The following is a 102,550-nucleotide window of genomic DNA, read 5'->3' as shown; positions in this document are numbered from 1 at the left end:
CTCAACAGGAAACTTAAAGCAAGGGTATACATTTATAGAGCAGACTCAGCTGGTGCATCACAGAAGCAGGGACTCAGGTGGGTCAGTTAACACGGCTGCTCATATTAAGCTCCAGTTTCAAGAACAGGCTAAAAGAGATATAGCCTGTACCGGTATTGGCCACAAGGGGGCAGAAGGCTTTCAGCAATGCAGTCCTCAAAACCAGCTGCAGGGAAAATGAGGCTCAGACTGTCCTCTGAATACAAAAGTGTTGTCGCAAGAAAAATGTCTCAAGGAGCCAATGCAAGGATGAAGTAATGAAATAAAAATATATATATAAACATTTAGAATTAATTTAACAAGAAAAGTCAGTGTAATAAAATTGTCTGCACTGCTTTGTGGAAGCACTTTTGATTAAAGGGACAGTTCGCATCGAAATCTAATTTGCATTGGATTTTCCTCAGGTCTGTAGTGCTGTTTATCTGTTAGGATTGATTTGGTGTGAGCTGCCCAGTATGGAGAGATCAGCTCTGCAGATGTCTGCCTACTGTTGAAAATAATGGAACTGAATGGCACACACACACAAAAAACACACCCATCCATCCACCCATTTTCTGACACGTATCTGTGTCCTGGTTATAGAGCCAGCAGTCTAATTAGAGACACCCAGATTCTTCAGCATATCCTGGTTCTGCCCCGGGGGGCTCCATCCAGTAGGACCTACCCGAAACACCTCACCTAGAAGGGACCCAGGAGGCATCCTAATCAAAAGCCAGAACCACCTCTACTGGCTCTTTTTGGGGGAGTGACAACTCTCCTCTGAGTCTTTCCAGGTAACTGAGCTTCCTCATGCTTTCTATCTACTAAGAGAGAGCCCAGACACCCTTCAGCAAAAGCTCATTCCCACTGCTTATGTCTGCTCTCTCATTCTACCCACAGCTTGTGATCACAGGTGAGTTGGTGGGAATGTAGATTAACTAGTAATTCGACAGCTTCGCTCTTACGCTCAGCTATCTCTTCACCACAACAGGTAAGGTACTGCACCAATCTGTCAATCTCCCACTCCACTCTTCCCTCACTTGTGAACAAGACCCCAAGATACTTAAACTCCTCCCCAGTTTGAAGTGTGTACTGCACCCTTTTCCAGCTGAGACCAATGTCCTCAGGATCAGATGTACTAATTCTCAGTTCTGATGCAAACCACCCCAGTGTAAGCCAGAGGTCACCACCTCATGAAACCAGAAGAACCACATCATCTGCAACAACAGCACCGCCTAATGGGGCAAGATACGTCTGTCGCACTGTGTTCACCCTGTTGGCTGTCACATGGAAAAACAAGGATTTAATAATTACGTGACCTTGACTTTGACTTCCAGGAGTTGATCTCTGCATAATGTCTTGTTATGGAAAATAATCATGCACGGGTTTCATTAAAATCCTTCAAACCATCTCTTGGATATGAAGTGGACATGAAAAAACCTAACATAAAACAAAGATTTAACCATTTGACCTTGACCCCGGTGACCGCATATACAATCTCAACCTTGTTTTGGTCATAAGCCATCTACCCATGAAGTTTGCTAAGCGTAGGCCGGACAGTTCTCGAGTTATTGAACGGACACTTCAATGGATGCCGCCCGAACGCCCACCTGCCAGCCCGCCCGCCATGTGTAATCACATATGTCCAATCTTTCAGAGGGCGTATAAAAATCAGAGACGTAATCCTGAGGTCTGGAAACCCTCCACCACTTGGCTGCACCTAGAAATCCTGTCCTTAAAAGTTATGAACAGAATTGGTGACAAAGCGCAGCCAACACCCACCGGGAACAGATCTGAATTACTGCCAGCACTACAAACCAAACTCACTACAGTTGTATGGCGACTAAATGGCCCATAACACTGAGAAAAACAGCAGCAATACCTACATCACAACTAAAATACACCGATCTCGTCATGAGCAGTTTCATGTAGGAACTATTTTCTTTCTATTGTCTACATCCGCCAAACAAAAGAAGCAAACTTCACTGCAGAAATGCATTGACAAAGTAAACATCCTTGATCCATGAGGCTAGCTAAGATGACAGCCAGCTGTTGTGGAGGCCTTTAATGTTTACATCATGAGCCTCCTGTTGGATGTCTTCTGCAAACTGATATAGTTGGCTGTAACAGGCTCGTGACTGTTGATGACTTTTTTTTAAAAATGTATTTTTGGTGCCCTGAGCACCTCAAGGTAAATGCCATCTAGTTCCAATATACACAAGAGAAGGCAGACATCAATACAGAATTGGGCGACTCACCGAGACAGTTACAATGAATAAACAGCACTGCAGACCAGAGGAACAAGGCTCAATATACTGAATTTGTTCCTTTCATTATTTTACTCATTGATTCAGCTTAGTGGTTTCTCTAAGTACCCACTTATCTTTATAATAATTATGTGCATTTAAAAAAAAAAAGAGGCTCTGCTATAAAAAGAAGCATTTATCACAGCAGCATCCTTCACACTGGGATTTTAACTGGTTTCACAAATAAACGAGTACCTGTGACTGTGTATTCCTCTCTTTATATCCAGCATGAAGGCAGCTCTGCCTGTATGATGAGGACAGCTGAGACATCGACAAACAGCAGCAGTCACACTAACAAGCGCATGTTTGGATTCCCCACCACCACAAAAAAGGCCAGACTGAAAGCTTTCATCAATCTCGAGCCATCAGTGACCAACATTAGTTTCAAGGCATCACAGATGCAGCGATATGTTGGAAAGAAACACAAACGTGTCCAATGACTGATTATTCTAAATGAAATACTTTTCTTTTTAGGCACAGTGATGTTCACCTGACATTATCTGCTGGGACATGAGGCAAAATTTAAATTCTTATATTCATTATAAGAAATGATCTCTTTTTTTTGTTGCTCATTGCAGGAGAAAGAATCAATCTTTGGGGCGTTTGGAGCATCCGTCCTCTTTCACCCAGCATGTCTCTGTTTGGATTCATTTAGAGGCGACTGCAAACAGGCGTAGGTGGGCACGTCCACAATTCTTCATCCATCTATTTCTTATCTACTGTCTACTGTTGAAACTGGAGTTGGCGCTACTGCAGCTTTCCTCATAGGTGGGTGGGGGCTCTGTAACACACAAAAGGCAAAAAACAAAAGGTAAACAGAGGGCTCACGTCAATGTGACGAGCTTCAAATGTAAAGGCTTTAGCAAACCCATTTAATGAATGAGTCAGTCCCCACAGACTTCCATATTAAAATGCACAACTTTACAGTGTCTACCTCTGAGGATAGCTTCTCCCTTTATAAGGACTCTGGAGTGGTTCAGAATTCATCTGTCTGGATGCTAGAGTTACAGCTGTCAGCAGAGTCCTTTATAGTTTATGAATGCACCTTGCTGACCTAGCTGATAGCATCATTCTTTAGTCCAAATACAGGTGCTTCTGGCAACAACAAAAAAAAATATAATGCTAATGTTTAGGCTTCAAATTTCACAGACAGTAGGTGACATTGTGGTGCCTACATCCAACTTTTATAAAGTCAGTGGTAGTGGCATTACATAGTTATACACCTTTGTGTGTTCCTTTTAAGTCGAGGAATATTTTCTGATAAAACTTACAGTTTGGTTCTTGGTGCATTGTTTTGTCTCGCTTGCTTTCAGATGGACGCACTCCTTGAACCTAGCTCTGCTGGAAGTTTTTCTACCCCCCCCTGCTGCTCATAGTGGATCACTGAGCTTTTCTCTATAATGTCATAAGCTGTGTATGTATGAAGTGTTTTGAGATGGCTATTGCTGTAAAGTGCTGCTGTATAAATAAAACTGAACTTTCTACTCTCCTGGTAATCTATGTGATTTGACCAAAAATGCTAAAGTTTACCTTCATGAAGAAACATTACTGTTATTATGAGTTCTGCCTAAACATCAACTATGTTCTACCTGGTCTCAAAGACCGAACCTAAGACAAGCTGGATTTAACTGAAAACTCAAAGCATGATAATGATGATATGACTCATAAATGCCCACTTAGCCATTATACCCTGCAGGTGTTTGTCTGGGTGTCAGTGTGTTAGATTTATTTGAAGCACTGACCATGAGGGTAGTCAGAAGTGCTGTACTCTGGAGGCAGAATGAGTGAACAGGAAGTGGGGGTTGGAGCAACATTTCCCTCGGTGAAGAAAGGTATGGTGGCTCCAGTGGACAAACAGAAGAGTGGAGCAGACACGTCGGGGCGATTGTGGCTGGGAGGCGGTGCCGCACCTGGTGCGTAGCTGAAGGCGCTCGGGGACATGCTGACCGCCTGGCCTGAGGGATCCTGCTGCGAGTGACTCTTTGTGGGAAGCTCCTCACTGGTAAAGCCCCCTGCACACATTTCATCGTCTGGATCCTCCTCTGCCGGTGGGGCACTGGGCGTCACCCCTGCTGCACCCACTGGACTCGTGGGCGTGGACCTCGATGGAGACTGGGTCAAAGCGATGTTCCCGATGTAGATAGGCAGAGTGACAGCGGCTTCTGGATATCTTAGTGACACCTGTAACACAAACAGAGGTTTGCGAAGGGAGCACAGGCATCAACAGTCTAAGTATTTAATTATTTATCCTTAGACTTTAAGAGTATCGGCATGATTCACAGTTAAAAATAATCCTCATTTATCTTTTAATTGGTTTTGGAGCATCTGCTTAGTTCATCCTGTTGGAAACAAGCTGTTGCAGCTCCTCTCCCTTTAAGGCTACTGTCCCTTTAAGGCTACTGTCCCTTTAAGCAAACATTCTTCTGATTGGCTACCACTAGCAAAGATCTTTTGTTTGGGTGAAAAATAACACACACACACACACACACACACACACACTGACCTGAATGAAATAGATGATGTCTATAAGGCTGCAGCCTGCCAGTTCTGACTGAGGAAGAGGAGGAACGATGATCTGCTCCTTCCACTCTGCATGTTTTCCTGCCTTCACTTTGGCTCCCTCCACCTCTGCAATGGTCCGCAGGTCAACCACAGGCTTGTTAGTCTTGTAGGTCACGCTCTGGTGTGACAAAGTCAAACATACACAGACGTGAAAACCACTTCACACCGCTAACACGAAAGCTTGCAAGAGAATACGTACTGTTTTGGAAATGATCAAGATGATTGGTTTTTTTAATCTGAGGTATAAAGATTTTTATGTGCATCCACATGAAAAGATTTGTTACTTGAATGGACATTTTTGTTATCTGGTTTATTGTGAAGGTCTATGAGTTAGCATATTTTCTTAGCCTTCCTTAAAGCTGATTTACTGCAGCCAAAGTTGACTTAAGATAATTTATTAATGACATTTAATAACATACCTGTATAAGACTGGCCAGTACACACCCTGTGTCCTTCCCGGACTTGTTGTGGATCTCAGTGAATAACTTGATGATCTGACCGGGGATGTAACCCTTCATGTCACTGCGAACTTTCAGCATCACGGTCCCCGACTTCACCAGGAGGTAGCTGAACTTCTTGGTGGCCACAACGGAGCTGTGATACTGCAGAGTCAGAGACGTGGGATAAATGTCTGTTTGTGCATTGGTAGTAATTAAAAGGCTTGACTAGCAGAAGCTGAATGGATTCTTTATTCCAGGATAGACAGGAAACTGACAGTTATGAGGAGAAGAGAGTGAATTATGAGTAAGAGGGAGAGAACCCTTTCCAGCTTTACCATGAAATCAAATAAGCCTTGACAGAGACAAAAGCTCATTAAATAAGGAAATGAATAATAGCATTCTTTTCAATTCAGCCCTGCAAGAATCCAAGAGAATAAAGATGAGCTCAAGGTGAAGAAAAAGATTTCTAAATCAATCACTTACATCAATGTTTGGAACCTCATTGAGGTTGAGCATGTTGAGTATGTAGAAGGGCTTCTGGGTTTTGTAGTCCTTGGAGAAGCGTGGCGTATCGATAGTCGCCTTCACGCGATAAATTATTTTCCCAAAGGGTCCCTCAAAGGAAGTTGGGACAGCAGCTGAAGACAAGATTGGAGGGGGGGAGAAAGTACACACATGACTGACACTGGGGAGAGCTGACAGATGGAAGAACAAATAAATTCAATCAACCTGTGGCCTGTGGGCAAATCCGGGCCTTTGCAGATTTCAATCCAACCCACATTTCACTTTAGATTTTCAATAAAGCTGTAACTGTCACCAAATTCAGAGGGTCACACCTCCACTGTACGTGAAAGCCAACAAGCCAGGAAACACAGAACGGCACAAAAAAGCTGTTGATGCTGAAGGAAGACAATTACTCTAAAGGTGGTAGACCAAGTGGGCAATTTGTGTGAGGATAAAAGTGTGTAGAAAAGTTTGTGTACACATTTGCAATGATTCAATCTGAAATAAGAGGAAAGACTTTAAAGCAAAACGTCTGTTTTTTTTAGCCTCAAGCTGTAAAAATAGTTTTCATTTTAGGAGAAACTGCAGAAGAATATATATAAATACTGTATGTTATATGTTGCAGGTAAACTACATGATTAAAGGCTTTTTATTTTCCACACTTCTCAAACAAAACAAAAAAACAAAAACTGAGCTGTTGTGTTGCAGGCTGTGAAACTAGAAACAGTCAAAATCAATAAATATTACATGTATGTATGTTTTGCCTTTTCCATCCTATTTATTTTCCCAAACTTGTTTATTTCTGTCTTCAAAGTATACTTAATTTAAAAACTTTGAATTTTGCCAGTTTGGGTCTTTCAATGTAAAAGGCTTTGTGAGGTAAGTAGAAATATGGCCAAGATCACAATTACAAGTTCTTCTTTTTCTGTTCATTAAATACCCATTACTGCCATTACTGCCACTGCCAACTCAGGCCTGTGAGTTGGCTGCATTGATACCCTGTGGGCTAAATGGTTTGGTGACCTGTTGAGAGCTTTGCGAGCCATTTCTCATTTAACCGAGGGTCAAATAACTCAGTCTGTAATATGGAATGCCAATAATAAGTTCAAGTTCCAACAAGAATATATCTAATTGTAAATTTAAGTAAAAGGTGGAAAAAAAGGTGAGAAAGGTAAATTAAATCTATAAACTCTAGAAAAAAGATGATTAATGTGGCTACACTTTATTCTAGTCTGGATCCTTTATACTAAACAAAGACGGGCCTAAAACTGCTGTCACTAGACTAAACCTTTCAGAGGGATTCCTGCAGGTTTTCTGTACTCAGTGACAAAAGGACATGTATCCGTGTCTCAAGAAAAGGACAGCAAAGAGGTGGAAACAGCGAGGGCAAACGCCGGAGGGTAGGAAATTCAAGGAGAGTGGGATAAAAATAACTATTTGGGGAGAAGGCAGCGAGGCAAACAGAACAAAAAGAGATGTTCATATCCAGTGGAGAGGAAAAAAAAAAAAAAGGTTCAAAATCTGTTCTGACGCTATAATCTGCATATAAATTTCCGAGCAGGATGCACACAAAAGTGGCATAGCGTCAAAATAATGACTGTCACCGTCTCTGTTCTTAAGGTGTTCCTTGATCTTCATTCAGATGTTAATGCCAGCTGCTCCACAGTATCTGCTGCTGCTGTCAATAAGAATGAAGCTGGAGAGGCGGATTGTTGTTGTTTGGCTGCAGACAGCCTGGCAACTAAAATGGAGCCAGGCTGACTTTCCCTGGGGACACATAAGACTGGGCTGCTTGTGGCTACTGAAAGTGGCCAAGGGTAGTAGAGCCTGGCTTGCTCCTTTGAGAACAGATAAAATCCATCGATTGGAAACATAAGAGCCTAGAAATAATTTGTTGATGTCTATTCATCTTTTGACCTTAAAGTGGACCTTTTATACTCATTTCATGCACCACATTTATCCTCAGACTCTACTACAGTAGCTCTGTATGACACAGTTCAAAGTAATCCTTATTTATCTTGTAACTGGGCCTTGGTGCAGCCCCTTAGTTGAGTCAAACAAGCCACTTCAGCTTTTTTCCCTGCCTTTTAAGCTAGCTTTCTTCTAATTGGACATCCCTCCAAAACAGAGGGTTTGAACAGCAGGAAAATCCCATCTCTTTGATGTTATTAAAAGCCAAGAGAAGAAAGCAAAACTGCGTGAAAGAGAGTATTTGGTATAAAGCAGGTGCCCAAAGAAGGTGCAGTGCAACACATTGCAAATAAAAAGCCTTCAAGATTAATTATGATATATTTTTAATCAAGTCTTGCTATCTCCTCCAATAACACTAAGGTTGAAATTTTTTATTTCAGTGAGTGCCCTATTAAGGATTAAGCTTACTTTGAGGCTCACATACTGTTCATATAGGGGTTTGTGAGCCTGTCTGAGGGACCAGCAGGGGGCAGCAAGAGACTCTTTATCCTCCAATGAGCAGCCTCTCACTGCATGATATTTAACATGCCCTGCCTGATGTTCTCAAGACTGGTGGGCTGAAAGGAGGGGAGGACAAAGCATGGAGGCATGAAGACCAATTAAACAGTGACTGCACAAAAGGAGAGGGAACTAAAAATAACCCCCAGCTCTCCCCCCTGTGCTTCAGCCTGTTCCTCAGAGAAGGTTAAAGATACCAGACAGACTTTGCACAATGTGTGGCCTTACAGGTGCCAGATACACTCAGCTGATCTTTGGGTTATTTACACATTGTGATTTTGCAGTTTATCATCAGCATACTGTAAATATCCTTTTAGTTTAAATGAGTATAGTAGCAAAGATTGAGGTGTTTCTTTTTCTATACACCTCTGCTATCACAAATTGGACTTTAACTACTTTGTATTAGAGCGAGACATTACGTCAGCAGAGGTTATCACACCTGTATCAGCCCGCTCCTTTCGCTGAAGTCACCTGGATCGCTGATAAAGCAGACCCAAGAAAAACAATTACGGGAACTTACGACATGGAAAAATGAGGTTTTACTCACCTGGAATGACAAACTGGAAAGGGAAACTGTGCTCGCCCACTCCCAGGACACCTGTAAAAGCATAGGGTTTTATTTTTATTATTTTATGAGTATTACTAGAAGACAGAAGACACATTCTTGTCTTTATTTCCATTTCAAACATCCCTCAGTAAACACGATCCAAGGAGATGCCTGCTGAGCTCACCTGCTTTTCCAGCAGGATGAAGTTCATGAGACAAACAGGCTTTTGTTGGTCAAAGGTAACTATGCCGAGATATCATTTCTAGTGACGTAAAACTAGTAAACTGACGTTAAGTAATTAGAAGTGATAAACTCCTCGGTGCATAGCAGCAGACGCGAGCAGCTGGCCGAGTTCTCTCAGCAATCATTTACAGGCCTGGCGAGGCCAGCAGTAATCAAGCCAAGCCTTTTTCTTCCATCCTGCCACATCTGCAGGCCAGCATCAGTGTGATAAGCCTGATCTCTTGGATTGAACTTAACATAAGCTTGTTCCATGTTTTTTGTAGCTAACAAATTCCACAGAAAGACCTAAAACAAAACACCCATCCATAATCACTCAGGCCTAAGCCCAAGTTTTCCTAATGAACTTTTTTTTATCTCTGGTTAAATAAAAGGTAGTTTGTAAAATCAATGTTACTTAAATATAATCAGATAAAGGCTTAGTTTTCCAGAAATTGACCAAACTTAGTCCAAGACCATAAAGGGAGGCCTGAGCCTCACGTGAAGCCTGCTGAAAAGATTTTCCAGCTGCAGCTTAGTACACATTTGGTACTCTGGTACTTACAACGGGACGGTGCAAGTGAGACGGGCTGAAGATAAACTACAGTGTGCGCAGTTGGTGTAATGAAGGAAAATTTCATCCACTGTGGAACAGTGTGACTCACTGATGTCTTGTTATTTGTTTTTGGACAATGGAGCTCTATGGAACAAAGGAAATGGAGATAAAAGCTCAGGAAACATCATTAGGACGATCACTTCTTTGTTGTTTTTGGCCTTTAAATGGGATTTTTTGACAGTACAAAAAACAAAAAACTCATCCTTTAAAGATGCACGCAAAGAAATACTGCAATGTTGAGTGGAGACAATACAGGTGAAAATGTAGACATTACCATGAAAGTTCCTCGGGTGATTACTGACATCAGGACGATTATTTTTTCCCTTTACTAGTTTTCTTAAATTTTTATGTTTAAATAAGCAAACAAAGCCTTGTTTACCTGCTAAATGTACACAAATTTGCATAATTTCCTACAACAGAAATCAGAACAATACATAAAGCCAGGCTCAACATTCTTGTTTCGCTGCCGGGGCATCCTGCGCTCTCACTGGCAGTCGCTTCAATCGCTTGCCTGAAAGTTGAGGAAAGTTTTTTTTCGGGTCCCGCCCACTTTGCGTTGCCAGCAGTTATTTCCCCTGCAGTTGCTTGAAGTCACCAAATTTCACTTTCCACTTTGCTGTGAATCTCTGCCAGTGTGGGCGCAACTTTAAGGTCAAAATTTTTTCTTTTTAATCACTTCATAACTCAGAAAATATTGTCTAGGGCTGCAACGATTCATCGATTAACTCAATTAAATCGATTCTAAAAATTTATCGACACAAATTTACTGTTTCGATGCTTCGTTTAAACTCTGCAGCGCTCAGCTGTCTCGGTGTAAGCGGCGCTCCTCACTAGCATTAGCAGCATTAGTGCTGACGTTTTTTTGTGGGTTTATTGGGGGCTGGCAAACCAACATAGAACTGCATTACCGCCACCTACTGGACTGGAGTGTGAATCACTCACGTATACACAAGCACACATTCTAAAAAGCTCTCCGTCGCTGCGATGGATTTCATTTAACACAGAGTGGATCATCACTAGAGTTGCCACCTGTCTCGTAAAATACAGAACCCCGTATGTTACGGGACTCCGTGGAATACGGCTCCGTAACATTACGGGACGGGTGGCAACTGTCGCTGACATGCATTTCCACGCCTCCACTGCTCTCTGTGTGTCTGTGTGTGTTGTGCTCGCTGAGAATTTCAGCTGCTATTTTGTCTTTACTTCAGCTGTAGCTACCAGAACTGGTTTGCTAGCGAGCGCGGGCCATTAGCACTAGCGATGGTTCGGTACCGGAAGGCCCGCCCCCCAGGACCGAGGGGCTCCTTCAAAATATTTTTTATACTTTAATCCCTTATTAGTGACTAAATATAGACCTGCAGTAGAAACGTATTTTCGAGAATGCTTGTGAATACAAAGCATTACACCATTACTCACACATGCGCCATGGCTCCCGCAGCCACTAGTTTTTCAAAACACTCATAGCAGGCAGCTGTTTTAACTGCGCAAGCGCAAAGAGGCGAAGCTGTGACGGTGAGCTCAAGTAGTGAAAAAGGAAACGTTTTTCCAGCGTCCAAAACAGCAGCTTTTTCTTTTAGTAACCACCATTAAATCCGTGAAACAGCTGGAGGTCCTTCATCAAGCACCTGATCAGCAAGTGTTAAGGTGAAGAAAAGAGAACTTTGTAGCTGCTCCATTCACCGCTGTTTGTTCACATGGCGAGAAACTGCATTACGGAAGTTAAAATATGCAGATAAACTGTTAATAAAAAAAAGTATTTCTTATCCGATTACTCGATTAATCACTGGAATAATCGATAGAATACTCGATTACTAAAATAATCGTTTTATGCAGCCCTAATATTGTCAATGGAAATTGTTTTATTTCTTGCTATCATGTTTTTAGGAATAAATTAGCAAGTTTGGTGAATGTAAGTTCCTACAACAGTGCAGACAGCCACTATTTTAAATTCAATTAAATAGGCGCTCTCATTGAAACAGTATTCATGTTCCCCTTTTCCCTTCGTGAAAGGAAAAATATCTAAATTCAGTTTTTCAAGGCGAGAGGCAGAGCTTATGTTAAAATGTGCTGTGACCAGACATTTCAAGTACTGCGGTTAAATACAGCAAGACAGACAGGGCTATTTTTGATGTAGCACCATACAAGTGAACACACAATGCTGCTGTCCTCTAACTGGTTAGGAGGACTGTTAAATACTTACTTCAGGTGCAACATCATCATTCTGCTAAGTTTCTATATCTGATATAATCAGACAATAAACAGACCTCTAAGAACCTCAGCAGGAAGTGCTCTGAAGTACGACAGATGTGAGAACAAACCTCTATAAGCACATGAGAAAGAATAAAAGCTCCTTTATTTCACATGTTTATCAGTGTTTGCTATATTGAAGCATGAGCTGGCTGCACTGCCTTACACAGATTTTATAACCTCAAATCTGGATTATTATGCAGATTCTAAATTTACCATGTAAACTAGATCCCAAATGATCAAATCAGGCTTTGTAAATACCAAATTCAAAGATTTCTAAAAGCCCTAACTATCTAACATTTCTATTTTCATTTTCAATCCCTGCTTTCTGCTGCATCAATTACACGTGTTGTTTACTTTACAAGCTCAGTTAAAATTAATAACTCGGGCATAAGGAAACAATAATCGCCTTTATGTCCCTGTCACACTGAGAGCACCTTGAGCCAACCAGCTTATTAATTCTCTAGATGAGCTGACAGCCCAATTAAATTCTTCCGGACAGCAACATGTCTCACCTCATTATGGACGGGCACAACTTTTTTTTTTCACTCTAATCTTCCTGAGGGGAAATACTCAGACTGTGTGTGTGTGTCTGTGTGTCTTCATCACTCAATCATGTTTACCGCTAAAAGAAACAGTCAGGCTCTGAACACTGCAGCGCCCACAAACTGCAGACACAGGAGCCAGCACAGGTAAAAGACAAAACACTCATACACAGCAATTCCCATCCTCAGCATAACACTAGTGAAATAATTATTTAACCTTATAATAATAAAAACAACTAAACTCCTCCTCCTGTTAAAACCCAGGAGGACACACAATCATAAATAGATTTAGAAAATGAGGCTCAAAATGGGCCAATCACCTTCCCAACAGAGTTTTTTTTACTGGCACTGGGTCTGTGATTATGACTTTGTTCTTATTTATTTTTGTCCCTTACCTGTTTTTGTTGTAATCAGTTTTATTATTAAAACGTTTTGGCTAAAATAAAGGTTAGATAAAATAAAAATAACCATGATATCTGAGCCACTAGGATGGCTACACAGAGCTGAACTGAAACCGTAAGTGACTATTTCATGTAGCTCACACAGTCTGTCTCGTCAAGGACACAATTTAAAAAATTTTTTTTTTTAAAAGGCCATATATCATAAACCTTCTCCTCTGAATTACTCACAGTAGAAATCAATGTTTTTTTTTAAAGTCTATATAATTAAAAAGAAATACTGGGAGGGTTTTGCTTCAAACAATGCCTTTTTGGTAATTAATTTATATGCCTAATGAAGAAGAAATATTGTCTATGCAGAAATGTCAGTATTATCAAATAATACTATAAAAAAAAAACCCTCCCACAGTGGTTCTGTCTTAAACATGCTCTACATATGAAGCTGTCACTTTAAAAAAAAAAAGTGTCAAGTAAGCAGTCTTCACTCTTCTAACCGTCAAGCATCTGTGGCATACCACATTATCATCCAGCCACAGTGAGTGTCGCTTGCTTTGTGTGTGCGTGTGTGTGTGTGTGCGTGCGTCTGCTGATCTTCTGTCACCCTTCCTCTCTCACTCTCCCTCTGTTGCTTGACCCTCGAGGGCAAAGCAGCCCATTTTGGGAAGAGAGCGAGATACGGGAAAACGGCAGAGATAAAGAGGAGCCCAGAGAGAGGGTGTGTCATGAATTATTTATGACCTCCTCCTTTTGGAGGGGGCCTTATATTTCACAGTGAGGTTTTGAGTAAGTTTAACTATTGGTTCAAAGATCTTCCTGCCTTTAGTATTCTGCAAACGTGACAAAACTTTTCTTTTTTTTTTTTTTCTTTTTTATTAAGGAAAAAAACTGCACACTATTAATGAAAAGTGAGTGTAAGCAATTAAAGGGCTTTAAGACTTGTCACAGTTTGGTTTGCATCATAATTTTTTGGCACTGAAACAATACCTGGGTTTTGGTGCCAGTGGCAACAATAAGTAAATAAAATATTTAATTTGACAAAAGACTCCCAAATACAGCAAAAAAAAAAAAAATGTCTTATAGCTGTGCACAAACTGTATTCACATCATGTGTACATGTTTATACTTTCTCAATCATTTCAAGACTCCTGTTTGGCCTCATTTTCACCTCCCAGAAACACCCTGCCCGCCCGACAGCTGACAGAACAGTAGGTGTGATTTCACCCACACAGGCTGGGGTGAAAAATGACCATGGTTCCTATTTTTGTTTGTTTATTTGTTTTCTACTCTCATGTTTTTAGTTTTCACATTTCAGTTTATCCTGCGTTTCTGTGTCTTTGTCTCCCTCAGTTTTGTTTGTGTTTTGTTTCCTCGTTTTCTCTTGTTCTCACTTCCTGTTTTATTTTTGGTAATGACATCAGGTTTCCATCGGGCAGCACGGTGGCATGGTGGTAAGCACTGTTGCCAGACAGCTAGAAGCTTTTCTGTGTGGAGTTTGCATGTTCTCTCCGTGCTTGTGTGGGTTTTCTCTGGGTACTCTGGTTTTCTCCCACAGTCTAAAGACATGCAGTTAGTGGGGTTAGGTTAATTGGTGAAAGGCCCGGGCAAAGGTGGATTTGAACCAAGGACCTTCTAGCTATGAGGCAACACCCCACCACCATGCTCTGTAAATCCTAGAGATGGTTATGAGGGGAAATTCCAACAGATCAGCAGTTTCTGGAATACTCAAGAGTAGACTGTCTGGCACCAACAACCATGCCCTGTTCAAACTCACTTAAATAACAATTCTTTGGGGTGCCCGGTGCGGGCGGCGCAGGTTTGAGTCCTGGCCTGTCGCCAGCTTACACACGTGTCTTCCCCCGTGTCCTTCCCGTTTCCTGTCTTTCTCCACTACAGATAAAAGCCGCTGTGGCCAAAACTGGAAAAATAAAAATAATAACATTTCTTTCCCATTCTGGTACTCATTTTGAACCTCAGCAGGTAGTCTTGACCATGTCCACATGTCTAAATGTATTCAGTTGCTGCCTGAGAAATCAAAGTATGAAGTAGCATACAATGGAGAAGTACACTATACTTAAGTAAACTACTTTAGTAAGTCTATTTTCCAGCATCATGTGGCTGAAGTTTCTACCATGCACTGAAGAATGCAGTCCTGAGAGTTAAATATTGAACAGCTTTGTGCTGTTTTAACCAGCATGGATTACATGCTCTAATGCCTGCCGTTAGGTCCCACAGTGCGATTTGCATTTACAACAGATTCCATGCATGCGTGGCACATTTCAGCTTCTGGCTATGGGCTGCAACACATACAAAAGATGGAAGACCACACTCATAACAAAAGGTCTTTTGAGCTCTTATTTCCTTAGGCAAGACCAGCAGCACAGCACAGCACTGCGTGTTGGTACACAGGGGAAAAAATATAACTTTTTCTCTGTGAGGGATCTCCAACTATGTCATCAATGCTTCTTGACACCAATGGCTATGTCCCACCTCAGAGAGGAAGCATGGAGAGAAGCAGACTCCAGGGGACAGTTATCCTGACAGACTGAGGCTTAAAATCTTCATCAGACTGAAAAAAACTAGGGATGTGTGTGAACAGTCGACTAGAACAGCGATCTTTTTATGCCCAAGGCACACCAAACACCAAAGAAAAATTTCAAGGCCACCTGTATACATATCTGCAGAAAATAACCTTTGTCATCTGGAATGATGTCAGATTAAACTGTCAGATGAAAGCACTTTTGAGCATGACACCTACCATTTTTTTTGCTTTGCCATAAGCAGCACTAGCTTAAACTTTCACAAATCAAACATTCTTGCTTCCCATGGTTCCGATCCTGTACTCTTTTAACTTCAGGCAAAGTCTCCCTCAGAAGACATGTTCGGTTTACACGTGCCACACTTTTTGACACAAAACAATACTAGTCAGTGAAACTAAAAATTAATATTTTATTTGTGTACCACACCAGTTAAGTGCTGTTTCTGAGATGCCACCTGCCACACGCAGCAGACGCACACCTGACAGATGATGGTGCCTGGCTCTCTCTGATGCGAACATAAACAATCAAAGGAGACAGAACTGTTGTATGTTAGCCGTGTCACAGTAAACTAACATACAAGCACTTGACCAGAACAGTGTTTAGTCACACTGGAAGCTGACACATCACAGCTTGTGTTGGGCTTGCAGGGAAAGAAGGCTGCCAGTGCTAACATTAGCCACACTGCAAACTAATATGGCATTGTGCATGTGCAATGTGATGCACGGCACAAAGTGCCACACATTTCATCAACAGCTAAAAGATTATTTGATTTCTAAAGAATGTGATTAATTGTTCGTTAAGTCTTAAATAGGCAAGCAACATTACAAATACTGCTTGCATATTTAAGACCACCTGAGCCACAGCCACCCCACAAATCATCAGGGTGGCTCAGCAGGTCATCTACTAATTGGAAGGTTGGCGGTTCGATCCCTGGCTGCTCCAGCTTGCATACCAAAGTATTCTTGGGGAATAAACTGAACCCTGAGTTCAGTATCTCAGAGTGTGAATGTGTGCATTAACGTTAGATGTAGAAAAAAAAGTGACTGTATGCACGTGTGTGTGAATGGGCGAATGGTGCAAAGTGCTTTGAGTGCTCGAGTAGAAAAGTGCTATATAAGAACCAGTCCATTTACCATGTACAAATACTTCGGTCACTGGATTGGGTGCAATTTTGACTGTTTTCTCACTCTTAGACGAGTCAATTAGTCTGATTTTTTTTCTCCCGTTTAATGGCTAGTAAATTAGTCAAGAGGAAAAGCAAAGACCTGCCGAGGCCATTATGACATTAGTCATATTCCAGCAGATTCCCTATGAGCCAAATGGCGTAAAAAGCCAGGAGCCTTGAGTCAAGTCAGACAGTTGTGTTATGACAAGGAGGTTCTAATATTTAAACTGGGAGATAATCTGTTGCCAGCAATGAAAGATGCAAAGCTGATGTGCACTGATAACTATATCAGTGTTTTTTCACATGCAGACCTGCAGTATGTTCAGACATTGGTTTGCACTTGATGTCATGCAGATCTCAGCAGGAAGTCCTCGAGGTTTTTCATAGCATACACATACAAAGATCAACAGGTGTCTAGAAAATAAGAGGAAGGGTATGCTAGTAAATACTGAGGAAATATTGATTCCTTACCTTTGTCAGCGGCAGACAGCGTGCTGTTTAGGTACTGCTCCTCCACATTATATGCTGTGCTGTTTGCTGTGTTGGAAACCCCACATGAGCCATGACAGTTCACCTTGATGGCTGCGGAGAAAGAATACAAGAGTCAATCACCCGTGTTAAACAAATGGGGCTTATTTATTTACTGGTATTTACACTAACAAACTGAAATAAACTCATAAACCAAACAAGGTAAATGGCAGGGAGGCTCGAGTCATGTCAGTGTTTGCTGTCTGTGAAAGTGCTATATGCAGTTTGTGGCCCCTTCTTTGATTTTAGATTCAAGCCATGTGGAAAAAATGCTACTAAAATGGATCATATAGGATTGTCTCCATGACTTTTTACATGACAAAAATCTAAACTCTCTTCAGACAACAGCCAGTGTTCTTAAAAGACTAACTAACTGCAGTGAGTTCAGACAACATTGTATAAAAAAAGAAAAAAAAATACAGACCAACACCGATTAGCATAAGAATTACTCACAAAGAGGGACACTCTAGTAAATCACTGAGGACCTGTGCTGATGGCTGTGTGCATTCTGCTGCAGTGATAAATAATCTTTCAGAACAGGCTGTGAAAAGAGTCTGAGCAAACAGATTGTGAGCAGAAACCTTATTAGGAACTGTTGTGAAACTGAAGAGAATTTTGTATATAAAATCATGAACACTTCAGTTTTGACTAGTTTGGATTACAGCACTTCTTGTGCTCTACCAGGTAGCTTGTGGTGACGCAATTGGTTAGATAAATCAAGATATTACAGCATGCATGAATGCCTGAATGCACGTGGACAAAAAGCAATTGAACTTAAAATGAATCCAAAGGATGCTGCAACTAAAAGAAGGTGCGGCGCACTCAGGGTACAGGAAACGATATTATCTTCTCACGCTCAACCCTGTACCATTTTTACTCTGCACAAAAGTCTTCAAAAGTTCATGCTGGCATTTTGGCTGACGTCAACAACAATCAACCGTCCAGAATGACAAAAAATGTTTAAGTGATTCTCAGGAATGGCATGATTCTCTGTGTAACCCCTCAGAGCAGTCCTTGAGGAAATGAAAGCCCTCTGAAAATACACACAAAAAGTCTTAGAAACATTAAAACTGTGACACAAGCCAGAGGATTAAACAGAAAGACGGTGAAGCCTCTGTATCACCTCTTCAGCTGACAGGGCTAGTATTCTCAACTCAGTTTAAATCAGGTATCTAAGATAATAAAACAAAAACCTTCTTGAAGTAAGCTTTGCCACGTGGTAGCCAACTTGAAATACTTGCAGGCAGTTAATTTTGTCAGTCTGGGGTATAAGAAAGCTGCTACGACCCAGGTGGCCACAGAGACTAGTGGGTTTTTTTGGGTTTTTTTATAATTTAATTACAATTCATGTTGTTCTCCTGTTTTCCAATAATGCAAATAATAATAAAAAAAAATTGCATCTAAACTTAACTAAACTGTATTTGCTGACTAAATCTAGCCAGCAAGCAATAAGCAAAGGTTAAAAAAAAGAAGACACGACTGATCTCAAAGGAATGGAAACCTGAATTTCTTGGTGGTTTTCACAGGAAGTTGTGCCACCACCACCCTTCTAGGCTCCCTGCACAGGCTTTACTGAGCAGGGCTTTATCAGCAGCTGATAGAGCTGCAGCTGGAGTGTCAGAGCACCAAAGGACACCTTGGGAGCAGCATCTGAAAAAGCTACATTATACAATGCATTGGGATCACAATGCTTTGCTCATGAATGACAGTTTTCAGCACTCTACACTAAATTTTTTTAAAAATATGTCCATAAAAAAAGAAAACATTTTTTTTAAAAAGCATAAGCACAGACTGGGCTCTAAAAAAGTATATGCCACAGACTGTTCACCCAATCACAGGCTCTCACACACCCACACAAGATCCTGTGCTGGAATCTCTCTCTCTCTCTCTCTCTCACACACACACACACACACACACACACTCTTTCTGTCACACTCTCAAAGTGGCAGATGGCTGAGCTCTCTACAACGACAGGGCTGCTGGCACAGTTTCCGGTAAGAGGAGGGGCGTTTGCTATTAAAAACAAAAATCTGCAGCTCGCTAAACGAGGCGGTGCCCTTCAGCCATGCAGACTAAATTATTTGGTCATTAATTAAACTCGTTATGCTCCTCCAGCCATACACCTCATACATGGACTATACCTACACCTTTATTTTCCCTGTTAACACAAAACGTGAGGAGTCATCACACTTCAGAAATGGAAAGCACAGTAATATGACAGAAAGGAGAGCCATTACTATGAGATATTATTTACAGCTGTCTGCTGTGGAAACATTAAGAGCTCAACCCATGAAAGGTCAGCGCAGGGGTAATCTGTTAATATTTCCAGAAGCAGCAGCAGGAAGAGAGGCTGCAGCAGCGCTGAATGGTGAATTTTTCTGTCATAAGAGAGAAGCAGCTCTGGCAGTGAGACTGAATGTCTGCTGCCTGACAATGGGCAGACACGTGGAGCCAGATGGTCCAGAAGCAGAGATAATACATTTAATGAGACACTTATGTAGACAGAATGATGATGTGTCGCCACGTTCCACCATGAAATCCTAAACCATTACCTTCAACTTTGGGCTTGTCTGCTTCCTCAAAGGATTTTTAGTTAAAAGAGGTGAAAAATTATGGAGGCATCAATGAGAATTTCTAAATGTATAGCCACATGCCCATCCACTTCTAGTTGTTTGTACTTTTATGTGAGTGAATGTTAATAGGACGGCAAATCCCCCTTATTGACCTCCTCCCTCTCTCTCTCTGGTTTATCCTTGGTGCTGAATGGATTCTCAGGCTCTCCTGCATGCATCTAAAGACAAAGGAGGCAGAGTGGTTTTGTTGGTTTCCCCACCTCCATCAACACTGACCTTTCCCCTTGTTGTCTTTTGCAGTTTTGCTTATTAAATGAGTTGAGAGTTAATGGCAGTTCTGTTCTTAGTCTTGGTTTAATTAGTTCAGTCTAACATTAGTTTAGAGGAGAAACTTGAATCTGATGACACGTCTCTTACTTCTTTGTATTTGGTTTTTGGAACAAATCCTTTTTGTATTAACTGCAGCACTGTGAAACACTGTGGAAGCTCATATGCAGAGCTCGTCTGAATCATGGATTTGGGGACAGTAAAATATTCTTATGTAACACCTGGAGGGAAATGTATTCTCTGTGAATAATCCATCTTAGTATTAGAGTAGGCTAAATGCAGGTTAGAGGCTGCTGGTTAGGGACAGCACCCAGGCAGCCAAATCCAGCTCTAAGCTCCTGTCTCGATCAAGGCAACAGTGACAGGAGAATAACCTAACATACTTCTGATGGTGGGAGCTCGCAGAAATAAACCCACATAGCTGGTTCACCCTGCAAACTCCATCCACCCTGGTCCAATTGAAACTCAGGGACCCCTTGCTGTAGAGAAAAAAAAAACTGCTAACCACCAAGCCACCACGCCAGCTTTTATGTATGTATTAAAGTGCATAGAATCAGGCAGATTAAATTACCACCACAAATTCACCCACTGGTTTGTACGTCCTAATTTTGGAGCTTCAACTACAGCATTTTGATCACTGCCGTGTTGCTTTTGGGGGGCTAGAAGTGACCATATTTGAATAAAAGGGTGAAGTGCCAAGTTATCGGCTAATGCTAGCAAGCTTGGTTAGTGAACTGGATCCATTAATTATAGCTGTATGACGCAAAGACACACATATCAGCTAATTGGCCCTTATACAACAGGCCAATAAAATAGTAGAAGTCCAAAATTCTTGGATGTTCTTGGAAGAGTTGACTCCAGTTAGAAAATGTGAGGCTCAGCAGACAATGATTGACTGCCTGTGTCTGGGCACCTTCCAATAAAAGAAGCCATGTCCCTAAATTATTTCATTTTTAAATCCAGATGGATATCCAGATGGATATCCAAAAATTCAACCCTTCAGTGCTGTTATGAAGGGGGACGCTATCCATAAAGGCCAAAACCATTTTTGTACCAGGCTGTAAATATGTTTATTTCACTTTCTCCCTTTAGGAGCCAGCCTCAAGTGGCCACTACAGTTTTTGGCACTTCTTAATTGGCTTCGCTTTTTTAAAGACCATTTGATGATATTTTATAGGCAAATTGAGAAGATAAATTCAGCTGCTCCAATATGAATCACAATATAGCAACAGTGTGAGTTTCTTTTAATCTTTTGGCAAGGTCACGGCATGCTGTGAAAGATTGGAAATAATAGCAAAACTCTCCAAGGACAGTATGGTAAGCACATGTGAGACAGTCCAGATGGAAGGGTATCATTACATGACTATACTGTCAGTACTTTGCAGGCTGTGAACTTTTATCATTGTCTTAACAAACTTGAGAATTTAAAGACTGAAATCCTGCAGCTTACAACTTTTTAGTTTGGTTTTGCAAAGCTGACAATCACTTTGGATATGTCAGTACAGGAACCTACAGTTCCTTTCAGCCTGTAGCCTGAGGGAAACTGACACTCAATAGTAAGAGAAAAGCATACAGGAGAGTATGCTCTGACTCAGCTGCTGTCTGATTTTGTTTTCCACACTCGAGTCTGTATGGGGGCTTCTCCATGGTTCAACGAGAGTGTCTGCAGGCAGAGATGCTCTTGGTGTTACTACTCATTAGATTGCACAAAATAAGACTGCGTGGGCAGACAGATCCAGTGAAGAGGCCGTAAGCGACAGCATTTCTAGATCCACCTGGCTAAACTTGGCTCCTAACCTACATTAGATAACAGTGTGATAGAAGAAAACATAGAGCAGGGTGTGGGTGAGTCATGGAGGATGTGAGAGGAAAGGTGTGGCAGTGGTTGAGTTTAGGAAGGTGAGCAGAGCAAATGCAGTTTTACACATTATATCAATAAAGATCCAACTGAAAAGCATTACAAATTGCTCATGTACAGATCATATTTCTTGATCAATTTTGACATGTCCTGTTACACAGTACTGCAGCATCTTTATTGCAGATGAAAGTATTTCAGCAGGGTTCAACATAACCAGTTGGACAAGCTGACTGTCACCAATTAGGCCACTTGTAAAGAAAGGAACTGCTACCAGGTATGTTTTTTATTCTTACTTTCAGTAGCCTGTTTTAGACTTAGTAATGTGAAAAAACAAAGCAAGTGCACGGGTTCAACTCACAAGCATTACAAGATTCAGCCCAAGAAACCTCTTTCTTTCTCAACAATAAGGTTGATAACATGGCAACAATGAAGATGATACTGTCCTAGTTTATGGCACAAAAGTGAAGAAAAGCAATCGTTTTAGCCGCCAACACCCAAATTTTGTTTATTTTACACAACAAAGATACCCAATGGTGTGTAATGAGTCACTTTTTTTTTGTTTTTGGTCAGAAGACACTTGACAGTGAGAGACTTAACCTTGTTGATTACTCTGATGATGGCCATGAAGTGAGAGGCATAAGTTTCACAATAAAATAGTTGTCTATACTCCTGGACTGATGGTAACAGTATCTATTCCCCAATTGCCATGACGTAAAAGCTCTGTAGCTCCTGTTTTCACCTTGTTTGTAGATGTTTTCAGTGCAGTTTGTTGTCTACTGGCAATACTTTCAAATGATTTGGCAAAGGCATCCATTTTTTTAAAAGTATCACAAATCACTGATAACGCTCCAGATTTTCGCTTCCATCTTCTCAGAGAATTTTGCCCTTCAGGACATATTTCCAGAAATAATATTAACCAGTTAAGCACTACTGTTGTTTGCTCTGCAAATGGGTTTCTTAAATGAGGAGTGGCATTTTTTTTTTCCTGGTTGACCTTCAGAGCAGATTACGAATAAACAATACAATGCAGAGTAGGAAAAGGCAGCTGAGTAACAAATGTGGAAATTTTCCAGGCAATGGGATAAGATCGTTAGGTCAGAGCTTGCTGTCTATTGCCTTACATGTGAAATATTACTCATCTGAAGGGTTAGTGGGAAAGCATGCAGAGAAGTTGGGCGGAGAAAGGTAGTTTCATATTTACACTGATAACACAGAGTCTAGTTTCAGCTGAAACACAGAGGAGCCTCAGTGAGTTAGCCTGAGGTCCGGAAATTTACAAGGGCAAAGCAGACCGAGGGAACTCTCAGCCTCTCAGACCTGGAACAAACACTCTCATCCTGAAGTGGGTCAGGAGTGTGAACAAGATTACAAAAGGCTGTTTGATTTACAAGAATTGGTCAACATTCCTGACATGCACGAAAAAGCATGCATCACCCTTACAGGACATTCTAGAATAATTATAAGGTACGGAAACTCCCTAGGCAGTGCCTGTGTGATAGGACTTGACTGTTTAAAATAATGCTTCAATATGTTGTTTTTAAAAAATCCACATTTAAAGAAATGAAAAAGCTGTTCTCAACTTAAGATTGAAGAAGAGTTTATAAATTATAGACTTTTTTTTTTTTTTTGCTAAAACTGAGAACAATTTAATGGACAAAGTTAAACATTGTACAAGTATTGTGTGTGATTTTCAGAGCCACTTGAAACTGTTTATAAAATTCTTCAGTGGCCATTAACCAGTATGAAGTGTGTATGCAAACACAATGTTAGATAAGTTTGCAGAGTGTGGCTGAGCCTGAGAAAGGAGCCTGTCCAAGGAAAGCAGCAAGCATGCAAATTAGCCACTAGTGATGAAAAATAATAATACAGGGCTATTTCAAGAGTCCCTGCCATTGGAAAGAGTGCACTTTAATTGGCAGCAGGTCAGTAATATGACTAGATATAAAAAGAGGATCTTAGAGAGGCAGAGATTCACCTATGTGCAAATACTGAATCTACAAACTGTAGAAGAATTTCAGAATAATGTCTTCAATGCAAAATTGGGAAGACTTTGACTAGCTCATCATTTACAGTACATAATTTCTTCAAAAGATTCAGAGACTGGATAAATCTCTGTGTGCACCTGACATCGCTGAAAATCAATACTGAATGCCCCTGTTCTTCAGGCCGTCAGACAACACTGCATTAAAAACAGGCATGATTGTGTTATGGAAATCACTGTATGGGCTCAGGAACACTTCCAGAAATCACTGTCTGTGAGCACAATTCACCGTGCCATCCACAAATGCATTTTAAAGCTCTATCAAAGAAGAAGCCATATGTGAACATGATCGAGAAGCACTGCCATCTTCTGTGGGCCAAAGCTCATTTAAAATGGACTGAGGCAAAGTGGAAAACTGTTCTGTGATCAGAGAAATTCCTTTAGCAAAAAACATGGATACCATGTCCATGAGAGGAACTGTCCTGCTTCTTATCAGCGCTCAGTTCAAAAGCCTGCATCTCTGATGGCAGGAGGGAGCATTAGTGCCTATGGAACAATGCTGAAAGGTACACACTTCAGAACAACACATGCTCCCATTCAATTAATTTTCCCACAGGGAAGGCCCTGCATATTTTAGCAAGACAATGCTAAACTACATTCTGCATCTATTGCAACAGCATGGCTTTGTAGTAGAAGATGAACTGAACTGGCCAGTCTGTAATCCATACCTTTCACCAATTTATAATATTTGGCTCACCATAATGCGGTAAACACAACAAAGAACACCCAGGACTGTTGGGGACAACATTCCTCTCCCAAAAGTCCAGCAACTGGTCTCCTGAGTTCCCAGATGTTTATGGACTGTTGTTAAAAGAAGGGGGGATGCTACACAGTGGGAAACATGGCTCTGTCCCAACTTATGTAAGAAAGATGTCATACAGCTGGGTACCTTATTCTGAAATAGCATATTAGTATATTTCTATTTTCTATTAATCTAAACATGCAGAATAATTAGTAACCAAAGCTTAAATAGGACAGTGTAATAACTGCTCCATTTTAGATACCATGTGCACTTCAAAACAAACTGGGGCTGGATGGGAACAGGTGAAAAGATCTCCTTTACTTATAATTAAGCGTGTTGATGACGTGATATGATAAAGGGCTCTTATTGCCCTTTCCCTCACAAAGGTTTTTGACAGTAATGAACGCTGCTGTTGTAAACCTGTTAAAATCATTTTCTTTCACTTCATTTGGGTTCATAGTCTTGGTTGAACCGCTGGCTCTTTTTTAAAGACATGAGAGCAAAATACCCTTCCTTGAATATCTCTAACACATTTTGTTAACATCATTCAATTTTCTCAACAAACCCCAGACGTCACAGTCTCTGAACCGCAGCACAGCCCAGTAATCCGATGCCACACTTATACGTCATTAAATCTTTAAGCGCTGCAAACAATTAGTCCCTCTCACTTTTCCATCATCGCCTCTCATCTCCTTTCTAATGCCTTTCAGTGAGACATGTCAAACAGAGCCACCTGATCTTATGAGCTCTTTCTCCAAACTGTAAGGGAATCCCCCGCAGCAGAACAGAGCCTTGGCTGTTTGTTCAGGCATGTTTCAGAGTTTCTTTTCTGCAAGACCAAGCAAAAATGCTGCAGAGCTGCTCCAGTGAAACTAAGATCAAAGTAATGAGAAGTCTGTTATTACAGAATCCGATGACACTTTATCAGGTTGCTTTCACTCACCTATGTAACTGAAAAGGTATCACTGTCCGTGTCAAATTTGTTGTGTTTACCACAGTTATGTCCGTGTTTGCAATTGTTTGAGTTTCTACAACACTCCAGTCCCTGCATATGTTTGCATGCAAATGTAAGAGGCTTATCCCTGAAGAAGTTACATCACGAAACTAGAAAACCTGTAATCTCTGCTCTGCAATCCTCGTCCCCACGTTGCCCACCGTGCCACAAACTTTCTATATATCATAACCTTAAGAGAGACTCATTCTCCTGTGTTTTGCCTTTCAGAGCATCAAAAACATTAAGACACTCGAACAACTGGCAGCTGGATTATCTTCCAATAGCATCTGGCAAAAATGAAATTAATCACTTTTATTTCATTGTGTTGACAGCTGTAAGAGGTTTTCTGTGGGATTTAAATGTGCAAAAATGAGTTTTGATGATATCTATGTCAGCAGGGACCTACATTTAACCATCCACTATTCCCTTATGACAATCAGCAGTGTCCTCAGTTGACCTGATCTCCTTTTTCCAGCATGGTTTCAGATGCAAACAGCTCGTATCAGACCTTGTCTTGAATCAGTGTTTAACTTAAAGTCAATTTAAAACAATATTTTAAGATGAGGGCATTCTAATCCATCCATCCATTCGCTTCCACTCATCCTGTTCAGGGTCGCGGCGTGGGGGGCTGAAGCCTATCCCAGCTGTCATAGGGCGAGAGGCAGGGTACACCCTGAACAGGTCGCCAGCCTGTTGCAGGGCTAACACAGAGAGACAAACAACCTTTCACACTCACATTCACGCTCTCATTCACACGCAATTTAGTGTAGCCAATTAACCTAACCCCAGTAAGTGCATGTCTTTGGAATGTGGGAGGAAACCGGAGTACCTGGAGGAAACCCGGTACTCCCGGGTTTTCTAGTCATTTAACAAAATCAAATTAAATGTTTCATCTTCACCACCTTGCTGCAATGAACCACAGACTAGATTCAGCAACTCTTCACACATCCATAGTTATTAAAGTGGGTTTTAATACATGTAACTTCTATTAATTACCACTGAAGAGGCATTTATTATTAAAATTGACCTGTACTGTGTTTTGAATCCAGGTGATTGTTTTAGGGGAGTGGTTATCACACTGTGGGTGGGTTGCTGTCGCACAGACCCTTTAACCAAAATTCAAATGATGAAAATTAAAAATAGTAATTGTGGTAAGTGGGGCACGAGCTTGTTTCAGTTTCGGAAGCAGAGCATGCCAGAAAAAGCTTGAGAACCCTCTGCCCCAAACTTAAAGCATTACGTTGGATGGTGTGATTAGTCCTTTAGTATCAGCAAGAATGACCTTCAGACCCTTGCTCAACACCTCTGAATTGGAGTTAAATCACACAAAGTCAGCTGACAGCTATGGGTGTGTTTGAGCTGTTATAATGGCTGCTATAGGTACTGTATTTGCAGACACAACAGAGGCCTCTAATAAGCTTTCAAAGTCACTGGTTCCATCCAGAGTTCACACCTACTATAATTGAAAGCTAACATGGAGCTGGGTAAACCTTCTGTTATCTCACTTGGGTTTGTGGTTAAACACTGACAAGAAAGAAAGTAAAAATTACATTCCAGCTACAAACTATCCTGCCTCACAGATTTTCTCTCAGAGCTGAAAACCTTATAAATTATATAAATGCCCATCAAACATATCTTATTAATAGCAGAGTAGATATGTGAAACCACAACACTCTAGTGAAAAAGTGAAGGAAAAGAGAACATCTCTGCCCAAGTGTCAAATGTCCTGATGTAAACAAGGCCATTGAAAAACAACAGAGTGAAAAACAATGGAAAAATCTATGTTTACCACATGCATGGTACGTAATAATTACATTTTAAAGTATTTCCGGTTAGCTTATTAACTGAATAATTTTTACATGTTAACAGCTCCACATTTTCATTTTCAATTTTCATGTGCAAAACAAGTACATTGATAATTGCCTCATCATTATGATACAACTATTCATCCAAAATGCTAGCATCACCATAAAGTGTTGTTAATCAAACAGAAAACCTGGCTAACAAACCAAAAGCATTTCTGCTGATCCCACTATTTCTCTACTGATCAATTAAGCCAACAAGCAAAGGAAAAACTACAAATTTCACAGCAAAAGCTAAACATGAAAGGTGGCGACTAGCACAGCTGCTGTGACAGATCTGCTCCGATTCACTGGAAAGAAAGGCAGAGTCAACTATGGAAATACCATGCATCTCAGGGGAGGGTGACCTAAGGAAGATAACTGATTCACAAAAGGTAATATGCAAACAACGTTATTATGTTTTTCAGACAAAGGGAGGAAATATTCCATTTTAGCGAAGCACATACGAAACAGGCACTCAGATCTGTTCAAAGAATCCAAGTTAACTACGTCTGAATTTACAGTAACAACATCCAAAGTATTATCCCTTCTTATGTTATCTTGAAATGTACATTACCATTTTGTTTGAGACAGCTGGCACTGCCAATCAACTTTGTTCCATACGCTAAAATGTTTGTAATTAACATTAAATGCTTATGCATAACATAATTCTACTATCATTAGTAGACTACTCAACAACCATCCTAACGTTTCAGTCTGTGTCTTGTCAACAAAATATATGGGTTTAAATAATGTGCCACCAATGTCTGTGTTTTAAAACAACTTTTTAATAAAGGTGTTTATGTTTAAGTACATTGGATGATCATTTTGCTTTGGTAAATGGACTGGTACTTGAGCACTCAAAGCACTTTCTTACTACAAACCTCATTCAACCACTGACATGCACATTCATATAAGCACTTTTTTCTATGCCTGAGCACTTTAAACCTAACATTCACATGCCAACGGATGGTATCGGTATGCATCAGTATCTTACACAACGATACTTTGACATGTAGAGTACTGAAGCTGGGGGAACCACCAACCTTTCAACTGGCAGCTCTTCCTTCTGAGCCACATCCACCCCATAGCCAATTGGTATTGAATTGGGTACTGAGAATCATGCAATTCTACTATTTCTAAATTTCTGGTATTGTGATATCCCTAATGCAATGACATGTCTGTGTTTACTTTCATGTGCTGCGTTGTTGCACTTCAGGTTTGCAGCATTTCTCTGATCCCGGCAGTGTTTTAAAACACTGACATGGTGGCAGATCATTTATTCTGCAATTAGTTTCTTTAGTGTAACCAGGAATTTAACAACTTTTAAGATAAATAAAGTTTATTTTACTTCACATCAACGAAACCATTGGTGACACAAGGTCAATGAGTACTAATCTCATGGTATAGATTAGTTACTGAAGCACCTATCAGCGGAAGCAAAGGGGCTCAGGAGGTAGAGTAGGTCACCTACCAACTGGAAGGTTGGTGGTTCGGTCCCTGGCCATCCCCTTCATGCTCTCCAATGTGTTCATTGAAGTGTGACTGTTAGAAAGTGCTTGTATGAATGGGTGAATGAAGACATGTTGCATAAAGCGCTTTGAGTGCTCAAGTAGAGTACTATATAAGAACTAATCCATTTACTTCCAGATCACATATACCTAGTTTCAAATACTCAAACATATAACCAAAGATTGATATATCCACAACTTTCAGTGGCTTGGAAACCTGAAGTATCTCACTGAGGTTAACCTCATTCAGTGAAAAGTTGCATTAAAAACATCTATCTTCTTGCATCAAATTAACGCACTTCTCACAAACCAGCAAATTTAGGATGGAAAAAAAAAATGCATGTACTATTGTCTTTAATAGCTAGTCTGCCTGCTGCTAGAAACAGCTGCCTAAAACTGACTGGAAAGGGAGGCATGACAAAGAATCATAGAGCAAATGTAGCAGAAAACCGATGCAGTCCTTTACAGTCACATCACATCTTACAGCTAACTACATACTACTACAACTATAAATGAACTTTTATCTACCAGCTGACAACTTCTCTATCTTTAGCTTCTTTGCTCTCCTGCTATCCAATTAACATTTTGTTCCACTTCAGTTATGCACAACCAGTGTTTTCATTTTTTTTTTCTCACTGCACATAACAGGAAGTAGGGCAGCCTTTTAGACTTTAGACTGAGGAAGAGGGGAAGTGATCAGGGGTAGGGTTTGATGCTTATCATGGGGAATGACACAGAATCCTCTTACAACAGGCAGCTGTGGGGTTAGTCTGCATGTTGGTTATGCAGGTCAAAAGATGTTATGATTACCACAACTAAGTCTGACGGCAGATGTAGCAGCTGGTGCCTAGACCCCCAGCTGGCAGCTCTATTTCTATGGGCACAGTAGTTTGGCTGATGAAATGTGCATCAATGCCACGCACTCACACTGAAGGGCAGCAGAGAGAAGAATCACTCTGAGTCATGAGTTAGTCTCCGAGTGATCATGTGTCACGTTCTTCATTTCAGAACAAAAGAAGCCAAAGTTACTGTCAGAAGGATTAACGACCTTGCTTTTCTTCAGAGACAAGATTCACAATGTGGAAATATTACAGCTGTCCAGCAAAACAAAGAAGAATTGTAGAGCAAACCTGCAAGTTTTAATGATCTCTTTGTTCTATCTTTGTTTTTTTCCAAGAATGTTTTATTCTAAATAACAAAATCAACTAAGAAAAGCGCCGGCTCAACAAGAAGAAAAAAAACAGCAATCTGTCACACTCAACACTTGGCTTCTGCTCAAGAAAACGTGAAGGCACAGCAACCAATTTAAAAAAACAACAAAACAAAACAAAAAAATGCATCGTCTGCAACAAACAACTATTCTGGTTCTCTTTCTAACATATCCAGGAAAAGTCATCAACATGAGACAAGTCTGAAGATTCAGGCCATGATCACTAGAGAGGCTCTACAGTTAGGTGTCATTATATATCAGCACTGATGATAACTGCAAGACTTAAAAGTGTGTTAAAAATGCACATAATATCACAACAGCAAGGTTAGGGTTACAGACTGACTCTGAATTTGATTCTCTTTTGTTTTTGTCATATTTTGTCACTGGTCCGATGGAATCGCTGTTGTCTGAGGCTCTATTTTCATGATATTTTGTTTACAAAATTTGTCATTTCAGGCTTTCGTTTAGCCCAACTAAAGACACATTTTTTAATGTTAGATGTAAGTGTTACTGGCAGTTTTTAAAAATATATATTAGGACTACTTCTAATTAAATTCACAAGATGGCAGTGTGAGAAGGTATCATTTAAAATAAATAAATAAATAATCACACACCAACACACACACACATTGCACTGTCCTCCAGATGTATTTAGGGAATTGAGACAGGCATACTGAGACTGACATCTGGGTCACAGGCAGGAGAAGATAAGGAGACACAAACTGGAGAAATGGGAAAAGCCTTGTGGTCTGAGAAAGTAGCAGGGACTGACTGCTAACTAAACACTAAAATATACAATTTATATTTGATATAGTAGAAAAACGATATTCCATTCCATGGAGTTTGGATAGAAGAGTTTACCTGCACTGCTTCCTCTTTTACAGTGACCGAAAACCCACTGAACACTCGCTCCACACCTCATGGCTTTTCTGTTCCTAAATAGCTTATAATAAGTTCTCAGAGGAACTGTTTGCTGCTCTGTGGACAAGTGAGAACACGTCCAAGATGGAACAAACATGGCTGTAAAACCCAAAGCAACAGAAGGAAGAAAAAAAAAAAAAACAGAATTATTCATCTAAGTGTGAGTTAGAATGAGACAAGGAGTAATTGGAGGGGGTGGAAAATCTACTGGCTGTGCACAAAAACAGCAGAAATCGAAAATAAAGAAAAAGGTCCTCACCATGTGATCAACAAAACCACAGGCCTTACAAACCAGATAAAACCTGTGTGTGTGTGTGTGTCTGTCTGTCTGCGCGCGCGCACGCGCGCGTGTGTGTGTGTGTGTGTGTGTGTGTGTGTGTGTGTGTAATGTCTTGTTTACATAAAGCCAGTGGTTTGTATTACCACAGATGATGGTTGGGTTACAATGGCCGTTTGTGCTCCTGCTTTGTTGGAAGCTAAGCTAACATCCACTGATGTCATCTGAGATACAAAAATACGTAACAATTTCACATCTAGTTGCATTTTTTTTGGAGTCTAATTACAGACACGGTGACTCATGTCAACTAAGTTCCTGTTTCACAGTTCCTGTGCATTCCTGCTGTCATGCAACTTTACATTTTATTTTTTCATGTTTGATTAAGTCCCACATGATATAAAATCTACATGCAAGCTGTGAAATGGAGTCAATACAGCAACATTTCATATGTCATGCTTCCCAGATCTATAACTGTCTATAGAAGTTGAGTGTACAACATCTTCAACCTCTGGGCGACCGCTTTTGATCCCAAGGTGACTGCAAGTTGCCTGTTTGGAGGAACCCAGTCTTCAAACAATCCAACTCAGATTAACTGCAATCAATCTCAGGCAGACTGGGAAAGATTTGCAATTAACTACAGTTTAATTTATGAATGCAGACAGATTGCCAACATATTGCAATCAATCTGTACCTTGACTGTGATGTGTCTCTTTGCAATAGGTGACTCAATTCAACAAGCTGCCAACTGGTTCTATTCTGGTCATATCCTCATACAGAGCCAAGATTGCTGAGGAACTGTGTCATTCTGCAGTTAAATTATCATCCTGAAGCAACTATATCACTATTTGTTGAGGAATTTCAGAATTTCTGTTTCAAATCTTTGAGGTTCTAACTGGGTAAGTAGTTAATGTGAATTTCTGTGTATGTAGATGGTAATAGATTTCTGATTTTCACTGATTTATCACAAAAAGATTGCATGTGATCACCAACTTGACCCCATTCAACCGCAAACTGATGGCAAACTGACTCTGTTTTATTGCCGTCTAAAAACACCAAAGTCATTTTGAAGATGGCAACTGACTGCAAGTGGTTACACTCCTGGTCCACATCTTCAAAGTACCCATTTCAAAGGCAACTAGGTTGCACTGTGGTCTCCAGCTACTCTGTCCCTTAGTGTAACTATAGCATTAGACTCCACAATTACAGAAGGGCCAAAGTTAAATTTTAATGAAATAAAATAAGTAAGACAGAATCAGGAGTTTCTGTTTTGTTTTGTTTTGTTTCACTGCAAAAATCAGATAAGTTCAACTTCACGCAGTGGCTTCATGCCCTTCAGTTTGAGAAGCACTGATACAGGTTTGAACTGGGCTATAGTGTTAAGTTCAACATTATGTGTAACTAATGTGCACAAGTGGCTATTTCATGCACTTCCATTCAGACAAATGGAGATGTGAGCATCCTAATCAATAGAAATGCTGTCTAATGGTCATCATCAATAATTGAGTGAGGCTGAGAATTTGGCTTCCGCAATATCCAGCATTTTAGGAAGCTTGTATTGGTCTATTAATAGCCCTGTGTGTCATTTCACATTACTATTTCGTAACTGTACACACACCAGATTCACAGTGCAAGTTAAATAAAAGTCTAAACAAGAATTTATAATAATCATATAGTGGTAACATCTACTGTAGCGGATAGCCTGAGCAGCTTGTTGGCCAAAAAAACACGCCAACCGAAACTTCACTAATATAATGCAAATGATATAATGCTGGGCATACATTGTTGCCCTGACAAACAAGCCTGCTGCTGCTCCTTTGCGAAATTTCTCAGGAAGGATTCTTCCTTGAATGGGCGTTGTTCACATTTCAGACAGGAAACAGTAACTGAGCACTGAAGTGAAGAGAAACTGAACAGCTGACTGAACAGAAGATACCACAGACTTTATGTTTTAAACAGCTGAATTTATACACATGTAATAGAGGCAAAATATTTAACTTATTTGCTTTATTTGACAATGAAGATAAGAGCTTTTCAAGTAAAAAAGCTTGTTGCTGCATGGATCCTTGTGTATATTTTTATTTTGGTAAAATTGTCAGAAAAAAGGCCCCAGGAGTACACCCAATCTTAATCTGCATCATTATTGCAATTACATGTACAGCATGTGGAAATGGGAAAACTATTATCTACATCAGACATCCTTAATTAGATGAATGCAATAATGGATTAAAGCCCAGACAACACAAGATTACTGTGAATCTTGCAAGATTCACAGTAATGAAGCCAAGAACTCCTTCCTATTCTCTCCTCACCAAAAAACTGTTAACAGTCACCCCCACCCCAACCCCTCAAAAAAACCATATGCTTCAGTTTGATGCACGCTGTCTGACTGATGTAATCATCGGCGGGTGCTGTTGAGAGTGGTGATGTCACTGTATACATAACGCACACTCAGCATTTAAAGTACATTAACAGGCTCGCTGAAAGCCCGGGATGGAGCCCAGGTTTTCTCATCTGGATTGCTTCTGCTAAGAGGTCAGTGGAGGACTCTGTTTATGGACTTAAGCTGGCAAAAACAACATTTAAAGACCAATTTTTACAGGCAAGATTTCATGTTAGTAAACAAAGAGAGACCCCGAACCATCCTGTGCTGCACACAGATGTTTAGACTTCACAGGATGCCGGTAAATAAACACTAATTGCGACAGAAGGTGGGCAAAAAATAAATAAATAAATTAAAAAAAATGAAAATAAAGATGCTGGTGGAAAAGTAAATGAATGTCCTGAACATTTTACAACTGCCAGAAGGAGTCTGTAGATGGTGTTAGAACTTAGCTTTGGTCTTTAGCTTTACTTTATAAGCCCATTTGCTTAAAAAAAAAAAAAAAAAAGAATATCTTTCTAATTAATCAGAGCACAGATAACTGAAAGCACAATGTGGTCTTACAGTTTGGTGTGAAATCAGATTTTCAGACTACAGAGAAATGAAGCTGGACTGACAGACTACTGAATCAAAAGCCTCTCTGCATGCTCTTCTTAGCATCAAGGGCTCTTATTGAGCCCTTTGCGTTAATAAGAGAAGCTCTCCTACTGTCTGCACACTTCAAGGACAGCCTACATACGACCAGCAGAGCAGGATTTAATTTGGGGATGACAGCCGGTGTCAGATAGAGACGAGCTGCCGCCGTGACACCTTACAGTGTAACGGAGCTCAGCGGGAGCTTTTGACCTCTGCTGCAACACCATCTGCTTCAGGTCATCCTGTGCATTATGGCAAATTAATCTCACTGTGTCAGGTGTCGGGGTGACCGCGGCACGAACAACAAGATCCATCACCGATGGGGATATCCTCCCACGATTCATGAGAATTTAAAATAATTGTAGAAGTCGGGAAAACATTACAGCCCCATTTAGTAACAGAAAACATCTTATTACATTCTGCAAAACTATTTGCCCTGATTTGGAGGCCTTTCCCTAAATTTTGATCCAAATACTTTTAGTCACCCATGGGTTAGTAAAGATATAATACATATTCCAGCAAAAATATGTTTTCAATATTAACAATACTCATTAAATCCAAACAATTTTAAACTGCTGTAAGAGATTAACATTCTGTGATTATCTTTAATATTTATAGAAATACGTTTTGGTAACCACATCCTAGAACAGACCCTGCCTCTATTGTACTCCGGTGTGTACAGGAATATTAATGCATAATGCACCCATACTACATAAGCTGCAGATATCAATGCATTATGTATAACATCAACATAATCATAAGGCAACTATGTACAAAACAATGCAACCATGTTGTTTACAATTGAGGAATATTGCTGAGCAGTAGGTATGGCTTTAATATTGCTCAGTAAGTCATACACTGTACTTTTTGTAGCCATGAACCAACCCTGACCAAAATGTTAAGACAATGCTCAGCCAATTAGAAGTTGGCATCACAGGCTATAGCCCAGAACTAATGTTAATATAAACAGACTGGCTCTTTACTGGCTAGATATGGGAAATCCCCACTTTCTCCATTTCAGTCAATAATGCTCAAATAGGTATACCTAATGGCACAGCACAATATGATCACATGATTAGGCTAAGCCAATAAGGCATGAGAAAGAGGCTGCGTATCAGTAGCATTTATTATCAAAGCATTAGCAGCCTCAAATCATCCGTGTTGTTTACTCTCCACTTCTGACAGTCAAAGGGTACTAAATATCGAGAAATATGAATATTGTGTTGCACGACTTTAAAGAGTAAAAAACACATATCCCCAATTTTATGACTCAACTACTTGTGGTCTTGGAATGTATAGACCAGAAAGGTAAAATCTCACGGACAGACGCCCGGGTGGACAGACAGATGGATGGTATGACAACAATATGCCTGTCAAGTCTCAGGTGAAAGTCTATTTGACCACTGCATCTTCCCTGGTATCTGTTCATTTTTTTGCTCTTTGCAGTGTTGTATATCATTCATCATTAGTCCTCCTCATTATAAATCAAGCATACACCTTTCATTTATAACTGTGCATTTTGGCCCCTCTCTAATAGTTTAAATTCACTTGCTTTTTAGCTCACCTCAAGCCAAAAGAGGACCAATGGTTATCGCATCTATTCAGAGGAATTAAAAACTAAAAACTGTTAAATGAACCATTTAAATTAATTTTAGCAGTTGCATTTAACTGTCTTTGTCTAGGATCTCATACCTGGTGTACTTTCCCTTGCTGTCCTTGTGGATGTTGTACAAACAAAAAGCAGGCCCAATACTGCTGGGGCATTCTTTCCACCTAAGGACATCCCATGGTATAGGCAGGTCAGGTTGCCCTTGCTAGACAAGCTTTCCAAAAACCACCACCTAGCCAGTGTTTAACTCCCTACCATAAGACCTTGTGTTCCCCATCCTATCACTCTATTTTTTTTATTTAACAATTAATTTTCATTTGAATAATATTTAGGTTCAATAGCTGTATGATGTTTGCAACATTAATGAATAATCGTGATTACGATACTGAACACAGTGATCGTGGGTGTAAGTTTTTGCTCTTTCCAATTCAAATTTTTAGCCTGTAGCGCTATTTGCCTTCCTGGATGGTTTTGGTGTGAGTTGCCCACTTTGAGCCTGCAGAGACACCTGACGTCTCCCACCAAACTAGTACACGTGGATAAACTGCACTGCAGGCTATTTACTGGACCTCAAGGCATTTTACAAATTCCCACCTTTATTTACTGATCCTGTCAATTAACATACCACTGTGCAGGGACACCCATGGTAAAGAGCTTTTAGTCAAAGATGATAGCTGCCCTTCATTATCAGAGGAGAATACCCTCAAGGATCTCTTACACACAATAGATTCTTTGTGTCCTTCCATGGAAACTCCAGGAGCTGCTCCCCACCTACCCTACTTTATTCCCATTATTAGCAGTTTCTACAAGTTTGTCAGAGATTTTGCCAAATTCATCAACATTTCAAAGTCTTTTCTAACCGAAACGAATGTATTGAAAATGAGCTCGCATGCCTAACACCTGTTGTTCTGCCTTTTAGGCTATATATCTCAAATAATTCTGAGATTTCTTTAAAAACAATACAAGGAAGCAACATGTTGCAACAACCAGGATGTGGTTCAGGATGTGGGCTTTAAACGACCTGAAGACTACCAAACATGTGAAATGGCACAGACAACAGCAACGGCAGTGGCTGCTGGTGTCATGTGGAAACGCTCAGTCCACTCCCAACGCAGCGGTGCAAAATCCCTGATACATATCCGCACCGGATTCTTTGCACAGCCGCGCAATTTGGACCCTTAAACGGCTGCGAAAGAATGCCAAAGCTGACATACGGTGCTGTATTCTCCCCCACGTCCACCATCACGGAAGAAAAGTTTATTTACACCGAGCCTCCGTGCGCGCTTGGCTGAGCCAGACGCTGAAGAAATGCTCCTGTCCTTCTCTTTATGATATAGTGGAGGAGCGCTTACCTTTGAAATGCAGCGATTCGGTGGTTCGTATCTTCACAGTCCCGCTTATGGACTCTCCCGGACCGTAAACTACCTTGTTGTTGGTAAAAGTAATTTCAAATTCCTGAAGCTTTCCCATGGCTCAGCTCCTCTCTTCTCCGATACTTCCTCCGCTCTGCGTTTCTGATGCTGCACTCTCACCTGCTGCCGAGAGCTCCCTCCTCCTCCTCCTCCCTTCGCCACTTAGCGGCCAGTGACGTCACTTTGACCTTTGCAATTAAAGGAAGGGATAACTGACGCTCAGTGTTTATGGGAAGCAGGCGATTTAGTGATATTGTAGACAAATGGAGAGATTTATTTATTGATTTATATTTATTTCACCTATGGAGGACAAAGCAGCAACAACTGCAGTTCCTCTGCCAGCCACTTGAGGCTGCTTACAAATCTGAGTCAGTTCCCACAGTCTCCCTTGTTACAACGTTGCAAAGCATGTTTACAGCCTTTTACTCTGATTGTTTCCTCCTAAGAACTTTACAGGGAGCAAATTATTTTATAACTCATCAACCTGGACACTGGATCTGGAGGATCCACCTCCATTAACCGGTCAGCAGACCGGAGCTCTCAGTTGTGTATGTGTTGTTAGTGCCTTTTAGAGGATTTTAGCGTGTTTTTTCTGACAAATATTGCAGCTTGCTGCATGGCACACACCATTCAGCATTCTTCTTGTCTCAAAGTTGTATTTGTACTAGTGTTAATTAGACTTACACACATGCCTGAGTAAATGAACACTGTAATTACTGCAACTGATTTATAGAGCTATTTTCTTCTAGTGCTGAGTAAACCATCTTTGGGGGGATTCTAAGAATTCCTCTATGCAAGAAAGAAAGCTCTAAAAATAATATAGTTTTATTCAACCTTAAATATAAATATACAAAGTGTCTAATAACCAAAAGGAGGTCAAAGGGGTGTCACTGTAAATTCCTCCACATTACTGTGAGTTCACGTTCACATCTGACTCTATGGTACTTTCCAAAAAAGGAAGTTACAACACATTTTCTGAGAAATTTCTAAAGAAGAGCTGCATTCCTCAACTTTGCATGTACAAAAGTATACTGCAACACAACCAGGAGCAAAAAAAAGCTTTGGAGGCCCTCTTATTTGCATTTCCTGTCTGAATCAGTGTGCTAGAGTGTGAATCAGTGCGCTGTGGAATTTTGAGTAGTCTTTCAGGTATATGCAACAGGTAGGTAAAGGCTATATCTGAAAAAGAAAAAAAAATCAACTTCCTGAATAGTCTTTGGCCTTTCTCATGAAAACAATTTAGTAAATCCTCCACCAAAAATGAAACAAAGAAATACACACATACACACACAGACTTATATTTTCTGAAAGTGCACAAACTATGATAACATGCAAATGTGAGTTCAGTAATGCAGGCACAACACAATATGATGGCCTCAAACTACATTACACTGTTATGATTCAAAACAGGAAAACTTACACCAAAAAAAAACAACACACCAAGTTCCCCCCAGGGGCACATTTAAGAGGACTATTTTATGCATTTGGTTTATTAATAATCACAGAAATATTCTGCATGTTATCCTGCTGCTGTGAATTGGACCCTTACTTCTATGTTACACTGCAGAACAAAATCATCCATTGACAACACCGTCCTCAAAATTTGAATCATTTTGATTTGCATATTCCCCTCCCGAAAGGTTTAAGTACACAGAACCCAACAGGAGAAAATTTGTATGAATTCACCTTAAAAAAAAATCTCCCCACTGCTCACAGACATTTCTGTGCATACTTCCTCTCACCGTGACGGTACTTCCCATCTCTGTACTTTGATACTTCCTGTCTCATTGAGCAGCTTCAGCAATGTGATTAGAGCTGTAGATGTAAATGTTTTGACCACTTTTGTGCATAAAGGCTCACAGATGAGACCAGCTGTATTGTCTTATGTGAGTTTTTTTTTTTTTTAAAGTAGAGTCTTAATGTGTTGCATTTACCACGACACAAAAATTCTCTTTCCTGTTCCTCTAAAGTCATGCCTGTTGGGTTAATTGGTGATCTTAAATTGGTCATAAGTGTGGATGTGAGAGTGTGCGGTTGTCTGTCTCTCTGTGTAAGTCATGTGATAGACCATCCACATCCATGTCCAGCCTCTTACCCAACCTTAGCTTGACTAAAGATTTTAAGAAATGGATTGATGTTTTAATTTGCTTATGTAGTGTATTATGCTCCCAATCCCCCATTTATTTTGGAATCATTTTTAAATGTATTTACTTATATACTACTTTATGTATTATTTTCCCTTTGCATTTCACTCCTTTTAATGTTTTTCTTTTCTACATTTTAGATGATTTTATAAAATTAGGGTGCTTAGAAAACTAAATGAGATTAAATTCATTTTAAAGCTTGTTGAAAACTGGGTATTTAATGCCAAAATCATGACTCAAACGGCTCCGTCCAGTAAACAAATTAATAGAGAACATTTGCGCAGAAAGGCAAAATTGCAAGACTGGCGACCTGTCCAGGGTGTACCCTGCTCATCGCCCTGTGGCACCTGGGATAGGCTCCAGCCTCTCTGCGACCCTGAGTTGGATAAGAAGAAAACGAATGGATGGAATTTATTTGCTGAGTCACATATTTACTTCTAGTTTAAATTTTGGCTGGTTTGGTCCTCCATACTCACAGGGTTGTTTTATTCTTAGTAAAAGAAAGGTGTTTCCATGACAACAGACAAACACTATAGTTGCCAAGTTACTGCCTGTATCCATGGAAATCTGGTATGTGGTGGTGGCATCTGATATGGCCCAAAGAATCTCTCTATTTCTTCTCCTTTGTCTCACTTTGGTTTTGTTTGTGTACTCATGTTGCAAAACACCTTGAATTGTGAATCATTTTTGACACCAACAGGCCACAAATGAGATGATTGCACGCCTGGAAGTAACAGTAATAGGATGTCAACACTGTACGTTAGGTACGCCCAGCATCAGCTGAGGCGGACCCAGGACAGAGTCAGCATGTGCATGCAAATATCCTGTTTTTTCTCATTTTGTGGTTTAATCCTGAAATGTTTTAAACCAAATCACACTTATCCCTTTATAAAGAAGTTGCAAACAGGTCTGCGTGACACTTTGAACTTTAGATAGCTGTGACTGGTGAATTACAGGCCTGTTTTGTTTTACTGTGGGAGCTGCTGGGAATGGAAAACTACTCCAGTGACTCCATCTGGTGGGCAAGTGCAAAAAGCTCCAACATCCTTTTACATCTGATATTTTAACAGTAGGTTTGGCCTGTGATTCAACTAACACAGTTATCTTATAAATGCAATAATGAGATAAAAACAAAAATGCAATAATAAGATAGAAACAAAAGGTTAGTGACAAATGACAAAACTAAAACAAGCTAAAAAGGGGGAAATTTGATTTGTACGCTTATGCTTAAGTGAAGTCAGACTTATAATATTATTGTACTGTGCAAAAGTCTTGAAGCTCATTTCCTATGTCATGATCCCACACTGCTTCAATAATGCTGAGGTCCAGGCTCTGGAGAGGCCAATCCATGGCTGATAGTCTTCCACTGTGTGTTTTTCTATCCAGGTATGCAGGATGTTAGGAATCACTGTCACGCTGACAAATGAAGCTGTTGCCAATCCAGCCAGTCAGATGGCTGCAGACACTCAGTGTTGCACCTCTCTCCTGATTATTTGAACCAACAATTTCAAATTTGGATTCCTCATCCAATAAGACCTGTTGCCACTGATCTTTAGTCTAGTTCTTGTGCAATGCCTTTTCTACCTGTTTCCCTTCCTTAAGAATATCATCTTATAGTGACAGGCTGCTGGGAACAAAGTGTTAAAGATACCATTTAAAATTGGTTGGAAGAATTTATAGATCAATGTTAAGCAGCTTAAACAATAAAAACATTCCTCTGAAAATGGTCTGGTAGAAGAACTGGACTGAAATTGAAAAACCTTTGAAAGGCCTTCAGAAAGTTGTAATGTTCAGGACCAGTTTATAAATGACATGGAAGGAAATTATGAACAAATGAGGGATGTTCAAGACTTACTGTACATGTGAACCAAACTTGGTCACGTGCAGAATCACTCCCAAAGGCTTGTTCTGAGGCAGGGAAAACCTGTTGATTACATCATATTGCTTTCAGGAAATTCTTTCAAGAAAAAATAATCTGACTACGAGGAACAAATAATAAATAATTTTCTGGTTATGTAAGAAGACTGAACCCTAAGGCAACCAAGCTTTAGGGTTGGTTTCTTTAGTGTTCAGTGGCTCTATCTGTTCTGTTTCCAGATATTCTGAAATGTTTTAACTATGGTTTTCAAGTTTTTTGTTTTTAATGCAAAAAGAGGTTAATCCAACTCATCGCTGTCAATTAAGCTGACAGAAACCCCCAGCCCCCGCACCTGTAACAAAAACACCCTCCTGTGCCACTCACCTGTTTTATGGTAACTCTTTCTACTTCAATTCAATTCAATTTTATTTGTATAGCACCAAATCACAACAAATGGTTACCTCAAGGTGCTTTGTATTGCAAGTAAAGACCCTACAATAATACAGAGAAAACCCCAACAGTCAAAATGACCCCCTATGAGCAGCACTTAGTGACAGTGGGAAGGAAAAACTCCCTTTTAACAGGAAGAAACCTCCAGCAGAACCAGGCTCAGGGAGGGGCAGTCATCTGCTGTGACCAGGTGGGGGTGAGGGGAAAGAGACAGGACAAAAGACATGCTGTGGAAGAGAGACAGAGATTATTAATAGCTAATGATTAAATACAGAGTGAAGTATAAACAGAGTAAAAAAGGTTAATAAAAAGAAACAGTGCATTATGGGAACCCCTCCCCCAGCAGGCTAGGCCTAGTGCAGCATAACTTAATGAGGGTTCGGGGTCACCTGATCTAGCCCTAACTATAAGCTTGATCTTTTGCAATAACCCTTTTAAAACTACTGTCAGTTGTCTGAATCTGCTCCTTGGGTCCAATTTGTGGTTAAATATGATAACTGGGGTCACTTGAAGGTTAAAGTTTGCTGAAATACAGTCAAAATTATCAGGAAAAACACAATCCAGGATTTAAAATATTCAAAATATATCTCATTACTACAGGAACTTCAGTAGTCTGCTCAGCCATTATCTAGTACAGCAAAGGTTGCTAATAAGCACTCAGTATTATGCAGATGCACCTTTATGACTATCAGGACTTTCTTGAGCTCCTGTTGATGAATGTCATGCAGCACTGTGAGGTGTTGATGCTTGCAGACTTTGCAGGGCATGGTGCACACGTCACGTGCATAACTCCAGCCAAAGCGCCAGCAGCCTTTATTCATCCTGTCACTAGACTCAAGTGGACGTGCTTCACTGACTGTTGTAGTATACAATGGATGGGTTTCCCTTCATCCTTTTGCCCTTGTATGATACATTGGGTGGGTGTTCTTGCATTGCCTGTGATTTCACCTTTACCCAGGCATTAAACTCTTCCCTGTGTATGATTTGTCAATTCCAGTCCTCAGTATGCCATGACTGAGGCTGAACTCAACAAACCCATCTCTATAAATGGCCGGTGCCTTGCTCAATGCACTGACAGAACAAAATTGATAGAGGCTTCTGGGACCTTATTTGTGGAGAGTTCAGGATGGGACCAACCTCTCTCTGTAACATTTGCTACTCATGATTCAGGGAAAAAATCACATAATGATAGCAGCCCTTGCATCAGGAATGTGCAGTTGTAAAAACACGACATCATCGACTACGACAAGAGCAAGAAGCGCAAACTGGCAAACTTAATGTATAAGGGCGTTACAACTACAGTCATACCAATGAAAAGTGAAATTTAAAGAGACTTTCTGAAATAAACAGATCAAACATAACACCATTCTTTCTTTATTTGACTTTCTCTAAAGTTACACATAGAGTACAGGTTTAATTCAATGTAGCATCATCATAATATATTATTTTATATCTTGTACAGTATTAAATCCCTATAGACCAGTCCAGTTTACTCACAGATGAGTGTGCATTGCTTTATAAATTGCTACTATAATAAATTATTAAAAAAGGCTCCGCTTTTCTTCTACTTGGCTGCTTCTCTTTTTCCTTCTCTTTCTTCCAATAGGCAAGTTCTGGCGATGGCTTCCGTCACTGCATACGGGTCACAGTTCGCTGCAGGGCGGCGGTCCTCAAAGTAGCCTTTCTTCTCTTGCCCCACCTGACGAGGGATGCGGATGCTGGAGCCCCGGTTGGCCACGCCGGCAGAGAATTCATGGATGCTGGAGGTTTCATAGCGACCTGTGAGACGCCTGATGTTGTCCTGGCCATCATGAGGGTCGTACACATGAATGTGCTCAGCGTGCCTTTTGCTCAGTTTCTCGATGGCCTGCTCGATGTACCTGCCATCAAAGAAAGAGGTTTCCTGTCTTTAGAAGCTACTTCATCTGGCAATATGTTGATCATCAATAAGTAGGCAGTTCATGTGTGATTACTAATGATTAAGACTATCATGGCTGCTTAATGAAACATTGTGGATTACAAGGCAGCATAAGTAATCTCTGACTACAAAATGGCCAAAAGCTTCACTATGTCCACTATTTTTTAATTTTCCTAAATTTTCTTTGGACACTGGCTGGCTTTCACCATTTTTTTCTCCAGTCCAGCTTGTTCCTTCAACATAATGAGCCTTTGAGAGTGATTATGCACATAATCATGATTAGTTAGTATAAAGAGTGCTGTGCAAGAGTCTAGAGCAGCCGTGCCCAATACATCGATCGTGCTCTACTGGTCGATAGCAAGAGGCGTGCAGGTAGATCGCACAGAACCCCCAGTGGAGTTGGGGGGAAAATGTAGATTGCACGGCATTAAAAGAAGTAGAAGATGATTGATGAACTGTCATCCATCCGTTTCGTTACCACCCTACACACACGCATTTAACCATGCTAGCTTTGCTTGTAGCTCGCGAGCTGAAAAAGTGTGGGCACCTCTGGTCTAGAGCCACACACACTTTTTCTTCATGTTTTGCTTTCAGGAAGCCAGACTTCATTGTATTTTTTTAAAGTGGTCTTGAGCAGTAGTTCTCCGGCCTTCCTGATTTTCAGTCTTGTTCTTGCACCCGACCATTTTCAGGGGAATGATTTTATTGTTTAAGCTGCTTAACACAGTTTGATAGCTGTCAAAGCTGAAAAAACAACCATATCTTGACATAGTGCGCAGATTTTAAGTAACTGGACAAATGAAAGACAAAAGTACAGTATCTGAAAGTAATAAATAGGACAAAAATCCAGCAAAGACCTGACACAGGACCTGAAGTATGCGTCTCATCCTTCTGTTGAACCAGTGCTTTGCTCAGGGTTCATTATAGATGGTCTCAGTGGAAGGGTGGCTGCCAAGAAGCCATTCTTAAGGAAGGGAAAAAGCTGAAGCATGCCAAATTACACAAGAACTGGACTGTAAATTAAAGGCAACAGGTCTTATGGATCTTACGGAGTGATGAATACAGCCTTGAAATTTTGGTTCAAATCATTGTCAATATGTATGTTGGAGAGGAAGACAGTGAGCCTCTACAACCGTCTGTAAAACATGGTGGAGGCTCAGTCATAATTTGGGGCTGCATTGGTGTTAGGTGGAATTATGAATGCAGAAAAGTACCATCAGATTTTAAAGGCAACCAGAATCCAAAGGAGAGCTTTGAATCTCCTTCAAGAAGCCTGGAGAACTATTCCTGAAGGCTAATGAAATGGGCACATTGTACCTAATTAAGTATCTGGTGAGTTTATATAATATTGCATTTTAAAGAAATTTTAAATTAAATTAATAATAATTTAAAAACATATAAGACCTATTTTCAACTAGCATTTCTTTGTCTAATAAAATTAAATGCTTATGTATGTGTGTATTTTTTAAGTTATTACAGGCTTTATAGCAAATCTTTACTTACTGCAGTCCTCCTTCTTCCCTCATCTGCTTGGTGCTGACATTTGTGTGGCAACCAGCTCCGTTCCAGCCCTTCAGCGGTTTGGGGTCCATTGTTGCTAAAATCCCAAAATCTTCACAGATGCGATGCAACAGGAAACGTGCAACCCACAAATGGTCACCCATCTCAATACCCTCGCAGGGACCCACCTGGAACTCCCACTGAAGCCAGAGGACAAAAACGATGGAGAGAACAGAGGGAAATGCTCGAGGTTAGGAACACAATAAAAACAGAAAAAACAAAAGGGTAACACTTTATAATAAACACTGTTAATAAACGATAAGTTGATAATTACTTACTGTACATAAGTTGCAGCAGATGTCTATAAATCTTTGCAAATGGTTATTAACTACTGTAGAGTGCATCTACATTATTCAGACGGTTAATGGGCTGTAATTAAAGTTGTAGCTAATTTTATAAAATTGGCTTTAAAGCGCATTCAAGTAGGCGGACAGCAGTGCTTTCTTTTTTGCTATCTGCTTCGCTGTCAGTATCAAACTAGTTTGTTAAGTTTTAGAAAATAATTGTGGAGGACTGACACTCTCTTCACTGTTGCGTGGCATCACTGAACCATTCACGTATGTCAAAGAAAGTCAGGGTATGCATTGTAAGCTGGGGAGGTACCGTCTACTGATGGCTGCTTCCAGCAAGATAATGTGTCATGTCGCAAACTTATCTCGTCAAAGCGAACAAAAGAAATTGAACTTTTGTGAAACAAGGGCACCAGCCAGAAATGCAAAACAAAAATCCAAAACAGAAATGCTAGAAGCACAGAGGGAAAGAGTGTTACCAACAATATGTGTAAATAGATGTCAAAGTGAATGCTGTTTCCTTCCACTGTGTATTACCTGAGATGGCATAACTTCAGCATTGGTGCCGTAGATTTTGATCCCAGCATAGAGGCAGGCCTTGTAGTGGCACTCCACAATGTCCCTTCCGTAAGCACAGTTGGCCCCCACCCCACAGTAGTAAGGGCCTTAAAGGCAAACAGATGATGACAAAAATGAGAACCTCTGGAAAACTTACATATTTCTGGCAATGTCAAGATATACTGTGTGAAAAGTTTACAGTGATTGAAAACATTTGCATTCCCAGCCTATTAAAAAAAAAATGTGTTTCATTAAATTACATGACAGCTTTTTATGTAGATTTCCAACCTGTTTTTCTCTCTCTCACCAACTCATGATATGATGCTCATTTTTCAGGTAATTGTAAAATTTATCATTGTTATGGCGCTATTGTCAGCCCTGTGATCTTAACTTCTCAGCGCCTTTTGGTCAAATATTGGCATCACGAAGTAAAGAAAACAAAAATTCTATAAGAAGTGGGGTGCTCAGAGAATCCAACTGGACTTAGAAGCTCCCCAAGAGTGTGATTGTGTTTATAGAGGTTTAAAAACTGCATTAGTCTACGTTCCTTTCTTCGATTTGACACCCACATGAGTTATTCTGTAGTTAGTTGGATATTGCTTCTTTTTACCCTGCCCTGTCTGGAATGTAGCGCCTTTTAGCAAGTCAAGTCGAATCCAATAATTAAGTGTAGAAACTGTTTATAAATATGGCCTAGATAACAGGCCAGGGATTTACCAGAAGCTGGAAACCCAAATTTTATTGGTTTATCACTTGTGTATTTGTTAAACTGTATAAAAAAAGAGATAAATTACAGCTTGTTCACCTTGGGGTGCTGGGAATCCATTTGGAGGCCAACTAAATGGATGTTTGTCTGTCCCTAAAAGCGTGTACTCCTGCTCCATCCCAAACCACAGACAGTGCTCTTTGACCTTCTCCATCACTTTGTTGCAGCTGGCTCTGTGGTTAGTTTCTAAAATAAAAGTTAGCATAGTCTTATTTGTTGTGATCTTCAGTGAGCTCAACAGAAAAAGCATGGACAAAAACGTGGAAAAGTGTACCAGCAGGTAAATGGTTGTATTTCAGGACCTCGCAGAGAACCAGTTTGTTGGGGTCGAGGGTGAACGGATCCCTAAACATGCGGACCGGGATGAGGTACATGTCACTGTTGGAGCCTTCGGCCTGGTAGGTGCTTGAGCCATCAAAGTTCCACTCAGGTATATCTAAAAATTCAGATTACTCATCAGATCACTCAAACCACCACTGAATAGACGTCAGAAATTCTTGACGGTCTACTTTAAAAAAAAAAAAAAAGAAAAGAAACAAGATGGGAAACATTCCCATCCACATTGCGCACCTGGTGAGAGCTCACCCAGTTGCTAAAAGTAGAAACGCAGCACAATGGAAAGAGAAACTATAATTGCAATAAAACATGCCGCAGTGCCCTGGTGGCGCAGAGACAGGAAAGACAAGAATGACCAGTAGAAGAGAAATGGAAAGCTGAGCACATTAACTTCCCAAGGCAAAAGAAAAAAAATTTAATAATAATGCTATAACATGTACAAACTCTTAATCTCTTAATGTAATGCCTCAGATACCATGCAGGTTGCTCTACAAGTGTAGTGCTAGTGGATACATACAACCAAAACACCAGGCTTCAGCTGATGCATTATAAATGAGTTTATTAGACCCAGCTTATACAAGCTCTCAAGGTACTGGCTGGATTAGATGTTTTTCCTGCTTATAATTTCTTGTTCTGAGCAAAGTCTTGAGTGGCAGCCTCAAATCAACAGTGTGAATGTGAAAGCCTTCTCATCTAACTCAGCAATAAAGTGGAAAAGCACATTTCCCAAAATGCCAGAAGGTTCTCTGAATAGACAATATGGATTTAAGCAGATCACAAATCCCTCTGGGGTTGCGTCAGGAAGGGCATTAGGCACAAAAACTCTGCCAAATCAAATGTGGTGTCCCCTTGTGAATAAGGGAACAGCCAAAAGCAGCTTTTTAATGTGTTAATATACTTATTTATGAATAAAGATTTGTTTATAATATGTCAAGTAACTCTAAACTATGTTGAACAGCAGTAACATATACTTCAGTTCATCAGTTGCAGCCAATTACTCATAAAACTGGAGGAAAGAAGGAAAACCAATGTAAAAGTGTCATTTTAGTTTGAATCATTTGGTTACTCAAAGTTAAGAAATAAAACAGCTTTTGATATTTTGAACTTCATTTGTCTCCTGACACAGAGACACAGAGGAGGAACCTCTTCTGTGTCCGTGAACCAGCCACCAGTTCACAACAACAGGCGTCTCAAGGCCCTTCATTCATTAAGCCGAGGCCCTAAAATGTCAGAGGAAGAACTCCGATGGTTAGATGATGCCCTCATTAGGAAGCACTTGGCACTGTTGAGGAAAAACCTCACCCTTTAAGAGATATCAGGCAGAACCAGGTTCAGGGGGGGACAACTGGCTGGGGTTAAAGTGAAAGGAGACCATGATAGAGACGCCCCAAGCAACAGACAGTACAGAACACAATCTGCAGCCCAGAAAATACACAAGTTAATAACATGCAATAGTGGGGGTAGAAGAGAAGTCACCAGTGTGCCATGGGAAATCCCTCAGCAGTCTGAGCCTATAGCAGCACAACTCCAGGTCACCTGATCTTTCTGTACAAGTTTACATTATTTTGGTGTGAAATATTTAAGACCTTTGCAGCCACAAAGTGAAAGGGTAGAAACATTACCCTACATTATAAAGCTAATTAAATATCAGGTTTTATACTAACTGCTTCTCACCCCTTAAAGCTAGAGCTCATCAAAAGATGCCATTCACCTTTTATGCTTGTTGGTTCTGCATCCAGAGTCCTCGTCTTGTTGCGAAGCCCTTCTCCGGTGCCATCAATCCAGATGTAGGTGACCTGGCATTTTGATCCCTGAGGCAGGCTCATGTACTGCTCCCGCACGGCCTTGCTGAGACGAGAGCTGCATGACATCGACGTCATGTTCCCCTTCAATTAGAGAGGCAGATTATTATAATTACAGGCTATGTCTATATAACCTCTAATTTCCACGTTCAAATTAAAAGGAAAAAGAAATGTATGCGAAAGTAATGCATTGAAATCAGTAATGCACATTGCCATATTGTAACTCTTTGTACTGATATTTAGTGAAGCTATAGTGTTTGCATCCATCCATCGTCTTCTGCTCATCTAATTCAGGATCACAGGGGGCTGGAATCTATCTTAGCTGCATAGGATGAGAGGCAGGGTACACCCTGGACAGATTTCTGAGAAGGGCAACCATTCAGACTCACATTCACACCTATGGCAATTTAACAAACACCAATTAACCCAACCCCTCTAACTGCATGTCTTTGGACTGCCACAGTACCCAGAGAGAACCCACGTAGACATGGGGAGAACGCACAAGCTCCACACAGAAAGGCCCTGAGCAGATGATAGATTCAAACCCAGAACCTTCTTGCTGTTAGGCAACGGTGATATCTATCGCACCACTGCGCTGCCCCTTGTTGCTAATTTCTTACAATTGTGATTCTACTATAAAAAAATATATATGACTAAACATTTTATGTTTAGTCTCAAAATTCGGACTCTCACTGATTTAGCTTTACTTTCTTGAGCAAAACATGGGAAATAATTTCATTTATATGATTATGTTGGTAAAATGCAAAAGACACTTTTTAACTTTAAGGATTTACATACAAGTTTTCAGTTTTCCCAACTACACCCTATGTACTATGTTTCTCTGTTTCCCCATGTTTGCTTTTGTAAAGTTAAATATTCTTTTGATTAAAAAAAACCTTTCAGAAAAAAAAAAATCACAACTATTTGTGATTAAAAATATTCAAACTTTATACTTTCAGATGTTAACAGGGCAATGTTAGACATGAAATTAAAAGAAAAAAGAAGGCTTTAGCTCTTAGTTAAGTGATCCTTTTTATTTTTAGTTCTCGTGACTCAATAACAGATTATAAACCAAAGCTGCATTTCATTCACATTTTTCAATAATACAAATTAAACACATTAAACAAAGAAATACGTGAACTCACTGTTTTACAGGAGGCTTCAAGTGAAGTAAGCTGTCAAACTTCAAAGTCAGTCCTGAGACTGAGAGTGCCTGAACCAGTTTGTGGTATTTAGCCAGAACGACGGCCAGCCTGCTAATGACACCTGCACACGTGTTCTTGACATAATCAGGCATTTAAATTCTTTGTGCATGGCTGCAAAGCACAAAGCTTTGAAACAAATCAAGCATATTACGTTTGTATTGTACACACTGCACGCACAACACATTGACCTTCAGGATCCAAATATGCACCCTTATACAACCAACCAAACAAAATAGTGCACAGGTACAGCTCAGGCAATCGTAAACTCCCATGGGGAATTGAAACAAACACCCACCTGGGGAAAGGCCATCTGCTGAGAGTGACTGACTGCAGTTTGCTTAGCTGAGGGTCTTGCAGATCACTGAACACAATTAGTGAGAAGGAGCTGCTCCTGGGTTCAGTTTCCGCCAGGTTAGCTGCCCTGAGATCAGGCAGGGGGACAGAAATTCAGCAACTCTAACAAAAGAAGAATCAGTGAGTGTATTTATGTGTGTAAGATGTGGGTGCAGGAGAGGCCAACAGCATAAACAAGGAAACACACTGCAAGGGCAACCAGCCCCAAACAAGCAAATCACTCTACTGGCTTGAATGTAAGACAGCATTGATGTTTCTGGATATCAGGTCTGAAAATGTGGGGTTTGTCTTATATTTGATGACTACAGCAACATATTCCTCTAATATTCATTCTTGTATAGAGAGGACTGAGGTGAAAAAAAATGTTCCAGTTAACTGAAACAGAAATATAAAAACTGCTTTTTAGAAAAAAACAAAGAATAAGTCGAGTTGTGAACATAAATATAAAGAGAATGTCTTTTATGCCTCTGTCATTTCAGTCAAATTTGTATGTGTATTTGAGTATGTGATTATTCGGTCGACATGACTGTGAGTCAGGTGCCTGTGCAGGGTTTTGTTTGTATTGTATTGTATGTAGTTAAAAACGGCCTCTCTTGTCTTAACGGGACTAAAAATAGTTTGAACTAAAAATACCCGATCATATTATTATCATAAAACAAAAACACTAAAACCAATACAAAAAAGGAAAATGGTCTGGCGCTTTTATAGCACTTTTTCCACTCTATTTAAGCACTCAAAGTACTTTCTAATTACGAGCCTCATTCAAGCACTTTTCACCTACCATTCACACCGATGCATCAGGGGCAACTGAGGGTTCAGTATCTTGCCCAAGGATACTATGACATGCAGACTAGAGTAGCTGGGGATCGAACCACCAAATTTCTGATTGATAGACAATCAGTGCTACCCCTCTTGATTCTGAAAGTCTATACCAAGCATTGTTTTGTCATGAGGAAATAAACTCCTAACTGGAAATGAGTTACTCATAGCTGTTACCACTGAAATGAACATCAGACAATACCAGAGAAATGAACCAACTGTTACACATGACACCATGTGTAACAGTTGGTTCCCATAACTACACAACAAGTAGTTGTGTAGTTATGGGGGTTTTAAATCATTCCCAGTCTTCAGGAATTCAAATTCCTGAAGTTTGCAGATGACACCACACTCATCTCAGGTGGATGAGTCTGCCTACTGGAGGGAGCTTGACAGCCTGGTGACCTGGTGCAGTGACAGGAACCTGGAGCTCAATGCTACCAAAACCGTGGAGATGATTGTGGACTGCAGGTTGAAACCAACCCCATCAGATCCCATCTTCCTGCATGCCTGCCCAGTGGAGACAGTGGAGTCCTTCCACGTCTTGGGAACCGTCTCCCAGGACCTAAAGTGTGAGGTAAACATCAGCTCCCTCATCAAGAAGGCACAGCTGAGGATATACTTCCTGCGACAGATGAAAGAAATTCAACCTGCCAAAGTCAGTGATGGTGCAGTTTTATCCTCACCTCATCCATCAGCATCTGGTACGCTGCCACCACTACCAAAGGCAAAGGTACTGTATACTGCAGGCTGTCATCCATTCAGCTGCAAGGGTGACTGGGTGCAATCTGCCTTCCCTACAAGAAATGTGCACCTCCAGGATGCTGAGACGGGCAAGGAAGATTGCTGCTGACCTCTCCCACCCTAGACATAAACTGTTGAGACAGTGAGTCCATCAGAACCAATACTTCAAGGCACAAGAAGAGGTTCTCAGGCTCTGGGACTACTTAACAATGCCCCTGTCGCCCTGCTCACTGCTAACGTGCTACAAAAACACACTTACTTACTCAGGTTTAATAACTTTGGACACTGGATTCAGTACAAGCACCTTAACTTTCATGTTCTACTCACATTTTGCACAGCATTTTTACCAAAGGTAGAGTTTCTGTAGTCAGTTCAACTCTGCTTTTATTGTCAGAAAGACTTAAGTGACTTAAGTGATAAGAAATGGGGACTTTTTTTCTTGCACCCAGTTCTCAACTTGCTAGTTTTGCTTCCTATTTGTATTACCTCACTTAACTTAAATGTAATTTTAGCTTGCCAGAAATGGAGCTCTAGGGATGGCAGTGATAGTCTGTGAGTCAGTTGTGAAATATAGCAAAAATAAATAAATTAGATTAATTACCCTGAATGTCTGTTTGGACATTCCCGGTGCTTAGAAAGTGAATGCTGCAGTGCCTACATCAGTTATAGTTTCTTGGCAGACACGTGAAGAACTAAAGATATTCCCGTATTCTCTGCACAAACATCAGCATGTTTACATCATCGCTGCGAACATCTCCCCAGATTTCTGTTTGCATTTAACTCCAAACTCAAGGTCAGCCTGAGAACTGGGCCATACTACGAAGCGAGTGCAACATACCCAGGGCATCTTTCTGTTATCTGAATTCACTTACCCTAACAGTGGCCATAAGGATAAGCAGTCAGGCAAAGCTGATTATTAACGCACTAAGTTAACTCAGAGTTTCCCCTGCGCCATCACATGAAGGGATGGTCTTGGCAGCATTTAACCAGAGGTGGCAAAAGTGTACACATGCTGTTCTTAAGTAGAAGTACTTGTGTTAAAAAAATAATTTGGTAAAAATTGAAGTACTGGTTCAACTTCTTTACTTAAGTAAAAGTAAAAAAAGTACAGGCTCTGAAATATACTCGGAGTTAGAAATTAAAAGTAGCAGGTTGCATAAATGTTGAATTCAGCAATTGAGTCTAAGCATCAGCAGCTTTGATTCAAATTCATCTCTGCTGCACTGATGTAACCTGTAACTCTGGCCATGAACACAGCCTGTGTGCACCAGTCCAACACAGAGCTTTACTGTAAATACAGTACAGCAAACTGACCTGATTTTAACGCACTAAACTGCAGAGCATTTTCACACAATCTTTGAATTACACAAAATTAGTATACCTCCGTTTGTTTTGCAGTCCTTCCCTTTAAATCTAGCCTCTCTTCTTCCTCTCCTGGCCTCTTTCTTACATCTCTAAATGAACTTCTCTCCCTCTCTCTTTTCTTTCCATAGAAATACAGCAGCTGCTCTTTTTAGCTGACACACACTGTGTGACAAACTGCACACACTTTGTGTGTTTGCTGATATTTGTTGAGCATTTAGAAACGTTCAAAACGAGTCTGTTTTGAAAATTTAAGAAGTAGAAATTACAGATACTTGTGTAAAAATATAAGGAGTAAAAGTAAAAAAATAGAAAAACAATTACTCAAGTAAAGTACAGATACCTGAAAAATCTTCTTAAGTACAGTAACAAAGTATTTGTAATTTTTTACTTTCCACCTCTGCATCTAACCAATCTAAAAGGGGCGTTTCATGAGTAATGTCTTTTCTGAAGTGCCACCTTCTCCAGAGATGTGATTAAAAATCTGTATCTAAAAAAAATCTATAAAGAACATAAAAATATGGCAATAAAATTCAGCACTGTTGTAAAAGCGACAAGAGATTGATGGTGCAGCAATTAGGCGCACAGAGCTGAGCGCACCCTCTGCGCTGCTGCTTATTTCTAAGGTGATGCCTGCACACTTGAGCTCTGAAACTTTAAACTGGATACATTTCAACATTAGACGTATACACACTGATAAAAGAGACGTGTAATCCAGCAGATAATCCAAATGCTTTAAAAATGCTGTGAATGAAAGGCTCAGTGAAAACGTGGCGCTTCCGGTCGATTTTAAACCGAAAGTCAGAACATAACCTGCTGGCGGCACTTTTAGTTTATTCCCTTGGCTGCAGACTGGGTGGAGGGTTTCATGCAAGAGAAAAAAAGTTTTACAACCAGTGTTTTTATTCTTCTGAACAAGATGGATTCGATCTTTGACCTTTTTATCTTTTTGGATATAAAACATAATTTTATTATTTATGTGATGTTTTAATAAATTATTGAAGAATGTCCGAAGAAATTCCCTCAGGATTCTGAAAAATGCGATGACGTATATACAAAAATATAGCTTGATGCCTCAGGTCATGACTGTCTTTGGCTCTAAACAACCCCGAAACCCTTCATCAATCATATATGTAAAACACTTTAGCTGAGTCTTTAATAAGATTTGCATCGAGAATGAATTAAAACTGAGCATCACGAAGCTCAGAACATTATGATCTCTTGTTATTGTTCAGTACTCACTTGTGCACAACACAAAACCAATCAAACTAGAATAACTGCTCAGTCAGTATCATAAAAATAATGATGATAGACACCTGTAAAGGACAGCCAGTCCCTTGCTTTTAATAACATTGTTCTACTGTAATTACTGGCAGCTTGGGCTGGTACTCGGAACCTGCAAAAAGGAAAGTTGCGGCTCACAGTCGCATGAAAATATAAACTTGATGCACAGCATTCTTTTGCATAATTTTGCTCTTTAAAGTACCAACCCTTTAAAAACCAGAGACACCCCCACAAATTACACCCTCCCGTTAAAGTGACAGGCATTCACAGGCAGTTATTGCCATTTTGGTCTTTTGCGCACATGATTTATGGGAAAATTAAGGGAATTTCATAAGTGATCTTTACACAGTAATCAAATAACACTTAGTTTCTGTTACATAGCATTGCCTTTTAGTAAGAAAATGTGTCAGATTTTCATTAAGTCTGCTGTTGTTGTCTTACATCGGCAGCCATACCATCCCACGTTGGAACGAATATTTGGCTCAAATGTGGGTCACACCTGGGGTGTGGTGTTGCCTCATTAACATTCCGACACACACACACACACACACACACACACACACACACACACACACACATGCAAGATTGTTGGTTTGTGTAACCATTTATGATGTTTGTTTAGTTTCGTTGTCTTTTTTTTTTCTTCCTGTCAGCTCTGAATAAAAATGAATCAACAAATAAACGGGAAAAAAAAAGAAAAACACTAACGAGAGGAGCCTATGGAGAATTTGTAGAGCTCATCTTGGAAAGGGGAATGTGTGTGGCACAACACTGCATACAGATCATGATTCTGATCGCAAAGCTGCCAGACAGCATAGGTTATTAAAGAAAAAAGAAATAAGAAAAAAAATGTGGCCCACATCTACAGTTTACTATGGACCAAGTTTGACTGGCGGCATTGACTCAGGGTCCGACCGCCTTCTAGAGCCCAGCCACTTTGTATGGACCTGACATTTGCCATAATCTATGTCAACCCCACCTCGTGAATTCTGGCCATATCACGAAACATCTGTAAATTAGCCATAAGTGCCAATAGTAACCTACATTAGGCTCAAATGTGTCCACTTTCTGGAATGTTACACAAAGCAGGGAGTTACTGTAGCTGTAACACAACATTATGAATAAGTCCTTATTACACTGGGGTACGTATTACACCTTCATTGAAATAATTACATCAATTTCAACAAAGGACATTAACTAAATCCTTATTGGCTGTTTTGTGATTATATTTATAAAATTAAACAATGAAAATTGGTGGCTTGGGCCACCGCTTTGTTCCAGGCTGAATTATCATTAACCATTTAGGACTTAAGTGAAAACAATCTACCCTGGTGCCACAGTCAAACTGACATTACTGTCTGAAAGTGAAATCTTGAATCATTATCTTAATTTATCCAGCACTTTGGTTTGAGATTAAAGCAGCCTGGGTTAAACAGTCTGCTATCCACAGTGGACGTGTGCTCCTTAACAAGCAGCTGCTTTGACTGCCTCCCAGGTAACACACAATTTTTTTTGTATTTGACACACAGTGCATGGCAGCATACGCATCTGAAATGTTTGGCCACCCTTGAATGAACTTAAAAGTACTTTGATGTCTTCATCAACACTTCATCAACACTTATTGCTAGATTTACCACCTCCACCAAATAACCAAGTTGTAGTTTAAATGGAGAGTTTCTGATGTTACTAGGGTCATGTATTTCCAGATTGGAAGGATTGGCATATAATAGGAACATAACAACAGGGTTCTCCAGTTTCTTAAATTATTTAGCACCTATATTCACTGCCTCTGTATTTCCTTAATATGACATGGGTTAAAGTGAGGGTTTACAGCAGAATTAATGTGTAACAGAACACTGAATGGCAAACAGTTACATCCATTTCTTTTCTGAGTTATGTCTCATGACTAAAAATGTTCTTTGAAAGTGACCTTTGACACCAAGTCTCTGATTCCTAGTTAAGATCGAAACCAATAATAATGATTCCACTTTGATTTCTCTTCGTTATGCAGTCCAATATTAATCTTTCTGTTATGTACTGTAAGCTGCTTGGAGCAATTAATCAATGCAAAGAAAAGAAGCTTGTAGCTGCTGTTTTGAGACAGTTCCTGGCTTTAAGTCTTTACCCCGTTGAACCAGCGGTTTGCAAATGGTGTGCCGAGGCACACTTAAGGGAAGCCCAGGTGTGCCTTTAGATGTTGTGACATCTGTAATTTTTTATTGCAGTTTACAACTGCACAAAAACTTATTATATAACTTATAAATTTACAGCACTGATACTCTCATCTGTTGGGAGAAGGTGGTTAATGCTAACATGCTGCCATGCAAGAGGCACTTAGAAGTCAAATATCCCATCTGACTGCTTGTTGAACTGTGCAAAAGCGCCTGACCAGGCAACAACATCATCCAAAGATAGCTGATGACATGAAAAATGAAGGTTAGCATAGGTTTGTCTTGAAAATTTAGCCTTGGGCACAAAATGTCTGAAAACCACTGTCACAAACGAAGCTCTGATTGGCTCAGCTTTCTTTCCAGCCTGTTAAATGGCCTTAAGTGGCCTTGTGTTTCAGAGAGCTGTAACCAAGCTACTAATAATTTTACAGTGAGTTCCCAGACCTTAACCTGAAAAATACAATCCATTCCTTTAAGGAAATTTCATTTTTGCACAGCCTTTAGCATCACAAATAAATTCATATGTTACTTTTTTTTTTTGGCTTCTTAGCCTTCATTTGATATTTGACAGTACTAAGAGACATGCTTCAGCAAACTGGGAAAAAATGCATATTTACATGGTTAATCTTAGACAATGCAAATAAAGCAAATGGCTGATGCTCCTTAAAAGTCAGACTTAAACGTATAAGAATAACATAAAAAAGTGCTCAAAGCATTTTGTAAGGGTACAGCTCCAATACAAACAGATGAAAGAGAAAACGTATGTAATACTTTATGTTCTGACCTTTTTTGAAAGAAGAAAAAGAAAAGAAAATGAGCAGTTTGGCTGTTTGCTTCTTGACTTGCATTAGAAAGACTTTTTTTTTTTAAGTAAAGCTGCCAACTGCTTTCACAGAAATATCCACAGTAATACGTGTTTGAAATGCCCAGATGTTCAGTGAAATTAAAGGCGAGAAGACCTGGATCAGGCTTGCAGACCAGTTCACACTCAGAAGTCTCTGCTCTTCAGTAAGTGTCCTTATGTGTCCAACTTATCCCCCTTTTTTTAGGCCTTTCTCACAATGCGACCATACTTCCTCAGGTCCCTCGTCCCTGTGTTTGTCCTGACCGACTGGATGCTTGCTCTCCAGGCTCCCTGACACACCCGGGCACTGAGGAGGAAATACAAGCAATCTGAATGGAAACCTTATTAAACTTAAACGGCCGGTTTCCTGTTCATGGATTAAGCATGGTCCTAGGCTAAAAGGAAAAAGTCAATGAAGACCACAATAGGAAAAAATATTTAGTCCAGGACTAGACATAATCCCTGTATGGGAAACTGGGCCAAAGAGTCCAAGAAACAGTGAGCCATCTATAATATACATCACAGCAACTGAGTTAACTGAACTTAAAACAAGGTTGATGAAATAAAAGGTCAGACTTACCATCCAGCATACAGCATACATGTTGGATCTGAGTAGTTTTCAGTATCTAAATCTAACCAAGTACCTGACTTTTTATTTAAAATAAATAAATACATTTAAAAAATGAATATCTCAACCAAGTTTTTTCTTTTGTGATATTTAATATCACATGTTGAAACAATAACATATTAAGATTAATATCAATAAATCACTCCAACCTCTGAGTAAGAACATCCTGCCCCTTAAAAGAGGGGAGTGCACATGGACAGGAATCAGAAACCAGACCAGATGAAAAGTCATCTTCAGGGACAAGAAAATTAAAGTGGGAAATTTGTGTCCTGGTGTCATGTGTTTTTTATACCTGCTATCCTTGTTTATGTAGCATGAGTTATGAAGGAGTTAAAAAAATAAAGATATTAGCTGTTTTACAAGTATCCTGATTTCTCTGCATTACTGTACCTACTCTGGGTTCTACATTATGATCAATCCAGTCATTTCTGGCCACTTAAAATATCTTTATAGACCCGTTATTTTGTATTTGTTGCAATTTCTATTGCTGTCTTGGTCAGCTCTTTGTTGAAAAAATACATTTTTAATCTCACTTGTTACCTGGATAAATAAACCATATACAAAAAAGTACTGATTTCAGTTTCTTGTGACAAAAATGTTCTTTCTGGCTCAAAATGACTTGATATCATTCATGACAGATATGTCTGGCAGACTGTAGTCAACCCAGATATGAATCAACAGATTAGAGATCCGCTTTCACCAGCTGCTGTGCTGCAGCATTGGATAACTTTTGGGCTCCTGCATTTGAAAATGTACTAAAAGTAAGCTGTGTTTTAGTAAATTACTTCTCATTTAATAATTTTATTGTAAAAAGGGGGACCAAATTCTACAAAACCTCTTTTCTTTGTGCTTTTCCCCCAACATTTATTTAAGAAAAAATTATGGACAGCAGGGGGTTAACAGTACTGATGAACACAGATTGATCACAGCCATTCATCCATAGAAACACACACACACACACACACACACACACACACACACACACACACACACACACACACACACACACACACACACACACACACACACACACACCTGGAGCGCAGCAGAGGTCGAGCAGCTCGTTTGCGAGGCTTGGCGCTCTGTCTCCGGTACTGCATCCAGCCGCAGACCAGGTCGTGCGCAATCATCACGTACAGCAGGAAGATGAGTACGGCGGGATCCATTCAGCCGCTGGACGGGAAGCAGCTGGCTCAAATAAAACCGGGGTAAACGAGAAGCACGAGGCTGCGGGTGTACGATCTTGTGCAGGATGGCAGATGATAGATGATGACTAAGACCAAGAAGGAGGTTCGCGTCCAAGTTGCCCTCTGCCCGCTTTAGGCACTCAAGTCGCGAGACACAAACGGCTGCCGCGGTGGTCGCTCGGATTACACCCATGTCAACGCAACATCCTCCAAAATCATCCCATTCGTCCGAGTGGAAGCGGTGGTTTCTGTGCGTCTCACGGGCAACAGATGAGAGCCGCGGTGACAACAGCAGAGAGGGGACCTCGGAGGATGTTGCCGTAGAGACGCGACCGTTGCTAAGGGCATCATGTCGTCATCCCCTCTGCCTAAGGATGAACGAGGCAACTGAGTTACCACCAGGGGTGAAAGTAGTTTTAAATTCTTGCCGGTACTATGACAAAAACACACATACATTCCCTCCCCCCATATATATATATATATATATATATATATATATATATATATATATATATATATATATATATATATATATATATATATATATATAATGGAATGCCGTTTAGGAAATATTATATATATATATTAAAATGAGAGTCTGAATATATTGAATGAAACTTGAATATATTGAATGAACTCTGAATATATAGAATGAACTCTGAATATATTGAATGAAAGTCTGAATATATTGAATGAACTCTGAATATATAGAATGAACTCTGAATATATTGAATGAAAGTCTGAATATATTGAATGAAAGTCTGAATATATTGAATGAACTCTGAATATATTGAATGAACTCTGAATATATTGAATGAAAGCTGTGGTCACGGAAGCGCCATCTAGTGTTTTCGTTACGTAAAGCAAATAATGTCGCTACAAGAAGCGGCACTATGAGTCAATCTGCAGTTCATCTTCACTGTTTCATCGTGGAAGACCAAATGCAGCGAACCTCTCAGGTCAGACAGCTCCTGCATGCAAGCTAACATTACCAGAACATGCACAGGCACCCTCCACAACAACAGGCGCCGTCTACAATCTGAGATGTGGATGTGGAAGGCATGTTCTGCTTATTGCTAGCTTGATACGCAGGAGCTGTCTGACCTGAGAGATTCACTGAATAAAACTCTTCATCAGTAGTATGATTAGGAACACTGCTGCTAGCATTATGTTGGCCAGTTCATGCATTTGCCAGGGTGTTAATTAGCTACTCATTATTTGAGATTTCTGCCACTAAATTCCCTGCAGATTGACTCATAGTGCCATTTCTTGTAGCGACATAATGTGCTTTACGTAACGAAAACACTAGATGGCGCAAGAGCTTCCGTGACGTCAGTTTTCATTCAATATATTCAGACTTTCATTCAATATATTCACTTTCATTCAATATATTCAGAGTTCATTGTATATATTCAGAGTTCATTCCATATATTCACGTTTCATTCTATATATTCAGATTCTCATTTTAATATATATATATATATATATATTATATTTCCTAAATGGCATTCCATAATATGTATATATATATATATATATATATATATATATATATATATATATATATATATATATATATATATATATATATATATATATATATATATATATTCTAACCCAAAGTGCAGCTTGCCGCAGAATCTTTAACTCTTTTAGTGGCACGCAGTACTGGACTGTAACTTTCACCCCTGGACATGACATAGTTTTACAATCTGTATTATAAGATTAACATATCTTGTAGACTAAGATTGTTATAGATACAGTAAGGTTAAATATGCAATTCATATGATCGTGTATATATATGTTGTGCTTATGTATACATTAAAAATTAGCATATAATTGATCAGTGTTTTTATATGTTTTAGTTTCACACTTTTCTGCATCTTCAATAAACCTGTGGACAAGCTGACAAAGTCTTCAGAGTCTTCAAGCTAGAAAAGAGTTGAGCTGTCTGTCCAGAGATATATACGGCACATATACTGAGGACAGAACATGCCAGCCTGACTGGATTTTCAATATTGACCAAAATAATCGTGATTATTTATCAGACCCAGGACATGCTGGAGAGATTATATCTCTTGGCTGGCCTGGGGTCCCTTTCAATGAGCTGGAGGAGGGGGCTGTAGAGAGGGAGGTCTGGGCTTCTCTGCTTAGGCTGCTGTCCTGCAACCCGGCCCATATAAGTGGAAGAAAATGGATGGATGTATGGATGGATGATTGTGATTATGATTTTTTTTTTTCCATAATTGAGCAGCCCCAGCCTCAAGGCACTTTATATTGTAAAGACCCTACAGTTTTACTCTAGGAAAAATGTTTGCTTGGACTCATTGATGAAGTGAATGAAATTTGATGGTCACAGGTGAGATTTTGACCATAACTCATATGAATACCATATCATGAGTGGAAACACATGGATTTCAGCTGCAACTTGCCTGTGGTAAAATGCAAGGTAGTGATTCCAGCTTAAACATATTCTGCATATTGTTAAATGAAATGTGTGTCAGTGTTTGTCAGGTATCCTGTTTGAAGAAAACACTTTGAAGCCACTGAATGCATGTATGTGAACACTTTTACATGAGGAAAAACTGATTTCAGCAAAACAAAAGCTATTTTATTCATGTACTGGCTTTTGAGCCATTTTATCATGAAACATTACATCAGTCTATGAATGCTGTCGTATTTTAGTATCGATTTTGAGTTGTACATTACAGTAAATGTACCAGTTAAGTGTACCAGTGTTGTTGTGTACTAAGCACAGATTATAACAAACATGGAAGAATTTTCAAACAAGTGCTGGATAGGTTTTCAAATTTATTTTATCACCTGACGACAGGTAGCTCAAGATGAAGAGGCAAAAAAGAAAGCTCTCCGGGGCACAAAAGAGGGACATGGAAGAGGGAAAAGGATAAGTATGTTGTTGGGATGAAAAAAAGCTTTTCGAAGTGGTTTAAAGACAGGCGGAAAGTTATGTCAGTGTATCAAGAGGAGGATTGATGAAAATGAAAGGCTGAAAATAAAAGCCTGTATCAGAAGTCTTGTATTTGTCTTGTAAGTGTTTTTGGAAACATGTACAAGTTTAATGGATACTGATGAGTGTGGATGAAAATAAATGGACGAAGTGTTCAACTGGCAAGTATGACTCAGACTTGGATTCATCAGACATTTAGCCCGGGTGCAGCACCTCAGTGGCTTAAAGCGTTGTCTCAGCCTGTATATATGGAATTGTTTTCTCTGCAACAATTCCAACAACGATAATTAGAATAACAATATGAGGGATTTACTTTTTAGTGCTTTTTTCGATAAATTTTTTATTGAGCTGTTCTACTTTAAGCAAATTTGTTGAGGTTTTCATTTTTTATGGTTTTATATTTTTTCAGACTGCACCTGCCACACATGGTGGTGAGGATGTGTGTGGATAATGTCCTGTTTTTATGTATTTACTTGGCCCAGCCTTTGGGATAAATCTGGGATATCCCACTGACTGCTAGAAATTTCTTAAAGATTTTTTAAAATTAAGTCCACTGGGATAATAAATTATGCTGGAAAATGCTCCATCCATCCATCCATCCATCCATCCACTTCCAATTATATGGGTTTGGGCTATGGGAGCAGCAGCCTAAGCAGAGAAGCCCAGACTTCCCTCACCCAGCCACCTCTTTCAGCTCATCCGTGGAGAAAACAAGTCATTCCCAAGCCAACTGAGAGATTTAATCTCTCCAGCGAGTCCTGGGTCTCCCCGGGGTCTCCTCCCATTTTGGACATGGCTGAAACACCTCACCCAGGAGGCATCCTAATCAGATGCCCAAACAACCTCAACTGGCTCCTTTCCTTTCGATGTGGAGGAGCAGCATCTCTAGTCCGAGTCCTTCTTGAATGACTGAGCTCCTCACCCTATCTCTAAGGGAGAGACCAGCCACCCTTCGAAGGAAACTCATTTCCATTGCTTGTATCCAAGACTTCATTCTTTCAGTCACTACTCAAAGCTCGTGACCATAGGTGAGGGTAGGAATGTAGACTGACCGCTTTTATGTCTAGTTCTCTCTTCACCACAACAGACCAGTACAGCATCCGCGGTGATGCAACACCACCCTAATCCCTCTGTCAAACTCTCGCTCCACTCTCCCCTCACTCGTGAACAAGACTCTGAGATACACTGAGGGGCAGGTTGTATGTAAAGTCAAGTCAAGTCATTTTATTTATATTACACATTTAAACCCAACAGATGTTAACTAATGCATCTTTGGAGTGACTGGGTAACTGTGGCCGATGTTGAAAGAGCATACTGTCTGTAGGTGAGTCTTGCCTGGTGTGTGGATTCTGACAGTTCCCTCAACTCAGTCCTGCTTTTTAAAATATAATTTAAAATATCAGTCATCACTGCCTGCCTTTTGCACAAATAGATTATAATTTCATAAACCCCACGAACAATAAAGATTACCACAATTTCACACACATACACATACACATACACAACACACACACACACACACACACACACATATATATATATATATATATATATATATATATATATATATATATATATATATATATATATATATATATATATATATATATATATAAATCAAAACACTTGTGTTGCAATGCTCATTTTTATTTATTATTTATTACCAGAACTCAAATACAGCTTGTGTTAAAGTAAAGCGAATCCTCCAGCATGCCCAAAAACAATGTATTCATCCAGCACTCTCTTTCTGAACACGTCAGCTTCCTTTTATATCAACGTTCCTTAAGGTTTTAACCCGCCTGTTTCCAGTATTCTTCTCCTTTCTCTTTAAAGGGGCACTCCTCGACTTTCCTTCTTTCTGCATGACAAACTAGAGGTGGAGAAATTCAGAGTCCTTAATATGGGTTGGGCTTTATTTCCATATCGCAACTCAAGGGTTCTTCATTAGACCCCTGTTTCTGGTAAAGTGCCATACTTTCAAATTCCAGCGTCCTAATTCAGTCTCTGTTGTAAACCTATAGACTAGGCTAAAGCTAAGAAAAAAAGTTAAGAACCGACAAAGGTATAATAATGTTTTACAGACCCACAACCAGGAAATGATTTTATCTAAAATAAGAAGAGTGCCCCTTTTAGGACCCCAAAAAAGAGCCTAACCTGCTGAAATCTCTGCAGACAGGTTGGACTTAAAGTAAATTTATTGGAGCTTTCTGAGAGACCTAAACAGGATGTACTTGCAGCCATTCCTGTCATTCATGGGCTGTGTCAAGTCTCGATTTAGAGAAAATTAACCTAATATTCATCCACAACACATTAGACATTGTCCTGCTGACTTCTGTCTGTCCACAGCCAAAGAGGAGCAACCTCAAGAGTCCCATCTGATCTGAGGCAGCTTCACCAATTGGGTCTACTTCCATGGGTCAGTGTGTGGGCTATGCTTGCATTATCTGTGTTTGTGTGTGTGTGTGTGTGTGTGTGTGTGTGTGTGTGTGTATGCCATGTAAGGCTGACACAAGCAGTTCTTCTACTGTGATGTCGCCTTTATTTCACAAAACCACCTTTGAGTGGTGGGACTTTTGCACCCTGAGCCTCACGCCGCCTCCCTCTCTCTGGTGGTAGGAGAGACCTGCAGAAACATTAAAAAAAAAAAAAAAGTTTGACTGTCGCAAAGTGCAACTTTAATCTTTGCATAAACTGCTACATGAAAGATAACATCTATTTTTCTGCTGCACAAACATATAAAAATCAAACATAAAATAAAGATATGAATAAATTAATTCTTATCTTCATCAACTGAAATTAAAGCTTTAATCCCTGCAATAAAAAAAAGGCTCCCTGATATGAAACCCCAGTGAATCAGCACTTTGGTAAGAAAATATATGGATGGGCATTCAACAGGTGGTGACTTCAGCAGGCACCAAGTTACTTTGTCTCTGGTGTTTAAGTACTGGTATGAATGAGGTATTCTGGAGTTTATTTCTACCCTCTTGTGGCAGAAAAGTCTATAAACTTGCCCATATTAGAGTGAATAGAGATCTGTTTCTCTTCTTAAATAGAAAGAGCAAATGTCATATTCTAAAAAAGTATTGTACTTTATACTCACAGAGACATTATTGAACCCAGCTGCCATTGGATGGTTTGGGGCCTGTGCAACCGTAACATGGTCCTGCTGAAGTGAACTCTAATTAATTATTAATTCCTGATGATTAATTGGACACAGTAAATCAAAATCTGTATTTCTGATAAAATGGGTAATGCTTTTGAATTCTGGGTAAGTGTTGTGAAGGGTTTGAATGTCACATTTACTCACTGTGAGGTCTGATTCATATATGTCATTACTGAAACCAGGACCAGATGAGGAATTAGATGTCTGGCGTGTTCGAAGGTAGAAAACCAGCAGAGCGACCAGCGTGCCGATGAGCAGGAGGAGTACAATCACGGTTGCAGCAATCCCTCCTGCATTGTTTCGGTTTGGCGAGGCTACGGGAGACATGGGAATCATTTAGTATGTGACCTCAATAAATGCAGTGAAGTCAAACTTTATATTACAGTTAGAAACTAAGTCAAATGGCTGATTATTAAAAGCATCTTAGTTTGAAATCCACTGAATTCTCAGTTCAGAAGTTTTACATTTAAAGAAGTATATTAATAGTGATTGTTGTTGAGCTACTATGTTAGACCTCACAGTCGTGAAAAATAAAGTACACCCTCTTTCAGTTCAAGGGGCTTACATGTCAGGGCATAAAAAATCTGGCTCTTAAAATTGATTAAACCTGACATGAACAACAAAGCATGACAAATTATACCGCGCCTCAGCCAGAAAAGGGTGGAGTGCCCTCTCCGGCTCAGGGACGAGTTCCTGCCCCAGGTGGAGTCCTGTTATATAAAACCTCAGAAAAGATACTTTCGCTTTCACATTACTGTAGATTAGTGCAAATGACTTCACAGTACATGGGAAAAATAAAGGGAACTGTGCTGTGTTATCATTGTGTTGCAAATTTCACAATTTTGCACTTTGTGCTAGAATAACTGGAAAATATTGTAAACAAACAAATAAACAAAAAATTGTAAATACGTTTTACTGGATCTGTGACTTTGTTGGCGCAGTTGATCCCGATGGTGTATTCAATGTCATCCAGAGCAATAACACCTGCTGTGCCTTTGACCCCTTCAAACACAATCTGTTAACAGCCAATGCAGAGAGAGCAGTAAGTCGTATACACTTACATACAAGGATAGAAACAGTAGAATATAAGGACTACATTTAGTCATTTGTTACAAGTACGAGTCTGACCTGGTATTCCTCAGTAGATGTGATGTTGATGTCAAAACGTTTCCACAATCCACCAAATTCAGTGTCAGCCAGCGGGATGAAATGACCTCCAGAGAGTCTCGACACATGTAGGCGGCAGTCCGCTAAATACATTCATAAAAAAAATGCTAAAAATATTGAAAGATAAAGGCATTCAAAACAAGCATAAATCTAGCGTGTGTTTTCTTACATGACTGGGTTTTGTAGACCCAGAATCTCAGGCAGGTGCCTTTAGTTGGGGGCAGGTGAGGGCTCAGCAGTAGAGCACTTTGACTGACTTCTGTCCGATTGCTGCTCGGAAAGAACAGGAAGTGACCTAGCAGAAAGGAATGGGAAAATGGGTAAAAGTGTGACTTCGCAGCATCTGCCACAAAGTAGCTCTCTCTGTTTGTTTCGCTCTAGTTTACCTTTTTCTGTGCCCAGCGTGTGGTCCTCAGGTGGGATGGGGTAGTGACGCTCCATCTCCACACTCGTCAGCTCCCAGTCCAGTGTGCCTATGGTTGTGTTCTGAGTGTTGCTCCAGCTGCACATCCCTTTCTCCATACTGCACTTGGAACCTGAGGAATTTAACAAAACAAACACAAAACTACAACTGTGCAATACTGTGTAGGATATAATATTAAAGAGGGCCTATTACATGGTAAAATCCACACACTCGCAAAGGGTTTGGATAAGTAATTAAAGGCCTTTAGTGGCCTAAAGACATAAACAATAATACATATTGGCTTGCACCTTTAGGGTGCAGAGATGCAAACAAAGCAATTATAGCTTCGCTGAACACAGGTGTGCAACACTGAGTACAAGGATAGTGTAAACACAGAAATTGTCCACAATATAATAGATGCTAAAATAGAAAAGATACACTGAAGCCACAACAATATTATGTATACAGCACTGTCAGCGATGAAAGACAATATTGTATTTCAGCTCAAGCCAGTCACAAAAGCAGTGACCCAAAATTAGGAGTAAGGTACTGACTAAAAGAAACATGAAAAGTTTAAGTCCTCATTAAAACCAGGATAACTGATTGTTATCTCCAGCCCTGGCATAAAAACTAATATTTTCAATTCCTGATGCTCCCATGGCGTGCTTCCATGTAGCACACCGAGTGTCCTGAGGAAACTCCTGAGGGCTGGGGTAAAAATATGGGCCTTTATTACTTTTCCAAACCTATTAGGAGTGTCTGGACTTGGATCTTTTTACGCCCATCAGAGTATGGACTTCAACATGTATTTTTATATTTATCAGTGTAAGTGCACCAATGTTGGAATGAAGTTAAATAAAACAGTTAAATAACACAATAGAAACACAAGTTAAGTTGTTTGAGAAACACAAGACACAAGGTCGGAGTCCCATCACTGCAACTCTAAAGGGTCTGTTTGGGCCATCTGTCTTTCTCGTGTGATTGGGGAAGCTTTTTAAAATGACGCTTAACACCTAACTTTAAATATGCAGCTGTAATCTTGTAAACGTAACTGTGCTGATCTGAACAAAAATGGAATATATACAAAGATATGTCTAAAGAATACCATATTTTTAAGTCCATTCATTATAGTCTTAAAATTTTAGTGACTCCATAGTGTTGTGGTTCACACATTTGCCTAACAAGCAAAAGAGACTCAGTTCATGCTGGAGAGGAAAAACTAAACCCTTGGGGGTTGCATCAGGATGGGCATCCAATGAAAAAAATCTGCCAAATCAAAATATCCAGAGCTACCTGCTATGGTGACCCTTTGTGAGTAAGTGAAAGCAGCTTTTACTGCAGTCATAAAGTCTATATTGACAGTACAAACCTTGATCTTCACATGGATAGTGTGAAAGGAAGATGTCATCGATTGCAATGTGAGAGTCTTTCCCTCCGGCTCCCACCACCTCAAACTCCAACTGAGACAACAAACAGAAGGTCCGCAGATCAAATAGTACTGTGCAGAATTCTTGAGACATCACTCATTTCTTTACATTTTGCTTAAAAAGAAAGGGAAATAGTTGCAGCTATAGATTAAAATGTGCAAACATAGATAGAAATATAGTATATTAGCATCTCTGTCAAGGCAATTCCACACTGCTTCATTAATGTTGAGGTCTGGGCTCTGTGGAGACCAATCCATGACTGGTGTTGTTCTATTGTGTGTTTTTCTAGCCAGGTATGCTTTTACTGCACTGGCAGTGTGGTTGGGATCACTGTCATGCTGAAAAATAAAGCTGTTGCCAATCAGATGCTTTCCAGATCATATTGTATAATGGATCAAAATGTGATGATATTTTTCTGTGTTCATAATTACATCAGTCTTGACGAGATCCCCAACACCAGTGGCTGAAAGGCAGCCACAAACCAGGACAGAGCCTCTATCATGTTTTACAGATGGTTGTAGACACCTCGTCCATACATGCCAACAATTAACCAAAAGTCTGTTGTTTGGATTCATCACTCCATAAGCTCTATTACCACTGATTTTCAGTCCAGTTCTTGTGTAATTTGCCACACTTCAGCTTTTTCTTTCTGTTTCCCTTCCTTAAGAATGGCTTCTTGACAGTCAGCCTTTCACTGAGACCATTTCTGATGAGGCTTCAGTGAACAATAGATGATCAGCTCAACGGCCAGATGCATTTAACAGGTCTCGTGTCAGATCTTTGCTGGATTTTTTTCTTAGTCCTTAAGGACACAGCTTACAGATACTGTACATCTGTTTTAGATACCTTTTTAGGTCTGCTTCTTTTGTCCTCCACGTGTTCAGTTTCCTCAGTATTTTTAAGGACACACTGCACACATTGCCGATGGATGCCATGTTTTCAGCTAATAGCTGGAAACACCTTGGAATCACCGTCTTGGTGCAAAAATACCACTTTATGCCCGACAAACTGTGCTAAATTTGGCATTTTTTTTAAATAGATTGAAGCTGGAACAAATGATGTGTTTTTGCAACAGGCTGCCAGTAGCAAAGTATCTAAAGATGTAGCTTAAAACTGTGTCTTTGTTAAGGTGTCTGTTATGTGTGGGATGAGGGATGGCTCAAGATTTTTACACAGGCAGACCTCTGAAATAGCATTCATTAATGTTTATATTTTTTTTAAATAAATTTATTTAATAAAAATAAGAAAATTGTTCATTCTATGTAAAAGATAAATTAATTAATCACATTATAGGTGACTTAAAAATTCTGTAACTGCCTCCACACCGTACCTGCCAGTCCTCGAGCTCAGTGGAAATGTTGGCATAACCAAGGCGCCACACATCTCCTTGATTCAGGCTGCTCGTAAAGATCTTCACTCTCTCTCCCTTCACTGTCTTCACATACACCGTAAGAGAACCTGTGAGACACACTCAGTCAGTTTAACATTTTTTTTTCTTCTTTTGTCATGTTTGTGTTTTCTTTGTGAAGCTGCCTCACCAGGATTCACTCCTCTCATGTGATACCAGAAATGTAGACACTCAGTACGGGCAGCTCCTTGGTGAACAAGTGAGGTGAGGACTGCGGTACTACCTGAGGGAAGGACGCTTGCGCTGGTGTTAACAACCATGTAGAAACCTGGATAGAGATCATACAGCGTATGAACACGATTCTCTGTTTGTCAGTTTTCTGATCAAATATTAAACGGCGGGACTGTTTCTCACCCAGTTCAGTCTGCAGAGTGTGGTCAGTTTTGGGCCCATTTGATGCTGATGTGTATCCGTTAAGGTGGAGCCACAGAACTTTACTAGAGCTAGTGTACCCACACTGTTGGCCTTCAAAGGAACACACTCTTGGGATGCTGCATGGATTATCCGAGAACGCCACATCGTCGATGGCCACGAGTCCGTCGTAGCCAGAGCGAACTGCTTCAAACATCAGCTGTTGGTGAGATGGGAAAGAAGGAAGATGATATTAATGCTCATCATGTTCCAATTGTCTTACTACTTCCTGTTGGGTTTTTGGCTGAAAAAAATAATCTAAGATCATCAACTCAGGTTAATTAATTTATTTAAAAAACAATATTGGACAAAGTTCTTTACAGAGACTTGATGTCTGCGCTTCAGATGAAACGCAAACATAAATAAGCAGTAATACCTTTATTTAAAAACATAAAGGATGAAGATAAGTTAAGGTTAATATAGAGATGAAGATCTGTATATTAAAAAAAGGACACAATATGGAGACCTATGGTACTCCACAGGAGACTGGTGCAAAGAGGTAACTGAGGCTGATCTGACTGTCTTCAAGGTAGGAGGCAATGTGGTGACATTTTGTTTTACCACAAGGGGGCAAAGTTTAGCGTAAACATCAAACTGTTTATAACAAACTATTTTATATGATTTCTTTAAAACATTTCTGATCACCCCTGCCTTTCACTCTGTCAGCTGGGATAGGCTCCAGCACCTTATGATCCTAATTTGGATAAGTGCTGAATTAAATGGATGGATGGATGGATCTCATTTGTTTAGTGATTTCAGTGACTCTGTGTGCAGTTATTACATACATGAAATTTTGAGATCTGTTGAGGTACTGGGCAGTGCGCTTCATGCCAAATATTTCCATGAGCTCCACTGTGGGTCCAGAGGACCATCTCATAACCTTTGCCATCTGTTAGCTTCACATTCAGAGTGCCTGGAAGAAAATCATCAGATTTTTTTTTTTTTTTAACTGAAGAATTAATGTTTTATTCTAAATGAACAAACATGCCATTTTAAAAAAATATCAAATTATCATCACCTGTGTTTGGCCCGTAGACTTTGTAGAAGAAGGAGAGGCAGTAATCTTTGGGACCCGGTGACTGTGGAAAGGAAATTAGGCGTCCAAACAAACCGTGCAGGGAGGGACTCCACATGTCCACAACAAGGCTTCTGCCTGGACACAGAAAGATGGGTCAGCATCACACAATGACACAATGTAATAGCAATCACTTAATTCTTAACAAAATTAGTATCTTCACTTTCAAACATACCTTATAATATTTAAAAGCAACTAATCACAAAAAAAGAATTAATTTAATTAATATAAAGTAATGTTATTATGTTTTCAGTGTTATGTTTATTTCTTTTTTTTTACCTAATGAGCTTACCAACACTGATGGTGTGGTCCATCCCACTGAGCACGGTCCAATCAAAGTTGTCGCTGCTGTCCTGATACCACCCACACAGTCCCTCTTCAAAGTTACATGACAGTCCTGACCAAAAAAATGCTTGTTTTTAAAGTACTAAGCTATTTACTAAAAAAAATAATAAAGTATGCATTGTAATTTATGCAAACTGTAAGTAAATATTAAAATTACCTGTTGGAGAAAATGGATAATAGCCAGCATGGCAGTTGGTAAATTTAACATTTTTTACTTTAATCTTGGTACAAGGACAAAGTTTCTGAGCGTGAGCTTCAAATGCCAGCTGGAAAAGATAAAACAAAGAGCTCCAATGAGATAAATAAAATGCAACTGTTTTACTGTTTGATTTTAAAATAACAAAAAAAAAATCTTATCTATTTTATTTCATATTTTCATGTTTTTGTGGTCCAATTGGTTAAAAAATATTTTGCTATATGACTGAAATTTTTGGAGCCAACAGATTAAGAAAAAGTCATTAAAGGCAACCTATAATGCTTTTCCTATATTCCATCACATGAACTATTACAGTGGTGGATGCTCATATTTTAAACAATGAGGTCAGTGTATGTACAAGTAATCGCAGGCTTTGTACGATGTAACTGAAATTGGATATCTCAAATACAGCACAGAAGCCCCACCCAACTCTTCTGTTTGTTAAAGGTAGCCAATGAGAAGAAAGCTGCTTTAAGGAAGAAAGGCCTTAAATGGAGGGAAAGCAAGCTTGGTTAAGACAGTGGATAAACTGAGGGTACAAAAGCACTCCAGCAGAGTAAAATGGTAGTGGAAATGAAAATAATAGGGTCTCTTTAATGATGATGGTATCAGAATCTTATTTTTGTGACACCAGTCTCAGAGGCGTTGTATCTCATCAGTTGAGCAAAATGATGAATACCTGAGCAGCAAAACTAAAGTGAAACTCTTAAAATAAAGCTGACCTGGAAGCGATGCTTCCTGAACCCAATGAGTATGTCAGCGTGTTGCCACTCCTCTGCCTCTGTTCCAGTCTTGCTATTAAACTCCCACAGTTTAGGCCCCATGCCCATTACGCTGTCGATCACTCTGACAGACAGATTACCTACAGCAGAAAGATGTAAACAGAGTTATATATCATGCACCAAGTTTGTGTTCTGCAAAAAAATAAGACATGCAGGACAACAACTTACCAATATAACTGGGATTCCCAGTTAGTGCATAGTCAAAGCTCATGCTACAGATGGGCCCAGTGGGGCCCAGGAGGGGGGTCCGTGTTTGGGCTTGAGTCAGCTGCTGGCCTGGGGCCTTCGCTACATACAGGTACTCCTCTGAGAAATGAAAGTAGACACATATGAATATATTTTACTGTGAAATGAGTAAATATCAATAAATGAATAACAGAAAGAACGGTTTGTACCTTTGGCTGTGGAATTTTGATATAGCACCCAACCTTGAGTCCCGAGGCTGGTGTCAGTCCAGCCTGAGCTGCCCTGAGCGTAAGAGAAATCCCCTGCAAAACAGATTTATGGAGATACTGTAGTCAAAATGAGTGATTAAAAAGGCAACCATAACCATCAGTGATCTTATATATTACATGTTCAGTGCGACAGTCAGACATGAGTCATAAAGATTAGGTCTGTTTACAAGAGCAAGAAAAACAACAAAACTTGAATTTTTTTCAAAATTAGTATTTAAATTAAACATGCAAATTAATTCTAATAGGTGTTATTTATCAGCAGATTATTTCAATTATATTAATTTTCTTCTTTAAATAAAGTAGCTATTAAGAATAAAGTTGGTTAAGTTTAGAAACACCCTTCTGAATTCAGCTTCACTTACATTTCTCACCACTTAAAACATTGCAGACCTTTTCAAAAATGTCAAACTGAATAAATAGCATGAACACACTCACCACATTTGGCTTCATCCTCTGCTCCTTCACAGTCAACATGAAAATCACACATCTTATCCGGTTCAGCACACGGATTTTTGGGGGGTTTAGGGGGTATTCCAAAAGAAATATTTACTACTGACGAGGGGAACATGAGAGAAAATGATCAAACTGCAGAAGATGTTTATACCTGCTCCCTGCAGGTGATTTTTTTTTTCTCTCAAAGCGAAGACAATTAAGAAGCTTACCATCCAATAAACGACATTCAGGAGACAGCACAATGCTGTCAATAGCAATACCGCCATATGCAAAATCCCTGATTGCTGCCATAATCAGGATCTGTAGGAAGAAAAGAAGTCTCAGAGCAGAGTGGCTTATTTTAGATTTCAGCTACAATTATCTGAAATTACACTATAAATGAGGTTAAAGTAAATCAAAATATTTATTTCCAAGCTGCTGGATATCAATTTTGTGAGTAACAAAAATACAAAATTGAATTTGCAATTCAATAAATCTAAATAATCTAAATAAAATAAAAAAGGTTATGTGAACTCAAAATATTCTCAGCGTTTGCCTTTTAAGAGATGTTTTTATTTTATCCTTAATTGTCACCTGTAAACAGCTGTTTTTTTTGTTTTGTTTTTATTGTCACAGTGTAACAATGTAACCTCCAGTGGGTTCATTTTAGGACTAAAGTAAAGTAATACTTCTTTGATTTTGTGGCTCTCTTAAACCACCACTCAATTAATTATGCATGAATCTTGTCATATGTGGGCTTTGTAGCAGGCAGGGTTGGACCCAATAGCAAGACACGTGAATCCAGAGCTGACTCAAAAAACAGCTTTAATGCTGGAGGCTCTTGTAGAAAACAAAACACAAACTGTAAAGCACAAAATCCCAACTCAGGGTTGAACAGAGATCATGATACAAAGACTTAAGGAACAGAAGGGAGACTCAAAAAAACTGGGAGGCACACAACTAGCAGAAAACACTGATGACGATACAAGAAGTGGGCAGGGGGAAAACACAGACAATATATACACAAAGACTGTTGAGGGAACAGGCAACAGGTGGGAAGCACAGGTGCAGGGAATCACAAAAGACTAGACCAGGAAGTAGAACTAAACACAGCATAAGCGGCAAGGACTGACAAAGTAAAACAGGAACTAAATAAGAACAGGGACAGAGACGCAGACTCATCACAAAATTGGGGACAAAACATACGAGACAAGAGGAATGGCACAGAGGGACAAAACAGACCCTGGAGCAGAGAGACACTGGGATGACAGGAAGTACAAAGGGAGACAGGAATAATATATAAATAACTGTAACTAACAACAAAATACAGAACACTCTACAAACTAAGAATCTAAACAATAAGTAAACTTAGAAACAACGAAACAGAACCAAAAGGGAAAGAACACAAAACGCTGGGCACAAAAACAGGTTAATGGAATAATAATTATTATATATAATATATAAATATTTTTAATGTATATGGAGGCTCATTCCTATAACCATCACTCCTGTGTTCTGGTGGCACTCTAATTTAAGTTTATGAAAATTTGATATAGCAGTTAAAGTTCATAGTTATTACAAACCCCTATTTTAATTATTTAACCACAGCTTAAGACTGAATTTTAATCTCTGTTCAAAATCACTTTGAAAAATGTTCTGAAAATGTCTTCATCCCTGTTTTAAGAAATTAAAGCTATTCCATGTGCAAACGTTTGTGAGGAGCAGATGCCTCCCAGCTTTCTTTAACTGGCAGCTTCATTAAATGGTATCCTCAAAACACCAGTTTCATCATCAGTACTGAAGGGGCAACTCCAGGATGGAGGACAAGCCACATTAGCTGTGCTAATATAAATGGAAAACGGTTTGTCTAATAGTTAGTCAGCCTCTTAATGTGATGAACATGCATCAGGGAACACAATGTGTCAGTGACCTTTCTTACAGGTTTATTCTACAATAATAATAACATTGGCGGATACATATTTTAACATGGAACATATTGTATCAGTTGGACATACTGTGAGAATTATTTTGGCTGTCTATGTACATTAATTACACACATTTAAAAAAATTATTTATTTTAATTTTATTTAGATTACTGCAATGGCCTGTTTTCCACCTTAGATGAGTCATCTCTTTCACGCCTCCAAGCTATACAAAATGCTGCAGCTAGACTATTAACACATTCTAGTAGGCAAACTCACATCACTCCTACTTTATACTCTTCACTTTGGCTCCCAGTAGATTTTAGGATTTGTTTGATTTACACACAGAGCACTAATCGGCCGGGCCCCAGCTTTGTCTTCTTCGATCGCAGGCTCGGGATATGTTAGTCAATCCTCATACAAGATTAAAGACTACGGGGGACAAAGCCTTATATTAACTCACCTGTGAGAGGTACTCACCTGAAATGTGACATTGGTGACAATCTCCACCTCTGCCTTCACCCAGAGGTCACCCAGAGACCCACCTCTTTCCCACACTGGGTAGATATATTGATCTGCAACCATCACCGTCAAACCGCCCGACCTTGGCCCAAACTGGTGAGTGTACATCACCATCTACAGCAGGCAGGTACACGAAGCTCGTGAGATTAGGTTCAAACTGTGCATAAAATATTTTCATTTGGTCTAGAATTCAATTATTATTAACAGCACTGATTTAAAAATGAGGAGTGAAATGACACTTTTCAATTTATGCAATTGTTATTTCATTTTGCATATAATGTTTTCCACATTTTTAGCTTTTCAAGGCATTTGAGTATTTCAGATCACTGTGAAACAGTGGGGTATCTATAAAAATAAAACCGTCTGTGGGTAAAGAAGGCGACAGTTTGTGACTCACCTTGCAAGGATGTGAACTATTAGTGGGTTCAAGATGGTGACTTTGGAAGGAGGCCCAGTCTGTTGAAAGACCCTCATCAGGGACAGTGACATAGAGAAAGTAACCTGCAATAAAACAATATAATTTTTAATAATTTTTCATTTTTAATTATTTAGTTATTTCTAATACAAGGACACTTAAAATAACTCCAGTGAAAAGAGTAATTGGATGGCTTTAATAGTAAAAATTGCTCAGATATGTCAGAATATTATACCTGATGCTGTGTTTTTAGAATGATCTCTGCCTGGTCCTTTCAGAGGATCCATGTTGGAGATCTGCTCCTGATTTGTCCTCACCCATTTCAGTTTGGAAATTGACCTCAGGTCCCAAATGCACAGGCCATCCTCAAAGTCACAGCGATTATATTCAGCTGGGGGCACAACATTCAGTGAGTGGTGAGCTCAAACACAGCATCATAGCCATGATAGAATTGTACATAAAAGATGGACAAAGTAACCAGGACTGAGTCCAAAATCACGGTTTTTGTTTCAGGAGAACAAAGCAGCCATTCCAGCAGAAACAATTCTTTTGAGCATTTCTTACAAAAGCTAAAAGAGCACACTGATGCAAATTTCTGTTTCAGTGCACTACTTCTTAAAACTTGCTCCTGACTATGCTGTTTATTTAATATTCTTTTTGTCACAGTGCTTTGTGTAGGCTCATCCGAAGCATACTTTGCACCATCATCTATTTTACTATTGTTGAGTCCATGGTTTCAAAAATGAGCATCATGCTTTAATTATTAAGCCATGAAGCTATCAAATCTATACCAGAGCAAGAAATAAAGCAGCATATCAATATTTTACCCGTGCTTGAAATCATAATTGTAATTGAATTTTCATTTTGATTAACTGCACAGGCCCATTACTCTCTGTCACTTCTGCTAGGGTCAAAGGACCCTGCGCACAGGTTTCTTGTTCAAGAGTCAGATTAGTTAAGCAATAATTAATAAAGAAATCAGATTATTTTCAAGAGCCAATAACCATGCATGGGCTATGCTATATGCTGAGATTCACTTTAGACTACAAAAGTGGTTTTAGTGCTTAGATCTTGGTGGCCTTGGTGGTGCTAAAACCTTCATAAAATAGATTTTTACACACCAGTGTCTCTTCTGGGGCTATATCTTTGTCTGAATGACCTTTCAGTGACATCTTTTTAGATTTGGCTGACCCTCTTGTCAACAATAAGTCATTTTTTCCCCACTCTGTCATTTCATTTTGTATTGTGACTAATATATTGTATCTCTGGGCATATTCCTACATATTTATTATGGGACTCAGGTGAAATTTGATTTCTCACTGCAGTTGTGCTCATCAGATCCATCGCCACAGTCATCGCTGCCGTCACAGAGCTGTCGTTCCTCCACACAGGCCTCGTTGTTACACTTCACCATTCCTGCTGAACAGTTTCCCCCAGGGAGTGGTGCTGATGATCAAAAAAATCAAATCAAATCAAAACAATTGTCATTTATTGATCAATTTGCTGGAATTAATTGATTGTGAAACACTCCACAATGACTCAAAAAAGAGCAGGGACTCCTCGCGAATGGGATGTTTTGAGGGACTCACAGGGAAGAGCACAGTCTAGAAACTCCAGCTGGTCTATGGCCACATCTCCTCTTTGCCCCACTGAGCGCTGTGAGTGAAGAAGGATTTGAAAAGCTGAGGGAATACGGCCCAGAAAAATGAGGGCCTCCCTCCAGGCACGTATACTGGACGCCTCAGGACGCCAAACAACAGCCTCTCCACCATCTGGGTAGAGGATGGATGCCCACAAGGGTGTAGATCCCAGACCGGTGTGACCTATAATAAAAAATAAATGTAAACGGTATTTCATTAGCAGGGCAGGGCAAATCAATTTTAGTTTTAAAATGATAATTTTTTATAACTAGAACTTGGTATGACCAAAAAACAAGACTAACACAAGTGTCCAAACGTGGTTGCTTGAATGTGCGCTGCAGTTATTACCTGAGTCCCACAGGAAGTATCTGAGATGAAGACGACACGTTGCTGAAGTCTGATTAATAACTGGAGAGATCAGAAGTGCAGTATGGAGCATCTCTTCCTTCAATGCACTGACCCCCATAAACCAACCTAAGTAATAAGAAACATTGAACTGACTTTCCAAAATATCTTGTACTAATGCAACTATTTGATTGTGCCTTGTGGCATATAAGCATGAGAATAAAAAGACTATGCTGTACCCATGGCTGTGCCGGTGGTGTAATCAGAGGACGGTCCACTGTCTGGGACTGTTTCTCCTCTCTGACGTCTCTCCCATTTGTAGTCTCCACTGGACGATTCACCAGCCCATCCACACATTCCTTCATCCTCAAAGTCACAGACAAATCCTTTTCCATTGTAGCCTTGAGAAAAGAACATCATTAAATTAGTCGAACACAACACACAGATCCAAAAAGGATCAGGTTTCACATTCCCTGACACTCCATGCTTCATGCTTAGCAGTACTGCGTTTGTCAAACACAGTGACACACACACACACACACGCGTGCACAGGGAACAATTTACTTTGTGTGAGGTGAGAGGGGCAGCCTGAGGAGATTATACTGAGTCTATCAGTCTGTAACATCTGAACATGGATCTATTGTCAGGTCTATAGGCCATGTTAATCATATTCAGCACCTAAGTAATTTTCCCATTTTTGAGATAATGGCAATAAATGATAAAAAGAATCCCATTATAGATAGGATTAAATGGCTTTTTTAAAACTTACCACAGTTTTGCTCATCACTCCAGTCAGGACAGTCTTGCACAAAGTTACATCTTCCTGCAGGAGCTTGACACGGCTGAGCTGAAGAGCCAGCAGCTGGGTAATAATATAAAACACAAAGGCCAAACTTTTTTTTTTTTTAAGATTCCACCTGCTGATCAAAGCTGTATGAGATGCTCAAAAATCCCCCCACAAAAGAACACTGTGGCCTGGAACAGGTGACTTTAGCCATCAGATATTTATGGTTGTGGTGTAAAAAGTAATGAGCCCATTGAAGACTGGCGGCAGAAGCCCTAACTTGTTAAGGGTTGATGTAAATATGCAAATACTTTCCATCCAAAGATCAAAAATACTCACATATTATCCACCTTTGCTCAGGCCCAAACTCACTGACTCATGACTCATTACTGCCAAAGATTTACAGCTACATTCAGCTAATGCCAACAGCCTCAAAGGCCACAGAGAACTGATCAAGTTAACACCATCCGCTGAAGGCATCCATCCAACCAAAGGTCTCTGATTAAGACTCAAGAATTTATGCTTTAGTGACCTAATAACTGGAAATTAGAGAGAAGACCAGGCAGAGGATTTTTTGAGCCTGAATATTCCCATCATCACTCTGCTAAAAAAGAAAAAATTGCCATACTCATCAAAGCTTAAATGAAATATTTTTAGTAAAAGTTATTATCTGACTTCTCTAAACTGCTGCAGAAAGGCTCCAAAACACATTTGTTTATCTGTATGTTTGTTTATGGTATTAAATGTTGCCAAATGTAATTGTATATCAATTCAATTCAATTTTATTTGTATAGTGCCAAATCACAACAAACAGTCGCCTCAAGGCACTTTCTATGGTAAGGTAAAGACCCTACAATAATTACACAGAAAACCCAATAATCAAAACAACCCCCTATGAGCAGCACTTGGTGACAGTGGGAAGGAAAAACTCTCTTTTAACAGGAAGAAACCTGCAGCAGAACCAGGCTCAGGGAGGGGCAGTCATCTGCTGCGATATCCTGTGTTAACATATATAATTCTATATATCTTTAATTATGGAATGGAAAACAACTGTCAGCTTGCATGAAGTCTCAGAGATCCATAGCAGCAACAACTGTGCATCTGAGAGAAATTCTTCAACTATTTAACTATCTGGGGATTCAGTATCAAAGATGCGTTTTTACTTTTGTAAAAGTTAACAGGTGCTGAAGAAGACACGATTTTTAGCTTACTTAGAAATGCAAAATCCAGTTCAGTTCAATTCAGTTTTATTTATACAGCACCAAATCACATCAGTCGCCTCAAGGTGCTTTTTAATGTAAAGTAAAGACCCTACAATAATACAAAATCAACTAACTTCTCAGCACATTATTTTGCTCTATGTGTAGAATGGCTATACAAGCTCAGATTTATTGCTGCATATAATACAAAATATTTAACACCTACATTTTTAGAATAAAGTCTAGCTGAATGTTCTCTTACCCCACTGCAGAGTCAACAGCACAATGAGGGCTGAGCTCCTCAAATCAAACATCTTCTTTCTTCCCCTCTCACACCAGATGAATCTGAAGGTCTCCTCACAACCTGCAGAGACTTTACTCATTGACTCTGACCTCTTCTCTGTTCCAGAGAGATAACAACTGGACTTTAAAATCACCCAGCATGCACCTGCAGCCAACAACTATAAAACAATTTCCTACAAATGATGGTGGACATCCGTATATTGCTCAATTACTTGGTAGATACAGAAATGCAGAGCAAGTCAGATGCAAACTGCAATTTAGTCAAAAATCCAGGAAGGGATTTTAGCTTACCTCAGTTATGCTGAATAGACATATAAGACAAAAAACATGCATTATCCTGCTTTAAGTCATTCCTGCATTATTCCCAAACCATTACCCCAGTAGATGCATCTATTTTTGTGCTTTATTAATGAGCAAAGCTAGCAGTTTATAACACTGTATTTGTGTTAATGATATTAAAGTGATAGAATTATTTTTTTTTTGAAAGATATATCACTACTACAACATATCAGAGGCACAAGAAATGCTTTATTCAGGCTACTGTTGCCTAGCCTTGACCTACAGTCATGTGAAAAAGAAAGGTTATCCAGGCTTCTGTGAAGTCCTCTGTCATAGACTTGCTGCTGTGCTTGGAATCATTATCCTGGTGCACGACCCAGTCTCAGCCAAGCTTTAGCTGATACACAGACAACCTCACACTGGACTCTAGAATACTTTGGTATACAGAGGAGCTCATGGTCAACTCAGTGACTGCAAGGTGCCCAGGTCCTGCAGCTGCAAAATAAGCCCAAATCACCACCCCTCCACCACCGTGCTTGACAGCTGGTATGAGGTGATTGTGAGGTGATTTTCACCAAACATGGCTCTGTGCATTATCACCAGCCATCTCTACCTTGGTTGATTATGCCTAAAGAACATTGCTTCACAAGTCTTGTGGCTTGTTCACATGCAATTTTGAAAACCTAAGATTTGCTGCCATGTTGTTCTAAGAGAACATAACACACTTGGCAAACCTTCCATAGAGCAGAGCCAGGCAGAGTGTAAACAATTAAATAAATAACTACACACAACAAATATGGAAATTTGTTAATGCTTCATGTCTGATATATCTGAATATTGGACTTTTGAATTTTTTAATTCCTTATATACCGATACCAGTCTTAAAAATCCTGTATCAGTGGGGCTCTAGACATGATTTCACACACAGCAACACTGGCTGCCTTCAGGATCATCAAGTTCACTGCTTTTATCTACCAACAATTATACTGCAGCCACTTTAATTAGCAGTTTATGGCATGTTGGAATCTGGAACAAAGCTGCTGTAAAAAACAAGATAAGCAAAGACACAGGATGTCGTCATTTTTCTGCTGTGCAATGGAAGGAATGCAGGAAAGCAGCTCAGAAGATAAGTACATATTTCAGCAAACGCAGATAAAAACCCCTACAACAACACCTGCAAGGTTTGATGTCCAACTTCAATTTACAAAGAAATTTATGAACCTACAACACGACTCTAAAACGAGTCTGTGAGAGAGGGGGCGTCAATCAAACTGCCACGGCCAGTTATTTATTTAAAATGTTTCCACATGAAATATTACATTTATTAAATTACAGACTACACTATGAAGGGCTTTATATGTTTTACATGAGAAAACAACATGAAAAAAATGAGCGTTGGGTAGTTGTTGTTGCATTAATACAAAATATCCTAATAATGGTATTTAGTGAGTTCCTTTGAGTCTGTTTTTGTTTATGAAGTCTGCAACTGACTCTGTAGTTTTTAACGTGTTCTGCCTGTTAATCAAGGGTTACAGAAAACGCCTGTCAGTCGATGAATACAGGGCATCAAGCAGAGGCTGGTCACAGTTCATTTCAGTAGCCTTCATTATCCCAGGTCACCTCATAATCTGGATACCGAGCCTTCAGTTTCTCAGTAGTCACCGCGTGGTTTGCTCTTCCAAATCCCTAAAATGAAAAGTCACATCAATGTTACATCAGGAGAATGAAATAACATTGATTTAAGCCACAAAAGAATAAGCAGAAGAAGATGAATGGATTGATGGACTGATGGATGGATATTATTCATACTTTTGCAGTATTTACTGAGCAGGATGCACTCACCATGGAGTATCCGTAGACATGGATCTTCTTGGCCTGGGGATCATGTTTGATTCTCCCTCCTCCGATACACTCACAGTCCAAGTGGCCGTCCTTTTCCAGCTCCTCCGCTACCTTCTCATAGATGTCAGCTGGAAGAAAGAGATATATAACTCATTAACAAAATGCTTTTGTAATGGATTTCATATCAAAGTATGAATTACTGCCTTACAAATAGAGCTGTTAGAAATGAAAACTGTGACTTGGAGTTTGTATGTTTATTTACAGAGCCAAACTTATGCGTGACAGTAAATACATTTTATTCCTACAGATTTTTTCCAGTTTCTATAGGAGATCATTTGTAAAATGACTTTTGCTTTAATAAAATGACAACACACACAAAAAGTGACATGTTTTACATTTCAGTGTTGTCCAGCAGAGAGCAGCATAGATCTGCCATCACTAAATGCAAAGGCACTGCAAACGCATTCATGCAGAAAAATACATCTTTTAAGATCAATGTATATGTATTTGGTTATTTAGAAGGCTTTCACTTATTGTAGGGTGTTTATATTTTGTCCAACTATATACTACTACAACTACTACATACTACTATATATAAATGAGAACTAACTATATAAACATCTCTCACTATAGGATAACACGATTCAAAACCACCATGAAACATTTGGTCACTGGGTGCTCCTAAAGGTAGAAAGCTGGCTGATATGATGGAGAGAAGGAAGGAGAGGTATAAGAGTGAAGAAAGGTCCACACAGGTGGACTACATCTTATGGTGATTTGTGACAGAAGGATAGCAGCAAGAGTGAAAAGGACGGTTAACAAGATGGTTGTGAGACCTGCTATGATGTTTAGATTGGAGATGGTGGCACTGACAGAAAGACAGAAGATCAAGCTGCAGGTGGCAGAGTTGAAGATGTTAAGATTTTCATTGGGAGTGACCAGAATGGGACAGAATCAGAAATGAGTGCATCAGAGGGGCAGCTCAGGCTGATCAAACAAAGTTAGAGAAGCAAGGCTGAGATGGTTTGGACATGTGCAGAGGGATAGTGGATATACTGGAGAAAGGATGCTGAATATGGAGCTGCCAGCCAGGAGGAATAGAGGAAGATCACACAGAAGATTTATGAATGTAGTGAAGGATGAAAATGTTAGAGATAGGGTGAGATGGAGGCAGATGATCTGCTGTGGATACCCCTAAATGGAGCAGCCAAAAGAATAATAATAATAATATGAGCTGAATAGCTATAATGATATCAAGTCATAACAGTGGCTCTTTACTTATTTACCTTAGACCTGTCACACTGCTATACGGTCCAGGTTGGGATTTTTTCCCGTGGAAAAAAAAAAAAATCTCATTTGTCTCTCCTGCACTCTTTACCTGTCATTCCTACATAGTGGAGTTTTTCAGTGAAAAAAAACTCAGCAGAGAAAAAAACCCAGTTACAGTCATGAAATAAACGACTGTCTCTTCAGCGGTCAGAATTATCCTCCTGTTTTCTCTCATTTGATGATGATGGCTCAGTCTCAACTCTCAACACACACACATGCACATTTCAAAAAGCGAACAAAAGTCTGGGAATTAAATTTTGTGCACGTACCCATGCACATCCAGACAGACATCTGTACTGTGTCAGCTATATGTGGAGGTGCAACAGGAAGCTACAGTGAGGCAGATACAATTTATTATGAATCTCATAATAATGGTAATAACAGCTTCTTATCAAATTGTGGCCTTGTGTCTGTAAGTGAAGTTGCTGCTTATGGTTGAGGCTTGAAAATGAGTTCAAAACGAACCTCCCTGTAGCCACGTCCATCATTTACATACAGTCTATAGGTACGGGCGTGAAAGAAGAACACGGGGGTGGGAGACAGATCCTGGAAATGGGTCTGTATTAGGACAGGAGAAGATGGACAGATGTTCAGGCACAGTTGTGTCACCCGGGAGTAGGTTTGTTATGTTTGAAGACCCCAGGATACATCGCTGATGATGTGTTCAGGTGCAGCTGGTGGTGTATTTTAGCGTGCCCCTGACTCACCGTGGTACTCAGCCCAGCCGTATCCCCGGACAATATCCACCTCCGAGTCATCCCCCTCTTCTCGGCTATGCACCCGGATCAGGACGTACTTAAACACCCCGGACGGGTCGATGTCTGCCTGCGGTATGTTGGCCATGAGAGCTGCCGCCTTCGTCTGTGTGCACATCTCTGAACTTCTCACGGAGCACACTAGCAAAGCAAGCACCAAACCAAACGCTCGTATTTTCCCAACAAGCTCCGTGCCCGTGCGTAGAAATTAAAACTAATACTCGGGTAGGACGTTGATATCTCTATATTGCAAGCTGAGGGGGAATGCAGAAACTATAAATCGTTACAACATAAAGGTCCTGCTCTACTTTCTTCCTTGCACCGCCATGATGCACAAAATAACTTCCGGTATGACCCTTCAGAATAAATAGTAATATAAGACTACTGCTACTACCAATATTAAGAAACATGCAGGTATTCCATGCGTGTTATGTTGTGTGACCTTTTCATTTTTTTTTAATTCTTGCAGTTCACGGAAAAGGCATGGCAATAACGCTGCGAGTCCCTAAATAGAAATGATTAGAAAACGTAATTTTGTTCTGAAGGCAATTTAATCATACTGGAAAAAAGCATTTTGGTAGTTGTAGTCCAAATGAAAGGTTTCAGGAATATTTAAACTATAAAGACCTGAACAAATAACATCCAAACGTTGAGTGTTTGCATTTAAATTTGGGGTATAAAATATCTGAAAAAAAGTAATTATGTTTTTAATTCTAGTTATAAACGTAAACTTTATATAGAATATGGGCATAAAGTTGTGGTCAGAATTTTACGTGCACTCATCATGGACATGAATGCTAATTTGGGAATGGTAATTTGGGGTTTTTAAGCATTTCTTTTTCCAGGGTGGAATAATTGTACAGCATTTATCTTTGATATATCTTTTTTAATCCACACTGGTCAAAAGTATATATACAGGCTCTAATGTATACATACCCCCGCCCCAACATTTGGTTACATGTCTAGCTGCTCATTTGAGATCTTTTGTGGTCGACACCCTCTCAGTCCATAGCAATATAAAACTTGCTTCACTGTGGACAGTGACACCGTTGTTCCAGCAGTTTCCAGTTTGGCTTGAGCCTTGGTGGTGCCTGGGTTGTTCCTGAATATCCTAACCAATTTCCCTTCATCTGAGGGTGACCGTTTGGATATTCTTCCAGACCTTGGCAAAGTGGTCACACATCTGAATAACTACTACTAGAAACTACAAGTTGTAGTCAGTCATAATCACTAATGAGAAGTTAAGAGACTGTAGAAGCTTCAGCACAACTTATCAAAAAATTTAAATGAATGTATGCATATATTTTTGACCCTGTGTGGAGTAGAGAAAATTCAAAATAAATTAACACTCGTTCACCCAATTCTTGTTCTAGTCATTAAAGATGTATGCTGTACAATCATTCCACCTTGGAAAAAGAACAAAGAAATCCTTAAAAGCCCCAAATTACCATGATATTTATGCCCATTATGAGTAGGCTGTAGCCACCATGATGTCACACATCGTTTAATGAGGTCCTGTTATGAAGCCTCAAGTTGTTCATCATTACAATGTTGATGAGAAGTCAAGGGTGGACCTGAGGAGGACAGCCAAACAACATATGATTGATGGGGTATTAGGCAATGAGAACACCCAGGATAATCCTCTTATTTGACTCCAATAATGACCAGAATTTACAAAATGGACTTAATATTTTATTCAGTATAAATTGAAGCTTGCTTCAGAAAAAGGCTTACTGAGGTCACAGAGTAATGGAGTAAAGGATGTTTTCCGGTAGACTTCCAGTCACTGCCTGGTGGCCATTAAAAAGGATGCACTTTTAAGGCACTTCCACAGTGCCTCCAATTTTCAGACTGAAGTAAAAGTACTCACTGTTAGCTTAAATTTAAGCAGGGTTACATTTTCAACAAATAGAGTGGTTGTATTCATTTTTATAAACACTGCACAATTTTAGGTTACAGCAACAAACTGTTAACATAAAGTTAACACATATATGTAGTGTTGAAACCTTTAGAGTGAGTGAGCACACCACAGTCTATGTTTAGCACAACTTTTTTTTTGCATTAGTTTAAAACAGGGGTAATGAGTATAAAACAAACAAACAAGGTATTATATATGCAGAATATGCTTAAATTACAAATCAAATCTAGCCCTATATCTTGTTGATTCAAGGTGTTCAAAGCCAAATAAAAAACACAGCTACATTATTTCTTAGCTAGATGGTGCTTTCACGGCCTCCTTTCTTCTGCCCATTAAAAGCTCTGAATAAGAAGAAAACTAGGACTGCAGCGAGGAGCAGAACAAAAAGAAAGATGAGTGATCCCCACACTCCTGGGGTCAGGGCCTTTCTCAGCTCCAGTCTCTCTGTGGGCAACAAATTGCTCAAACTCAGCATGTAGCCCAGAGCCCAACCCACCGTGGTGTCAGCAACCTGCAGGGTCAGCAACATATTAATGTAAATATATTTGTTTTGTTTTTTTAAATTTCCCCCCGTATTTGACTGAGGACTGACATTGTATATTCTTTTTTTGTAAATAAATGAAGTTGTCACCTTTTTCTGGAAGGAAATGTGTGGGAATGATGTGTCATTGAAGCCATATCCTCTCAACATGAGAGCATTGAGGAACACAGAGGCAGCACAGTAGTAGTGCAAACGAGACTTCTGCTCTGGAGCGAGAAGAGTCATCTGGAAAAAAAAAAAAAAAAAAAAAAAAGATTAAATACAATCAATATTTTTATGTGTAGTTTAAAATGTGCTACCAGAAAGAGATGTTCTGAAAAAATAAAGCAGAAATAAAAAATGATTACTTGGCTGAAACTCATGTTGCACACTCTTTTGGTTGCAACCTCTAGTTCTAAAGGAGAGCTCGCAGTGATGCCAGTGACTTGCTGAAGGAAGGAGTGAACATAGAAGAAGGCAGAGAACGCCTGATAACACAGAAAAGGGATAAAAAAAAAAAAAAAAAAAACTTTAATACTACAATGATATAACTACAGCAATACAATCACATTTTTAAAAATGCAATGAGGGGCCAAGTGGTGAGATGCAACAGTTGCTAGGAAACAAGTTGTGAGAACAGCAAGATGGACATGCACTTTGGAAAATCAAAAATCCACCTGATAAGTTTGGTCTGAAGATGATCTGCATCAATTTTGGTGAACACTGGACAAACTTTGTGACCTGTGAGAAATTTTGAAGCATTTCCATAAAATCCAATATGGCAGAAAATGACATAAGGTGCATTGAACTTGCCGAGATCTAAGATTCCAGTGGTACCTAGATTTTGAAAATTGTCCACTAGGGCCACAAGTTACAGTTGCAAATGCGAGTCCAACTTTGCCCCAGCGATGGTGCTACAGTGCTCAAGGTAGCAGCGCATAACTTGGTGAAAATGATAATGAGATTATCCCGAGGAAGTGTGCCCAATTTCACAGCTTTTGACCACATGGTTTTAGGGGCCGCCGATGATGACAACAACTACAATCACTATGGGTGCCTGCAGCCTTGCTGCTTGGCCCCAATTATTTACTGAGCATGCAGAAGGCTAAAGCCTACATTTTCTATGCACTGTAAAGGGCTGTTTACACAGGAAGTGACTGGCAGACATGTGGCAAACCAACCATATAAAGTTGATCATATTCAACAACTTCAAGTGAAAGCAGGCAAAATAACTGCTGGTGAACTTGAAGTCTCCCTGGACCAAGTTAAACTTTTTCTCAAATTTGAGGCACCTGATTGACCTATGACACAGTAGTAAACACATTAGAGGTTTACCTAGGCAACTGGAATCTGGAATGCCCTCTAGTGACCAACCATCTGTAGCATCTGTGTGAACAGGGCTTCAGGCTATATTGTGATTTATATGTAGCTCATCATTAGATGTTAGTGCAGTCATTTCAACATTTTTAACACAGTTAAAATGGCAGCTCTCCCCAAATAGAGTTTAAATGTTTTCCTCTCTTTATCCATCAAGATTGTTTTAGCTGGGAGTTGTTATGTTTTTGGAGATATCGGACTTCTCTTGAGTATAATAAAACTAGATGGCATTTGCCTTTAGCTGCTAAAAGCACCAAACAGTACCTTTGAAAAACTCAGCAGTAATGTCTTTGTCCAAAAATCCCAACCCAATTACTTCAAAATCTATAAGAATTGTGAGAAATTATTTTAGAATAGAAAAGATCTTTATTGTCATTGTTCACAAAACAATGAAAAACCGTTAGGCAGCTCTAGGTTTGATGTTAAGGACAAAAATGGACTACAGCATAAATATAAAATAGAGATAAAAGGTAAACCTAGTGAAGTAGCATCTACATAATAAATGTGCAATGTGGCACAAGAGGTGAGGATGATAATACAAAAGATATACATACATACACACACACACACACACACACACACACACACACACACACACACACACACACACACACACACACACACACACACACACACACACACACTTAGAAGCTTAGAATTCTCAGTGTGTTGGTAGAATTCTTCCTTTGTTGTGACAATTCTTAGAAGCTTAGAAGCTTAGAATTCTCAATGTGTTGGTAGAATTCTTCCTTTGTTGTGACAATTCTTAATTTGATCTTTCTTTAATACTAGCTTTGAATTAGAATTCTCAGTGCGCTGCTTGAATGAAGACATTGTTCTTACAATTCTGAATATGATCTTTGAATACTGGCTTTGAGCTTAGAATTCTCAATGTGTTGGTAGAATTCTTCCTTTGTTGTGACAATTCTTAGAATATACACACACACAGAGTCATGGGTGAACAAGGAGTAGAGTAGGAGACTGAGAACACCCCCCTTATGGTGTGCAGGTGTTCAGGATGAGAGTGGATGATGTGTGATCTCCTATCACAACATTTTGGGATCTGTTGTTCAGCAAGTCCAGTATCCATGTACACAGTGAACTGACCAAGTTCAAGTTGCTCAGTTTTTGAACCAGTTTGTGGGGTAAAGTTGTATTAAAAACTGAGCTAAAAATCCACAAACAGTATTCTTACATAGGAGATTTCACAGCCCTGATGTGTAAGAGCTACCCTTGACAGAAGACGTGATTTTGACAGCTACAGCAGTACGTAAACAATTATGGCATCACCCTCAGCTGAGCTGTAGTGTTAGGTAGCTGCACTCTTTTGCTCGGTGGATTACACCACAGGAAATTTTTTTGAGTAACTAGGTAATAAGCTAGTAAAGCATTTCTGCCAAGTTTTTTCAAATTAATTTCATGCTCTGAGAACCAGAATGCAATTCCCATTAAATTCAAGGGAACAACAATCTAGATGGATTAACAGCTCTACAGACCAGAGGAAAAAAAATAAATGTTAATTTGTTTGGGGGTTTATTGGTTTAAAGCATATTCCCCTAGAAGGGAATACGCTCATTCTACTCAAATATTTAATTCAACTATGCAATCTAAAAAATATAGTGAAGTTCTTTTGTGAGTGTGTAGTGTGGTTTGCAATAATGTTACTTACATAATCTTTGAAAAATAATGCAGTATGGCAGTTTTTAAATTAAAGATTAAGGAATTGTGAGAAGAAAGCTACGATTGTGGCGATACCTTGTGCACACAGGCTGACCTTTTAGTTTGAAATGCATCTCCTCTTTTCTTACCATGAAACCTCCGGTGACATTTGGTTGGAAGACTCTGTCAAATGAGCACTGAGAGAAGGGACAGCCTTCGAAGGAGAAGACTCCAGACACGTTACCCAGACAATGTTTATAATGTCCAGTGCCATGTACTGTCACAGAGGCATGAGGGTCATAGGAGCTGGGTTTGTACTTCGCTGTACACGGGGACTCAAGTATACTGCTCAACTTCACCACCCTGCTGTGGTCTGCAGGATAGCAGGGGTGAGCGACAGATTGGGGGTAACCCTGAGACTGAGAGAGAGACACACACACAAACACATTGATTACAATGATTTTATATATTCTCCAACACTGGAATGGCCAATTTTACTGGTCAGGTTGAGCTTATTAAAAGATATATCAATATGGTTAGATATGGCCCTCTCTAAGTAACAAGAAACTGCAGTAAAATATCCAAAGTAGTGTTTCCATTTCTTATTGTTTTGTTTTTAGGCTGCAAACTATCTTGCTCAGTAAGTCAACTGCAAACTAACTGTATGCAATTTGAAGGGGATCTTGACTGAATGATTTTTTTTTTTTTTTTCCCACAGAAGGCATTTACAAAATGGATTTCAAACATTTTCATGCAACTCAATTTAAGCATGTGCCAGTTTAGAGCCAGATACCTACATTTAAAAGTTTTTCTATTATAGCAGTGAATATTTCTGAGCTTCAAAGCTAAATTCCAATAATATCCAACATTTAGATGCAAGACCAGGAGAAAACAGATTTCAGAAAGCACTGAAGCACAATGTTTTTGTCATTTCTGTGTTTGTTTGGCAGTCAGTGTTCCTCTGTGAGGGTTTGTGTTACAGCCCAGGCTATCTTCGACCTGACTGTCTTTCCCTGTGTTTATGCAACATTTTGAAATCTGCTTTAGATGAACGGAGTCCAAGAGGAGCCCCGCAGAGGGATCCCTCTGCGGGGCTCCTCTTGGACTGATGGGTTTGCCTGGTGAAGTGTCTGTTGCTGATTTGCCCGTCTGCAACATCCTGCTTTTTAAAAAGCCTTGTTCTCCTTGATCACTATACAGGTGTGCAACATTTTGTTTTACTCAAACTTGGGGGGCCTCAGTTTCCAGTCATTATTTGGAAAGGACATGTCAGTTTAAGATGTTCATTTACAAGGCTATTAACTTTTAATCTTTCCCTTATTTTTATATTAGATTTTCATTTGAAGTGGTTTGTATAGGTTTAAAAGTGGTATTTTCATATTGTCTCACTTGTAAAGAGCTGTGAATAAAAATATTGTACATTAACAAGCAAAAGCTTCCCAGTTCCATCCCAGGAGGAAACAAATCCCTCTGGGGTTGCATCAGAAAGGACATCCAGTGTGAAAAAGATCTACCAAATCAAACCTGCTGTGGTGTCCCCTTGTGAATAAGGGAGCAGCTGAAAGTAGAGTTTTTTAGTATAGTAAAGTATGACAAAAAGCATGACCTTTCATGGTGTGGATCCAACTTCGATCCAACTCACTTTTTTCTGAATGCAGAACATCAAATGCCAGAGCATTAGCATTTAAATCTGGTGTAAAATCCTGAAAAACACTCATGATGTTACCTTCATGATATGAGCCAGCAGTCTTTTGAGGAACTGGTCCTTCCCATAGCACAGGAAGCTGTGTGTGTACAGAGTGTACTTGTGACCATAAAGACGTAGCTTCATCAGGTCGTCTGTGTCCTCGATTTTTTCCTGAGTAGCAAACGTTATCTGTGTGGACGCTCCGCCCAGATCGAGGGCTCCCACTGTGGGTCTGCTGGGGCTGAACCAGTGCCCCTCGAATCCATACTGCAAAAGAAATAGTCACAAAAACCCAGCTTCATCCAGTGTTCACATCTCTGCTCTGGAAAAGTATAAACAAGTTAAACTAATGCCTTATCTGAATATTCAAACTAATTTTCAAAAAACTTGTAACACTGTACAAAAACTTTTATAAGGTTATTGATCTGGTGTGGAAGTTCCATGGTGATAGCTATAACTGACTTGTAGTCTCCCTGTTAATAAACATGCAGATTACTCCTGATTAAAAACTTAAAAACTGCATTCGGGTACCTTAATAAAGTTCTCTGAGAGATAGTTAACTGTGACCCAGCCATATGCTCCCTCTTCTTTGCCACTCAGTATGGCTGCTCCCCGGTAGTCGAACGGGTACGACTGGATTTTGTGGCTCACTTCCTTCAGAATCTGAGCAGACAGCTCTGGACTAGATAAACTGGAAAAAAAAAAAAAAAATCTAGTTTTACTGACTGGACTTTCACCAAGTCATTATGAAGTATGATGTGCTTTTGATGCTCATTTCCTCCTTAAGCTTCAGCATCACTCTTGGCCTTGAAAACTGTAAATGTTCAAAAGATCTTTAAAACTTTATTTGAAATTTGGATGGAGATGCCACAGTGAAATCAGTTACACATGTTTTTCCCAGGACTGCAGTCATGAAAAACTTCGCACTGGACTCATCCCTGACAAAAATCAGTCCATTACTTCTTTGTGTGTGAATTGTGCAGACAAGAACTATACAAATAACAGCTGCAGGCATAGAAGATAAGAGTGAAAACTGACATTTGAATTGTTTAACTGAAATCATTTCTAAGCTGTAATTCACGTTCATGATGTCATAAAGCCTTCCAGGAAAGTAAAACTCAAAATGCAGCTAGGCCGAGGAATTGAAAGAGGGGGTTATAAAGCTCTTTGAAAGTTCAGCTCATTTCTGAAGCCCATCAAATTAAGGTTATGTTTTACAGAATATTAAAGTTTATTGACAGTACTGCATGATAAACATTTTGATGAGCATTCACGCTGATACTTGTCACAAACAAAACAGGCCAAACTATAAAATTGTTCATGCATGGAGATACATTTGTACCAAAACAGCTTTTAAGACACATTTGCAAGAACCAAGTGATTTGCACATGCACCTAAGTTAGACTGAGCGACTGTCCAGCTGTTTTCTGCTGCATATTTGCATCAAGTTAAGGCACGCACACGTCAAAAGGATGCTTTCTTCCTGACAGGGTTCTACAAGACATTTTAGAAATGTCATTTTAATCCATTGATATCTGCCTGAAACTTAGTTGTGTAAACTGACTGAAAATAATAAAGAGGGCTTCCTGCCTAAAGGCAAAGTTAAGCCATTAAACCACACAAATTTGAATAAATGTAAACTATTGTCAACCCTGCTTTGCATTTCCAACTCTCTGTCTTCATCTGTATGTCCCGTCACCATCCCCACTGTGTGCTTTTAACCCTTTGTTTGACTGCACTTTGGGCCCCATTGCTGCATGCCCTCCACCAGGCACAATGGAACTGGTACAATGTAAAACATATCCTGCTCAGGATACTAGAGATCAGCACATATAAACCAACTGCATGCTGGCCAGTGGATTCTCTGGAAAAAGAACATCACCATTCCTGGAACATCCCATGAACCTCAATGTGTACATATTTGTGTTAATGTGTTTCTTTCCAATAAGAAATACAGAAGCTTTCATTTTTGCTCCCTTGCTACAGATGGCTGCAAGCAGTTTTAAAGCTATTCTGTTGTTCTATAAAAGGCCTTAATACAACAAAATGATCTTTTAATTAAAAAAAAAAAACAACAAAAAAAAAAAAAGGCACTTAAGCCTTATAAAATTTGCAGGCTGATTTTTGATTTGTCCTCAGACCATTTAATACAACCAGGGCTGCTGCTGAAAGAATCTGACTAAAATGGTCTTACATGAAACAGGATTACCTACATTTAAGCAGTTCTTTGGCAAACCACACAGATATTATAGTAAGAGCTTTGCAAGTGAGAGATGTGGCACTCAAAATATTGAGGTTTCATGGTGGGAAACACACATGCAGACACCAACTTTCATCTATCCCACAAAGGCACAACAGAAATCTGAAATCTCACATTTGGACTCAGACCAAAGCGTAGATTTTGACTATTCTTTGTCCAAGCAGTTCTCACATTGGCCTGACTCAGTTTGGTTTCTTTGCAGCAAGTCAACCATAAAGGCCTCGGTCATTTCTGCTACTGAGGCTTCATTTTAGGCTGATGACGCTAATTAACTTATGTTCTGAAGCAGAAAGATCTCTTAAATTTCCCTTTTCCTGGGACAGTCTGTCATATTCAGTGTTTGTTGCTTTTTGTGACCAACAAACACTGTTTCTTATGCAGTTGTCAAACAGGGCTATTCGCTGCATACCAACACAACTGACAGCAACTACTGCACACCTCTTAGGTGATGACCTCATGAAGCTGGTTAGGATTTGCCAGTGGAGTTCAAAGATGTCATTACAGCTGACAGTGGCTACTTTGAGAACCCTTAAATAAGATATTTTACTTTGTTTTCACTTTCCTCAGATTTCTTCTGTATTGTTCTGACAGGTACTACATCTGCCACAGACATCATTATAGTCACACAAAAGCATATTTTTTGCCCACTGGAGGGTAATCAATACATCATTCATCCTTATGAAATTCATTTCCTTTAAATACTGTGCAAGTTAGTTAATAAGGCTAGTATGGATTGCCATTTTAGCTTTATTACTGTTTACAAATGGGGCAACACAAGGCAGTCAGATTTGCTTGAAACCAAAGCAAAGTGAAGGTGACGCAAGAATAAAAAGACACATGGAAACAAAACAAAAATAAATACAGACATATGCATTGACTCACTGCAGAAGCCTCATGCCAGCTGTGGCTCCCAGGTACACAGGTGTGAGCTGGTGCCTGTCTTTCGGGATGTTCTTCACCGCGTGATCCAGACATGCCTCTAAGCTCTTCCCTGCTGCTCCCAGCTGGCCTGCATAGCTTGCAATCCCACCACCTTAGTGAGTGATGAACAGGTCAACAAGCAAAATATATCAGATAACCAACCAACCAATCAACATGATGATACCTTCTCTCACACACGAAAGTGTTGCTAGCTGTGACTTATATGCTAGTGGTGATGCAATACTAGAAATGCCAGCTGCATGGAAACTCATTCACTGAATATATATAGAAATTCATAAAAGCAAGTGATCAGTATTTACTCATAGAAACAAAGAAACATTAAATTAAAATATAAAACAGAACATGCAATACAAAAAAAATATATATATAATATAAACCTTCACTGCACACAATAGAATTGATTAAAAACAAACAAACAAAAAAAAAAAAAAAAAAAAAACACTGAATGTTTTAACAATGCATTCGTCTACAGATCCTGTCTCAAGGTCATCTTTATAATTATGAAACATGACAGTATAAACATCGTGCTCATGAATAACACGGGGGAAAAAAAAAAGTGTTTGTCCAACACATGATTAAAAGCCTTTTGGCAGGAGTGGCAAACCACAAAGCTCAACTCTGACTCATTCCTGACTCATGACTGCCACTAGACAAAGATTTGCTTGCACATCAGTGCAGTGATGCAGTATTATGACCCATTCACAAAAAACCCCATGCCTAATTTCACACCACCCACTCATTATAATTTCCAGTATTTCTCATTTGTCAACCAGTACATAAATTACAGTGCAGTGTGAGGAGTTTTACTGAGGACTCCTGGTATAATTTTACTATCAGTTGAGTAAAGGTATACTGCATGTATGTTATGTTGTAATTCGATGAACTACACCTGCTAGGTATGAACTTAAGGGTAGTTAATTTATAATGAATGTATAAAGTTATGTTGGTAGCTAAGACGGTTCAGATTAGTCCAAATTCAACTTACAAACATTGGATAGATGGAGGTGGGAACATCAAGGTCTATGGCTGTTTTTTTTGGGAAGATTATAATTGTATTTAATAATGGATTTGTCAACTCTGAAGTCTACAAAAAGAAGAAAAAAAAAAAAAATATTGCTTTCACACGGGCACTGCAGTCCTGAACTTTTATAGATATTACCTGACAGAGGAACATGGTACAATGTAAATGTCTGCAGTCAGACTGTACTGGGGAACTAGAAGGTTAAAGACCAGATAATATCCAAAGTCTGTGTGAGGATGGATTTTACTGATGTGAGAGTAGTGCAGATAACATTTTGGGGGATTCGCTGCTAGGGCGGGGGCACCACATCTGCTGCCTCCTGCAAGTTTCCTCACAGCTCCCTCACCTGAACTCCATGGAGTCTTTCCAGGCAGAATATTTCCCACTGTGTGCTACATGTGAGAAAGGACAGCTATGGAAAATATCCTGACCAGATTCTCCTAAAGTTGCACAGTTTGCGTGTAAAAATGGCAACAGAGATGGGGAAACAGTAATCTCACTGATGCCCTAGTTTGAATAGGAATAGAAACTTTATGCTTAAATATGACAAGACTTCCATTTAACTAACTGTGCTGGTTTCAAATATGTGCCACACAAATGGCACATACTGACTTTCCTGCAAATCTTTATTGCACTCTGGTAGAGTCTGATATACAAAACAATGTTTTTCATGCAGAAAGTGCTACTTACTTATAATACCTACCCTCAGCATGACATTTACTGTGCTGGGTGACAACGGCTGTGCCATTTTGCTTATTTCCTGGCCACTTGTATATGTACAAAGATGTGTGTGATGATCCAGCATCCAGGACAATCCCATACTGCAGAGAAGGAAACTGATGTTAGCATCTGGCTGCAGACTAGGCTGCTTGCTAGGCAGCCTTACGGGTTTTAGATTGCACAAGTGCACATTTGTGTTTAGAAAACAGTGATTACATTGACGTTCTGCTGTAAGCCAGCAGTAAAAGATCTTTGTGACAAGACTGATTTCATGGATAAGTGGAAGAGGATGGATGGATTTTGTTATGGCTATTATGGCATTCCAACATCCAAAAACATGTTAGTGGAGTTTAAGTCAAAAGATACCATTTAGGAAGAGTTGGCCAACTTATTTTTAGTTTTATGGAGCAAAAATATTTCGCCATGTGATCAATTTCTGCTTATTCATTTTATTTTCATATTATGGCTCTCAAGTAAAGTATTTTTTTGTCTAAATCATATTTTCAATATTTGGTTCAGTTTTTAGTGTATTCTAAAAAGGGTGTCTATGTGGAGTATGTGGAGAAGCACTGCAAGAGCCTTAGAGATCATCATATGTGCTAGAATGTCCCAGATCCAACATGGATCACTATAATGAACTGATCTTTGCCACCCGTATTTCACACCTGATCTTTGGCTTTTCAGTTTAATGCATGGTTTCAGTGATTTGCAGCATCCAGGCTTTTTTGAAATGGGTTAAGATATTACACTATTGGCATATTTTAATGAAATTATAAAAATAAAATAAATGTAGCAACAACTTCTATCATAATAACAAAAAATATCTAATTATAAAATGCTGAGTCACTGAAGTTAAATTAGATCTGGAATTTTTACAAGGCTGAGGCTGTCATACACTGACATCTGAGGCTAAACTCTGCTTTGTCATAACTATAAGTTTATGCTGTATGCTACAGTATAAATGCTCACCACTGTTTTTGAAAATGCTTCATAGCATTTATGTTATTATTCTTGAAAGGGTAGTTGTAAAACAGCTAACTGATCATCTGCAGAGGAACGGTTTATTTGAAGAGTTTCAGTAGGGTTTCAGAATTCATCACAGTACATCACATACCCCATCTTATCTTAAAGACCTCACAGTATCACATCACCTAAATAGAGCACTGGGAGGCAGAGCCTTCAGCTTTCAGGCCCCTCATCTGTGGAACCAGCTCCCAGTTTGGATTCAGGAAACAGACACCTTTTCTATTTTTAAAATTAGGCTTAAAAGTTTTCTTTATGATAAAGCTTATAGTTAGGGCTGGATCAGGTGACCCTGAACCATCCCTTAGTTACGCTGCAATAGGCCTAGGCTGCTGGGGATGCTTCCCATGATGCACTGAATGTTTCTTTTTTACTCACCTCTTTTCACTCTCTGTGTTAATACACCACTCTGCATTTAATCATTAGTTATTATTAATCTATGGCTCGCTTCCTCAGTGTTTTCTTTTTTTTTTTTTTTTGGTCTTGTCTCCCCCTCACCCCCAACTGGTCGTGGCAGATGACTGCCCCTCGCTGGTTCAGCCAGAGGTTTCTTCTTGTTAAATGGGAGTTTTTCCTTCCCACTGTTAATGTAAAGCATCTTGTGGCGACTTGTGATTTGGCACTATATAAATATGAATTGAACTGGACTGAATTGAATGTTCAAAGGAAGTCACTTTATGTAGCCAGGCAAATTTCATTGTACTTCCTCAAATAAAATAGCCTCTGATAGTGTTGCCACTTTTACCACAACACAGAATAGCAAATCACTACAACTTCAATGCCTGATGAAAAGAAAGGAACCTGGAGAGTATGTTGAAATCTGGTCAAGTAAGAGTCCATGTGACTGACAATCCAAAGGGAAGGGAGCACACAGGCACATTTGCACAAACAGCATCGCAGATCAGTGCAGCAGGTGAACAGCACCATGTTGCTCATCCTCTATAATAATAATTCATCATTACTGTTGTGCACTCAGCTGTAAGGAATCATTCCAACACTTGGCAAACAAAAGACGAGATGCTCTAATTATCTGTTCAGTTCTTTCAATACACTACTCTAACTGCTGCATTTGTCTCCTGGAGGGGGAAAAAAAAAAAAAAGTAGAAGAAAACCTTTGTGCCTGGTTTCTGAGACTGGATTCCCACGTTATTATGGGTGAAAGGGGAGCTACTGTATACTGAAAAGGGAACCATGGAATATTAAGTTGGTAACACAAAATGAGGCAACAGAAGTAACAGAAAGATGAATGATGAATTGCATGCAGCAGTCCACTTGCAATTATCATGGCCCTATATGTTTTTTAAATATACACAAGTAAGAGTAGCTATGGGTTGTTACATCCAGGTAGCAGGTTACTGCCCCTGAATTCCCTAGTCTCACACATTTTTGTTTTGTGTGTGTAACACCTGTTTTCACACCCTTCACGCAACACGCTGACACACACCGATCCGAAATACACAGCGGAGCTTACCCTGAGCCCAGGTTCCTCCTGAACATCCTTTGTGGGAATAGTAAGGAGCAGAATTCCAACAAGTCCACACACCAGCACCGCTACGGGGACGAGATGAGCAGCCCGCTGAGCCATGAAGCGAAATTGAGAAGCGCAGCTCTTCTCTGCGCCTGTTGGAAATCTAAGCGCTAAATTAACGGCGGATAAGTAGGAGAACTGGCTGGCTGCCAGATGATCGGAGGACTAGTTCATAAAACCAGAACTGAGACATGCAGGATTCCAGAGAAAAGCATCAGTGCATGCTGGCTTTAATTTTCCAAATCAGGTGGTGCGCCCACGTGTAAATGATTCGTATAATTGTATGACTTTCTGATGATTAATTGAGCGCACACATTTCAGAATACGTCAAATCAAGAAAGCAACGGCTACAAGTGGAAGCTTATGCGGAAGTATATCACATAATATTTAAAAGCAAGAAAATGCGCTTGCTATGATAAGGGGCGGAGACAAAGCGTGGCCACGGGTGGCCATGACCACCACAGACTGAAGGGGTCATTTTATTATCATCAGAACAATAAAGCTGTAGCAGACCTGTGAAATTTTCAAATGTAAGTAAATTTGAAAACTGTCACATTGGGCTTATCTTGCAGTCTGATTTACTTACTTTTGCCTGCATATGCAGCAGGCCTGTCATTATATAATTCTAATGTAAGTATGTTTTGGTAAACATAATACAAAAATAACACAGGTTTTATCAGTGTCCAAGTATATGTAGACCAAACTGTACAAAAGCCCATCTGTTATCATCTTTATCCTATAATGAAACATTTCTATACTGGTGGGAATGCTCTTTTTCAGGATGACAATGCCTCCATCCTTACTGAGCTGGAGATCTGAGTTGAGATCTGTCTTTCACCAGAGCTGAACACTACTTCAAACCAATGGCAACATGTGGGACGTCTTATATTGGTTTTCCCTTTATCACCCGTTTTTAGGTCAGTGCAAGTTCTGTTGAATGTAACAGGGTAAAGCCAACGAATAAAAGAACCTTGGAGGACTCATGTCAGTCTTGTGGAAATCCTTCATAATGTAAAATTGAAAATGTAGTTCTAAAAGGGGCCAGGTGCCCTAAAGCCAAAAAAAGAAAAAGCAAAATAAAAATTTTTTCTATGTTCTCTGTTCATCCACTTTGGCAGAATCTCAATGGTTATAGGCATGCAGATGTGGTCAAGACAAACTGCTGAAGTTCAAATTGAGTAATGGAATGGGGGAGAAAGAAGATTTTTCAGGAACTGATGATCTACTGGGAATTTCTTACAAAACCATCTCTAGGGTTTACATGGTTTGAAAAAGAATGAATATCCATTCAGCAGCAGTTCTCTGGGTGAAAATGTCTTGTTGTTGCCAGAGGTCCGAGGAGAATGGCTAGACTGCTTCAAGTTGATAGGAGGACAACAGTAACTCAACATGCCTTTTAAAATAAATAAATTTTCTGGCACACTTTGAGCCCATTAGTACCAACTGACAATTGTTTAAACACCACAGTCTACCTGAGTATTGTTGCTGACATTGCCCATCCCTTCATGACCACATGGCTGCTTCCAGCAGATTGATGCACTATGTCTCAAAGCTTATATAATCTCAAACTAGTTTCTTGAATATGACAATGAGCTCACTGTCTCCTATTTCAACACTGAGATGTGTTGAAATGGGAGATTTCAATATACAGCCAACAAATATTTAGCAATTGTGTGATGCTATCGTGTCAATATGGAACAAAATCTCTGAGGAATGTTTCCATCACCTTGATGAATCTATGCCATGAAGAATTAAGGCAATTCTGAGGGTCAAAGGGCCTGGCATGTCAGCATCCATGTTTGGTTCAAACATGCAGTTTTCTAAGGGGTGCTTTTTGCCTTGACTGATTATGTTGACTCAAGGTGAGTCCGGCTGCTGCAGCTCAGCCGAAGGTCCACCTTATTTAGGCCAGATGTCAACACTTGCACTTGCCGTAGCTCATATCAGTCCTGGCTCATGACACATATGCTATAAATGCTATAAATGCCAATATGAGCCCAGATTAGGCCAGAATAAGTCTACTAAATGCCTCATCTACTGCAGTGCCTGCTGTCCTGTTATGGATTTCACTTGAGAAAGCAAAGTCAGACCTGAATTTAAATTCCAGCCAAGTCCTTTTCAAAAAGCCTCCAGTGAATGGAAATAGCTCCAAGGCTACTAGAACCATGGAAGGAAAAATCTTTTGCCATGGCCAGAGCTGCAGAGAAAAGAGTGGCCTGCTGCTCATTTACATTCAGCAGTTAGCCAGGGTGGAGCTACTGTCTAATTGCTGCCTGCTCATCTGGTTGTTAATTCAAGACACAGAAAAAAAATATGATTCATATTGGTTCAATCATGAATGGAAATGGGTGGCTTAAATTGACAGAGATCCTGGTTTCTGGACTGAAGAGCTGCAGAGCTGGTTGTTTTCAATCAGTATTTGCATGTGAATGGGTGCAGCCTAAAACTCGACTTGCAAATTGTCCTCTATTGAATGACGTGTTTTCACCAGAGGCCTATACTTTCTTTGTGTATGCACTTTTTGTAAAGTCTATTTTCTCCAAAATCCTTTTTGTTGGCAGGCTCTAAATTTAGCAGGACACATAATGAGTTATTTTTCACTTTATCACTCATAGC

General features: G+C 39.7%; 5 protein-coding genes across 7 annotated transcripts; all 5 read right to left on the bottom strand.

Moving 5' to 3' along the window:
* Positions 1 to 325: 325 nt before the first annotated feature.
* Positions 326 to 37,542, bottom strand: arrdc1b (arrestin domain containing 1b). Of its 2 annotated transcripts, XM_030743419.1 has the most exons (8): positions 37,373 to 37,542; positions 17,044 to 17,154; positions 8,847 to 8,897; positions 5,810 to 5,964; positions 5,306 to 5,488; positions 4,828 to 5,004; positions 4,067 to 4,505; positions 326 to 3,105 (listed from the first exon to the last, which is right to left on the bottom strand). In XM_030743419.1, the coding sequence occupies exons 1-8, from the start codon at positions 37,488 to 37,490 to the stop codon at positions 3,041 to 3,043; spliced, it is 1,299 nt and encodes a 432-aa protein (XP_030599279.1). In that variant the 5' UTR covers positions 37,491 to 37,542; the 3' UTR covers positions 326 to 3,040. The 2 variants fall into 2 exon arrangements, with proteins under 2 accessions (XP_030599279.1, XP_030599280.1); XM_030743420.1 differs by lacking the exons at positions 17,044 to 17,154; positions 37,373 to 37,542 and adding an exon at positions 11,098 to 11,132.
* A 5,713-nt stretch (positions 37,543 to 43,255) lies between these two features.
* Positions 43,256 to 50,348, bottom strand: LOC115789341 (glutamine synthetase-like). The gene is made up of 7 exons (XM_030742716.1): positions 50,260 to 50,348; positions 49,024 to 49,198; positions 47,251 to 47,412; positions 47,016 to 47,162; positions 46,190 to 46,317; positions 45,306 to 45,502; positions 43,256 to 43,764 (listed from the first exon to the last, which is right to left on the bottom strand). Exons 2-7 carry the CDS (start codon positions 49,190 to 49,192, stop codon positions 43,449 to 43,451), a joined length of 1,119 nt encoding a protein of 372 aa, XP_030598576.1. The 5' UTR covers positions 49,193 to 49,198; positions 50,260 to 50,348; the 3' UTR covers positions 43,256 to 43,448.
* Positions 50,349 to 64,396: 14,048 nt separating this feature from the next.
* Positions 64,397 to 81,415, bottom strand: mamdc4 (MAM domain containing 4). The gene is made up of 29 exons (XM_030743054.1): positions 81,034 to 81,415; positions 79,558 to 79,650; positions 79,028 to 79,189; positions 78,792 to 78,917; positions 78,393 to 78,626; positions 78,124 to 78,249; positions 77,039 to 77,194; positions 76,786 to 76,889; positions 76,347 to 76,502; positions 74,175 to 74,265; positions 73,948 to 74,064; positions 73,453 to 73,545; positions 73,226 to 73,363; positions 72,998 to 73,137; positions 72,237 to 72,345; positions 72,027 to 72,131; positions 71,678 to 71,812; positions 71,445 to 71,572; positions 70,603 to 70,819; positions 70,379 to 70,516; positions 70,171 to 70,298; positions 68,783 to 68,873; positions 67,397 to 67,546; positions 67,180 to 67,305; positions 66,972 to 67,093; positions 66,753 to 66,858; positions 65,988 to 66,157; positions 65,781 to 65,846; positions 64,397 to 65,303 (listed from the first exon to the last, which is right to left on the bottom strand). Exons 1-29 carry the CDS (start codon positions 81,152 to 81,154, stop codon positions 65,268 to 65,270), a joined length of 3,684 nt encoding a protein of 1,227 aa, XP_030598914.1. The 5' UTR covers positions 81,155 to 81,415; the 3' UTR covers positions 64,397 to 65,267.
* A 1,199-nt stretch (positions 81,416 to 82,614) lies between these two features.
* On the bottom strand, positions 82,615 to 85,614 carry phpt1 (phosphohistidine phosphatase 1). Its single transcript, XM_030742701.1, has 3 exons — positions 85,232 to 85,614; positions 83,196 to 83,323; positions 82,615 to 83,039 (listed from the first exon to the last, which is right to left on the bottom strand). Exons 1-3 carry the CDS (start codon positions 85,395 to 85,397, stop codon positions 82,947 to 82,949), a joined length of 387 nt encoding a protein of 128 aa, XP_030598561.1. The 5' UTR covers positions 85,398 to 85,614; the 3' UTR covers positions 82,615 to 82,946.
* A 1,399-nt stretch (positions 85,615 to 87,013) lies between these two features.
* On the bottom strand, positions 87,014 to 100,116 carry entpd2b (ectonucleoside triphosphate diphosphohydrolase 2b). Of its 2 annotated transcripts, XM_030742932.1 has the most exons (9): positions 99,878 to 100,114; positions 97,367 to 97,484; positions 95,583 to 95,733; positions 92,972 to 93,131; positions 92,480 to 92,707; positions 90,903 to 91,172; positions 88,086 to 88,205; positions 87,829 to 87,963; positions 87,020 to 87,708 (listed from the first exon to the last, which is right to left on the bottom strand). In XM_030742932.1, exons 1-9 carry the CDS (start codon positions 99,989 to 99,991, stop codon positions 87,493 to 87,495), a joined length of 1,512 nt encoding a protein of 503 aa, XP_030598792.1. In that variant the 5' UTR covers positions 99,992 to 100,114; the 3' UTR covers positions 87,020 to 87,492. The 2 variants fall into 2 exon arrangements, with proteins under 2 accessions (XP_030598794.1, XP_030598792.1); XM_030742934.1 differs by lacking the exon at positions 90,903 to 91,172 and having other exon boundaries at positions 87,014 to 87,708; positions 99,878 to 100,116.
* Between the last annotated feature and the right edge of the window lie 2,434 nt (positions 100,117 to 102,550).

This window comes from Archocentrus centrarchus, chromosome 12 (genome assembly GCF_007364275.1).
Source record: "Archocentrus centrarchus isolate MPI-CPG fArcCen1 chromosome 12, fArcCen1, whole genome shotgun sequence".
Classification (NCBI taxonomy): Eukaryota; Metazoa; Chordata; class Actinopteri; order Cichliformes; family Cichlidae; genus Archocentrus; species Archocentrus centrarchus.
The sequence above is the reverse complement of the archived record's forward strand: the minus strand, read 5'-3'. Positions and strand labels throughout refer to the sequence as shown.

Bases quoted from the DNA above. Each gene is read 5' to 3' on its own strand.
- arrdc1b (XM_030743419.1), bottom strand. From the start codon at position 37,490: ATGGGAAAGCTTCAGGAATTTGAAATTACTTTTACCAACAACAAGGTA. The intron at 5,489-5,809 runs GTAAGTGATTGA...CTGACTCTGCAG, and splicing joins ATGAGGTTCCAAACATTGAT to TATCACAGCTCCGTTGTGGC. The intron at 5,005-5,305 runs GTATGTTATTAA...TTGTCACACCAG, and splicing joins TACTGGCCAGTCTTATACAG to AGCGTGACCTACAAGACTAA.
- mamdc4 (XM_030743054.1), bottom strand. From the start codon at position 81,154: ATGAGTAAAGTCTCTGCAGGTTGTGAGGAGACCTTCAGATTCATCTGG. The intron at 76,890-77,038 runs GTATAATATTCT...GTTTTATTGCAG, and splicing joins TTCTAAAAACACAGCATCAG to GTTACTTTCTCTATGTCACT. The intron at 67,094-67,179 runs GTAAGAAAACAC...GAATGTATTTAG, and splicing joins GGTCTACAAAACCCAGTCAT to CGGACTGCCGCCTACATGTG.
- LOC115789341 (XM_030742716.1), bottom strand. From the start codon at position 49,192: ATGACGTCGATGTCATGCAGCTCTCGTCTCAGCAAGGCCGTGCGGGAG. The intron at 47,413-49,023 runs GTGAATGGCATC...CTGAATTTTTAG, and splicing joins AGAACCAACAAGCATAAAAG to ATATACCTGAGTGGAACTTT. The intron at 45,503-46,189 runs GTAATACACAGT...CTCTGGCTTCAG, and splicing joins CTGAAGTTATGCCATCTCAG to TGGGAGTTCCAGGTGGGTCC.
- entpd2b (XM_030742932.1), bottom strand. From the start codon at position 99,991: ATGGCTCAGCGGGCTGCTCATCTCGTCCCCGTAGCGGTGCTGGTGTGT. The intron at 91,173-92,479 runs GTAACATCATGA...TCTCTCTCTCAG, and splicing joins TGCTGGCTCATATCATGAAG to TCTCAGGGTTACCCCCAATC. The intron at 87,709-87,828 runs GTGACAACTTCA...CTGACCCTGCAG, and splicing joins ACATTTCCTTCCAGAAAAAG to GTTGCTGACACCACGGTGGG.
- phpt1 (XM_030742701.1), bottom strand. From the start codon at position 85,397: ATGTGCACACAGACGAAGGCGGCAGCTCTCATGGCCAACATACCGCAG. The intron at 83,324-85,231 runs GTGAGTCAGGGG...TCTTTCTTCCAG, and splicing joins CGGCTGGGCTGAGTACCACG to CTGACATCTATGAGAAGGTA. The intron at 83,040-83,195 runs GTGAGTGCATCC...TTTTCATTTTAG, and splicing joins ATGTCTACGGATACTCCATG to GGATTTGGAAGAGCAAACCA.